This window comes from Erpetoichthys calabaricus, chromosome 1 (assembly GCF_900747795.2).
Source record: "Erpetoichthys calabaricus chromosome 1, fErpCal1.3, whole genome shotgun sequence".
In the NCBI taxonomy this organism is placed as follows: domain Eukaryota; kingdom Metazoa; phylum Chordata; class Cladistia; order Polypteriformes; family Polypteridae; genus Erpetoichthys; species Erpetoichthys calabaricus.
Window position 1 is genome coordinate 50,619,737 of NC_041394.2, and position 109,255 is coordinate 50,728,991.

Below are 109,255 nucleotides of genomic sequence, written 5' to 3' on the forward strand. Positions count from 1 at the left end.
GGTATCATTCTTCTCAGAATTTATCGAACTTTAATGTGCTGTTGCTAGATTTTCAGATTCTTATTCCGTTTTTAAATTATAAACTAAAATATCAAGAAAGTCATGTTTTTTATTTTTGATTGAGTAAACTTTCTTTCACAGGAACAAACTATTAAAAAAAAGATCCATTCATAACATCAATTTTTGTATTTAGGTACTGTAATTTATTACGAGGACCCATTGCATACCACTTTAGTTTTCACGTGATTTTTCCTGTTATTTAAATGAGTCATTTTTTAAAAAAATGTTTTTTTATCTATAAGAATATCAGTTAAAATGAATGGATAGTTTGTTCACTCTCGTATAAATACTCATCGAGCACAGTGGACCTCAGTTTAACAGGAATACTCCAATCAGTAAGAGAGTAAATATTTTATTCTCATTTCATGATTTTTACTCCGTTAAATAATAATTCATTTTTTATTTTCATATTTATAGAAGGGCGGGCAGGCGGGCGTCATGGTGGCACAGTGGGTAGCGCTGCTGCCTCGCAATGAGGAGACCTGGGTTCGCTTCCCGGGTCCTCCCTGCGTGGAGTTTGCATGTTCTCCCCGTGTCTGCGTGGGTTTCCTCCGGGCGCTCCGGTTTCCTCCCACAGTCCAAAGACATGCAGGTTAGGTGGATTGCCGATTCTAAATTGGCCCTAGTGTGTGCTTGGTGTGTGGGTGTGTTTGTGTGTGTCCTGCGGTGGGTTGGCACCCTGCCCGGGATTGGTTCCTGCCTTGTGCCCTGTGTTGGCTGGGATTGGCTCCAGCAGACCCCCGTGACCCTGTGTTCGGATTCAGCGGGTTGGAAAATGGATGGATGGATGTTTATAGAAGGGCAGCACGTTGGTGCAGTGGTAGAGCTGCTGCCTTGCAGTAAGGAGACCCGGGTTCGCTTCTCCCTGTGTGGAGTTCGCATGTTCTCCCCGTGTCTGCGTGGGTTTCCTCCCACAGTCCAAAGACATGCAGGTTAGGTGCATTGGCGATCCTAAATTGTCCCCAGTGTGTGCATCCTGAGGTGGGCTGGCGCCCTGCCCAGGATTTGTTCCTGCCTTGTGCCCTGTGCTGGCTGGGATTGGCTCCAGCAGACCCCCGTGACCCAATGTTAGGATGTAGTGAATTGGAAAATGACTGACTGATATTTATAGGATTTTGACTCCAATAAACAATAATTTTTCTTTTGTATATTTACAGATTTAATAATATTCTGGCTGCAACTGGGGGTTGTGCGCCAATGGCGCCAGGGGAGGTTGGGCACCGAGGGCGCCAGGGGGGCTTGCTCCTCTAGTATAATATAACCAGGAGATGAATGAGATGAAAAGGAGCATTTAAAAGAAAGGTAGAATGAACGAGCCTCGGCCTGAGGCAAACATTGGAGGTCACAAGGAGAGCAAAACTAACCATCACTAAACATCCTTGCCCTAAGTCTGCTAAAATATTTCATTTCTTTGTGAAAAGTGTTTAGTTATCTATAAGCCTAGTGGCAGAACAGTACGTGACACCATTTTAAATACTATCGGCATGCAGAAGTCACATGCAACAGGGTGTCATGTCAAGTGGCAAAAGTGGCAAGGCCATGGCCATAGCATAGTGGGAAAACGATAAATAATAATAATAATGTTCCTGACAAAATACCAAACTGATAACATCATTGTCATAAATAAGTAATACAAAATGTCCGTCAGCTGAAGTATCAATTTTTACTGTCACTAGTAACTCAGCAGCCTGCACCTCTTTAACGGGCCACCATGCCCACTCCACCTGCCTGCTATTACGACTCCTTTTAGGAAAGACGCTTCCTTAAGGGGTTCACGGAAGAAGCTTCTGGAGTCAATTCATAATCAGCTGTTGTTCTCTCAATATTTAATGGCGCTTAAGAGGGATTTCCCACTGAACAATGTTTTAAATCCACAAGATTAGCTACAGATTCATCGGCATCTCTTTTGCTATTTAAATTTAAATGTGAAATCCAATCAGGATGTGACACTCTGTAAATATGAATATCAGCTTTGCAAATTTCTCACGAGATTTCATTCAGTTTGTATCAGCAATTCGAATGTGACAAATAATTGGCCACCAAGGTCAAAAACCATAATGTCTGAGCCCTGTTAAGCCACCTCTAAAATAAATATAGGTGGAGGAATCTGAGTGTGAGGTTTTCTTCGTAGCTTATCAAGGTCACAGAATGGGATACATGAGGCCATAAAGCAAAGCAGGCCAATCTTCAAGTTTGCACATTGTGGAGAGACTCATCTGAATGAGAAGGATGAAGATGGCACAGTGCAGCTCTGGGTCACCTAGGAACAGGGGCCGCGTTGTCATCAAGTTCAGGGCTGAGTTTTGGTGTTGTATTTTTTCACTTTTTTTATGGAGCTGCTCATATTTATCTGGTAAATGACTTTAAGGATGCACTGTGGCTCACAATTCATAGCATTGATGGTCCCATGGGGTGGTCCTTGCCCTCTATGCCAGGCTCTTGCTCCCCTAAAATTAAAATACAAGTTTTGCAGTTTTGAATGGTGAATAGGTAGTCGCAGCAAACCTTCAAAAGGAGCTCTGTTCAAAGTTAAAAAAAAAAACACTAAAAATATGTCCTACTCTAACCAACAATTATGTTGACAGCATAACAAAAAAAAATCATAAAACTGCAAAGGGGGCGAGGAAGGTTGTGTGTGGCAGAGCTCAGTGTTTGCATCAATAATGGAGGCTGAAAAAGTGCATGCAAAATGTAAACAGCAGTAACACCTCTACAGTTTAAAACCAAAGTGAAGATCTCCCAGGAATCAAAGCCCAGCAAATCTAAAAGTAGAGCTACGTCCACAGGGTCAGCTGTAGTGCTTTGCTGCCATTACTACTGGGCAGAGGGAAATATTGGGCTGGCTGCTTTTTACAGAACTGTTACAGTCGGCATCTTTACAAAAGTGTCCTAAAAAGCCTAAAGGGTAGAAAACAAACCACTTCAAATACTGGAACAGTAAGGAGGTGCAAACAAAGAGAGGGTAAGAGCGCATTCTGACTGAAAGAGCACAACTTGAAATACGAGTGGTGCCAAAAAACATGCGAAACGGGATCATGAAGTGTTTGTATGGCACCTCAGTGCTCTGTTTGCTGTGCTCATGATCTCTGCTTGGCCTTACTGCTTTCCAGCAGGTACTCTGGTCCACTTCGTCCCAAAGGCACGGGTGTTACGTTCACTGGGGAGACTACGTTGTCCTGCTGTGACAGGGAACCAGTGTTCTCTCAAAGTTATCATTAACGACAACTGAATCTCAAACATTTCATCATAACAAAATAATAAGAAAACAAAAAGCTGAGTGAAAAACAAAAGCTAAATTCACATTAAAACCACACACTCTAAAACGAACTAAAATAAAATAAAAATGGATAAAAAAGGATGCTGTTTAAATTTCTTTTTAAAAACTGTTCACCATTGTTTTCCTGAGGTGTGCGTGCGCCAGGATTGCCAGATCCCAAAAGACAACCCGAAGCCCCCCTAATGGCACTGAAAAACAGCCCAATAAATAAAGTATTTTCTCATAATAATATTTTTCTCACTATAACATAACATTGAATTAAAAGAAACAGAACAAAATAACACTCTAAAATAATTCTGCTGACCTAAGCTGATACTTAAATAAATGCCTTGTTGCAAGGTAAAAACTTGAATTTAATGATTACATTTTCTGAATTGCAAACATTATTTAATAAGTTGTGCTGACACAATAATAGTGTTTCACTTCAACTTACTGCATTAAATATTTTGAACTCCATTTCAATAATTCACTGATAAAAAAGTAAAAATTAGATAGCTAGATAGATAGATGTGAAAGGCACTAAATGATAGATAGATAGATAGATAGATAGATAGATAGATAGATAGATAGATAGATAGATAGATAGATAGATAGATAGATAGATAGATAGATAGATAGATGTGAAAGGCACTAAATGATAGATAGATAGATAGATAGATAGATAGATAGATAGATAGATAGATAGATAGATAGATAGATAGATAGATAGATAGATAGATAGATAGAGTTGACCCTTGATATACGACTGGTCTGACATGCGAACAACTTGAATTATGACCAAAATTTTTGTTTTGAATTACGACCAACGTCTTGCGTTACGACCCGAATGCGGTCACGTGTATCTGCTTGTGCGATTGTAAACAAACAGCCGAGAGCATTCGTACGCGTCAGTCGGAGCCCAGATACATGTGTTTGTGGACGTAATTTCGGTCAGTGCAGTGATTTATATCATTTATATTGATAATTGCTAAGGAAGGAAGAGAAGGTAATGAAGGTAAAGAAAGTGATCACAATTGAAACGAAGAAGGAAATTGTGTGGAAATATGAGAGTGCCGTTCGTGTGACCGATCTCGCTAATATGTACAGCATGTTGAAATCCACCATCTCGACAATTTTACAAAGAAAAGATTTGTATAAGGAAGCTCCTTCCAAACAATAATCACCTTCTATTTCATTCTCCTCCTCCTCCCTTCCTGCAACCCAAAGATGTCAAATTAAATGGTGAGTACAGTATGAAATTGTTATTTTTGGTAGGCCAGGCACTTTTTATAACTTTTTGTTTAGTACATTAGAAAAATTATTGGTGTTTTGGTAAATTATGCACATACTTAACCTTTTCATAATAAAAAAGGGTTGTATTAAGTGTTGCTGTGGGAGGTTTGGAACGCATTATGCGTATTTCCATTATTTCTTATGGGAAAAATAGTCTTGACTTACAACCAACTTGAGTTACAACCAGCCCTCGCGAATGAATTGAGTTCGTAAGTCAAGGGTCCACTGTAGATAGATAAATAGACATGAAAGGCACTATGATAGATAGATAGATAGATAGATAGATAGATAGATAGATAGATAGATAGATAGATAGATAGATAGATAGATAGATCGATCCAGCCTGGGCACCCATGGGATTGCCTGGGACTTGTAGTTTTGATGGGTGGCCCTGTCATGGTCCTTTGGTGCTGCCAGGATTACACCTCCCTGGTTTGGGAGGTTTCCGTATGACTCAGACGTTCTTCTGTGATGCAAGTGCTATCATCAGAGGAGGCCAGATGGCCAGCGTTGGGAGGCAGAGGGCGAAACTCAACTGGAGAAATGGAAAGAGGTATTGTGGATTGTGGTGTGGACTTGGGAAAAAGGTATTGTGAATTAAAAAAACATGGAGTCTTGGTGAGGTTGTGTCTGGGGTCTGGGTGCCCCCTGGAGGTTACAATGAGTTCTGCTTAATGAACGAATGATTGAATGAATAAGTGAGTGAGGGAACAAACTGCTTTCCTTGGATATTTTTTTCACTATAAGGTTTGTGGTGTAAGCATCATGACAGCTGTCAGCCTCCTCAACAGAGTTTGCTTTTGAGCATGGACACATCACAAAGAAGTGGTCATAAATGAGAAGATCTTGTCTGTGTGACGGTCCAGGTCCTGCTCCAAGCTCCTTTTTCCTGTTTTGCGAGCCTCTTGAACCCGACACCGTTGATAATGTAACCGAATGAGCTATTGCAAAATAGAGCAAGGGGAAGATGTAAAGTGTGCAGTGCTTTTATTAAACAATAAAAAATCAAAACATTTTGTCTCCAAAAGTGCAGATCTCAAAGTTAAATAATCCATAAAAACAAGGTGCAAAATGCGGAGGTTAAAATTGCCAAGAAATACTTCCAGTAAAAGGGAGGTCAAAACGGCTGGCAGGAATCTATCCTTTAAAAATGAGCCTTGGCGCAACCCTTCAAAACCGCTGTGTCCTCAGCTTAATCCCAATGGGACCCAGCAACTGAGAAGGCGCCTACTCAACAGGCACAGCCTTCCATCTACGTGATCAACAGGTCCGGGTCGCTGCCTCTTTCATGATTCACTGCAGCGCTCCCAATCTGGACTCAGGCTTGGGTCCTTCCCGTCCATGGAGCAGCAGAACTTCTGGTCACTCTAGTTCTCTGTAGATGCTCAGCTAGAGCAGTCCCAAGTGTCGGCCACACACTCTCCTCCTGGGGCTCTCCTCCTCCAGACCATCTGCTTCCTCTCTCTCACAGCTGCTCTCTCACTCTTGTCTTCCCTCCCGGTATCCTCCATTCAGACTTTTTTCTTTTTCACCATTTCGTTTCGTTTTTGAAGCAATTGAGAACAATAGCACCATCACGTGCAGGTGCGTCTCACCCCAATTTCCTCATCAACTCCCTGCAGTTGTGTGAGCGCGCGCACGGAGACTGATATGGCCAATGGATTATTTTAAAAACGGCCATTCGTTCAGAGCCTCGGGTCCGCTATGTCACAGTCTGGGATCACTAAGAACTGCAATGACATTAACAAGAGCAGCTGTCGCCAATCACGTGGCTGACTGGCGTCTGGAAATCAATGAAAGTAAAAAAAGGAGTGTATGAAGAGATTGAGGTGCTGAAAACACTAGTGATGGGAAAATGAAGCCTCGTGCAGCTTTGAGGCATTCTTTCTATTTGTGCCAAGAAAGATTCAAAGCTTTGACGCCTCAGGCCCAGTATAAACAGCGACATCTGGTGGTTAACTGAGGTCAAGGCACGCTCTCAAGAGCGCAAGTGAAGCAGCACTCACTGTTTCATTCTCCAGGAAAAGATCAGAAAAGTCTGTGTTCATTTTATTCTGCTAAGCTCCTTGTCCATCTGTATTATTTAACTTTTAAAGGACGTTTTCCGCTGTTAGTCACCATCTGTCATCAAAGCTCTCCAAATCTGTTTATCCCATCTCTAGAAAACATACAAACCCACCAAACCAGGGAAAAAAAAAAATCACATTGGTCAACAAACTTTAACTTTGGTTGCTGCCCTGTCATCTCAATCAGTTAAACACAAAATAAGAGACCACAAAGCGGTACAGCTTTGAATGTCAAGGTAGGTTGTGTGAATTACTTGTCTTCATAAAGAACTGCAAAATGTTTAATCCAAAGTTTAAAACGTTCAGTGGGGCCAAAGTAAAGGCGGCCTGCTCCTTGAACAGATAGACACAACTACAACACGAGTGGCAGACATTTTAGAAAATACTCAGCTCTCTGTATAGGAGGCTCAAGCAAAATAAGCCTCATGGAGTCTTTCATGGGTTTACCCGCATGTTTTTATAAGCCCATAGCTCTACAGGCTAGGCACAGCCTGCTTTTTAAAATCTTCACAGAATGACCATCTTTTAAGATTAAATGAAAACCAAATAAAAATGAATTAAGATAAGTCACCAAAAATTAAAACAAAAATATAAATGGCCAACATTTTATAAAACTGAAAATGAAATGACACATGAAAATAGAATAATTAATTTAAAAAGACGAGACTAAGGTAACCTTGGTTCTCCTCTTCATCCTTCAGATGGGCAAAGCTGTCATTCCATGATGAACAGGGGTGCAGAAAAACAGACGTGCCACTACAGGGAGTTCCAGCCTGGTGTTTCTAAACCAGCGTTGGTCTTCCCTGTTCCCAGCAGGCCAGCTGCTTATAAAATCTGAAGTCAAAAGGAGAACTGGGAGTCCAGATCCACCGTGCATCAGGGTGAGAGGGAAAGAGAGAGCAGCTGAGACGGGAACTGGTTCTTGAGGTGGGCCCATGGATGAGCTGCACAACATGATCTACAGAATGCAACAGCTATTCAGGCAGATTCAGAGTAATTATTTGTACTTTGAGATTGCGTTGGTTTGGACATGTGCAGAGGAGAGATGCTGAGTATATTGGGAGAAGGATGTTAAGAATAGAGCTGCCAGGCAAGAAATAATCAGGAAGGCCTAAGATGAGGTTTATGGATGTAGTGAGAGAGGACATGCAGGTGATGGGTGTAACAGAGCAAGATGACGAGGACAGGAAGATATGGAACATATGGGGTGGAGTGGTGGCTCTGAGGCTAAGGATCTGCGCTGGTATCCTGAAGGTTGCCGGTTCAAATCCCCGTCACTGCCAAAAGAGATCCTACTCTGCTGGGCCCTTGAGCAAGACCCTTAACCTGTAATTGCTCCAGGGGCGCTGTACAATGGCTGACCCTGCGCTCTGACCCCAAGGGGTATGCAAAAACTAACAAATTTCTAATACGAGAAATCGTATAAGACGAAATAAAGAACAAAAAAAAAAAAAAGATGATCAGCTGTGACAACCCCTAATGGGAGCAGCTGAAAGAAGAAGAAGAAGCTCTCCACATGGTCGTCCCACCCTCTAATTTTTCTGTATTATTGAAGGTGCCATTTGTGTGCACCCTACACATTTTCCTGCTATGTGAGTCCTCTCCTCATATATAAAATGCACTCACAAGTGAATGTAAATGAATTTGGAACGATTTGAAATACTGAAACTCATTGATTTGGGCCATTCCACCACTAAGGCCCACCTTATGACTTTAGTGGAAACTGATAGCTTTGGCTCTTTCACATGCCAGCAGCTTTGCCACCTCACAGCTGTGACGTGCCACACTGACTCACCCTGGGTGTCCTCAAGGTGAAGTTTCTCTGTTATCCCAATGGTATGCTCATACAATATAAAGATACAGATGGGCAACTCTAAAGCACACACATTGAGAACTTGTGGATGGACTGGCTTTTCATTCAGGGCTGATTCTTATCTTAGATTCTGAGGTAGTCCACAGATACCTGGCATGGTACTGGAAAGTGCAATTCTGCAAAACAGATGGATGATGTTGCAGGGTAAAGTCTGCTGCATACACTATTTAGCCACCATAGTCGAAATGCAGCTTTCATCAGCTTGATTGTGTGGTATTCGGAACAGTGTGATTGAGGCTTAGTGTGTTCATTTTGCCAGGGCTAAGCAAATCAAGGAGGACATCTTGATTTTCTTAAAATGCAGAAAATTCACAAGTGGCACCTCCCAAAATTCCCACAGTACATGAATGCAGAGTTAAGTACCAATTACTATTCAAAGTACACACCACAGCAGGAGAGTTGCACACTTCTTGCTGTTTACAGCACCATCTACAAATGCTGTGGACCTGGATGACCATCTATGGACAGAACAGTCATCTCTAACATTTATCTTGGTGTCCTTCAGCAAAAATAAAGTGTACATCAAAGATGACGCCATTTATAGAAGTACAGCACCAGATTTAGCAGGTTGCCATGGTAACAATTCCTATCCTCCCAATTGACAAGTCGGGACGCACTGTTACACATATAAACTCACAAAAAAAAAAAAAGAAAAAACAGAAAAAAGGCTGACAAATAACCAATGAACAGCATTTATGAACATCTATGGAAGACTTTTCAATAAATAGTGAACCGTTAATAAGATTTAGGCCATCAAAGCTGTCCAGGTAAAACCCTGTATTTTTAAAGTAGCCTTTTTGTCTTTTTAATTGTGATTCTCATATATTATTCTAACTAGCATAGTACCTGTTGGAACGTCTGAATTTTACATTGAAGTACACTGAAAGTCCATCCATCTTTTGAATCTACTTTACATAAAACCTGGTGGTGGTGACCCTGATAGCTGTGAACACAACATAATATGAACTTTAGATCTATCAGTCCATAACAGGGTAAGTTCAAGTAAGATCATAAACTGTTGCCAGTCCGGAGTTATCAAAATGCCCAGCACGTATTAATTTGGAAGGTGGCGGGAAGCTGAAGCATACAGTGAATACTCACAGGAAGAACAGTACAAACTCCACAAAGGCAGTGACATGGGGCCTCATTTAGAAAGCTTGAGGACACACAAAAAGAGACTCAAAATGTGCGCACGCAACTTCCCATGCAAACATTGGTGTGAAAGCTTGCGTATATTTACGGCAAGTATGACACATGCGTACAGAACATTTAGGAGAAACTGGGAAATGACGACACCTTTGATCAAGTAGGAGAATGCCACCAAACCAGCTAAATGTCTACTCGCATGGACAATAATCCATATCACCAAGCCATTATTATTACGTGTGTTGACGTGACAAACATATTACACCTCAAAAATGATGAATATTGTAATGACCAGGCTGGGCATTCAGAGGGCCTTGTGGCTGGACAGCTACTGAGCACTGTGCTTTCTGAAGGAGCAGTATGTTATGCAAATGGCACAGCTCAGTAAACTTGGATGGCAGAGAGGAGGACGTCCCGGGAAGCCTCAGACAGACTCAGTGACCTGAGACATTCTGAGGCCCATAAGATGACAACCCTGTCAGAGGCATCACTTTACAGGAGCCACCGTTTCACCAGTGTACTGATGCTCACATTACATGCCCCACCATTCATGTCGATTTCAATTCCTTTTAGCTCCTGCTCTCAAACAAGTGGACTCAGCATTTATATATATGTATGTGTGTGTGTGTGTGTGTGTGTGTGTGTGTGTGTGCGTGTGTGTGTGTGTGTGTGTGTATGTTTTCAGAAATCAACGTAACTTTTTTTTGTTAGAAAATAAAATCAATCAATTGTCTATGTAAAGCAACACATTGCATCAAAAGTGAATACTGAATCCAGTTAGTAAATTATTTAATTGTACAATTAACATTTTCTTCTTGTTTTGGCTGCTCCTGTTAGGGGTTGCCACAGCGGATCATCTTCTTCCATATCTTCCTGTCCTCTACATCTTGCTCTGTTACACCCATCACCTGCATGTCCTCTCTCACCACATCCATAAACCTTCTCTTAGGCCTTCCTCTTTTCCTCTTCCCTGGCAGCTCTATCCTTAACATCCTTCTCCCAACATACCTATCATCTCTCCTCTGCACATGTCCAAACCAACGCAATCTCGCGTCTCTGACTTTGTCTCCAGACCGTCCAACTTGAGCTGACCCTCTAATGTCCTCATTTCTAATCCTATCAATCCTCGTCACACCCAGTGCAAATCTTAGCATCTTTAACTCTGCCACCTCCAGCTCTGTCTCCTGCTTTCTGCTCAGTGCCACCGTCTCCAACCCAAATAACATAGCTGGTCTTACTACCGTCCTGCAGACCTTACCTTTCACTCTGTCATAAATCACTCCTGACACTCTTCTCTACCCAGTCCGCCCTACCTGCACTCTCTTCTTCGCCTCTCTTCCACAATCCCTGTTACTCTGTACTGTTGATCACAAGTATTTAAACCCATCTGCCTTCACCAGCTCTACTCCCTGCATCCTCACCATTCCAATGACCTCCCTCTAATTTACACACATGTTTTCTATCTTGTTCTTACTGACCTTCATTCCTCTCCTCTCTAGAGCATATCTCCATCTCTGCAGGGTCTCCTCGACCTGCTCCTTACTCTTGTTACAGATCACAATTTCATCCACAAGCAACTGGAATGAAGACATAGTTCACGGGGACTCCTGTGTAATCTCATCTGTCAACCTGCCCATCACCATTGCAAATAAGAAAGGGCTCAGAGATGATCCCTCATGTAATCCCACCTCCACTTTGAATGAATCCATCACTCCTACCGCAGATCTCAGCATGGTCACACTTCCCTCGTACATATCCTGTACAACTCTTACATACTTCATTCTTCATACAATACCACTGCTCCTCTCGAGGCACCCTGTCATATACTTTCTCCACGTCCACAAAGATGCAATGCAACTCCTTCTGGACTTCTCTATACTTCTCCATCAACACCTAACCTTCTCTCTCTTTCTCATTCTCTTCATTCATCAGCCTCTCAAAGTACTCTTTCCATCTTTCACGTGCAATGGAAAAACCTAGTAACTGCCATTTTTTTAAACTGAGTATTTTTACTTTTTGGAGTTACTAGATCTTTCCAGATGTTATAAGGTAGCAGTGATGGCCAAATATGTCTTCATTCCAGTCATAGCACGATGGAAGAAACTAGTATGCACATAGTATTTTACATCCTGCAAGTCAAAAACCTAGCAACTCCACTGACCAATGAGGAAAGACCACCTACCAATAAAAATGTCGGATTATGATCACATGATTTAAATGCTGTGACTGCACGGCAGGTGTTGCTGATTTGTTAAAAAAAACAAAACTGTGTATGTAAAGCTCAGGAAAAATGAAATCTAGAGATTGTTAATTCTAGGGGCAGCATCATTTCTCAGTTTGCCGAAAACTTGAAAGATGTGACATACTAAGTTTTTCCATAGTTGATGAGATCTGCTCAACACACTCTCCTCATTTTTGAGTACATTTCCATCTTTATTCTTTATCACCCTAACCTGCTGCACATCTTTCTCAGGTCGGTCCCTCTGTCTAGCCAATCAGTACAGGTCCTTTTCTCCCTCCTTAGTGTCCAACCTCTCATACAACTCATCATAAGCCTTTTCTTCATCCTGAGCCACAATTCTCTTCACCTTATGCCTTATCTCCTTGTACTCTTGTCTACTTTCTGTATCTCTCTGAATATTCTACTTCTTCTTTGACAACCTCTTCCTCTGTATACTCTCCACCAGGTTTTCTTTTCCTCCTTCCTCTGTCCAGATGTCAAGCCAAGCACTCTTCTTGCTGTCACCCTTACTACATCTGCTGTAGTTGCTCAACTGTCTGGTAATTCTTCACTGCTACCCAGTACCTGTCTTACCTCCTCTCTAAACTCAGCCTTTCAGTCTTCCTTTTTCAACTTCCACCATTTGATCCTTGGCTCTGCCCTCAGTCTCCTCCTCTTCTTGATATCCAACATAATCCTACAGACCACCATCCTATGCTGCCTAACTACGCTTTCCCCTGACACCACTTTGCAGTCTTCAATTTCCTTTAGAGTGACCCTCCTGAATAGAATAAAATCTACCTGTGTGCATCTTCCTCCACTCTTGTACATCAGTCACCCTATGTTCCTCACTCTTCTTAAAATACGTATTCACCACAGCCATGCCCATCCTTTTTGTAAAATCCACTATCATCTGACCTTGTTCATTCCTCTCCTTGATGCCATACCTACCCAACACCTCCTCATTCCCACTGTTCCCTTCACCAACATGTCCATTGAAGGACGCTCCAATCACCACTCTCTCTCCCTTTGGTACACTGTCCATCGCTTCATCCAACTCACTCCAGAAGCCTTCTTTCTCATCCATCGCACACCCAACTTGTGGGGCATATGCACTAACAGCATTCATCATCACACCTTCAGTTTTCAGCTTCATAATCATTACTCTATCTGACACTCTATTCACCTTCAAAACACTCTTGACATACTGTTCCTTCAGAATAGCCCTTGCCTCATTTCTTCTCCCATCCAAACCATGATAGAACAATTTGAACCCACCTCCAATACACCTGAAATTTTACACTGGATGCCCTTCCTTCCTTGCTTAAGAAAAATATTCTTGACTCTTTTGTTTTTGAAAATTTGAGACCTATTTCTAACCTGCCTTTCTTAAGTAAAATCCTAGAAAAGGCAGTCATTACATAGCTAAATGATCACTCAAATAAGCATTCTGTTCTTCACAAGTTTCAGTCGGATTTTAAAACAAATCACAGTACAGAAGCTGAACTAGTTAAAGTAGTAAAAGACTTGTGGGTAAATCCAAACAGAGGCCTTTTATCTGTTCTCATCCTCTTAGATCTGAGTGCCGAATTTGATACCATTGACCACAATATTCTTATAAATAGCCTTAGTCAGTGGGTGGGCCTCTCTGGCAGGGTCTTAAATTGGTTTGAGTCTTACTTAACAGGTAGAAAATTCTTTGTTATTTGTGGTAATTGTACTTCAAAGACACAGGATATTCTATTTGGTGTTCCACAAGGCTCTATTCTGGGTCCACTGCTCTTTACGATCTCCATGCTTCCATTAGGTCAGATTATCTCAAAGCATGATGACGTGAGCTACCACAGCTATGCTGACAACACACAACTGTATTTATCAATAGCGCCTGATGACCCCGACTCTCTTGGTTCACTGACACAATGTCTTACTTGTGTTTCTGAATTAATGAGTAGTAATTTTCTCAAACTAAATAAGGAGAAATTGAAAATCTTAGTTGATATAATGAGGGTATTAGAAATAAACTTGATCCATTAGGATTAAAAGTCAAGACAGAGGTAAAGAATTTAGGGGTGATTATTGACTCTGACCTGAATTTTAAATCACATATTAATCAGATTACTAGGACAGCATTTTTTCACTTAAGAAATATAGCAAAATTAGATCCCTTATAACTTTGCATGATGCTGAAAAATTAGTTCACGATTTTGTTTTCAGTTGACTAGATTACTGTAGCGCACGCCTCTCAGAACTACCAAAAAAAGACGTCAGTAGATTGAAACAAGTGCAGAATGCAGCTGCCAGAATCTTAACTAGGAAAAGAAAATCTGAACACATCTCTCCAGTTTTGATGTCACTTCATTGGTTACCTGTGCCATTTAGAACTGACTTTAAAATACTGCTTATGACTTACAAAGCCTTAAATAATCTCGCTCCATTTTATATATCGGAATGTCTTACACCTTCCACTCCAAATCGTAACCTTAGATCTTCAAATGAGTGTCTGCTTATAATTCCAAGAGCTAAACTTAAAATAAGTGATGAGGCAGACTTCTGCTGTTATGCACCTAAAATCTGGAAGTTTACTGATAGAAATTCTCCAGGCTAATATGGTGGAGCACTTTCAAAAACTGCTAAAAACCCATTACATTAAAACCTTGGATTGTGAGTAACTTGGTGTGCAAGTGTTTTGCAAGATAAAGATTTTTAATAAATTTTAACTTGATAAACGAGCGAGGTCTTGCAATACGAATAGCACGTATACGCTCTGTCTGCCGAGCGTCACGTGATCACCAGTGAGCTGATGGTTCTTCTTTCTCTATCTCGCTGCGGGATTGTGGGTAATCATCTCCCATGCTTGTTCTCAGTCAGCGTGCCTCACTCATATAGTTAATATCCGTACAAGCGTATACTGTTTACTACAGCATTGTGACCATATGTGTGTGTGCGTAAAGCATTTGTTATTTTGTCGGCGAGTGATGGATTTGTTTAACCACAATGCAATGTCACATTTCTGTGAAATCCTCAAAAGGAGGCAAAAGCAACTGTCATTGGATAGGTTCCTTGTTAAAGTCACAAAAACGGAAAAAGATTCCAGTGAGCCAACATACAGCAGTGATTCCATTAGTTATGGTGAAAGTCATCCTAAACAATAACCCTCCTCCTCCTCCTCTTCTCATTGTCTCCCTCAAACCAGCCACGATTCTTTTCAAAGGTAAAGTGCAGGTTAATTTTCTTTATCTATTTTTACTTTATTTTTTGTATTAATCATTATTATATGAATATTTTTGGGCTGTGGAATGAATCATCTGAGTTTCCTTTATTTCTTATGGGGAAATTCGCTTTGATATACGAGTGGTTTGAATTACAAGCATGAATCCGGAACGAATTATGCTCACAAACCAAGGCACCACTGTACTTCAGCATGGCTTTCTCATAGCTTAATTTTAGTGTAATTGATATTCTGTATATGCATTTAATTATCTTTTCTTTTTCATGGCACCAAAATCTGTACTAACCCCTACTTTCTCTGCTATTCTCTTTCTGGCTTTCTGTGGTTGCGATCTGCACCACCACCACCTGATCAAAGCACCATGCAGTACCTACATTGATGGATTGAGGGCAAGAGGTCCACATGACCATCATCGCCTAGATCTTCCATATGAACCCTGAATACCATGAGGACTGATTGAGGTCATTTCTTTTAGGTAGAATGCCTAGAGGGGGCTGGATGGTCTTGTGGCCTCGGAACCCCTGCAGATTTTGCTTTTTTTTCTACAGCCTTCTGGAGTTTTTTTTTTGTTTTGTTTTTTTCTGTCCTCCCTGGCCATCGGAACTTACTTTATTCTTTGTTAATTAGTATTGCCTAATTTTTACATTTTTTCTTTATTCTTTCGTCTTGTAAACCACTTTGAGCTACTCATTTGTATAAAAATGTGCTACAGAAATAAAGTTGCCATTGTTGTCCATCCATCCATTTTCCAACCCGCCGAATCCGAACACAGGGTCACGGGGGTCTGCTGGAGCCAATCCCAGCCAACACATGGCACAAGGCAGGAACCAATCCTGGGCAGGGTGCCAACCCACCACAGGACACACACAAACACACCCACACACCAAGCACACACTAGGGCCAATTCAGAATCGCCAATCCACCTAACCTGCATGTCTTTGGACTGTGAGAGGAAACCGGAGCGCCCGGAGGAAACCCACACAGACACGGGGAGAACATGCAAACTCCACGCAGGGAGGACCCGGGAAGCGAACCCAGGTCCCCAGGTCTCCCAACTGCGAGGCAGCAGCGCTACCCACTGCGCCACCGTGCCGCCCTGCCATTGTTGTTCCTGATGTAATCCTGCCCATTTATCTGGGCTTGGGACCATGTGAGGAAACACCTCGCAATGTAGTAATTGAAAAGTACTTTGCTCCATTTTTGTTTGCATGCACCATCCTTATAATAAAAGAAATAAAAAAAAAAAACCTGTCACTTACCAGTTTGTTCCTCAGGTGGACAAGTGGAGCGGTCGTGGGATGTCGGGCTTGGAATGGACAGGGTGGTATGTGTTTCCATGTGAAGGGCCCTTGAGTGGGGGCACGTGCCTGCTGCCCATCGTGCTTCATCCCGGCATTCTTCTGGTGCGGCCAGAGTAACAGACAAGTGCGTGGCGGACGCTGGTCATGGGCGTAAGAGAAGGACGTGGTGCGGAGTATCAGCAATGTAGGGGCGCGTGATAACGTCTAGGCTAGGCATGTGACTAGGGAGCGCGAGGAGTGTTAGACTGGGGTCAGATGATGGCTGGCCCAGGATAAAAGCCGATCTTAATGCCAGCAATGGGGGATTTCAGTTCAGACCGGGAGATGGTTAATTACAAGAGCTACAAGGTGATGTACCAGCAGGGAATAGACAGGTATTCTGATTTGCCAGGTCAAATCAGCTGTAACCCCGAGTTTTTAGATGGGGAAGAAAACAGGCTAAGTATTTTTTTTAACTGAAAAGCTTATTAAAAAGGGGAAGATCCTTGTATTTTTTTTTTTTTTTATTTTGGAATTTTTTTTGGTGTGACGTGTTGAATGCAGTTTTTGCAACATTCTTTTTATTTGCTTTTCATTTAAATTCATCAGTGCAGTGTTGGTGTGCCTTTTTTATATAATTTCTTTATGGATTTGCTTTTCAATAAATACTACTTTTTAGTTGTTACATGAGCTGTGTTTGCCTCCCTAATTGTCCCACTGACTCCCTGGCCCCAAGTTCCTGCTAAAGCTTATGACAGGGACTCTGGGGTATGACAGACCGACACGAAGAAACACACTCGTATACGCATCCCCTGTGGCTGGGTTTAATTGTAGTTATAGAAAAGGCAAAAATAAATGTCGTGTTTCTCACATGAATACAAAATGGTATCCAGGCCTCATAGTGTCTAAAGTGTTCGGATCTGTTAAGAGGACTAAAACTGTCTCACCTACAGCTGGACCCTATTGGGGGGATAGAGGGTGGAAGAAGCCCCAGAGAGACAGGATTGAGGATGGAAGGAAGCTGGAATGGAAGCGCTCTCGCTTGGCGTTGGTGACAGAGAGCATCGACACATGTGCAGACGAGAAGGAGCAGCAAGGTGTATGAGAACAGCATAGAGAGAATGAGCAAATACAGGGGAACAATAGTGAAACAGCGACGATGTTCTGGGCCATAACACTAAAGTGGAAGACGAGCAGTGTAGATGAGTTCAATGAGTTTGGGTGTGATGAAAAAGTTGCTAGGTGTTAGGTTATTTTGCACCATTGGCCAAGCTTATTAGTGCGCCAACCAGCTGTTTGGTAGGTAACCCATACGCCCTTATGATCTGCACCCTAGGCAAATGCCTAATTTGCCTTAATGGTGGTGCTGGCCCTGCTTATACAGTGGTGTGAAAAACTATTTGCCCCCTTCCTGATTTCTTATTTTTTTGCATGTTTGTCACACAAAATGTTTCTGATCATCAAACATATTTAACCATTAGTCAAATATAACACAAGTAAACACAAAATGCAGTTTTTAAATGATGGTGTTTATTATTTAGGGAGAAAAAAAATCCAAACCTACATGGCCCTGTGTGAAAAAGTAATTGCCCCCTTGTTAAAAAATAACCTAACTGTGGTGTATCACACCTGAATTCAATTTCCATAGCCACCCCCAGGCCTGATTACTGCCACACCTGTTTCAATCAAGAAATCACTTAAATAGGAGCTGCCTGACACAGAGAAGTAGACCAAAAGCACCTCAGAAGCTAGACATCATGCCAAGATCCAAAGAAATTCAGGAACAAATGAGAACAGAAGTAATTGAGATCTATCAGTCTGGTAAAGGTTATAAAGCCATTTCTAAAGCTTTGGGACTCCAGCAAACCACAGTGAGAGCCATTATCCACAAATGGCAAAAACATGGAACAGTGGTGAACCTTCCCAGGAGTGGCCGGCCGACCAAAATTACCCCAAGAGCGCAGAGACGACTCATCCGAGAGGTCACAAAAGACCCCAGGACAACGTCTAAAGAACTGCAGGCCTCACTTGCCTCAATTAAGGTCAGTGTTCACGACTCCACCATAAGAAAGAGACTGGGCAAAAACGGCCTGCATGGCAGATTTCCAAGACAATTTCCACTGTTAAGCAAAAAGAACATTAGGACTCGTCTCAATTTTGCTAAGAAACATCTCAATGATTGCCAAGACTTTTGGGAAAATACCTTGTGGACTGATGAGTCAAAAGTTGAACTTTTTGGAAGGCAAATGTCCCGTTACATCTGGCGTAAAAGGAACACAGCATTTCAGAAAAAGAACATCATACCAACAGTAAAATATGGTGGTGGTAGTGTGATGGTCTGGGGTTGTTTTGCTGCTTCAGGACCTGGAAGGCTTGCTGTGATAGATGGAACCATGAATTCTACTGTCTACCAAAAAATCCTGAAGGAGAATGTCCGGCCATCTGTTCGTCAACTCAAGCTGAAGCGATCTTGGGTGCTGCAACAGGACAATGACCCAAAACACACCAGCAAATCCACCTCTGAATGGCTGAAGAAAAACAAAATGAAGACTTTGGAGTGGCCTAGTCAAAGTCCTGACCTGAATCCAATTGAGATGCTATGGCATGACCTTAAAAAGGCGGGTTCATGCTAGAAAACCCTCAAATAAAGCTGAATTACAACAATTTTGCAAAGATGAGTGGGCCAAAATTCCTCCAGAGCGCTGTAAAAGACTCATTGCAAGTTATCGCAAACGCTTGATTGCAGTTATTGCTGCTAAGGGTGGCCCAACCAGTTATTAGGTTCAGGGGGCAATTACTTTTTCACACAGGGCCATGTAGGTTTGGATTTTTTTTTCTCCCTAAATAATAAAAACCACCATTTACAAACTGCATTTTGTGTTTACTTGTGTTATATTTGACTAATGGTTAAATGTGTTTGATGATCAGAAACATTTTGTGTGACAAACATGCAAAAGAATAAGAAATCAGGAAGGGGGCAAATAGTTTTTCACACCACTGTATTCCTTACTTCATTGGCCACATCTCTTACAGAATCCACTATTGCATTTTGTGACTCCAGGACAGCATTCGTCAGCACACAGTCAGATGGTCACTCAGCAGTTTCCGAGGCAGAGGTGTGTGCGCAGCCAGCACCTGAGGCTGTGCTGGGCAGAGCAGCACTATCACCACCTGGAGTCACATCCTCGGCACGGGGGTCAGCTTTTGTAATATTGTCTGGAACAGAATAAACAGACGGTGGGCCGCAACTCGCCTTTTCACGTCAACTTTGATATCTGAAAACTTTTTTTATTTTGATACTGTGCAACTTTCTGAACTTGAACTTTCGAGTGTCTCTGCCACACTGTATCACTCCATCAACTTCATTTTGTTTCTTATACCTCTGCTTAAGCCAACAAATAGTACATTTTCCTTCATCTGCACTTTGCATTCACTGAAATTATTCTTTTTTTCAACATGCTTTTGCCATTGTCTTTTAACAAAACAAGGAATGGAAGGGGATATTTATATTGATTTGCATATTCAAATATGAAAAATTCAGGAGTCAGGATGGGGCTGTAACTGTGTGCATGTGCATTAAAGGGAAAGTGTGTGGAACTTTGGTTACAGTTTTATGCATCTGATTTTTTTTTGCTTATGCACATTTCCAGTTTTGTCCGTACACCATGTTTTACTGTGAATTTTATGCACGGCCTCATACTTGAGGCCCCTGGTATTTACTGTTTTGCTACATGGTTGCGACACATGGACGCTAGCCAGTGACCTGAGATGAAGACTGGACTCTCGGTACCGTGTCTCTTCAGCGATTCCTTGACTACCACTGGTTTAACTGTGTCGAATGGTTGGTTGCTCGCGGAGTCCCAAATGAGGCACATTACCTGCATTGTAAGGGAGAACCAGTTACAGCACTACGACCACATGGCGCGTTTCCCTGAGGGTGAACCAGTATGTAGGATCCTTATTGATCCACAGCAGACAGATGGTCATTTCTGGAGATTAGATTAGCATTAAAGAATGATTTAAACTCATCTTGTCACTGATAGTGAGGCATCCTTTTGGAGGATGGCCTGGTATCAAGAAGGGCAGCAAAGAAGACACTTCTCTCCAAGAAAAATATCAGGGACAAACTGATACTCTGCAGAAGGTGCAGGGATTGGACTGCTGAGGACTGGGGTAAAGTCATTCTCTCTGATGAATCCCCTTCCAATTGTTTAGGGCAACCGGGAAAAAGATTGTCCGGAAAAGAAAAGATGAGTGCTACCATCAGTGCTGTGTCATGCCAACAGTAAAGCATCCTGAGACCATTCATGTATGGGGTTGCTTCTCAGCCAAGGGAGTGGGCTCACTCACGATTTTGCCTAAGAACACAGCCATAAATAAAGAATGGTACCAAAATATCCTCTGAGAGCAACTTCTCCCAACCATCCATACACACTTAATGCCTTTTCCGACATGATGGAGCACCATGCCATAGTGATAACTAAGTGGCTCAGTGAACAAAACATCGAAATTTTGTGTCCATACCCAGGAAACATCCCAGACCTTAATCCCATTGAGAACTTGTGGTCAATTCTCAAGAGGCAGGTGGACAAGCAAAAACCCACTAATTCTGACAAACCCTGAGCATTGATTATGCAAGAATGGGCTTCCATCAGTCAGGATTTGGCCCAGAAGTTGATTGACAGCATGCCAGGGTGGATTGTAGAGGTCTTGAAAAACAAGGGACAACACTGCAAATATTGACTCTTTGCATAAACGTAATGTAATCATCAATAAAAGCCTTTGAAACTTATGAAATTCTTGTAATTATACTTCAGCATACCATAGAAACATCTGACAAAAAGATCTAAAAACACTGAAGCAGCAAACTTTGTGAAAATCAATATTTGTGTCATTCTCAAAACCTTTGGCCATGATTGTATTACACACTGCTCTTGAGGATAATTGCTGGTACAGGCACAAGTAAAGCCCAGCTCCATGTATTTGTCATCGTATTTTTGACTCTTTTATTTTCTCTAGGTCACTTGTTTGTTGACCTTTGTTTCTGTCAAATATTGACACAAGCTGATGGGAAGTTCTCCTCAGTCCTAGGCAAACCACTGGTTTCAGTTGCTCCATCGAAATTGAAGATTTGGCAAATTTTAACCACATTCCCATTCTTTTTTACTTTCTTGTATACATAGTATAGAGAAAGTATAGGAATCGTGAAAAAATTTAACCTTGAGATTTTGATGAATCTTGACGTTTTAGACCTTCCTTAGTCCGAAAATATAATTTTTGAAATTATGCCTGTGTAAACATGATAACTTGAAAACGCTAAATACAGTAGGTCAGGGGTGGCAAACTCCAGTCCTGGAGTGCCGCAGTGGCTGCAGGTTTTCATTCTAACCCTTTTCCTAATCAGTGACCAGTTTTCACTGCTAATTAACTTCTTTTTCCCTTCATTTTAATAGCCTTGTTTTTAAGGATTCAGTGCTCTGAATTAATTATTTTCTTCATTAAATGACAGCCAAACAGAAATCACATGTGAAACAAGTCAACAGTTGACCAGCTAAATTGGGGCTTCAAACTCGAACTAATTTCACTCCAAACAGTTTCTTAATGAGAAGCCAATTCTTGCTGTTAATTAAACTTGTTATTTCATTCTATGGCTTGTTGCTGCTCTCATTGTTACACAGCAGACATTTCCATAACTGTTGATTTTCTGTTTTTTCTAAGAACACTGTCAAAATGTTTTGGGGACCTGAGAGATCAACCTTACTGAGAACTTCACCTTTCTTTATTTTCAGATATTGTGTGATGGGCACAGGTGAGCTGGTCAAGTGGCACCTTGTTTTGTGTCTCATTACTGTTTGGCAGCTAATTAAAGAAAAAGAAAAAATTAAGAAGCCTGAATCAAGTTAATTAAAATTAAGGAAAAAGAAGTTAATTATCAGCATAAACTAATGAAGAAGATGGTTGGAATGAATACCTGCAGCCACTGCGGCACTCCATGACTGGAGTTTGCCACCCCTGCAGTAGGTCAATTAGATTTTGTACACCCACTTTATATCAAAACTATATCAACTTTTGGGCCACGTCCGGTAATCAGTAGTGGTACTTTAACTGAATACTTTTGCGAATGTTCAAGTAAACTATGGTTATAATTACAGATAGATGATTAAAATTTTGTATAGATATTTATAATGATAAAAAGCAAACAGATATGAAGTTTGAGCTAGAAGTAGTATCTTATTTAAACAACCATCCAAATTTTTTGTATCATGGGAATATGAATGTGTACACGATATTAAAAATATATTCAATATAACACATATTCTATCAATAATTTTATTTTAACGTATCATAAAGTTTCATAATTTTATTTTAACGTATCATATGATTTACATATCATAAGTTTAACGTGTAAACATTGAAAATGCCATGTAAATATAAAGATGTAATGGAAACAATAAGCTGCTACGTCCCCGTCGTGTTCCTGGTAATGCATTTAATTTTATATATTTTTTTTATTTTCGCCACCATTATCATAATTAAATGTAGCTAAATGCAGTTTTACCTATAGCAATTTATTGCAACAAATATTATAGAATACTAACACTTTTTCTATGTTTTTAGGTGCACGTAATCTAGGTAATGCATATGTAATCATGAAAAAATAATCATGGTTTCTAGTTCCATCCTACATACCAATGATGTGCATGCAGCAGTGTGAACAAGTTTGGGTGGCGTGTGAGTGGAGCCTGTGAAGGACCAGTTCAGGCTGGTCTGTGCCTTGCACCCAGTGCTGCTAGGGCAGGCTTTGGTCCCATGTGACCCTAGATTAAAATAAATACATGCCTGAATGTACTGTACCTTACAAGTGGCACTTTTTTCATGGTTTCAAAGATAACTCTTTCACATGTATGATATTAAACTGCAAGGACAATCCTAATTTTTTCCAAAAGATAAAAAAGGAAAAACATTTTATTACAGTGAACACATATTCATTGGCAGAAAACCAGCTTGATGACATCTCTTTGTACAAAATACTACATTTTGTTGTTTTAAATATGGAAATATGTACTCCATTTAATTAAATAACAATAACTACATAATGTGCATCAAAACAACAGTGCTTCAGAAAATGAAGCCAATAAACAAGAAGAAATTGTGGACAATTCATTATATATATATATATATATATATATATATATATAAAACTGCCTTTTTCTGACTGAAAAAAACTGCTTGTGTTAAGATTTTTAGGCAGAATGAAGCACTGACAAAACATGACAAATATCGAAATGTAGAAAGTCCATCTGCTCAACCTTACATTCACAGCAGTAAAGGACGAATACACCTTGGGGTGATTCCCCAGGAAAGCCTTGACTTCCCGAAACCCAGAAGATACCTAAATTACAATAACCGAGGGAGAAGAAGACACTTACTTACATAATGCAATGCTAATCTGAAACATTACACTTATACAGACAAAAAAAAACTACTTTCTCAATCATTTTTGTTTGATAAATAAACAGTGTTTGCTTCATTATACAGTAAAAACCTTAGGCACTCAAAGAGAATTCAAGGTTTATAATAAACATAAACTATTACAAACATTGCATCCAAATTGCCTGAAAGAAAAATAGATATGCATGATATTCTAAATTTTCCTTTAACCTGGCTATTCTGATCTGAGCAGTTTCATTTTGCATAAAAACTAGAATAAGGCAAAACACCAACACAGTTGGCTTTTATCTTTCAGTAATAGAGTAATTATAACACATAATCAACTAATAACTACCAACAGGTTTTACTACTTAAAATTTTATCTAACAAAAATGTCTTATCTTGACTTGAAAATCAAAGTTTTTCTCTTATAACACCATAAAGTGGTCAAGTCTAACGATTTATACAGCAGTTTACAAACTATACACACACCAGCTCTCCACTACAAACAATGCTCAAATGTGTAAAATAACAGAAAAAAAAAACACACTGACAAAAAACTTAACCATTTTCAGTAAGAAAGATCACAGAAATGAGGGGATGTACTCATAAAAGGAAACATATACCATCAAAATTTAACAAAGCATATTCCATAATGACAGAAATGAGCTATTTCAAATATGTGGAATGAAAATTCTAAAATTTTGGAATAAAAGACAAAACTTTAAAAAGGAATGGGTAACAAAAAGAATTAAGAGTGATAACTTACTTTAAAAAATATTAAATATAGACAAGAGCTGCTCACTAACTGCTGTTTGACTCAAGTAGAAAAAAAAGAAAGCGTATGACAATTTTTAAATTAACAGTTTGCAATTAATGAAATGTACAGATTTAATAAGGTTATGATACTGAACATGTATTGCTTCATTTGGAAGTTAGGACAGCAAGTCAAATTTTTGATGCATGACTGCTGGTCATTAATGGTGTGCAAAAACATCTAACAGTTGAAGACAAACAATACTTAAGATTTACACAGTGGAAGATCCTCCAAAATTCACAATAAAGATGCATATACTTCATGAAATATTTTTTTCCCCTCAAACACTTTAGGACTAAAAATAAGTTATTCCACATGAGTTTTTAAAAAAGCTAAACATTTCCAGGCAGAAATAAAAAAAATAACCTGCCATACAGTACTGAGACCATTCCAGTTCAGACATTTAAAGATTATGACTGTGGTGCAAATTCACACAAATACAGCAAAGTATGTCTGCTAAAGATTGTACAAAGCTTTTAAAAGCTATAGAATATTCACTGTCTCATTAGCCTTAGCTCCTCCTTCAATTCTGTGAATAAAAGTTAATCAACATGGCTCTTCTTCCATGGGTTTAATGGCTAGAAGATTTTTTTTTTTTTAAATATACAGTCCATGAATGTTACCCATCCACTGGTAATTATATGGTTCCAGTACCTATCCCAGTGGCTACTCCCTCCTCCATCCAGAGGGCAGAAGATGACAAGTTACGTTGCATTCTTCGATGGATACGACGTAAACGCAGCAGATATAAAAGGATAGACAGCAAAACAACAAGGAAACACACTAGAAACAAATAGTGGTTGTAAACAAAAGAGAATCCTCTCCAGTGTGAATGAGATCCTTTGAAGTTCTCTTGTTGGATGTCCCTGAGAACAACAAAAGAAACTAGTAAACACTTCATATTCAGAAATGTTCTGAGAGATCTAACAGACTGGCATAAAGTCTACAATGGGACTCGACAGTATATTGCATATATCAATCATATAAAAATCATAGCCCAAGTAAAACCTACAAATAATATTGCAAAGGGTATAGTGCATTGAGGAACTCTTTGTGAGACTGCTGCATTTCTGGACCTGTTAGAAATAGCAGTATGACACAGAATTAACAAACTGTGTGCTCAAGTGTTGGGACCTTGGGAAAGGTGATTCAGAAAATCTGTTATTTGATTCAAAATAGACAAGCAACCATGTCTCTGTTTTACCAACAAGCAAATGATAAATTACTGTGTAAGATTTGCGGAATGCAATATATTTTAAAGTTACTAATATTCAAATGTCTTATAAAATGATTGTTATGGGAGAAGGGAATAATATACATGGACCTCTTGCAACATAACAAAGTCCATTAGTTTAGCAGAGAACATGTGCTTCTTTTCTCTGAGAAATTAAATGACTCTCAGATCAAATAGCAAAATGTGTGGTTTTCTGAAAATTCTGAGATCCTATATGGAGTACATATGTCATCTTCCTAGCAATACTGGCTTTCTGAACGAAATAAACCTGCATCTTCTTGTTGGTATAGAGTTCACATTTGCCACCTTGTTGGAAATATCAATGTTTTTCAAATGAGTAAGCAGTGAATGTCAGATCTCAATGTAAAATCAGTTCTTCAACCTGAGCGTAAAGTTACAGAATAAAACTGACTATTGGAAGAGTTCAGAAAAAAAATCAAAACCTACTTATTCACAGGGAAAAATGTAGATGGTCACCAACTAAACTATTAACTATCAGTTTCCCAATATTAGGTTAGTTACCTTAAAGGCAGAAAACGTGTCCTGTACAGAATAGCACCAAGAGTCCATTGAACCTCTTTGTCATAAACCAGTTGGGCAGTTTTGAGACCTTTATAATTTTCTGGGAAGGAGAATCCCACATGAAAAACTTCATACATCCAAGCAGATTTAAAGCACTGGTACCTGGACAAACAGGAGAGGAAATGCATAAAATACTTGAAAGTTGTTTATTTTTGGCCATTAAGGGAAAGCATTAAGAATGCTTAATATTTCCTCATATTTCTGGTAAATTTTAAAGTTAATATAACAAAAAAATGGTAAACCCCAAAAAGACTCCCCATTATTTTGGCTTGGTTTCTCTTCCTAAAGCTTTTGTAAAATAGTTCATACAGATTGAGCATCTCTAATCTGAAATACCTCAGACCAGAATTATTTGAGATATTTTCAGATTTGGCATATATATTTGCATATACATAATGAGATAACTTGGGAAAACTCTTGATTACGTAAGGCTAAACCAGCTAAATGACAAGTTGCGTATATAATAATTTATATCACTGTGCCATTATTATAATGTGTGTTAACATGACAAATATATCAAAACACAAAAGTGATAAATTTGATGTACAGACATATTTTTGTTTCCTTTTAAGAGGGCCAATGCTGCGTATTTGCACTGACATTTTTTTTTCCTCTTTTAGTCTTTTAGTCAGTTCTATAAACTTCCTGTTGTTATTTCTCATTGTACTGGCTGACAAAATAAGAATATTTCAGTCAATCCACTCCGTCATTACTGCTGTGATGGAAGCCTTTACCCAACTGATAAGATGCTACATTCAGTTTTCGTATGGTGTGGGTGTACAGTACATACATAAAACATAACATGTTTTTGCAAACATAAAGGGGCAATTTGCAGGGGTCTGGTTTTCCTAACATATTCTTAACGTATTGGAAGCAATTTACTCATATTGTACTTAGCGACACACTCTATTTACAAATGGAGTTCCAAAATCCCAACACATCATATTGAAACTGCCATGCAGCATCTATCTCTTGTCACAACGCTTCATGGGATGAACCTCGCTTGTTGATTCATGGGGGAGCCAAACCCCAGTTGTCGATCAAGCTTTGTGGTGCTTCACGGAGGACAACCTATCCCTCTCATATCAGAATAAATAAATCTGTTTACAATCTGCATATACTGTATGTTGTTTACAGGGCACATAGGTGTTGTCATTTTTTAACTCAAAAACGTTTGGATTTTGTAATTTTGGATTTGGGGTACTCAACCTGTATTAATAATTAAGAAAACATTGCAACTGGCTGTTGCTAAATCATTCCCTTTGCCTTTGTTAATTCACTCAATTTTAGAAGTTGGCAACATTTCTATCTTAGAACAAATGTGGCATTGCCCTGTACTGACTCAGTGTCAGAACCAGACCTCACTCTTTTATTTAAAATCAATGACATTAGAATCAATCAGCTTATTACCCTTGGAATTTGGTCAGTGCTTTTCTGAAAACCATGTACTCCAGGCATTTCTATTTTCTGAATACTGTTGTAGAATAAGTTGGTTGGTTTTACTTTACTCTTTTGAAGTTACCAAATTGTTAAATAGCTAATATTTACGCATTTAGATTCTAATTTAAGAAGGATATCTTTATTTGAATGTTTATACGGTAGATTCAGAAATTAGATAGATAGATAGATAGATAGATAGATAGATAGATAGATAGATACTTATTCTGACCTCTTCACTTTTTTCACATTTTGCTATGTCACAGCTTTGTGTTAACATCATTTAAATGAATTATTCCCCCTACATAAAGTAACACTTAACACCCCAAAACAAGAAAGTGAAACAGAATGTATATAAAAGCTTTTATTTAAAAACAATGTACTTACAATAATTGTATGTTAGAATTTTTTTGTAAAGACTTTTTTGCTAAAATTATATAAATAGCCATGCCCCACTTCTATCTGTCACAGTGATTTATAATTCACTACTAAATGAGCACTGTGAGCCAAAAACTCATCAACAGACAAAAATCTCTCACGTCTCTGTTTTTACTATTGGATCAGATCTTGTTGATTTTTTGGAGTGCCTTAAATGTGGCGTGCTTCAAGAATTTAAATCAACAGTAACTATCAATTTAAATACTATTTTTCTCTAATAATGAAGGTGTTTTGTCCTTCTGTCACCTGTGGTAAAGTATGTTTTGTTTGTTTCTGGAAGAACCAGATTGGTTGGTGTTTGGTACCAATAAAATAATGTATGCAACATGTTCTCATTTTTAGTCAATTAGGTCCAAATTCAGGGTGTGATACAGTTGTTCTTTGGCTAGATCATTTTTATTTTGCCATAGCAAGCTAAGAACAAAACATAACTAGTATAGTATTAAACTATTTTGTTTGTCTCTTATTAAAAATGTTAATTTGGGTTAATATATTTGGATTGAATGTTAACAAGGTGTTTAACAATTTATAAGCATTCTGCTAATGAAATGAATGTATACAACTTTGTTAGAAAAGTAAAGATATTGCTATAGCTGACCATTACTTACTTGAGCCTATGAAGATCTGCATGAGACGCATAAAGTCCTCGATCAAATCGCTCTTTAAGTGTTGTCCACTTGGTGGCACAGTAGCTCTAAAATGGAAAAAAAAAATTATATTATATATATATATATATATATATATATATATATATATATATATATATATATATACACACACACACACACACACACACACACACATATATATTTACTAGGACTCTGTAAGCGGAAAAGTAAAAAGGAAGACGATGAAATATGAATATTGAGTTTTGTTCACGGTACACTGTGATCAAGGGAAATGCTAGGTAAATTCATTGTTAGATCATGGAAAACTAGACACACAGCACTGTAACATATAATGGTTAGCAAAAAAGTAAGTGATCTACAAATAAGTTAGATAAAGTAAAATAACTACTCAAATATCTAAAAATGTAATCTCATAAGAATAGCTCAAAAGTACAGAAAAACTTTACAGAAATTTTAATGAGGGGAGTAAAGCTTGATCAAACATATAAAACATGATTATAGCATTAAAATATCCTGGTGTACAAGACTGCTTAAGTGTAGTCTGCAATGAGCTGGGTTTCTATTTATGGTTCCTGATTTTCACTTGTTGCTGTAAGCAAAGGAACAGCTAAACATATGTCTTATAATTCCATATTAAAGTCTACACAAAACTGGTATTGTCTTGATTTTCACATAAATAACTATTGCAACTCAGTGCAGAAAACTTTTGCCTCATTTATGACACCAGTGAGAACACCACAATGATAGTAAAGGAGAAATCTGAGTTTCATGACAACTTCCAGAGGAATATTTATTAAAACCTGGTGAATAGCTTTGTGGTTACCAAATTTCCATTCTCTACCCATGAAGCCATTAGTTCTTTTTTGTCAGTGCATACAGCAGTACAATCACAACAAGCTAGAGAAGCCTTTAATCAGTTGGAATTTTCTGTGGCAGGTCAGGTATTCAAAGGGATTTTTGGTAAATTTCATTAATATGATAAAAACATTATAGTATATTCATCATCTAGGGCAATTATTCATACTAGCTCAAATATCATTTTTAAAGGTGTTAGACAGGGATGGTTATTTCATTACTGCTTTTTAGTCTTTCACTCAAGTCCACTCAGAATCCATCCAGCCTTGGACAACTCCTCATACAATGTGCTACATGGTCACTCTAACAATGCACCACTGTGCAAGGTAAAAGCAACTAATTACTCTAGTATCTGTATTCTAGTATTCCACCTCTAGAATCCACCTCCAATAAAATTAGGAATAAACTCTTCAAAACTACTGAGACTCCAAAAACCACCACCTGACAACATGAATAGAGAAAATAGGGGAAGGTAGTATCAGAAATATTACCAATTGTTAACAAAACAAATTATATGATATTTAGAAATTGCCAGGTTTATCAACAATTCCAATGAGTATACTGTACTGGATCTACAGTCTCAGAGAGCACACACATGCATACAAACACAAACACACAAACACACACACACACACACACACAAAAAACACAAAGAATGTGGTTTCACTGATACTGCAAAGAGGATCAATTTGTAGTATGATAATACTTAAGCCAAATTCTGTTACTTGTATATTTATAATTTACACAGCCACTAATACATTCACTGTGATAATGTGTGGCTAAACTATATAAAACTTTAAATTTTAAAATTAAGATTTTAAAAATATCATTAAACATAAATGTAAGCATAGGCAGCAGTTTGACGTGTATGTTCATAATTCATAGTAGTTTACATTTCTAGATAGATAGATAGATACTTTATTAATCCCAAGGGGAAATTCACATACTCCAGCAGCAACATACTGATAAAAAACAGTATTAAATTAAAGAGTAATAAAAATGCAGATATAAGAGACAATAACTTTGTATAATATTAATGTTTACCCCCCCCCCCCCCCCCAGGTGGAATTAAAGAGTCGCATAGTATGGGGGAGGAACGATCTCCTCAGTCTGTCAGTGGAGCAGGACAGTGACAGCAGTGTCTCTGAAGCTGCTCCTCTGTCGGGAGATGATACTGTTCAGTGGATGCAGTGGATTCTCCATGATTGACAGGAGCCTGCTCAGCACCCGTCGCTCTGCCACGGATGTCAAACTGTCCAGCTCTGTGCCTACAATAGAGCCTGCCATTCACACCGGTTTGTCCAGGCGTGAAGTGTCCCTCTTCTTTATGCTGCCTCCCCAGCACACCACCGCGTAGAAGAGGGAGCTCGCCACAACCGCCTGATAGAACATCTGCAGCATCTTATTGCAGATGTTGAAAGACGCCAGCCTTCTAAGGAAGTATAGTCAGCTCTGTCCTCTCTTGCACAGAGCATCAGTATTGGCAGTCCAGTCCAATTTATCATCCAGCTGCACTCCCAGGTATTTATAGGTCGGCACCCATTGCACATAGTCACCTCTGATGATCACGGGGTCCATGAGGGGCCTGGTCCTCCTAAAATCCACCAACAGCTCCTTGGTTTTGCTGGTGTTCAGTTGTAGGTGGTTTGAGTCGCACCATTTAACAAAGTCCTTGATTAGGTTCCTATACTCCTCCTCCTGCCCTCTCCTGATGCAGCCCACGATAGCAGTGTTGTCTGCAAACTTTTGCACATGGCAGGACTCCGAGTTGTATTGGAAGTTCGATGTATATAGGCTGAACAGGATTGGAGAAAGTACAGTCCCTTGCGGCGCTCCTGTGCTGCTGACCACAATGTCAGACCTGCAGTTCCCAAGATGCACATACTGAAGACTGTCTGTAAGATAGTCCACGATCCATGCCACAAGGTATGAATCTAGATAGATAGATAGATAGATACTCCCATCTCTGTCAGCTTGTCCCTAAGCAGTAGAGGTTGGATGGTGTTGAAAGTGCTAGAGGAGTCCAGAAACATAATTATTACAGCACCACTGCCTCTGTCCAAGTGGGAGAGGGATTGGTGTAGCATATAGATGATTGCATCTTCCACTCCCACCTTCTCCTGGTATGCGAACTGCAGAGGGTTGAGGGCGTGGTGGACCTGTGGCCTCAGGTGGTAAAGCAGCCGCTCCAGGGTCTTCATCACATGTGACGTCAGAGCGACAGGCCGGAAGTCATTCAGCTCACTAGGACGTGATACCTTTGGGACTGGGGTGATGCAAGATGTTTTCCAAAGCCTCGGGACTCTCCCCTGCTCCAGGCTCAGGTTGAAGATCCGCTGCAGAGGACTCCCCAGCTCCAGCGCGCAGGCCTTCAGCAGTTGTGGGGATACTCCATCTGGACCCACTGCTTTGCTGGCATGAAGTCTCCTCAGCTCTCTGCTTACCTGGGCTGCTGTAATTGTGGGTGGGGGAACCTCTCATCTATGCTGATATCAGTAGAAGGATGGGTGGAGGGTGCAGTACTCTGAGGTGAGAGTGGGTTAGGGTGGTCAAACCTGTTAAAGAAGTTGTTCATCTGGTTTGCTCTCTCCACGTCTCTCTCGATGGTGGCACCCCGTTTCGAGCTGCAGCCAGTGATGATCTTCATCCCATCCCACACTTCCTTCACACTGTTATTCTGCAACTTCTGCTCCAGCTTTCTCCTGTACTGCTCCTTCGCTGCCCTGATCTGGACTTGGAGTTCCTTCTGCACACGCTTGAGCTCATGCTGATCACCGCCTTTAAAAGCCCTTTTCTTCTGGTTTAAAAGGCCCTTGATGTCACTTGTAATCCATGGCTTGTTGTTAGCACAGTAGCATACTGTTCTTACTGGAACTACAATGTCCATACAGAAGTTGATGTAGTCAGTAGTGCAGTCAACAACTTCCTCAATGTTCTCACTATATGATCCCTGCAGGATATCCCAGTCCGTAGTTCCAAAGCAGTCTGTCAGAGCCTGCTCTGCCTCAGGGGACCACTTCCTGAATGAGCACGTGGTTGTAGGTAGCTCCCTCACTCTTGGTTTGTAGTGAGGCTGAAGCAGAACCAGGTTATGATCTACTTTCCCAAGTGCAGGCAGCGAGGTGGCGCTGTATGAGTCTTTAACGTTTGCATACAGTAGGTGAATAGTCCTATTTCCCCGGGTGTTACAATCCACATATTGGGAGAAGGCAGGTAATGTTTTGTCCAGCATCACATGGTTAAAGTCTTCAGTGATTAGCACAAGCGCCCTCGGGGTGCTGTGTTTGTAGGATAGCAACAGCGGAATGGATGATGTCACCCGCTATCTCCATGTGTGCCCGAGGAGGGATGTAAACAATAACAACAATGACAACAAGAACCTTCTAGCTATGATGCTTGCTACTATTGTTCGAATTTAGTGTACAGCTTGGTCCTGAACATCTTTAAATAAAGGATTTGTTGGGGGCTTTGGAGGAAAGATACAAAAACAGAACGAAACAGAATTAAACAAATGTGATGCCAGATGTCCTTGTACTGATAAAAAGGTGGAACAAATATGAATTCTCGCCGAGTGCTCACTTGTTCTTGCTCTCTGTTCTCGTTTTAATGAGAAAAGGACAAACCTGACATATTGCAGTTGCTTGCGCTTGCATCCCTGAGAATCACTGCAGTGCACAGTAATGGACTGCATGTCAGGTTTAAAGAAAACACACACACACTCACGCACACTCTCTCACACACACATTAGCAGAACACTTCTTCCACACTTCTATGAATACAACAGCAATTCCAACTGGTAGTGAAATCTGGCAGGTGGGTTCTGAGAACCAGGTTACATGTGACTCTGTGTCCTATTCTCAGACTTTGCCTGACAGTAACATAATAATAAAATGTATGTTATTCAACAGTCCTTGCTTACTGACCTTGGTATATATTAACTAAATGGAATTGTATGTTGTATTTCACTTACAGAATGCATATTGTGGAAGTTATTATATGCTTGCTTGCAAGAACAAATAAGGATTCTGATGTATTTGTTACATAATGCAATAAAACAACTAAATATTAAATTAAGCTCTTTTCCTACTTTGACTGAGCTAAAAGCATGACACATTTTTCATAAAAGTTGTGTTCAATAAAAGAAGTTTGGGACAAGATTAGTTTAGTTAAAACATTGATCTCATTGAGACCTTATTTTCAACATGACTAATTTAGAGAACCGCCTTGCACCAAAACTCAGTGTTTCTTGCACTTAAGCCAGTTCCACACTAACCGGCAAACCTTGAGTTTAATCTATGCCTTTTGTAGTTTGATCAACAAACAGTCATGAGGAATCATACCAACAGCTTTCTGAAAAATCCAAATCTATATTTTATGTGCCACTCTGACCAAATACATTTGTTGATTGCACTCAGACTTCTAGCCTATTAGTGTAACTTTGTCAGGGCCATTTTGAATGTTTAATATCACTGTATGGTGTACAAGTTACTTAAATAAATGCTTCTTTGACATAGCACACATTAAATAAGGGATACCTACAGACTTTAACTAACTTCCTGAAATGAAATTACTTCAGAAAAACACACATTAAAGGTTTACAGTTAAATGGAAAAGCATGGGTACCCTAGGTAATTTGCATTTTTTAATGAACCTTTAAAGAAAAAGAAGTTAGCAAACATCTGCAGGGTATAAATTTGATCAGGACATAATTATACATACAGTATCTTACTGCACAACTATTTATTTGCTAAATTTAGAAGACTGAAAAACATAAAACATTCAATGTGCCAGGAACAAAACTCTAGGAACTGTGTCAGTCAGTATTTACAAATACCTCCTTAGGCAGAATCACAGCCTGAAAATGCTGTTTTCAGCCACCCATGATTTTTTCATTTCTTGCTGCATAATCTAGCTTACAAATATTCTTAGGTCTTTGTGTCCTTCATGTTTGATGTTTCATATATGCAAGTACTAAATGGTTGATTTTGCAGCATATTTTTATATCTTAACTCTTTTGAGCCCAGATTTTTTTATTTCCAGAAAAAGTTTTTGAGAAATACGATTATTTTTTATTACTCAACCTGTACAAAAGTAAAAAATGTCTGAAAATGTATGAACACTTTAAACACTCCACATATTATAGTTTTGAACTGTGTAATATCATTGAAAGCAGCCAACCAGATTCACCTAAAAACTACAAAATGTGTTGTACTGGTGTCACTGTTTTTTCCGCCAGTGGTTGCAAAGTACAAATAGTGTTCAGTTAGCCGGCTTGGCAAGCAGTGGTTACAGTTAGTATCTGATGCCGTGCTCTAAGAGGACCAGGTGCCTGAAGTATGCAAGCCTTGGTATATTTCGCTGGCTTTGGTGCCATCTAGTAGCAAAATCAAACAACTCATTGTTGACAATATTTATCAATGTTTACAAACACTTTTAGTCTTCAACCCCTTCATGAAAGCGTTAATCTTGCTGAAGTATCCAGCCTCTTGTTAGGCTAAAGTTCTTCTCTTACTATGGGACATAAGCTCTTAGGATTTTTGATATTTACTTAAGTATGTTCTTTCTTCTACTTACACAAACGCTACATTCACCTCCTAAGAGGGTTTATGAAGTTCCTACTTGTGACATCTCACTTTCTTATTTTGTTTCATTCACGTGAATTTCCGGTAAGATAGTTGGTATGCTAGTATAGGTATACTTTCAATTTGTTACTTCGCCTGCACAAAAAACAATTAAAGCCTAGCTGTCGTTTTTGTCCGTGAAAATAAACAGCAAGCTACACACATTTACAGTTTCACGTTACTGCAAATATAACCTGAATACAAAAATGCAATTTCTGGATGACCAGGTTATTTTTTATCTTACATTATTGACTAAAGTGAAAGATCAACATTACGCCACAACTGTCTTAATTAGGAGCTCCCACTTTGAGAGGGCAATACTGTGAAATGTCCAACTTGGATTCACTGATTTTCCTTCTGTTTAACAGTATGTAAACAGAGATAAAACACATAACAGAATTATTCTTTAATTGATAAGCTTTCTGCTTTTTTACATTTACTCTTTGTGGCTCTGGCCATATATTTCAGTTTGTGTATTATCAGTCCAAAGCTACTTTAAAAAGTTTCTGGATTAAGCATGTTTTTTGTCTCTTGTGAGAAGGTTGTAAGAAAGGATATTCAAAAGGAAAGCCTTTGTTGGGGATCATTCTTCTGCAAGCGATACTGTATTGTGGACTACTCTGATGTCACCTAAATCACTTTGCATCTGGTCATCTAAAGAAATTTGACCAGTTTTGGATATTCCAGATATTGCCACAACTAGAAAGTTCCCTTTATATTTTATTTCTTAATGATCCTTCTGACAAAGTAACTTCCAAGTTGAAATTTAAACATTATTATAACATAAAATATTAATAAATCAGTTTGAATGGCTTGTGCTACATTCATTGTTATTTTTTCTTTCTGTTAATTTAAACAAATAAATGTAACTGTTCAAAAATCGTGTGTATGTTTGTACCGCACAGAGATTTTGTTAACTTCTTTGTGTTTAGATATTCAGTGAAATGTTCGATTTGACCATATCCGTTATATATGTAAACTCTTTGGCCTCTTTAAGTATACTGATGTTGCCATATAAGGAACAGTGTGATTGGTCTTAAGAAGACATGCCTTTAGGCCAAGAATCACATTCTGTAAATGACAACACTTACTTTTTGTTTCCACTTAAAGTATGCCTATGGACAGTTTTCAAGAAGAATAAAATGTCCATATATAGTATCTTTCTATACAGAAAATTTAGCTTTTATTAAGTCTTCATCATGTTTACTCTTTTCACTCTTAGCATGTTAACTTCTTTGCTAAATATACAATAGATTTTGAATGAATTACCACTTGGTAGTAGAGGAACACAAAGAAAGAAAACCAGCTGCAAGTAGAACTTAAAGTAGTTTTTTTTTTTAATAAAAATGAAAACTGCTAATAGTCTTGTGCATGTTTGCTGCAGAGCACTTACATTAACTTCAGTTCTAATATGCTATAATGTTTCTTTTGCAAGAGGCCAATGTCCCACATTAGCAAATATTCTTGTCTCAAAATGAACACTTTTTTTCAGGTGTGTTCATGCCTAAATGAATTCCCAAATGTCCTCTGGTAGTAAAAATATGTTAATTATAAATACTATTGATTGAGCCCTCTTTTTACTTGATTAAACTTTTTGATTCTGTAAAGAATTTCAGAAAGTAAAAATTCTGTTGTACTTAGATATATGGCAAATAAAATAAACTGAAAAATTTACAGTATCTCTTGGCATGGTATATAAAATCTAATTATTAAAGACACTAAACAAGTGTTCTCCTGTTCAGTGTGAGGACTAATCTGATATATTACATAAAATATGAACGGATATGGAATTACTATAAAAACAGATTTATTCTTCTTAAAAAATACAAGCTGGTTTTGTGTTCTCTTTTAAGAATCATTCCCATTAGCACAAGAACTGTCCTGAGGCAAGAAACTTCAAATACCTGGTCTTATGTTGACTAAATGCTCTGCCATATGTGAATTACATTATGCCTATATAAATGGCAGATGCCCTTTAAGTAAGGACAACAAAACAATTATAGTTAGAGCTAAATATTTAACCTGAGCATTTGGCTTAAAAGCAACTGCATACCGCAAACTATTTTACCCTTCACATAAATGATAGAAAAAAAATTCATCCATACCTTAGCAGCATTAGAATATTTAGTAGCATCATAGTCACCTCCCATACGAAGAACATCTTCTGTGCAGTAGTAAAATTCAGAAAATCCATAAAATTCACTGTTTGTGTACTCAATGAGTGGCTGATACACTCCATTGAGAGATGAATGCGTTTCATTAGTCTTGTTCATGAAGGGCTGGATAACAACCCTGCAAAGATCAAAGTCACCTGTCCCACGGAGATAAAGTGACTTTCCACCATTCTGAATTTCATCCTCAATATCCAGAGGAAGGCAGGGATCCAAATATGGAGATTCAGATGTTTCACCAATATGTTTACCAAGCAACCTACAAGGCAAAATGCAGTATTATAGCATAAGTTGCAGGTATCCTACTATTGAGTATAAATAACATATGTTTGACAGAATTGTAACTTGTCTTATTTGTTAATTCAACATTATACTTTGAAGATGAAAAAAGCCTAAGGGAAAAGGGATACTGCACTGATACAATATTGATATTCATGATATAATTGCCCTGAATAGTAACACTAATTATAAGAAAACTAGAACTTTAGTAATGCTTTAATATAATTTATTACAATTTTTTTTTTGTGCAAAACTGTTTACTCCATAGTTTGCCCTGGATTAGAAATGCTGGATACATACACATTAAGTGTCGTTTTACAGCAAGTTGTTTTTAAGTAAAGAGAAGCTTGTGTCTAGACAGGAAACACTATTACAAAAGGAGAAGTTATGCATTTTACCAGATTTGACAGGTCATTCCTACTCTTTTTATACAACACTTTTTAGAGTATTTATACAATATATTGTATGAATACAGACACAACTTTAATTTTAAAGAGAAAATCATTTTATGACTGTCTGCAGCTACCAGGTGGCAATTACTGGCAATACACCTAATAAACAAAAAAAGTGTTCATCTTGAAATGCTGCATCCTTAATTATCGTATTTTTTGCACCATAAGACGCACCTGACCATTAGACGCACCTAGGTTTAGAGGAGGAAAACAAGAAAAAAAATATTCTGAACCAAATGGTGCACTAATATGTTTAATAAAATATAGCAGCATAATATTTCAACCATGTAAATTCAACAGCAGTATTAACAAAAATCATCACTGTCATTAACAAATAAGGAGAGACTTTAAGGTTCAAGCACTCTTCTAGTTTTATGGAAACCCCAAGAACTCCTCATCGCTAGTGTCAGAATTTATTAAGCTCAGTTGCTCACAATCACTTTGCAGCATCACATACCTATCATCACGCGACATAACCTGTCCAAAGCCACCAGGGGACAAAGCACGTTTGGACCAATGCTCCCTGAAGTTATATCGCCAGTCTATTCCCATCTATATTTGTAATGCCACAAAGCCCTTCATCTCGTGTTTTGTTGTGGGTTTCCAGTTTGAAAAATGAGAATGCGGTGCAAGCACTGCCCTCGATTCAAAAAATTGCTCTGCATACCTGTTTGTTTCGTCTGACAGTAGCTGAAAGGCAGCTTTAGGAAAGAACAGCCTGAAGTAGTCCAGCGGCTGGCAATCTATCGAGTTCAGAGTCCAACTCAGTGATAATGCGCAAAACATCGTCTGCTGAGTATTTTGTTTTCTGCACTGGCTTCGCTCCCTCATGAGATGTAGATGCTATCTTGCCTTTGTTTATATTTGTTTAGATTTCGCAACTCACGCACATGCAAGGATTAGATGCCGAGTCAATGAGTCTAACATTCCTCCAAGCACAGAGGGAATGCCTGTAACGTAACAGTGAGTTTTGTCGCCTTCTACCCCTGGATGTCGACTTTTGTCAGGTAATACACATCATGGTCTGTGATGCAATATTCGCTCCATAAGACGCACAGACATTTCCAACCTTCTTTTGGGGAAAAAAAAAGTGCGTCTTATGGTGCGAAAAATACGGTAATAGCAATAGGCAAAAGAAAAACAAGCAATCAGCTTCTAGTAGCTTTCATTATGATTTAAAGACATATTTCATAGGCTTTTTCTGAGAGACAAAGCCCTGAACTGAATTTAGCTTATTATACCTATAGTTATAAAGTGTTTAATTAGACTAAAATAAATGTTGAGTGAGACAGTCCAAAAGGAAAAATGTTTAAAGATACAATTTTCACTACACATGAGGAGTGTAATCCTATTGTAAATGTCACACTTTTTTCTGGTTAGCATTGGAATACCTTCATCTGTTTTAGACTCCATGAATACTGTCATGGCGAATGAGTTTGTCATTCTATGACCACTTTCAGCCATTCTCAGCATTTCCATATAGATGTACTATGTATGTCCTTTATAACCAAAAAAGGCATAAGCTTAAAAGATCTTACCCATTTTCAACTGCTGCTTTGTTAAACAGACTCTCTTCATATCTCTGCCTGGCAGCATTACCCCCAAAACCCAGGAAAGTTGTCACATAGACTCGATAAACATGCTCAGTCTGATGGGCATCACAGCCAAGGTTAAACTCTGCTAATAAATTCTTGGCGACTTCTTCCTGTCAAATGTTGAAAAGCAATGCATTAAATTCTACAATGAATTATTCTCAAAACACATAAATATATACATAAAGCTATATATTTAGTAATCATGCAGTGCTATATGGCATTTCTAAATATCTTTACTTATTAGTACTTTGCAAAAATGGTAGTGAATTTATTAACTTCAAGATTACTCAAACACTAATATGCTATTCTCAACTTTATACTGTATTCTTTACATAAAAGAGGGAGGGATACAAAAACATTATATTTACTGTAGTTTAATTGATTAACTGGTCATATCACTTTATATTCTGTTAATTTAATAAAATAAGGGAAAATGTATGCATGTTTTATTTAAAATCTCATTCTAATATGCTCAATTTAAACTTCACTATATTAATAAAATTATTACATACTAACATAAATGAAACATCTATTCAGGAGCATCTCTGCACCATTTCGCTGTTTTTTTGGGGAGGTGCATATTGTTGCATTTGTATGCTATATTCTGTGGTCCATTATATTATGTACAGTTTTGTAATTATTATTTACCACCCTGTTATTTGCAGTTTACTGAGGCAATTAAGAAGGCCAATATGGTTAGGTTACATAGCACAAATACGTGAAGTACAGGTTGAGGGAGTTTACACTTAAACTGTATCATTTTTACTTGTTAGGTATCATCTACATTAGAATATTATGTGCAATTTAGTTACCATATTACAGAAAAAATAATAGTAGCACTATAGAATCACAGAGAAGAATTACTGAACTAATTTCAGAAGGTATGTGAGGTATTAACTTAAAGCAAAGGATTATTTAAAGCAAATGGAGATGTACCATAATCAAACTGTTTAAAACTATAAAAGAAATTAGTAGAGTGAATCTTAGCTATTATTTTAAAATAAATTCTTCAACAACAACACAGATACAGAAATGGAAACTTCTAAAGGGTAGATTTCACAGTGAAAATGAACTCATTGAACAAGTTACCAAGTAATATGGTATATATGACTTTAGGAACCTTCAAAACCTGACTTGGTGTTATTTTAGAGAACCTTGGTAAATGGAATTTGTGATTCTGTTCTCTTAAGAATAGTTCTAATGTTCATTTCTTACAAAGTAATGATACTGTCACCAAAATTGTGCCCTGACAATTGTGTCATGATGGATTTTAATGATTCAGGCTGAATCAAACTCTAAAACAACACAGTAGCAGAATAACAGTGTGTTTTTACACAGTCTGTACACTTAATCATCTGGAAGAAAATTATGTGAACAGGATTAACAAGCTTGTCGAGTTTAATGACCTGTTCTTGTCAAAACTGTTCTAATGTTCTTTCCAACCACCTGCCATAATTGCTCTCAAAACAAGAGCAGTATGGTCTGGAAGCAAAGAAATGTCTTCCAACTTATGGGGCAGACTATGTGTTCAACCCACTATATTTTATCTAGAGCATTACATGTGATTGACATTCCAGTAGTACACCACGAAATTCAAAGCATCCACTGTTTACTGTAGGTTGAAAGGTGGACAAATATACTCAATGTTGTTTTTTTTTTCCCTAGAATCACATCATCTTGGTTGGAACAAGCAATATTCCCATTATTCCCAAATTTTAATTCTGGAAACAGTGCAAAATGAAATCAAAAGTCTACCAGGACCTAAAACAGTTTTGTGTTGCATGACTCAAAGCAAAATAGTTTGGCTGAAGCAGAATTTAAATTATTCCTGCTTTTTGTTTTACTAGATCAGACCAGTAGTCAGGTCCATGTGCACTGCTACCTAAATAAATACGCTAACTCTTACGAGTATCAGTGGCACTGGGATCTCTGGAGCTGAATGCGCTATACATCCCATCTCAGAAATCTAGGGTTGGTATGAACACGCTGAATGGTCAACACTATCGTCAAAGCAGTAGTGGGCTCTGCCTATGACTGTAATGGTTTTATAGACGCTTAGGAGACATTTTTGCATTTCAAACAGTCATGAAGCGGTGCAGAAAGATAAATAGGACTTCATTTTTACCTAGTAATCAAGGAACTGATAATGGACAGAATATTCATTTGCTAAAATATTTATTAGTTGCAGCCATAATGCTTGTGCCAGTCAAACAAAACAAGAGCACAATTAACAAAAATGTTAAAAAAGAGTCATGCAGTTTTCTTAGCTGCTCTCCTTGTCTTAGGAAATTTGTAGACATTTCTAGTGTGCCAATATTTCAGGGAAACAAAGTTGAAGCACAAGGAGTACTAAAGAAAATAGGGTTAGAAAAATTAGATACAGCTCAAAAAAAGAAAAATACTCATCTGGATAATAACCTGCTGCAAAGAGGCAAAGCTTACGGTTTTGGGGACTTCATAAGCAATCTGTGTAGACACGCCACCCATGTCCAGGATACCAGCAGTGCGCTTCCTGATCAGTGCTTCTTGATTTTCACTGCCGGGAATATGAACTTCCACAATTGCATCATCATCTTAGGGGATGAATGAATACAAGTAGAGATATGAAAAGCACTATTAGATTACACTGAAAAAGAGTAATTTGAACAAGATACATAAAATGTAAGAACTAAACCTTTTTAAATACTGTTAAGATTACAATAAGAAGGCCAATATGATGTTAGGTTATACAACATGATGTACTGTATAGAGTATATCTCAATGTAAGTTATACTTCAACTACATATAAATGTCTAAATGTTTTCAGTTCCTCGATTTCCAGATTATCCTATGGAATACATAATGTGAAACATGAATGCTGACAAATGAGATAAAATATTATACTGTATTCTGTTTCAAATAAAATTGCAGAATGCTCTTTTTCACAAGTCTTCCTGACTTCATTCCTTCTTGCTTTGAAAAAGTAGCGGCAACAAAGTTTTGAATTTCTGCACATGTACCTAGAAGATCCCCTCTCAGTTGTAACATGTTGACTCTGATCACCATATTATGACTAAGACACAAACAGTCTACTCAAATACTAATTGCTTTAAAAAATCTGTTAAGACGTCATATGCACATGGTTTAATCCGAAAATGAAAATGAACCAAGAAAGTGGGCAACATCATAAATAAACAGCGATATCTGTTTTTAGAATTCCCTGCCAACCCTACCTGCTTGCTAATCTAAGAGTACATTAAACTGATTACATTCCAGAGTCTGAAAGGTTTTGCTTTGAGGATCCAGAAAGTCCTTGAGTGCATCTAGTTTATCCAAAAAAAAAAAAAAAAGACTCCAACAAACAGCATTTTGAACAGCAATGCCAAAATGCATTTCTGAGATTAAAACAATGTTGCTGTTCTAAAACGATGATAGAGTGTGGGCCCCTAGTGTATTATTTAATGACATATGGAATTTCTGAACAGAAGTTGAAAATTATAAAGAAATACATCAAGTTGTCACACCTATGTCTTCCATATAATGACTATTTATTGTTTTTTTTTTTTTAAATTAGTAAGTGATTTTAAATGTAGAATCATACTGGGCGACAGTGGTACCTGCAGGAACAGCAAGTGTGCTTTGGTTCTCAAGCACAACAGCATCAAAGTTTTATCAGACATGAGTCTGTAATAAACCCTAATACTTCTAGACTTGCTTTAAAAAAACATACACACACACACACAACAATACATTATCAAGTTTAAACACCATGATCAAGAAAAAAAACATATACAGTGCATCCAGAAAGTATTCACAGCACATCACTTTTTCCACCTTTTGTTATGTTACAGCCTTATTCCAAAATGGATTAAATTCATTTTTTTCCCTCAGAATTCTGCACACAACACTCCATAATGACAACATGAAAAAAGTTTACTTGAGGTTTTTGCAAATTTATTAAAAATAAAAAAACTGAGAAATCACATGTACATAAGTATTCACAGCCTTTGCTCAATACTTTGTCGATGCACCTTGGCAGCAATTACAGCCTCAAGTCTTGTTGAATATGATGCCACAAGCTTGGCACACCTATCCTTGACCAGTTTCGCCCATTCCTCTTTGCAGCACCTCTCAAGCTCCATCAGGTTGGATGAGAAGCGTCGGTGCACAGTCATTTTAAGATCTCTCCAGAGATGTTCAATCGGATTCAAGTCTGGGCTCTGGCTGGGCCACTCAAGGACATTCACAGAGTTGTCCTGAAGCCACTCCTTCAGGTTTGGCAGGTTTTCATCCAGGATGTCTCTGTACATTGCTGCAGTCATCTTTCCCTTTATCCTGACTAGTCTCCCAGTTCCTGCCGCTGAAAAACATCCCCACAGCATGATGCTGCCACCACCATGCTTCACTGTAGGGATGGTGCCAGGTTTCCTCCAAACGCCTGGCATTCACACCAACGAGTTCAATCTTTGTCTCATCAGACCAGAGAATTTTCTTTCTCATGGTCTGAGAGTTCTTCAGGTGCCTTTTGGCAAACTCCAGGCGGGCTGCCATGTGCCTTTTACTAAGGAGTGGTTTCCATCTGGCCACTCTACCATACAGGCCTGATTGGTGGATTGCTGCAGAGATGGTTGTCCTTCTGGAAGGTTCTCCTCTCTCCACAGAGGACCTCTGGAGCTCTGACAGAGTGACCATTGGGTTCTTGGTCACCTCCCTGACTAAGGCCCTTCTCCCCTGATCGCTCAGTTTAGATGGCCAGCCAGCTCTAGGAACAGTCCTGGTGGTTTCAAACTTCTTCCACTTACAGATGATGGAGGCCACTGTGTGAATTTGGACCTTCAAAGCAGCAGAAATTTTTCTGTAACCTTCCCCAGATTTGTGCCTCGAGACAATCCTGTCTCGGAGGTCTACAGACAGTTCCTTTGACTTCATGCTTGGTTTGAGCTCTGACATAAACTGTCAACTGTTGGACCTTATATAGACAGGTGTGTGCCTTTCCAAATCATGTCCAGTCAACTGAATTTACCACAGGTGGACTCCAATTAAGCTGCAGAAACATCTCAAGGATGATCAGGGGAAACAGGATGCACCTGAGCTCAATTTCAAGCTTCACGGCAAAGGCTGTGAATACTTATGTACATGTGCTTTCTCAATTTTTTTATTTTTAATAAATCTGCAAATCCTCAAGTAAATTTTTTTCACGTTGTCATTATGGGGTGTTGTGTGTAGAATTCTGAGGAAAAAAATGAATTTAATCCATTTTGGAATAAGGCTATAACATAAAAAAATGTGGGAAAAGTGATGCGCTGTGAATACTTTCCGGATGCACTGTAAACCCATGAATCAGATAACTGGATGTTAACAATCTGGATTGTTGGTGATCATAGCATTAAAAATTGGGCCAGTTTGTGTTTTTTTTTTGCTTTAAAACCATTTTTTTTTTGATGTCCTAAAGTCCTCTTGGAGACTTTAAACATCAAGGAATACATGGATGTTTCATATGAATTGTTTACTTACACTTTTTTTTAAATTTGCTGCATTGAATCTGTTAATGGTTTTGTGTCTAGGGGTTTGGTGACAGTACCTTCTTTCTTGGTGAAGTTCTTAAGACTCACAGAGACAGATATATAAAACATATACCTTGAGACAACGTGAGCGAATTTGGCTTAAAAGTAGGTGGGAACAATTAGATAATTCACTCAGTTTGAAATCTCTGTGCTAATCCTTAACCATTATAATGGTGGAGATCAAAGTAAGGGTGGGGTTTTTAACAGTAAAGAGTGCTTGGTAATCTGGTCTGATAGATGGATCCATTGTTAAAAATTTGAACATGGGTTGTGTGTGCAGAAGACACTTTACATATGTTAAGAATAAACATGGAAGGAAAGGAAAAAATAATAAAAAGATATAACTGGGTTAGTGATAAAAGTGAATAATGTACTGCGGCAGCTATATGGATGAATGGACTAAACTGTGTGCCTTCACACCCAGTTAAAAGGAGGTGAAAAGAACTGTCAATAAACAAATTGTTAAAGGAGATTCACAGCATGTGTAACTTTTCACCCAACATCTCAATGTGCATTAAACAAACGACTAAAGTAAGTTAACATTACTAATTGGAAATGCCAAACATGCCATACTGGAATATGACTGCCGCATTTTAACAGTAAATACATATTAGTTATTTAAAAAACTGTGTTTCAAACTGTGCTAAAATGCAATATTAGGACAATGACATTTGTCTTTCTAAGCAAGTTTTATCTTCATGATAATCTGTTCTAAAACTTGCTAAATTAATCTAATACTCTGAAATGAAACAGTATGAAACAATGACTTACCCTCTTCAATGTGATCAAACCTTCCAAGCACAAAGTTGATGCCTATCCAAGCATAAACGCCTAAAATAGGGAGAAAAAAAAAGGCTATTTCTGTAGAACAGTGTTTCCCAACCTTTTTTCTCTGGTGGCACACTTTCTTCAACCAAAAAAATCCCAAGGCACACCACTATTTTACTAACCACAAACACATTACATCTCATACACATGCTCAACTGTCTAAAGGGGAAGGGCTACTGGGGTTGACAATAATAAAGCAAGATCGGTGTTCTCAGATGCAGCACTTAGTGAGCACTTTTGTGGAATGTCAGCTGCTGTCTCTCTCTGCTTTAGCAGTAACTTGTGCAGTATGCCCACTATCCACTGGCCTGTGAGACTTGCTGGCGATCACACACCCAACACGTCCAAAGTGCTCTAAGTGCTATGTCTGCAATATAGCGTTTGCGGAGCTGCTTTTATGCCAGTTTCTCCAGGTAGTCCTGTCCCCCCAGACAGGTGTCACCTCCTGCGGAGCTTGTCCCTCTCAGGTTCAGACCCAAGCTGCTACACTATTATTTCCACGGCACACCTGGGTAGCTCTCACGGTACACCACTGCATGATGGCACACTGGATGAAAACCACTGCTCTAGAACAGTAAACCTTCTGTTCACGTCTTGCCATGTGTGTGAATATGCTGCATACAGCAAACTTAGTAAAGTACCAAATCACAAAGTTTATTTCAGTAGACAGTAAATCAGTAAGTGATGGGACTGAATATTTTAAGATACTCTACATGTCCTTATTTCTAAAAGTACTAATTAGTAACAAACTGTGTTTTTAATACAAAAGATTGGCAACATTCAGGAAAATAAACGTAATCACATAAGCACGTTATAAGCTACAGAATATGACAAACACTTACATTATACATGGATATTTAATTTACATACTGAAATGAACCAGAATCGATGGAGAGTTGCTAAGAGAAGGAAAAGTAATCTAAATGATAGGCTTAAACTAATGCTGGTTTGATAAGCTCATAATTGCATTTTGCTAAATACTATACTTTGCTTCCTATATAGTATGCGACAGAAAAAATGTATTCTGCAAAGAACACTGGTTTGGTACTCTGTATGATATTACTCACATACCCATGTTAATTTCTTGCTTTTATATGTATATGTATATTAAAGAACACAATGCACAAATAACAATTCCAATATGCTTGTTATAAATGGCAAACATAACTAAGTTGTGTGTGAACAAGATAAATACTGTGATAAATAAGAATGAAAATGTATAAGTATGTCTAATTGTTTCAAAGTATACAAAATACCTCAAGTATACAGAAACACAAGAATATGCAAGAAAAAAAGATTTTCATCTAATGCAACTCAAAACAACTTAAAATGTCAACATAATTTTGGATTTAGAATGTTTGTCAAATTTAACCCTATCCATTTCAATGGTCACAGATACCATAAGTGAGATATAAATGTGAAGTTTGAGTATTTGAGAATCTTCTAATGACATTCTGATGACAAATGTACAAAATTATTTCTCTCTAAAACCAACACCACTTGTTGCATAACATTTCAGTATACTATAATTATAAGGAAAGTTCAATTTTAAAGTAGAATTTAAAAAAATAAGAGCAATCGAAAATGTGTTTGTCCCTGGAGCAATCATGCTTTACAGTTTATCAAAAATATCAAGTGTAGTAGATTGTTACTTTTGCATGCAATGTGTAAATTCATTATTCACATAATAATAAATATGTACAGTATACTGTATACATACAAACACAGTGATCACATACGTACTACATACTAATAGTGATTAAGGCTTACATTGTACAAGACATTGTAGACATTTCGTTTCTCTTGTGGAATGGATAACTTAGTTATCTGGGTAGTCATGCTACAGTCAAGATAAGGGCTGCAAAACAACATTGGGGCAGGATGTCTCACAAAGATCACCAAAGGTCTAATTAGTCTCGGTCCAAGAAAATGTAACCACCATGGAGTGAATAACAAGAGAGGCTTGAAGAGTGATAGTGTGTGAGATAACAGACAATACAGGAATTTATAATCGGTCAGTTGAATCTACTCTTAGGAAAAAATAATCATAAGCAAACTCTGTGTACGATGCATCTACAAAATGTTGTCTGCTGAAATTAGGAATCTCCACATCCAAATTGTGGAGAACCTCATACTGATGAATTTGAACTGGGGTTTCTAAACTTGAGGAGAAGTGGTAGTTGTAAACGGTCAACTTTTGGAAGAAGCAGAAATACACAGTACCACGAAACAGAACAATAGATGTTAATATTGCTATATAAATTCTAGTCTGTGCGAGGGGTTATTTAACTGGATGGTGGATGCTAGTGACAACAGCACTAGAGGTTAGATGGGGGTTAGGAGAAAAGAGAATAGAGAGATTCAGACAGACAGAGAAAGGAAATGTCCTGTACAAGCTAAAGTGGGAACACAGGGGACATTAGGGGACAGTATGTCTTGTATAAATGTTATGTTTCCTCAGGCATTAGGCAGGGGTATCAGTACAAGTTTCAGAAAGTGATGACCAAGGTGTAAGTGTGTAATACACTCCCCCAATAAAATAGAAAACCCAGAAAGAGGTATGGATGTCTGGCTGACTATAGAATTTGTCTCCAAATTTAAAGCACTACTGAGAACAGTAATATTACTGAGTGAAAGACGTGTGTTTACCAAATGAAATGTTGTAAAAGAGGATTACTGTTCGACGCAGAAAAAAATAAAATTAACATTCTCAAACACTCGCAATACAAATCAGAGTCATGATGCAGCCAAAGCTTTTCTGGAAACACTGGTCACAAGACGAAAACAACTATGGATAGGGCACCAGTCCATTGCAAGGACCATTCATGTACATACTCACACTACCCATACTCATTCACTGAACAAATATGAAATTTCCAATTAAGCTAATCTATACATCTTTGGGAAAACAGATGTACCAGAAAAGAAACCCATGCAGGCACTAGGAAAACTTGTAAACACCACATGGATGATGACCATAAGGAGGCAGCAGTATCCACTGCACCACCAAAATAAGGAAAATGCTAAATTTAAAAAGGAAAGGCATAAAGAAATAGGCAAAGTCAAAAAAATTAAATATGAGTTTATAATGTGAAAAAAGAAGAATGTGACATGATATAAAGACTAACAAGGAACATGTAATACTTATAAAACTCAATTACCTTCTTGTTTGCCTGATATAACTTCAACATGAGAGTCAGAAAAAAGAAAGTCAAAATGAACAGGGATGTCTGTACGGAGATCCTCAAGGAGAGCTTCCTGCTGACTGAACAAAAGAAAGAAAGCTGTAATTTAATGCCATACATGCATGGAAAAAACACCAACAGCACGAAAAACTTGGAGAAACTAGTGATGATTCAAAGTAAAGATGTAAATGATTTGTTGACTCACTGTTAGTCAAAAGAGATTAGAGAGAATATTTCCTATGCAGCAGAGTCACCAGTTAAACTTTTTAAAACCCATCATCATAAAATGAAATTAACTTCTTGTTGTTAAAGCTAAAATTACTTTTAATAATAGCACTTAGGGCAGCACGGTGGCGCAGTGGTAGCACTGCTGCCTCGTAGTAAGGAGACCTGGGTTCGCTTCTCGGGTCCTCCCTGTGTGGAGTTTGCATGTTCTCCCCTTGTCTGCGTGGGTTTCCTCCGGGTGCTCCGGTTTCCTCCCACAGTCCAAAGACATGCAAGTTAGGTGCTTTGGCGATCCTAAATTATCCTTAGTGTGTGCTTGGTGTGTGTGTGTGCCCTGCGGTGGGCTGGCACCCTGCCCGGGGTTTTTTCCTGCCTTGCGCCCTGTGTTGGCTGGGATTGGCTCCAGCAGACCCCTGTGACCCTGTGTTAGGATATAGCAGATTGGACACTGACTGACTAATAGCACTTATCATACACATGCACATTGGAGACAAGTTCAGGGCTCGTCCTAAGACAACATTTCAAAACAGCATTCCTGTATGTACTGTACATATCAAAAGAATATAAGAAGCCTGGCAAATGACATGAAATGAGAATCATTCAACCCATCAAACTCATTTTGGGTACCTAAAAGATAAGTTGTCCCAATATCTCATCCAGATACTTTTTAAAGATTGTCAAAATTTCTTCTTTAACAGTATCAAAAACAGTACTTTGTTCTAGATTTCCACATCTAGCTGCAAAAAGAATTGTTTTCAGGCTTCAGTCTTAAATATACTTCCCCTTAATTTTCACAGGTGTCCTCACATACAATATTCACTATTTCGTTGAAATAATTCTGTTGGATCCATTTTTTCCATGCATATAAGAATTTTGAAAGCCTGAAACAGTTTACAACACGGCCCTCTCTGCTCAAGACTTAAAACATCAGACTCTCAGAGTCTGTCAGAGTAGGAAATACCCTTTAGATTTGGGGATGAACTTGGTTGCTCTTCTATGCACTGTCTCAAGAGCTACTAATGGGCATGCTAATATTCTGTGACAAATTTACTATTCAGCATGGTAATGTTTTGTGATAAAATTTATAATATTTAATGATGTCATTCCCTTTAATAAATAGAGTACGGAGCTGTTGGAGAGGTATACTGTATGTGGTCAGTAAGATCACTGTCCACCGCAGTGTTTACGCAGCATGCATAGCCATTTGAGAAAGAGAGAATGATGCATACATGAAGTTACTAAATGTTGTGGAAGGAAATAAGATTGCATACTGTAATTCTCTGGTCCACCTGGTGCCACATGTGTATAATGTACTCAATGGAATACATACCTCTTTTTCCCTCAACTGAAGGAAAGATACTAGCAAAACACTAGCCTCTCTTTAAATGAAATTACTAGTGTCTTTTTATGAATGACCAAGAGGAAATGTTTTTGTGAAAGTGACATTGAAACCCTTTCAGAATTAAGATCATTTAGACCTTGGCATCTTGCCCCGGAGTTGTTGTTGTTTTTTGTTTTTTTTTCCTGTCCTCCATGGCCATCTGACACTTAAAAACAAATTTATTTATAAGGGTTCTGCGACTACTATTACTTGCATATTTATGCTATGTAAGGGTGCATTTGTTTATTCTTTTGGTATGTCATTTATTTATTCTCATTTTCTATCTACAGGTTAAATTCCATTACAATGAAGTGCCAAGGACCTAAAAAATATTTTGTTGTAATGAAAATTTCGTAGTAATGAGATTCTGAATTTGTCGCTGTAGTGCTTTCTTTTTTTTTTCCTTTATATTTTTATTTTATTAATTTTCATTGTAATCATTCCATACAAACAGATCAATTTATAACCCAACAAAATTGAAGACAAATCAAACCCCACCCCTGAGAAGGAGAGCTTAGCTAAAGGAAAATTGCTTAGGGCTTTTTAATAAGGCAACATTAACACTAGAATTACCAGAGCCTACGAAAAAACTCGTATATCCGGCCCACCTTAAATCGCTTCTTAAATCCGTTCACACCTGTCCGCCAGCATCCTTTGTCCTCTAAATGTGCTGATAAAAGACAAGCTGTCAGCAGCCGGCTATTCCATCCCCCCACCGACTTAGAACGTGAGCGAAGTTTTCCCAGCTCACGCCTTGATTGATTATGTGGGAGTGAAGTGGAGTTTTACAGTGGAAATAAGAGATCATTATTCTAAAGTAATCTGTGTAAACACATTGTTAAAACAGAAACTTTGTCATATTTTAGTAATAAATGTTACAAAATGTAGTAGGCATAAACTATAGAATATATAAAGCCCGAGTTCCAAAGATCAAATAAACACTTTCACAAAAGCTTCAAGAATGATTCAACAGCTTCTGTGGCGTAGCGCGTTAAGATTTGCCTCTTAGTGCAGAACAGCTTTTCCTTGCCTCACAGACCTGAGTTCGATTCCCCGCTGGGGATGAAGTGTTGCTTTTTTTTTTCTTTTCTTTTAAACCTCAAACGGACATAAAATTTATACATTGGTATGCACTGTCAGTTACTGAGATCGTTATATTTTCATGTGGGATGCTCCTTTTCAAATATTTTTTTAACAATTGAGACTGCAATTAACAGGAACAACTGTCCTTATAACTTATTTTTAAGATCCATAACACACAGACAGACAGAGCACTGCGTAATAGAGAGACAGACAGGCAGAGAAGTCACTAGATATAGAAATAAACAGGGAAGCCACGTGTACTGAAAGAAAAAAAGAACAACATGTGCGTTGTCCCTGACTCTCTAAGTAAGATCGGGGGAGGGGTGGTGTTAGAGCGCCTGCGCTTATTCAGTGCAGCTGGGACAACGCACATGTTGTTCTTTTTTTCTTTCAGTACACGTGGCTTCCCTGTTTATTTCTATATCTAGTGACTTCTCTGCCTGTCTGTCTCTCTATTACGCAGTGCTCTGTCTGTCTGTGTGTTATGGATCTTAAAAATAAGTTATAAGGACAGTTGTTCCTGTTAATTGCAGTCTCAATTGTTAAAAAAATATTTGAAAAGGAGCATCCCATATGAAAATATAACGATCTCAGTAACTGACAGTGCATACCAATGTATAAATTTTATGTCCGTTTGAGGTTTAAAAGAAAAGAAAAAAAAAGCAACACTTCATCCCCAGCAGGGAATCGAACTCAGGTCTGTGAGGCAAGGAAAAGCTGCTCTGCGATAAGGGGCAAATCTTAACGCGCTACGCCACAGAAGCTGTTGAATCATTCTTGAAGCTTTTGTGAAAGTGTTTATTTGATCTTTGGAACTCGGGCTTTATATATTCTATAGTTTATGCCTGCTACATTTTGTAACATTTATTACTAAAATATGAAAAAGTTTCTGTTTTAACAATGTGTTCACACAGATTACTTTAGAATAATGATCTCTTATTTCCACTGTAAAACTCCACTTCACTCCCACATAATCAATCAAGGCGTGAGCTGGGAAAACTTCGCTCACGTTCTAAGTCGGTGGGGGGATGGAATAGCCGGCTGCTGGCATCTTGTCTTTTATCAGCACATTTAGAGGACAAAGGATGCTGGCGGAGAGGTGTGAACGGATTTAAGAAGCGATTTAAGGTGGGCCAGATATACGAGTTTTTTCGTAGGCTCTGGTAATTCTAGTGTTAAACAAAAGAAAGGGAGAAGTAAATATATATGTAAATAAGAGATGGAGAAGCGAGTTAAATGCGGTAATAGTTATTTCTCTTATTCTAAAATAATATTGATTAAATCCTGCCAGGTTTTGAAAAAATTTTGTACAGATTCTCTAACTGAGAATTTGATTTTTTCCAATTTCAAATAATATAAAACATCGGTTTCCCACTGACTTATAAGAGGAGAATTAGGATTCTTCCAACTTAGCAAAATAAGTCTGCATGCCAAAAGTGTAGTGAATGCAATCACCGTTTGCTTGTCCTTCTCCAATTCAAGTCCATCTGGAAGAACACCGAACACAGCTGTTAATGGGTTAGGAGGGATTGTGATACCAAGGCTGTCTGAAAGGCACTTAAAAATTTTTGTCAAAAATGATGTTAGTTTGGTGCAGGCCCAGAACATGTGACCCAGTGAGGCAGGAGCTTGGTGGCAGCGTTCGCAGGTTGGATCCTGCCCTGGAAACATTTTGGACAGTTTTAAGCGAGACAGATGAGCTCGATATATAATTTTTAGTTGAATAATTCTATGCTTTGCGCATATAGAACTCGAGTGAATTCTCTGCTTTGCTACCTTCCACTCCTTTTCTGATATATTGATTAAGAGATCTTCTTCCCAATGTCCTCTTGGATCTTTGAAAGGTAGGGACTCTAATAAGATTTTATATATTGCGGAAATAGTGTTTATTTCCTCGAAATTGAGCAGTATTTTTTCCAGCAATGTGGAGGGTGCAAGGTGGGGGAAATCGGGCAATTTCTGTTTAACAAAATTTCTAATTTGAAGATAGTAAAAGAAATGTGTAGCTGGGAGGTTGAATTTTGAACGTAATTGTTCAAAAGATGTAAATATGTTGTCTATATAAACACCTCTGAGCATTTTAATCCCAAAACTTTTCCAGGTATTAAAAACTGGATATACTTGCGAAGGTTGAAAGAGGTGGTTCTCTTGCAGAGGTGCCACTGATAAAAGATTTTCCATCTTAAAATGCTTTCTAATTTGGTTCCATATTCTGAGTGAGTAAAGCACAATTGGGTTATTAGTATATTTGCGATAACTTTCATTTATTGGAGAGCAGAACAGGGAATATAAAGAAGTACTACAGGATTTTACTTCTATTGCGGACCAAGCCTGTGTATGTTCATTTATTTGTGTCCAGGTTTTTATGGCTTGTATGTTTGCTGCCCAGTAATAAAACTGAAAATTAGGTAATGCCATGCCACCTTCTGCCTGAGGTCTTTGTAGGGTCGCTCTTTGGATACGTGGTTGTTTTGAGTTACAAATGAATGAGGTTATTGTTGAATCTAACTGTTTAAAAAACGATTTATTGATATATATTGGAATATTTTGAAATAAAAAGAGAAGTTTAGGAAGGATATTCATCTTAACAATGTTAATTCTTCCGGCTAGAGTGAGATGAAGGGTTGACCATCTATGCAAGTCTTGCTTAATTTTTTCCATACAGACGCCAAAATTTTGTTGATAAAGAGCTTTATGTTTACTTGTGATATTTACCCTTAGGTATTTAAACTGATCTGCTATGGTAAAAGGTAGGGTGTCTAATCTAATATTATATGCTTGTGAATTCACTGGAAAGAGTATACTTTTATTCAGATTAATTCTAAGACCAGATATCTTTTGAAATTCTGTTAGTGCTGTTAAAACAGCAGGGACAGTGTTTTCTGGGTCTGATATATCTAAGATCATATCATCTGCATATAGAGAAATTTTCTGTTCCAGTCCTTCTCTGACAATCCCCTTTACCTGATAAGAATTTCGACAGTGAACCGCCAGTGGTTCAATAGCGATTGCAAACAACAGTGGCGACAAGGGACATCCTTGTCTGGTACCACGTTCTAGTTTAAAGTAGTCTGAGCAAATGTTATTAATACAAACTGAAGCTTCTGGATTGGTATACAGTAGTTTGATCCATGCACAAATATTCGGGCCAAACCCAAATTTCTCCAATGCAGTGAAAAGGTAATTCCATTCAATCATATCAAATGCTTTTTCTGCGTCTAATGATAGTAATATCTCTGGGGTGTTTGATTTTGCTGGTGAATATATAACATTAAACAAGCGTCGGGAGATTTGAAGATAGGTGTCGGCCTTTAATAAATCCAGTTTGATCTTGTAATATTACCGAGGGCAGCACTTTCTCCATCCTTCTAGCTAGGATTTTTGAGAGTATCTTAACATCATTATTCAGGAGTGAAATTGGTCTGTATGATGCACATTGTAACAAGTCCTTATTTTGTTTAGGAAAGACGGTGATTAATGCTTGTCAAAATGTTTGAGGTAGTATTTGGTTGTCTCTAGCTTCTGTAAATGTTGCCAATAAGAGGGGAGCTAGCTGAGTGGAGAATTTGTAGTGCTTTCTTTAACTTGCGTCCAGACATTTGCAATCATTTCAATAGCTTCTTCCACGTTAATTTTCATCTCCTCCTGTCTACAAGTTATGCCAACAAGAATTTTTCTCAGCATCTCTTTACGATAATACAGTTTCAGGGTGAGAACGATGCCCAAATCACCCATCGAGATCTTTTCGGAGTACTTTTGGCAACGCAGTGAGGATAAACAGATAAACAGTCTTCCACAGACACGGTGATCGTGCTTTGGGATGGTCTGTGACGTGCAGTCCCGTGACTTTGCTTTTTCTTGAATGAGTGGACCACTAAAAGAATGTTTCTTGAACAGGCATCACTGAATCACATAAAAAGTGCCTTTTCAACATCTTCAAATGCAGCACTTTGCATACATTTGCGCTGAGGCCCAAGGTGTGCAACCCAAGATATTTCTTCTATTTTTGCTCAGTCTTTCAAGAAAGTTGACAGTGTCGATGGCAAAATTTGATGGCAATGTCTTTTTTTCTTATATAAATAAGTGTTGTTTTTGACATTGTACATTATGGAAGCTGTAGGAATTTTGATTTTGACAGACTGTCTGCTTTCCTATTAAAAATGGTTCCAATAGTTTCTCACAGCATTTTGAGTATTGAAAACAATTTATCTGCTAAAACAAAAAAGGAAGAAGTTTGTATTAATATCTGTAAAATAATGCTAAAAATTGTTGTTTCCATTGCCTACATCGACAAATGTTTCATTTTTTGCAAAAAATGATTTCAATTAGAGGTAAAATGACTTCCTAATTATAAAATTTTCTGGAAGAAAAACCTGCAGCTACAGGAGTCTCCCAGGACTGAACTTAGAAACTCTGGCATGGTTCATTAAATCAAATAATACAACCTTGCTTTTTGAATTGCTTTAGATTTTGTTTGTAAACAAGGATGTGTGTTACTGGATGATATTGTATTTCATAAATAAACTGTAATTCCACAGTTCTGGAGGACAGCAATTAAGAATTAGTACGTCAGTGAGAAACGATTGAATATTCTTAAGAATAGGGATGTCAAAACAACCAATACTTTCAGTAGCAGACAATACTCTAAAACTCTAACGGTTCTAGCTTTGTTTCACTATCAGTAGTATCGAATGACAGTCGGTACTGCTCTCATGCATGATTTCAAGTAGACCAGGGAGTGCAAATGGCATTTCAGGTGGTGCAACAATCACGATTCGTCAAGATTGAGTAAGGTAAGTTATCTGACTTTATCGTGGCACAATCAGTGTCTTTCAGTGTGCCATCATTTGTAAGTAATTTATGAGTTAGTGCTCCTCTTCTATAAATGAAAAGAATCAAGCACTGAATGTGCAATTTTCACCTGTGAATGAGCTGCACAAATGCTCATTTTCACTGGTTCCTTGCTGTGGGAGGAGTTTTCATAAAGGTGAATCATTTTTTTTTTTAATGTGAATGAAATTTGAACCTTGCAACAATCTGTGGAGAAGTTAGAGGTCTTGTATTGATTTCTGTGCAAGCCCTGAACGTGAAACATCACTGATTTTGTTGTTTTTTTGCTGCTGGGGGTTTCAAGGAGGACTGAACTGAATGTAACATCTACTACTTACACTCAGCCCATATCTCCTGCTGGCAGTACCACAGCAATTTTAGTTGTGCAGCGCAGTGCATCTTTTTTTTTTCTTTTAACTGCGGTGCAGGTGTTATCAAGGAACAAAGCTTGTCGATTACATTTTACTATTTAGCAGAGAAGTACTGGTCATCTTCCTTACTCTAAATTTAAAGTTGAGGAGGAGATATTTCAACTAATAATAGGCTGGAAAAAAAATCCACAGAATATATTCTTAAACTACCTTTCAGGCAGGATCCTCATACCAGCTGTACACAATATATATAAAGGTGTCTCCTTGTGTTTCCCTTTGGGAATGTGGTTTTCTGCAAAACTCAACAAAGGGTAGATATAATCGCTGGCTTTCTCCGGAGTGGTGGCAAGATCAGAAATTCCTTTGTGAGAAAAGGAAAAAACAAAGATTATTATTGCATACTTCATTTCCTTTGTGGAGTTTATTGTATCAGAAAGACACAATGTGTGTGTCCCAAAAATATACAAGACAAAGTTCACCATTACAACTGCTTCACATATGAAGAATGTCTTCTTTTTTTATAATATAAGAAAATTTTATAATATAGTTTAATAAATAAGAAAAAGTATTAACAAAGATGCAGAAAAGGTTAACTATGTGCTGAACATAACATACTTAGCTTTGCTGTTTAAAATACATTATTTGTTGGTCTAAGGCCTTTAGGTTTAACTCGTAATAGAAAAAACGACCAAAAGAAAAAAGTGCAGGGTCTGCTAAACTCTGAAACCTAGTAGAAAGCTAGGAATTGCCCGATTGTTTTCTGTTGGTTTTATGGATTTGGGGGTGTCCACATTAGACCATAAGCTTCCTCTTTTAAGATAAATACAAGTAAATTCTATTTGAACAGAAAGACATCCATAATGAACATTTGATAGATTTTCTCTATCACCTCTGGATCCAGATGTTAAATGCCTACTCAGTCTAATCAATATTAATTAGGATTTTATCGTCTAATTTTACCAAGGCCAACAGCATTCCAAATCGCTACCTAATTCATTAGCACACAATTTGTAGAGAGGAAGACCAGTCATTTACTAATAAGCAGCAAGATCTTACAGTTTCTAATAGGAGATATGGACAGAGGGACACTGCATTTTGGGCCATGTTTTCCCAAATAAACCTGGTGGCATCATCCACCTGGGAGAACTCCCATCAGTACACCTGCAGGTCTGCATGGGAGCTGTAGTACCAATGGGTGGTCTTGCTAGTGTCTCTGGATGCCACCAGAGGGAGCTGCCAGGAGGAGACTTCTCTGTCCCATTGAGGGTCTCCCTGACCCAGAGGTCAATTTCCTGAAGGCAATACTGTAGCACTAGGAGTACTCCCAGGTCTAGCATGAAAAGGAGCAGCTGTGCCTCAAGAGAGCTGGAATCAGGTGAGGACACAGCTTGCCTAGAGAGGAATGGAGGAGAAAAGAAAAATAAGTGTATGGCTTATTGTGGAGAAAGGAGCCTGTATTCAAAAAAAGATTCTGACCCTGAGTTTGAAGTCTGTACTCTTTTGGTCTGGGTTTGGGTCTATGAACGCACTCCCCATGACCACAATATGACCTCTCTAAACAGTAATAAGGCTCAATAGTACATTCCTAAAAAGAAAAAAAAAGGCAAGAATCAACTTGAGTTTAGACCCAAAGCTTATTTCTGTACCTTTATTACAGGGGTCTGTAAATAATCTGAAAGAAAAATAATGTACAGTACATTCATACATGCAAAAAATGTACCAATTTGTTATTTAAATAAATAAATAGATATAGAGTATAGAGTAAATATGGAAAGAAGTAAGTTCTAAGTTTTGTTTGTACAGGACAATGCAAAATCAAAACTTAAAGATGCACTTCTACTGGCTGCACCACTGAAAATAGAATGCACTCTGGATTTTTTAGCAAATACACCTTTAGTTGTGACTCTGCAGAGATGCATTATTTTAAGTTTGGAAGCTCTTTGGTGATTCACATAATGACCTTCAGTTTCACGTCTTCATTTCCCGGTCCTAGTCATGCAGCTACTAGCCAGCCTTTCCTTACAGCAGAACCCCATAATGTAGAATAGAAACCATTTATAGATAATGCATTATTTAAAAGAGTACCTGGCTTTATTTTCATCACCACGGGTTTCCTGTTTTTGTCTCTCATTTGTTTGATGTCTAGCAAATCATGTGGATTTCCATTGTGTCTTGGCCAGCAATACACAAAGATTCTTGATCCACTACTTCCACAGTCCACTACAATACCATAGTTCAGATTAGGATTACTGGTATCTGTAGCTTCCATGTCTGTGACTCGTGCCAAATACCTGAGGACAAGCAGAAAAAAAAGAGAAAACCATCACTGATATGCTTTTACATTATTTCACATGTCTTGTGGCCACTGTAATTTTTACACATGCTTGTAAACAGCATTAAATAAAATAACAGAAAAGGACTGCTCAATCATTGAATTTTACTTAGCCTCAAGATGAAGGACGGTGTAGGGGGCTAATGGGAAGGGAAGAAAAGGGAAAGAAGTTTTTTGTCCTTTCCATCAACTCTGTTATTTCATACTTTTACTCGTTGCAAGGTTTAGCAATGGCAGATGTGAAATTGGTGATTAAGAAAAATTTAAAACATCTAATATTGAAAAATGTTTCCTAGAAAACAGAACCAGCAAAAGTATGATTAATAAAATTAAGTTGGAATTTTTTTTTTTAATTTTTTTAAACAGGATATCACTTAGAGTGTAACAGTGTCAGTTTTGGATCAAAAGACACTGGGTTCTAACTATGACTAAAAAAAGCAGCAGCATAGGAATTGTAATTCACTAAATAATTCCATTTGTAGCCATTAATTATGGCTACATTCAACCTACAGCTAAAAAGTCATTTTAGGCTCATATCCATTTTTTGAGTTTGACTTTTCAAATTAATTTTTCAAGCAATCCAAATCAAGATATGAGTATATACAGATACCTACCCTGAACATACATCACATGCACAAAATTAATATACATTTCTTATACAAACACTAACAGCATGTTAGCTGCTTCACAGCTTAATGTTGTTTTTAGTTTCTGTGAATTTCTCAGCTCAGGATGACAAGGAAGAGAAATAGAAAATAAAAAAATCATAGTTGCTGCTTTGAGTGAAGTCATCACTGCTATATCTGTATGCAGAAACCTATGAGCACAAGAGAGGACCCAGGACTGGTGGATGTGTGAGATGTAGAAGGTTTGGATACAATACTGTGGTGTCACAATTTCAGAATGTAATGGAGGACATTCAGTTACTTATGTCAACATCTCTTAACAAGTTTCTTGGAAAAACATGCACTTCGGACATGTTATTGCGATCTGAAAGGCAAATAGGCTGTACTGGCTGGTCACTGTTGCCCTAAATGTTTGAGTCCATGACATTGCAATCTTTTCATTGACAAACTGAGTTGGTACTGTTACCCATCATTTCAATACAGTGATATGAAGAAGGTTGTGTTAGTTGGAAGTATCAATTTCCAGATAAACCTAATACTAACACCATAAGGTCATATATTTTCATATCCAGTATAATTTAGCAGCACATACAAATTGGTTAAAATCTAATTTGAAACGTTCGGATTCTGTGTGCTTTTTTTTCTATAAAAAGATTGGATTTACAGTATGTGACAAATGAGTGAAAAATTGGAAACAGAACTGCAGTGTGAGCATTGCCTTAGAGTCTGACACTGAAGCGCGATTTATTATGGTATTGTGGAATCAATACAAATCTAAATAAATTATGAGTAATAAACACAACCTTACTGAAATTTCATTAGTTTAAGCTCAGGGAATAACCTGAAATGGCACAAAGTAAGCAGTAAACTGCCAGAGTTTAAAGAAATGTTTAGGCTACCAAAAACTGAAAAAGAATATAATTTTCAAAGTTATGAAAAAAAATCTTTTAGAAAATAAGGGTTAACTACTTACTACTTTTCTGCAGTAACAGATGTTAATTAAACCTTGAAAGCTAATGCAAACAATTCCTACACGTGTCCCAACATTTGAGTATTAATTATAAAACCTGTGTTTTTATAAAAGCAGTGTTGGAATAAAATGTGTTGCTATGCTCTGACTTATTATCAGAGACTTGGAAAAAAAACAGCATATTTAATATATATATATATATATATATATATATATATATATATATATATACACTAGTCATTTAGCCCGTTACAATAACGGGCGCTAAAACAGTAGTGCATAAACATTAGTAGGAACAGTCTATATTAAATGGCAAGGGACTTTGACCTCATTCTTTTTGTTGGTCGTAGTTTTCTTTCTTTCAGCCTTTCTTATGTTGATGTTTACTTGCTGAGCTGACCGTTCTTCGTGGGCTGCCGCCGTGTATTGTGTGTCTTTAATTTTCTGTGACAGTAATACTGTCTTGTACGGCTCTATTCAATAAGGGCGCACACAAAAAGGCGAGCTTCCAAAGGGCGACCTCAATTGAGCGCGGCGAATAAAAGCGTTCGTAGATAATTTAGTTCAAATGGCTCTGGAATATGTGAAGAGCAACAAAGGTGCAGATCTTTATTTACGCGTGCCTTTATTCGCTGCGCCCAATTGAGGTCGCCCTTTTGAGGGTCGCCTTTTTGTGCGTGCCCTTATTGAAGGATACCGTCTTGTACGTCCGCTGGCTTGTACGTCCTTAATATACCTTTAATTTTCTCTGGCGGTAATACAGGCGTGCACGTCGGTAATATGCCTTTAATCTCCTCTGACAGTAATACTGGCTTGTATGTGGGTGTAATATGCGTCACTGTATTGTGTACCTTTAATTTCCTCTCGCAGTAATACTGGTTTGTATTTCCGTAAAACGCCTCTAACTTTCTCTGACAGCAATATCGCGCATAGCACCGTGCCCTGCGCATGCACACTTCATCAGAAGACACCCACACACGGACACCTGGACGCACATAGGGATTTTATATATATATATATATATATATATATATATATATATATATATATATATATATATAGATAGATAGATAGATAGATAGATAGATAGATATAGATATACATATAGATATACACTGCCTGGCCAAAAAAAAAAAAAAGGTGCCACCTGGATTTAACTAAGCAAATAGGTACGAGCCTCCTATTGGATAATTACTGCATGGGCGATTATCTTTCAGCTGGCAACAAGTTATTTAACCCCAACTGGTACAATGAGTTGCTTCTCATTTCTTAAACAACCATGTCGAAAGACACATCTCGTGGTCGTGGAAAAGATGTTAGTCTGTTTGAGAAGGTTCAAATCATTGGCATGCATCAAGCAGAGAAAACATCTAAGGAGATTGCAGAAACTACTAAAATTGGGTTAAGAACTGTCCAACACATTATTAAAAACTGGAAAGATAGTGGGGACCCATCGTCTTCGAGGAAGAAATGTGGCCGGAAAAAAATCCTGAATGATCGTGATCGGCGATCACTTAAACGTTTGGTGAAATCAAATCGAAGACAAACAGTAGAACTCAGGTCTAGGTTCAGCAACAGTATGTGCTCCAAGAATGAGGTCAGCTGACTACCTGAATATAATGAATGGCCAGGTTATTCCATCAATGGATTTTTTCTTCCCTGATGGCACGGGCATATTCCAAGATGACAATGCCAGGATTCATCGGGCTCAAAGAGCATGAGACATCATTTTCACAAATGGATTGGCCACCACAGAGTCCAGACCTTAACCCCATTGAGAATCTTTGGGATGTGCTGGAGAAGGCTTTGCGCAGCGGTCAGACTCTACCATCATCAATGCAAGATCTTGGTGAAAAATGAATGCAACACTGGATGGAACTAAATCTTGTGACATTGCAGAAGCTTATCGAAACAATGCCACAGCGAATGCATGGCGTAATCAAAGCTAAAGGCAGTCCAACGAAATACTAGAGTGTGTGACCTTTTTTTTTGGTGGCGACTTTTTTTTTGGCCAGGCAGTGTATATATATTGGAACCTCGGGGGCTGAAGCAGTTCCAGAGGAAATTCATGGTGTAGGCGTTTCTCACCTAAGTGCACAGGTAGGAAACTGTCCACATCCGTAATTGGTCCCGGGCTGATTGCTACAGCTGCCACATCCTTTTCATAAATAGAAGTGTGAGGCGGCTAAAGGGAGGAAAAAGAACAGAAACACGTAGGTTGCGAAGTGAGGAAGTAAGCAGGAAGCAGCGTGGAAAGAGCCAGTGCGAGCGAGCGAGCGAGCCGCAGGCAGCTGGACTGTAAGCCCAAGCAGGGGTGTTTGGCCGACATTCGGTGGGGCAGAGGGAAGTGGTCGCTCCAGCTGAGCGATCAAGGAGCTGGAGTGATCAGAAGAAGGACAGCTGGCCACGTAAGGCCGAGAAGGCAGCGGGAGTCGTGAGGCTTGGACGGTGAATTCCCTGACGTGGGCGTCCTGGTCGCCATGGAAGTCAAGTCTCGGTCTGAAGAGTGCGCGACCGAAGCCATGGATCGGGAGACCTCCAGACCAGAAGGAAGAAGGAAGAACAGCTACAGGTAGAGTGGCTCCCCTGTTGCGAAGCCTGGATAGGTAGAAGCAGGGGGGTCACCAGTTAAAGAAAGCACCGGGCTTGTTTTTAAAGAGACTGCTTCAAGCATTGTTTTAACCTCATTATATTTAATGAAGACTTTTTCTATTGGATTTTAACCTCCACTTCACTTCTGTTTTAATGGGATTTATTTATTGAAGGATTCTGAAAGCACTGCGCCTTATTTAATTTGGACTTTTTTTTTGATTGTTTTGTTGATTTTCATAAAAGCACTTGGCACTTTTTACACCATCCCCTTGCTCCATTGTAGTGCCTCACTGTTGTGCTCATCGGTAACATTACCGATGGTGACGGGTTTAAGGGCTCCCGGAAGCGAGATGGGAGCATTCAGCGAACCCGCATCGTCACAGACTTTACCTCAAAACTGTAATCTCCTCTCCACCCAGTTCCTCCTCACTTCCTTCATGTCAGAACTCAACTCATGCAAGGTTAGTTTTCTTGGTTGTTTATGGTTAGTTTTTGTATAAATTAAGTATTTTTCAAATGTTCGTTTTTTTCCCCGTGCTTAAAACTCATTAAAAAAAAGTGTTTACAGCGAGCAGTTCGTAAGGCTGTAGCGTGAACTCTTGCAATGTTAGTTTTCTCTGTTCAAGGTTTTCTCAGTGTTTATTCAATGTTTTTACATTTAGTTTACTATTACACAGTGCATTCTATGGTATAATTAACTATTTCTGTGCTTTAAAATCTAAAAAAAAAAACATATTTACATACAGTTTGTATGGTTTGGAACGGATTAATTGTATTTACATACAATCCTATGGGGGAAATTACTTCGGGTCACGACCAAATCGGGTTGCGACCAGAGTTTTGGAACGAATTATGGTCGTGACCCGAGGTTCCACTATATATATATATATATATATATATATATATTATATAGAAAAGGACCCTACTTTTTCTATTCCAGTAGACCCACGCGACGTCGCGGTTTAGAGTTCGCGGATATTTCCTTAGAACCTATCTAATAATTGTTAGCTGAAACCGCTATTGTAGAGAGAACAGGAAGCAACTGTAGAGGAAAACGTAGCTTGGGATGGTGAATGCAGCCAATAGAATTTGAAACTGCAACTCCCAGCAGTCCGTGCAGTGGCTCTGATTGGTTTTCTGCTGAGGGTGCTGGGACTGTTGGGGTCAAAGGATGTCAGTGCGGCTTTTAAAATGGGGGCTGGTGACCAAAAGCAAAAAAAAAAAAAAAAAAGTTTTTGTAATTTGTGTTTCAAGTTCCTGTCTGTCTGCCTGCCTTCTGTTAGGTTACCTGTACTTATTTGTTTTGTCTTGGATCGTTTCGTCGTTGGCGTCTGGATTGTCTGCCGTCTATCTGTGTACATGAGGACTGTAAGTGGATTCATGGCCATCCTGCGAAAAAAGGAGCGCTCCTGAATCTGTCCATCCGTCTTCACCATTTCAGGAACTACCGGTAGAACTATCTTTACATTCCCATTCAAAGTGTGGATCTCTGGACTATCTACTTTCATCATTACATTTCATCCGTTGCCGTTTTTCATGAATGTTTTTCATGATTTACTGTGTGTGTTTTGTTTGTGCTTTGTTGTATTTAATGTGTAATCGCCGTAAGGGGAACAGGGGTGGCATTGTTGTTTTCATTTATTTCATTTGTTTTCATTACATTCTTTATTTGCTGTTTGATTACCGGTTTGCTTTGTTTTTGTCTCTGTTTATGAGTGTGTGCGGGTCGGGCCAAGGCTGGGTGCGTCCCTGGAATCTCCATCATAAAAATAAACAAATCGCCATCTTCTCGACTGTATAAATCTTAGCGGAACCAGACCACTACAGAGTTATTCATTTCTCCTTGCTGCTGATTGACTGTAATGCATCTCCAGCTGAGTGTTCTTATGTTTTCTGTTTCGTTCCTCTTAACCCTTAAACTGCCACAACCGGCTATAGTCGTTTCCCAGTGCCATTTGCGAGCACGCAGGAGCTGATCAGTCAGTGCCCTACATTCGTTGATCAGCGAGCTCATGACCACTGCCAGCCCCTTGTGAGCAGGGGGGCTGAAAGTACCCCTAGAAGACACGGATGCTCCTCAAAAAACTCCTCTTAAAAAATGCTGATAAGACTACCTTCACATTGCTCCCTTACTTGCTGGGCTTACTGGCGGCTGCTCTGTCGCGTGATATGCTTCTTGCAAGACGCAGTCCCCCACTCCCTTTGTGCTCCCCTATGATGTTTTTCTATTCTTTAATCAAGAAATAACTGCATACTGAGCTCGTTTTACTTCTGAAAGAGACATGTTTGTTTGAAATGTTTGAATAAAGTTCCTGTCTCTACAATCTCCTACGTTTCTGTGCAATTCTGTGACCCAAGCGTGACACCCTGCAGCCTCATTGTCCCTGGTATTGAGCCGCTGCACTAGACTAGCCTGCAAGCATCAGTGCTTACCTCTGTGTGCTTGCGTGCAGCCAACTCAAACACAGTTGGCTCAGTGATTTACTGAATTTCATCCATGGTGTCAGTTGCACCTTGTACATAGTGTTCCAGTAGTTTTTTTAAATAGTTTTTACAGTTCATTAGCAGTCTGTAAAATGATCAGTGTTACAGTAATTGTGATGCTCTTTGCATGGAAAAAAAAAAGTGTTCCATTAAAATTTCACTTTTTCTTTGTGAATTGTGATGTTTACTTAAAAAGTGCAGCAAATCTTTTACATCCAGGGATACATTAACCCCCAAGTTTGTGGCAGTTTAAGGGTTAAAGCCCCAAGATGCCGTTGAAACGCCCTGCACATTCTAAGGCTTCTGGCAATGAAAACGCACTTGCATAAATTATAGTACATATAGCAGTAACATCGGAATTTTACATTCTAGCACTGCGGGTGACATATCAGTACAGTACTGTACAGTATACGGGTTTACTTTACATTCTTTATTTTTAGGTAATGTATTAAGTAGAGTTTGAAATTAAATTATTTTGGGGGCATATTTAGTGTTTAAACTATAAAAATTGGCATTTTTTTTAACCACATCCAAAATCCGTGGTTTTTCACAATTCACAGGTGCTCTAGGAACAACAACATCATTTATTTATTTAGCACATTTTCATACAAATAATGTAGCTCAAAGTAGGGGTGGGCAGTATGACCAAAATTCTATATCACGGTATTTTTCTAAATTATCCCGGTTTCACGGTATTCAATGGTATTTTTTTCCCCATGCATGAGTGGATGTTAACCACATTTTCCACTGCAATTACTGGCTAAGAATAACCTATTCCACTGTCAAGAGTATTGTACACTGTACAAAAAAAACATTTTAATGTGCACACAATTATTAATACAGTTTTGCATTGCCCCATAAAGTGATAGTTTTCAAGGGGGTGGCACTAATGGAGAAGGTATCACATTGCATGACAGAGGCAGTCAAAATATAGAACCTTTTTACTGAACAAATTTTGCAAAAACAAACTATAATTTTGACAACATATTTTCAACCATACAAAGAGGCATTTAGACTTAGTAAAATATCCAGAAGTGCTTGTCAAAAATTGTATTGCACCGAATATGTCTTAGAAAAGGAATAAATAGTAAATATTTTTTGTAAACCAACTACACTTTCTGTTAATGTTAACAATCTCTGTCCACTGACAAGTTAAAGTGACTTTTTAAACAACTTTATCATCATTAAACTGCATAATATTTAAACTAATAAATAATAACAATAAAATAAATAATTGTATTATTACTGATAGTTGCACTATTACTGCAAGACTTCAAGCCCAGGTGCATTACACAGTATTCACCAAATTAAAATAAAATAAAACAAGTGCAACTTGGTGATGACATCTTTACCAACTGAACCATCATTTAGGCAAACTGCATTAATATGGACCTTGCTTCAAGCTAAGCTATACTGGGAAGAAAAAAACAAACTATATGTCGAGAACAATGTCAACATTTCCACTTTATTCTCGCCGTTTATGTCGAGATTAAAGTCGACATTTCCACTTTATTCTCGCCGTTTATGTTGAGATTAAAGTCGACATTTCCACTTTATTCTCATAGTTTACTTCATAATTAAAGTAGAATGTCGTAAACTAAACTTCTTCCTAAAATCAATGTTTCATCAATTACTTAATTTACCCCCTCATAAATTAATGCAGCACATTAAATGCTTTGTGTGACGTTCCCCGACCCAGTGGTTAATCACTACGCTTCTTAAACTGACTTCCTCTGCACTAAGAGAAGACAGCGATCACCATACAGAATCCATTCACTTCATGATATTCCTGCTTTCTGAAAATTTAGAATGCTAAGATAAATACTTGATATCATTTTCATGATGAAATGCATTAAAGCAGGTATTACACATGCACGGTAGTGAGGCGGTAGTGCTGCTCCCTCGCAGTAAGGGGTCCCCAGGTGTATGTTCAGTGTAGAGAACTTTATGGCAGGTGTGACAAGGCTCCAAAAAACTGGATGTATGAATAGCTATCGCACAGGTTTTAACTTAAATATTGTGTAAATGTTGGGTTTGTGATCTGCTGGTCAGAGACACGAACACAGAATTCAATGCATGTTCTTCTGAGCGGGCTATCTTTATTGCATGCATGCTGTCTCTATCTGACGTAGGCTACCAAAACCCCAGTTCCTATCCTTCCTTTTTCTTTCACCACATAACCAATCACCATACGATAAACGTCTTTGTGAAATTAAAACTAGTGATAAACTTAGCCCACGGAGTGTTCAGAACTTTAAAAATATCTTCGTTATACATGATTAATTATGCCATCCATTCAGAGTTGAGCCCATCTCTGAACGAGTCGCCAGCACATCGAAGGATGAATACAAGCAAAACATACACTAGCAGGGTCAATATAGCACAACAAAACCCCACATCCTACATGACTTTGAAAGGAAACTGAAGCGCCGAGTAAACCCACCAGAAAAACATGCAAATGCAAGGCAGGCACGCCGCCGTGCCCCCATATGATTAATGCATGCTTTAATGCATTTCACCATGAAAATTATATTAAGTATTTATTTTAGCATTCAAAATGTTCAGAGAGAAGGAAGATCATGAAGTGAATGTATTATTGAATACAGATTGCTGCCGGCGCCTCCTCTTATTGCAAGAAGAAGTCAGTTTAAGAATCACTTAACACAAAGCATTTAATGTGCTATATAACTTATGGCGGGGTTTGAGAAAATCTAGTAAATTACATACTCATTTTACGATGAAGTTTAGTTTACGATGTTCTAATTTAATGACAAATTACGAGAATAAAGTCAACATGTCGACTTTAATCTTGACATAAACGGCGAGAATAAACAACATGTCGTCACACTATTACACAGTACCCAGGTACATTACACTGTATTGAAAACAAGTAAAACAAGTACAACTTGGCTTGCAGTATTATCCAGTAGTATAGAAACAGTATTTACACATCTGACCTTTTAAAACTAAAGTATCTCCAGGCTCTCTGTCCATTTTCACCGTGCAGCATTCCTATGCTACCGCCCACTATTTTGTGGTGTAGCAGTGAAAAACAGCCCTAGTGCAACAAATCTGTGTTTAGCGGTGTAGCAGTGAAAAAGGTCCCCAATTGAACAGTTTCCTGCTGCGCCACGTTCCGAACGTCGTTTAGGCAATTTAAACCGGTGTTGCGGTATAAGAAAAATCCATATCATAAAAAAAATAAAAAACGGTTTTCAGTATGAACCGGTATACCACCCAGCACTAGCTCAAAGTGCTTTACATGATGAAGAAAAGAGGAAAAAAAGACAAAGTAAGAATTAAAATTAGACAACACTAATTAACATAGAATAAGAGTAAGGTCCGATGGCCAGAGGACAGAAAAAACAAAAAAACTCCAGACGGCTGGAGAAAAAAAATAAAATCTGCAGGGGTTCCAGACCATGAGACCACCCAGGGGAAAGTAACCCCTCTAGGAACGTAACCCCTGCGAGTTTTGGGGGTGTACTGTATTTGTATATCTATGTTATGTAAATGCATATTAATTTATTCTTATCTATTATTTTTGGTATATTATTCATTCTTAGATTGATTTATCGATTTCTGTTTGTCCCCAGGATGAAACTTAGCTTCTTCCAGAACCTCAATGACTCAGCATTCCAGTTCAATATATTCAACAAGCATAAAATATTGAATTATATGGGTTTATTATTCACATATCTCACATCTAAAATTGCCTAAAACCTACCCCGGCTAAGATCCAGCCTCTGAATAACGTCAAGGGCCCACTTCACCAAGTGACATTTTGGGAATGTCCTATACAGTACTTGGTTCAGTTTGGGCAACACTGATTAGAATTGCATTAAAATCACTACTAACACCTTAAAATTAATATTTGGTATAATGCCTGATGAGATAAATGTACACTGTTAAAATTAATTTATGACTTTTCTCAACTACAAGAATCCTAATATAATGTAATATAATTTCAATTTGCAGAATCTATACAGTTATGGCATTCTTGCAATGTATGTGTGGAATTAAATTGGTCTACAACATCCATCCATCCATCCATTTTCCAACCCGCTATATACCTAACTACAGGGTCACGGGGGTCTGCTGGAGCCAATCCCAGCCAACACAGGGCACAAGGCAGGAACCAATCCTGGGCAGGGCGCCAACCCACCGCAGGACTGGTCTACAACATGAATTAGATAATGCAGGGTAGAAAGTAGTCCCAAAATGCTTTGGAAAAGAAGAAGAATGTTTTGTTTTACTAATGATCATATGAACTAACCATTTAAAAATGGGAAAGGGCAGATTCTGTGAGTCTTGTGTAAACCCAGCTCTGCAAAACACTGCAGAATTATTTAGCTTGTCCTGAATAATATGATGCTACAATATAGTGTGAGTAAAGAACACCAACCATTCGCCTGAATTTGAATATCAGTTTTTTTTGCATGAACATTTGAATTATATTCAAACAATGATACCTGATATGACAGCCAGGAGTGGCTCCAGTTTTCTCTAAACTACAAAATACATGGTAAATATGTAATCCATAATGATATATACTTTATTAGCAAGGTGCTTCAAAAACATAGAGCACATGCATTACAGTTGATCTCTTTACTAGTTAATTATGTAGTCCATACTCAGTACAAAAAAGTAATGCCCCAAAAAAGAAATGTTCTTCTTAACTCTGAAATTAGGTTGTTTTCATAATACATTTTGCTGCTTAGCTGCATATTCATTTGAATAAGAGTTCCCCCGATACCTCACAATTGATGCTTTTAATTTTGGTGCCTTTTATGTTACATCACATTTCACAATGTCTACAAAACCATCCAGAAGTGTCCATACTTGGACAACAAGCCAGTCAGATGTAGTTTACCGTGAATGAAAAACCTGTAATTCTCAACTTTTGATCCAAGCTTTTGGCTTTATATGTTAAACAAAATAGGATTATTTACAAATTATCACATCTATAGATTTATAACCCACAAACAGCAGCACTACGCTGACCTTAAATGAACAATTCCAACAACTGTTTTCTTCATGCAAACTGAATCCACTAAGCTTCTGAGGTTTCAAAAGGTAAATGAAAGTGGTTCAATTAATTACTTGCAATAATGGCCAATCAGGTACATTTGGTATAAACTATTGGTAGTCCTTTTAGGAAGTGGATAAAAATGACACGTATGAAAGTTTATGGACTAATGAATATTGACATTTTCACCTGTTACTTAAAGCATGGATGTGTGACATAAAAAGCCAGTTAATTTAGCGTCGCTGTGCCTCAAAAAGCATGTCTGTCTACAGCAGAGATAAACAAGCTGCACCTTCATTTTCACATGGGTAATCCATTTATGATGTGAATGTCCAAAATAAATAAATAAGAATTATAACAAGAGGATGGGGCATACACTCCAGCTTAGTGCTTCCCCTGCTGACAGGACTACTGTGCATAGTGAAAATAATTGTAAAGAAATAACTGTCTATATGCATAGTCTTCATCCTTGATCTACTCACTTGGGCAAGCTTTAATGTTATCAGGTATTACTGAACAAGTTATATATTAATGAGCAGTGCTATACGTACAGTGATTATAGTTAAAATATTATGTAACATGATTATTTTAATATCACTCCTAATCTGTTACATATGCCTTTTTATGAATATGATATGAGGAAATTCTAGACTTCTAATGAAATAAAGGCCCATAAGAGTAGAGCTATAGTATACATACCTCTGAAACTGCTTATCCTTAAATAACCAACTATGTTTGCTCCGGGTCATCACAAGAATGAAGTACAGGAGCAAAATCATCCCCAAACAGATGCCAAGCAGCAACAGTTGGCGCAAAGCCAGTCCCACAATTCTGGGCACTCCAACAGGAGCCAAACTGAAGTGCCAAGACGCTGGTAACAGACAGGAAAAGTTTATTCTAGAATGAGAACAAAAAAAAAAATCAAAAAGAAAAGCTTACTGGTGTTCGATCTGTTCAAGATATAGTAATCTAAGAATGAAAAATTAATGAAAAGGACAATATAGTTTACCTAAGCCTGTAATTAACTTATAGTTGTTTCTGTCCATAAAAGTTGTAATGAAACAAACAAGAATTAGAAAGCACTTGGAAAGTGGTCCAGTATCAAGCAAGTGTGTATATGTGGATTTTCCTAGACACATCAGTTCCCCTTCGCAGTTCCAGGATATTCTATTAGGTTATTTGAAAATGTAACATCGGCCTGGCATTAGGGGATATACAGTGCCCTCCATTATTATTGGCAACCCTTATAAAAATTTGCAAGAAAGGTTAGAAGAAAATCACTGTTTGCTGAAGAACCATTATCTTGCACTGAAAAAATCAGAAACATCTGACTTTTAATTGAAACAAATTCGTTCAAAGAAAAAACAAAGCACTCAAGAAATACATGTTTTTAACAAAAACACACATGCCACAATTGTTGGCTCCCTGCATTTAATACTTTGTACAACATCCCGTAACTTTTTATGAGATTGGAGAATACAGAGCATGGCATCTGAGACCATTCTTCTTTACATTTATCTCTCCAGATCATCCAGGGTCCTAGTCCCTCTCCTGTATACTCTCCTCTTCAGCTCACTCCACAGGTTTTCAACAGGGTTCAGGTCAAGGGACTGAGATGGCCAGTGCAGAACTTTGATTTTGTGGTCAGTTAACCATTGCAGGGATGATCTGGACATGTGTTTCAGACCATTATCCTGCTGGAAGATCCAATGACGACCCAGTGTTAGTTTCCTGTACCCTAATAATGTTTCCAGGGCTTTTGGAGGAAAAACAGCCCCACAACACAAGTTAGGACAAAGTTCTTTTCATTATAGCTATGCTTCTTTTTACACCAAACCCACTTTGCGTGTTTATTGCCAAAAAGTTCAATTTTTGTTTCATCAGACCATAGAACACAGTTCCAGTCAAAATTGTAGTAATGTTTTACAAACTCCAGGCACTAACATTTGTGGATAACTGACAGAAAGGGTTCTTTCTGGCATACCTTCCAAATAATTTGTTGGCGTGGAGAGGTCGTCTGATGGTGGTTCTGAAGACTTGATAACCCCAAGATTTTACCTTTTCTTGCACTTCCCCAACAGTGACCCTTGGAGATATTATTGCCTCTCTTACCATCCTTCTCACTGTATGTGGGGGTAAAATAAACGTGGATCTCTTCCAGGCAAGTTTGTCAAAGTTCCAGTTGATGCCTACTTTTTTATTATTGCCCTAACTGTAGAAATGGGCATTTTCAGGCGAGTAGCTATTTTATTTATAACCATTCCCTGAGTTATGAAGGGCAACACACTTCTCCTTCATTTGGATTTGGTGTTCTCTTTTCTTTGCCATGATGATGGTTGGCTACGGAAATGTGGTTCTGTCTCTCCTCACATTTGTATCCCAGTTAATCAGGAAGTCATTGATTTCAGCTGGAAAATTCCTGTACACTCTAACCAAGTTAACAATGTCCAATTCAAATAGGAAACATGCTTCAGTTTCATTGTTTCACATTAAATTACAAGGATGACAACAATTGTGGCACATGTCATTTTGTTAAAAATATTAATTTCTTGATGAGGACTTTGTTTTTCTTTGAATGAACTTGTTTCAGTTAAAAGTCAGATGTTTCTCAGTGCAAGATGACGGTTCTTCAGAAAACAGGGATTTTTTTTCTAACCCTTCTTATTAATTTTTACAAGGGGTGCCAAAAATATTGGAGGGCATTGAAGGTGTATGCAAGAGTGCAGCCTTCTATCCTGAGTTGATCATTTCAAGGAATCTTCTGTCTCTTTTAACACTATACTGAATAAAGACAGATCAAAAAATTAATCAATGAATATTTTACACTGTGTATATTGGCCTTTACAGCAATATTAAAAGGACTTCAATGAGCAGATAGCTGGTGACAGCAAAATAAAATCAAGTCACAAAAACATATCTAAGAAACAGAATTTCTGAAAATGTTACCTTTTCTTTTGATTATAATTTATAAGCAATGCAATTTGATGCTTATAGAAAATTACTTACCTGCCCATGGTTGCGTCTCTTCAAGGCAAAAAACGATGAATACAATTTCTACCAAAATGAGCATCCTATCTGGTGTGCACTGTTAACCAAGAGATTCAACTAAAAGAAAGTCTTTCTCAAGACCATTTTTTTTTCTGTAGCGCTGCATAATTCATTTCTCTCCAATATTATAGATACTTCTTCCTCCTATTTTGTGAGAGAAAAAAAAATTAAACTGAGCTTGTATTAGTCATCAATCCAAAATTTACAACACAGAAGCAAGCATTACAATAAATGTGCGGAGAACATGCAAATACCTGGAGAGAGGCATTTTATTGTTCATAAGTGTCAAATTACAATATGTTTTGACTTACTGATACGTATGGTGGTGGGGGAGTTATAGCTTGAGCATGTACTGTATGGCTCTCACTGACACACTTATCTACACTGATGATGGAACTGCTGATAGCCATTGTAGAATGAATTTTGAGATACAGTATGTAGAAACATATGATCTGCTCAAGTTCCAGTAAATGTCTCCAAACTCATTGGATGATGCATCATCCTATAACAAGATAATAGCCAAGCTAGTCATGTGATTTAAATCCAGTTGAGCATGCCTTCCATATGCAAAAGAGAAAACTTAAGGGGAATAGCCTCCAGAATAAGCAGGAGCTCAGGATGACTGCATTAGAAGTTTGGCAAAGCATCACCAGAGAGGATACTTAGTACCTGGTGATGTCTATGAATCACATACATGAAGCAGACATTGCACTTAAAAGATATGCAACAAAGTCCTAAATATGACTGCTTTAATATATCTGCCATTGATATGTCCCAAACATTATGGTGCCCTAAAATGGGGGACCATGTACAAAAAAAATGTTGTTACTTCTATAATTCTATAATTTATACAAATACCCTTAAAAGTTTGCAGTGTGCACTTTAATCATGTCTGAATTGTTTCATCTGTAACTTTAAACTGTGGTGCGGAGGGGTAAAAATGTATACAAGAATCAATTAGTTATTACCTAAGGAAAAGAAATCTATCCATACAAATTACAGAAAACTGAGAAGGACATTCAGTTAAACACACTTATTTGGCATAGGAACTATGTTGTGTCCCAAACACTCATTCCGTTTCTGAAGCAGTTTCAACTAAATGATTTGGAAGATTTCCACAAACCCACTGGTGACGAAAATGCTTTTTGGATTCAAAACTGAGTACACTTCCCTTTATTTGTAGAGCTTGAATTTCAGAGTGGGACTGCAAGAAATACACACTTTGAGAATCCCCTACAGTTTAATTTTACAAAGCACAAAAAATCCATTTGCTTTTTCAAGGGAGCAAAAAGTAGCTAAAATAAAATGCTACCATTACTGACAGTTCTACACAATTGTAGTGAAATTACAGGAACAAAATTACATGATTAACACATGCTTTGACAGCACTATAAATGGCCAATCAACTGTGAATTGTCATCATACACAGCAAAGGTGGTAAGTCACTAGTGTGGGATCTTTACTATAATTTTGACTTTAGTATTGACGCCAGCATTTGGTACCAGTACCAAAGTAATTACTATATGACTCCAACCCCAAAACCCAACTTCCCACAGTAACATCCTTTGGGCACAAAATCAGACACCTCACTGTCCTGCCGCACTCTGCATCAATATAACTAGTGATTCCATTTCTGAGTCTCCAGCTATGCGACGTTTGATCTGGAGATTGAGTTAGGGGGTGACTGGGGTGGTTATATGTTATACCCCTCAGAGTCTGTAGCATGTTTGGGCCTGGGGGGTTAGGGGATTTTATCTCCTACTCAACCTCTAGTGCAGGAAGGAGGATAAATCAAGCTATTTCATTGTATTGTTTTAAAAATTAGGTTTTTTGGTATTTTTTCCCCACTACCAGTATACCACAAACGAGAGAAAAAAAATCAAAATGGACTTCTGGTTAATAAAAAAATAAATAAAATTATACATTGTCAGATGAGGAAACATTTTCTTCAGATTCATACTCTGAATATAATGGTTCTGCTGCTTAAATTTATACTTGTTGTTAATCTACAATTATGTCTTTATACCTCATATTCATTCCATATAAAACTTATGGAGCTGGTATTTCTTAATACACTGGCCAGACAATCTGGAGAGCTCAAGATACACATTTGAAACAGAAGATATCTAGTTGGCACAGAAAGCTATAATGGCAGAAACAGAATTTCAGTGTAGAAATACGGGGGGGGGGCTGAAAGGGTACAGTATGCCCAATATGTGTGCAGCAGAAAGGCAGTAGGTAAGGACACCAGCATGACAGAGAGAGAGAGAGAGAGAGAGAGAGAGAGAGAGAGAGAGAGAGAGAGAGAGAGAGAGAGAGAGAGAGAGAGAGAGAGAGAGAGAGAGAGAGAGAGAGAGAGAGAGAGAGAGAGAGAGAGAGAGAGAGAGAGAGAGAGAGAGAGAGAGAGAGAGAGAGAGAGAGAGAGAGAGAGAGAGAGAGAGAGAGAGAGAGAGAGAGAGAGAGAAGCCTGAGTATAAGCTGTTAATGGTCACCTAGAACACTAGGGGACAATCAATCCGGATACTGGCAGCAATGTCTGACCCCTACTTAAAGAGAGGGTAAGAAAAATGAAGGATCATCACAGGCTGCTTGAGGAAACACTATATTGATTCCATTACATCATAATGTTTCTCAGCTAGTGTGCTACCTTAGAAACCTAGCCAGCATAATGCACATAAGGGTGCAGGAACCTCAGTAGAAGCTAGGTTGAGTTCTAGCCTGGTATCCCGGAAGCAAACAGAAGATCGCTCGTGACCACAGAAGTGAATTGAAGGCTTATAAGTGACCCGAAGAAGTGATTTAAAGCTACCTCTATCTGAGAGAAGTGGGACAAATGCTCAAATGCCAAGAGTTAGAGATTAGAGTTTGCATAAAGAATGAGGAGGAGACAAGAAATTATAAAGGGTGTTGTTTTGTGTGATACTGTAGTGGACCTGTGGATGCCCCATCCACCCTAAGAGAATAAGATTCAACAACAGTTTAGGTAGGCTCAGAGAGGCCGTAGTTCCATAAATACTAAATAAATAGTAAATACTGCTCTCTATAGCTCAGTATGACTTTTTATATAACTAAAGGCAAAGCTCTTCATTCATTTCTGCGGTAATCACAGATCATAATCTTGTGTATTATATGTATTTATATTATACACACATGCGTTTTATGATTTACATGTTTTTATGATTTAATGGATCCAAATTACATATATGTAATTTTTGAGTCTCTAACTGTCATTAAGTATAAATCATGGGGGTATTCTTTTTATAACATCCACAAGAACAGTATGTACTTCATTTTTGGCTGGACAACTTTTATTTTGTATTCAGTGCTCTTAACAGCTTCTGAAGTCCTTTTTTCTCTACAATATACAGTAGATAAGTATTTTATAGGGCCAGTGTCAGGGAAAAATCTGAAAGGACGGTGATATTGTAATGGAAAAGACACTGCTGCAACTATCCACTGAAACATTAGTTTTGGTTTCCATTCCAGTAAATTCTGAAGTAACATCTCACTATTATAATTTATCATTATAAAATTAGAGATTTTTATTTATTTAATTGATATTACATTATCCTACACTGCAATCAAAAAAGTAGTGTGGTTTATTTCACTTCCTCTAATTTACAATAATCTTAACAGATATCTGAGTCTGTTAAGTATTTATAAATGTTACTGCAAAATTAACTCATTCTATGTGGAGCATCCATAACTGCTGTAATTAGGAAGCTGAATAAACTTAATAAAAGAAAATACAAACTCAAAATGAATACAGTATAAAACAATCAATGATTCAGTGAGAATACAATTACTACTGTTAAACTTTTAGGTTTATTGTAATGTACACAAACAACTTTGAAATATGTGGGAATTTTGCCAATGGGACATCTGATGCACAAGTGACTACTTTGGGTAGCTAATGTGGTGGCTCATGTTAGCTAAAATGTTGTTAGTAAATTTAAGTTGGCAAATTGTATCAATGGTTCTCTAAGTGTGGTCTACTGACCACCCATGCTCCACCAGTGTTAGTCAAATGATACACAAGATCACAGTCATCATTGCAGAGCACAGTTACTTTATAAAGCAGTCTTGATATGTTAGCCAGTTATGCACTTTTACTTAAAATAATCCACTTTTTGACCGAAATTAGCACTAGTGAACGAATTACACCCATGAGGAACAATCTCACGCAACCATCATGAAGCACACCATACAACATTTTGCAGATGCTTAACTATAGTATTTCATTAACTTTGCCATGTGGAATGTGAACCAGGTTTACAACGAGCCAATAGGAATAATGAACAAGAATAAATGATAACATTATTATTGAACAATAAGAGCACAGGTGTCTGAGTGCACTATTGCCACTATCTTGCTTTACCTTATTTCTTTTAGTAAGCTGTACACTATGTTAATAGTAGTATATGGGCATGCTGTGCCATATAGTACAGTAGTAGATTTTACATCAGTGCTGTGCCTTCCTGCCATACTTCTGGTTGGTCCTTGTAATTGCCCCTCGTCCTCCATTCTCTTGCTCGACACTTTTAACTCAGTCACTACGAAGGTTTCTCTTTTAAAATCACCTAGATATCAGCATGAAAAACAATCCTTTAATTTAGTGTGGCTGTGTTGTGTGTACCACATCAGCCTCATCTGTCATGTCTGGTTAGTTGATATTATCTTTATGGCTAAGGGGTTATTATGGATCACTGGCTGAAATAACTGTGGTAATTACAATGAGGAATTATGCAAATAAGTGACTTTTGTTCATAGGTGGCCTGCTATATTTTAACTTTTAACAAATTCTTTCACAGTTTGAACCCATTTAAATACCACTGATGTACAGTACATTGACCTGTTTTTTTAGAATGGCTCAATACATTACTTACAGCTTGACAGCATTTTAATAAAAAAGGAACTGATTCTGCTTATTTTCATATTTTAATAAAAAAAATAAAAATCTATTATCCATTTTATTCTGTTATTGATAATACTAAATAAGTAACCTACAATATTGTGAAAAGGTAAAATATTCTGTAAATTTTGCAAAATGCAGCCAGTTGTTTTTAAAATACACCTACATTTCAGTTAGTGGGGAATAAATTGGCCCTTATGAAAATTAAAGACTAAAGAAAAAAGAAAAATGCAGTTGGTGGACAAGAGACAGGGTGTGTGATGCCGAATTGATGATTTGCAGTGCAGGGCCAGCTAGATAAAAGGTTGACAAGGCTGTAAAAGAACAACATTAAGAACAGAATAAACTACTCTCTCTCCTTTTTCCATCCTTTACAGTTAAAAAAATATACACTACAGCGGAGTAAATATTTTTTAATTACTCATCATTGCTTTAAAAAATGTTTAGCAAGCCAGCAGACACACAATGAATATGAAACTATATGATAGCTAAAATAACTGAAATGAACAATATAACTGAAATGAACAATACTGAAATTGAAAAGTTTCTTTAAAGAAGTGATTTTAAAACCTAGTTACAACAACAAATGAAAATCAGAAAAATATCTCTACTAAAAAAGGAGCCATGTTTTCACTGCTGCGTGTGTTTGTTATACATAGGAACTATATAATAAAAGACAAAGCAGACTCTTTTTTCTTTGGACACTGCACTCCTTTAATGTACAGTAGGTAATGATATCCTTTACATAATCTATTACTCTGTGATGGCCGTGCAATTTTTTTTTATGCTGTGGTGTGCTGGGCCGATAACATCACTTCAAGACAGGCCCACTGAATCAACAAACTAATTAAAAAGGCAGGCTCAGGTATGGGACACACTCTCGTCTCACTGGAGGTAGAACCAAAAGAGAGAATGAAAACAAAACTGAGTGCCATAATGAACAATACTGCACATTCTCTTTCTGACACACTAACACTGAGTACTTTCAGCCAATGCATTATTTGGCAGAAGTGTGTCAAAAAACAACACTGGGGCTCCTTCATACAAATGGCAATATGCCTGTATAATGCCTTACTGTGACTGTAACTGCCAAGTCAGAAATTTTCTTTTCAGTTTTCTTCAATTTTTAGTCATTCCGGTGTGTATTTGATTAGGGGTTGTTGTTGGTCATTTTATTATTGTTCATTTATTTATTTACAGTGGCATGCAAAAGTATTAAATCCCTTTGAAAGTCATTAGAATATTTTACAGAAAATGGTTTATTTTGACTTTGTAAAAGTATTGGTACAGCAATTTTTTAATCTACAGCCAGAATTCTGGCTGGGTTGTAGGGGATCAAATACTTATTTCACTCAATGACATACAAATCAATTTATACCTTTTACATAACATGTTTTTTTCCGAATTTTTGGTTGATATTCTGTCTCTGTCCATTAAAATGAAGCTACCATAAAAATTAGAGACTGTTCGTTTCTTTGTAAGTGAGCAAACTTACACATTCAGCAGGGGATCAAATACTTATTTCCCCCACTGTATTATCTGTTTTTAGCTGCCTATTAACTTTGAGATGAAAATTAAAATGGGTCAGTTCACTATCTAATCTGGTGTTTGTCATTAAGTTTCTATTTTAATGATATTTGGGAAAAATGGAAGAGGAAAAAGTGAAGGTCTTAGAATTGTTTATCTACTCCACTTCACAAATAATTTGGGTGATAGTCTCAAAAAGGAAAATCTAAAATAGAAGAATGACCTGACAATGGGACAATGAGCATACTAACAAACAATCACACTAGATAAAGTCCTTTATCGGCAAGAGTCAACTTTTAGTTAAGCAGCAGAGTTGGAACAAAAACCTGCAGCCGCTGTGGCCCTCTGAGACAGAACAGGAGAACCTGTGCTTCACTGGATAGTTGCTAAATATCATAACCAGATCTAAACATGACTGAACTGTTATATGAAGTTTTGGTGTGTAGACTGTAAAGAATATTTTCACCTACTTTATTCCTCAAAGGACTGGAGGTTTTTTTCATAAAGAATGGTGCAATATCACATTACAAACCTGTTCAGGACTTGCATAACAGCATTCCTGGAAGAACTAAAGTGTGCAGCATCAGAAATAATTGATCTGCAATGACCATAAACTATTAATTGGATTGATTCCAAATACAAATAATGTTTTACAATTCTTGCCAAGGTTTCCCTTATACTAGTAACAGTGCTGTGGGTGATTTCATGCTGTGCAAAAAAAGCACACACACACACACACGCACACACGCACGCACACAAATATGTGGATTTCCAGCACCAACTGACAAGGCATCACATGTCTGCTTTTGGTGACAAGGAAGGTTTATGATGTGCTCAGTAAGTTGTTCACTGTGTTACTGGTAGTATATTCCATTTGAATGCAGCACCATATACTTTAGTAAAAACTTCTGGTTCTATTTCCTGATCACATGTTGTGAGCACCTCGTCTTTCTCTCTTCTTCAACACTTCTTCAAATTCAGCCCTCTCGAGTCCAGATTTTATCATTTACAACTAAGGTCTCCTTTTAAAAATCATCTTACTATCAGCCTGGAAAGACTATGTCTGGAAATTGCAATTCTTTAATTTCATTCGACCAGTACATGCTACATCAGTGTGGTCATGCTGTCTGTTCTTATACTTCATTCATGGTAGAGGAGTTATTACTGATCATTTGCAACACAGGAATAGAATTTAAACTTTTCAAATAAATACCTTTATTAAAAATTAAATGTGATGAGTGCAGCATACAGTCTCTAAAAAAAAAAAAATGATGGATGGCTATAACTGGTCCACTCTATCTTTAACTTTAGCAATTTGGTCCTTGGTCTGAAACACTTTAAGCACCATACACTTAAATATAACATGATCTGTTTTGCTCTTATTAATATATTGCTTATTTTTAGACTTTTTAAAATAAAAATAGGAAGAAAATTGAGTCTATGCACTATTTAACTCATAATGCTTATGTTTTGACATTTTAATAAAAATCTATACATTGCTTAATTTTTACTGGAATTGAGGAGACTAAATAAGTCACTTTGTTGTTTGTATTTTGCAAAATGGACCTCTTTGTTTATAAAATACCCTAGGTTTCAGTCAGTGGAGGCAAAAATTGTCCAAAAAAAATAATTTACTACTTGGGAAATTAATTTCTGTTAATTTATCTGTCCTTCATTTACCTCTTTATTGCAAAAATTACAAATACAACCAAAACCATTTAACAGAAAAAAAAATCAACCAGACTGCTCCCACCCTCATATAAAAATGACTTTGCAAAGAGGAGGGTGGTATATTTATATTTGTGAGAATTTATTATTTATATGTTCTGAAATCTTCACCTATTCAAACCATTTATGTATACATGAACCACAAACATACATGGACTTTAATTTTACATTGTAGTGTCAATCCTTTTCAGACACAACAAAAATGTAAAATTAGAATTTCACATATGCTGCCTTGAGCCCTGTGTTGGCTGGGATTGGCTCCAGCAGACCCCCGTGACCCTGTGTTAGGCTATAACGGGTTTGACAATAACTGACTGACTATTTTTTCTTTGTAATAATAAGTTCAGCATATAACATTTTCTATACTGCGTTTTTAAATCTATGTTTAAGCAGCCATTGTCAATAATAATTTAAAGAAGAACAATTAGTCTTTCAAGGCACACGAAAAAGTATTTTAGAAAACCTGATTTTACTTATTCTGCGGTGGGTTGGCACCCTGCCCAGGATTGGTTCCTGCCTTGTGCCCTGTGTTGGCTGGAATTGGCTCCAGCAGACCCCCGTGACCCTGTGTTCGGATTCAGCGGGTTGGAAAATGGATGGATGGATGGATTTTACTTATTTGTCATTTGCCACATACTGTATGTGGCCTTTAGCTATTCATGCCACTTAACTTGATATACCTCTCTCATTAAAATAATTATATTGATATTTAAATCCTACACATTTGTGATTAATTTGGGGTTTGACATAATAATAATAATAATAATAATTCATTACATTTATATAGCGCTTTTCTCAGTACTATAATGATATCAAAAAGAAACTGCTTTATTGTATAAACCATTTATATAACATTAGGACTTATTTTATGATTTAAAAATGGCTGGAGTGAAGTAAGAAATTCACAGGTATACGTAAGGGCCAAGCATTAAGTACACAAAATTAATCATTTTAGTTATTCAATAGCAATTAGTTATGAAGACATACAAGAGTTAAAAAGCAGTCATGTTTACAATAGTGTGACATAATACTATATTTATATGACAACTGCAATTTTTTTGCATTTCATTCTATACATTATGTGTTAAAAAAAATCGGCTTTCTAGCATGATGCTTAATGAGCCCATTATTTTAACTCTTGACAAAGAAAAATAAAGCAGCCTGTAACTAATATTTGTTTCAAAAGATATAAACATCAAGTTTTATTGTTATTTATACATAATACAATTTAGTTCTTACTTGTATGACTTCTCTGAACAGTAACAATAATGTGATACCACCAAGAGACACACACACACACAAATGTAGAGTACAATGCATTTTTAAGAAAAAGTTAACACACACATACCAAGCATCGGTAATTCGTTATTTGGGGGAAGTTCATGAAACATTTAATGAACAATAATGAAATTAGTCTTTTTTTTTTTTTTTTTTTTTTAAACACCAGATATCTGCCTTTGCTATACATATAAATACACATGCATATATAAAATCCACAGTGCTTTTCAGTTACAATGTTTGTTGTTATGATTGACTGTTCAGAAACGTTATGATGAGTGGACAGAAATTAACACAGTATTTATTGGTGCGACTGCTGCAGGTTGGCGAAGGTCTTTAATAATACTATTTTCCTTTCATTTCATAGACAGCAAGTCTTAAAGTTTATATGTCCTGGCAGCTGGGTGCCACTATACTGGTAATATTCTGTGCCACATTAAGTCAAAAGTATGTCACTAAAATAACAGATGGCCTTTGAAAATTATAAATTATTTCAAAAAGACAATGTTTTGTTTTAATTGAAATGAGACGTATGTGCAGAATGAGAACAATGACAACAGGTAACCATTTTATTTCACAGGCATCCTTGATGTCTCTTTATAAATGTTTCACTTTCAAACTTGTTCTGCTTCCAAGAATTACTGATAATTCAGCAATTTTAATTACAGGTGACAAGTATATTCAAACCTGTAATTAGTGCATTAAAGGTCACATGTATTCCATTTTGGCACCTTTCTACTTATAATAGTACACGTGGCATAAACTCTGGATGGAGTGAAATCTCTGAGATGTGTTTACTTTTCCATCAAATATCTTGCATAGCAGTACTGAAATGGCAACAGATAGTACTTTCTGTTTGACGTCTCCTCTAATGATTAAATACTACTATGCTTTGGTAATTCAGTGTGATAAATCTTATTACTTGCTGCTTACTTTCTCATGACAACTCCCACCAAAAATAAATAATAAATTAATTTTGCTTTTTTTTTTTTTTTTTGATTTCCTCTTTTCAAGTCGGAAGGTTAGGTTATGTAATATTAATAACAGTAAAGTACTGATGTTACAGAGTTGTGTTTTTTCAATTATTAGCTTTGCTACCACGAGTCTGGCCTGAGTTGCATCTCTGTATTTTGTCTGTATGATTCAATGTGTCCAACACTTATCCCACACTTTGGCTCCTGTCTTGCTCTTGCTGCAAATAGGATTGGCCCTCGTCACCTACGATCCTGTATTTGAACACGTAGATCTGGAGGACAAACTCACTGGTGTATTATCAAAGTATAACATTTAATTTAATACTGTTAATCCAATCGTAAAATCGGTTTAAATTATGTCTATTTTTCTTCCAAAATATCTATAATTTCATGATTGACATGTATCAATTAACACACACATGACTTAGATAATGCTGCATTTGTATTTTTAAGAGAAATGGAATTGATTCCTCTCAAAAACCAATCGTGCAAGGGTTAACCCGTTCACAATTCCACAACGTTTCATTGAAAGAACATGCAAATCAACAACTACATTACATCTGCGTATATGTGCGATCTCTGCTCTCTTTAGCATTACTAAATGTTCACAAATTATAATTACTACAGGGGTGGGTATACGCAGTCAGAAAAGCCCTTGCGTTGAAACTCAACACGATGGCAGAGACAGCAACAGTGGTTCACTACGGTGACCTACGCAAGACAGTACATCGAAATCAGTATGAAGACATGCTACGCTTTCACCTCAGGCAAGGATGTTCAAGGAAGTACCGCGTAAAGTATTTACTTACCCACACGCCTTTAAAGACGTCTAACATAACCACTGAAAAAACTCTACATGTCGCAAAGTCCGATGCTGATGTGTCACAGCTTCTTCTATACGGCCTGCACAGTCTCAGGTGCTTCAAAATGTCAAGTTTCCTCCTGTGCAACCTATCTTGACACGCACGATATTACGACTCAGTCAGTACCTCTAATTACCAATAGAATGAATGTGCCGGTTGCCGTTTCTTACTGTCAAGGAAACTGGTGCCATGTTGGCTCTGTCGCATTAAGAACCCCGCCCGAGGAAACGGTAATCCCCAATCTTAACAGAAGCGTCACTTGAGCCAAAATGGCATCAAAGTTAAAACAGTTTCACAGCCGTGAACATACAGCCAGTGCGCGCGCGCGCGCGCGCACTTCCGTCCAATGTACAGTTAGGTGAGTCTGAAGAAATAAATTATTGAAGTCATTCAGAAGCTGGGAGCGCGCAGTTTTTTTTATCCGAAGAGAGAAAAGATATACATATAAATTCCAAATTTTACAAGAAAATACAGAGTAAGTTATTTTTTTCAATAATAACATATGATTATTTTTCATATGTTTTGTATTTTCATTATATTTGCAGCCACGCATTTTAAGTATAAATTAAGACATAGAAAACAATCATTAGTCTTGTATCTGCAATTATGAACGTAGAAAAGCCACTTGATGTACTTAACAGAAATATACAGAATTATTTTTAAAACACAATTTTTCTAACTATGCAGCTGCCCCATTGATCCTGTGCCCTAGGTTCAAATCCTACGTCCACTCACCGCCTGTGGTTTGTCTGCAAGTTCTGTTCGAGTCTGTGTGGACTTTCCTCCCACATCCTCAAAAGAATAAAAACTGATCTGTGTGTGTGTGTGTGTGTGTGTGTGTGCGCGCCCAGGGGCTATGAGAGCCAATGCCAGGCCCTGGAAAGAGATTTTTACTGGGTCCCCTCAATAAATAAATCAAAAAAGCAATTATTTTTATACTGTCATGTTTTATTAATATCAAAAGAACAGATAATCAGTACTACACTAAAGAATCAAACTAAAAGTTACTAACAAAATATTTATATTAATAATAGCAATGTTGCTTTCAAGGTACAGTAATTGAATATTGCGTATTCATTCATACTGAAGGCAAATACATCTCAACTCTCTCCGCACATACTTGAGAGAAGTAATGTAAACCTCATGTGCACCGACCAGCTCTTTGAGTTTGCATAGAATCGAAACATGAACACCTGCTGCATTTTTTTTAAAAAAGCAGAAATTTTCCTAAAATTAAGAACAATATATTGGGGCCTAGGAATCACAGTCCCAGGGAATTCTGCTGGATCTACCAATGCCTTCTGAAAACCTGAATTAGGCCCCCACGTAGTCTTCTCTGCCCAAGATTAAACAAATTCATTTAGGAATCTGTCTGAATATGATAGGTCTTTAAGTCCTGGAATCCATCTGGATGCACTCCTCTGCACAGCTTCAGGTACTGCTGTCTCTCTCTTGTACCGTGGTGACCAGAATTGCACACAATACTCCAGACGCGGTTTCACTAGTGCATTATACTGTATAGTCGGAACATAGCGTCTCTTGATTCATATTCAGGTATCAATGATTTAATCTTGCATTTTATTTGCCTTTTTAATCGCTTATGCACATTGCTTAAATGATTAAAATGTTGCTTCAGAGGTTGCTTCCTTTAGGGCCATGTCTTCCATCTTATATTTATAAATTCATGTTTGCACTTTTCTACACTAAACATTTTCCAAGTGTTTGCCCAGTTCTGAAGCTTTGGAATTGTTTTTGCTCACTCCTCAGTGTCTTGACATTCCTACAATTTTATTATCATCTGCAAATTCCACAAGTTTACTAACTACACTGAAATCTATGTGACTAATATAAATCAGAAAAGATAACAGTCTCAAAACAGACCCCTGAGCTACCCCATGCGGAGAATTCTCCTCTTATTTATACTCTGCTAGCTAAGAAACTTGAGATCCAGTTTTTTGGGTTACCTCTTATGCCTACAGCTTCTCATTTCAAAATGAATCTTCAGTGTGAATAATAACCTATCCTGGTAGCACTGGGTACAAGGCAAATAACAATTTTCCAAAGATATTTATAGTATATGAAAATTATATATTGTGGCAGACGGCCAGGGCCCTTGCCCGGCTGGGACACCCCTGTGATGGAAGTACCAGGGGAGAGGGCATATTCTGGGCAATACATCTCCTGGAATACTAGAGGACAACCCCCCCTGGCTCACCCCTGCTGAGGCCCTTGGCCACTGCCAGGGGGCACCTGGACAGTTTCTGAGCCCTGGGTTGCAGCACTTCCGCCACACTTGGAAGTGCTTCCGGAAGAAGATCTGGGAGCACCTTGGGCACTTCCAGGTGCCCTATAAAAGGGGCTGCCTCACTCCTTTCGAGGAGCCAGAGTCGGGAAGAGGTAGACGAAGCTTGCTGGAAGAGGAGTGGAGGCAGCAGAGAAAGGAGAAAAGGAAGGAAGAAAAGGACTGTACTATTGCTTGTGTACTGTGCTTTATAGTGGGGAGCGAAGGAAAAATGCTGCCCCACTTGAAATAAAGGTGTGTACTGGACTTGAACTTGTGTCTGCCCATTTGTGTCGGGTTAGGGCGGCTGTACACACACACACACACATATATATATATATATATATATATATATATATATATATATATATATATATATATATATATATACTGTGACAAATAGAGGCAATGTTGACCCCTACAGCCCTCAGACCAGACGTCAGACACCAGATAAAAGTCTAATATTAATATTTATTTGAACAAATACGTGCACAAAGCACCCTCCTCTCCACAATACTCATAAATAATAAACCACTAATCAATAACACTCCACCACTGCCAGACGCTTAGCCACCCTGCCTCCCAACTCAGCTTGCCGTCTGGGATTTCCCATGGTCCTTTTATAGTCCCTGACCCAGAAGTGTTTCCAATCCCTCAGTCCATGTGATCTCCTATCACTTCCGGGTCAGATAAAAATCCTCCTTTTCATCCTTGTCGCCTTGCCTATGACATACTTCCAGGTTATAGGGCATGTAGAATTCCCTGAGCCTCCCTAAAGCATCTCCAGGAGGTACCCAGGGTATCCAGCAGAGCTGGTTGTAAAAACTACAAGGTCCATGAGGCCCTGCTGGAATTCGGGGAACCTCTATGCCGCAGGGAGAGCTCCATCTGGCGGCCTGAGGGTGTTGGCCGGGATGACAGGCCGGCCATCCCTCACATATATATATATATATATATATATATATATATATATATATATATATATATATATATATATATATATATATATATACACATACATACATACATTATTAAGGTCATCCTTGATTATTTAAAACAGATTATAAAGCTAATGGGGCAGCACGGTGGCTCAGTGGTAGCACTGCTGCCTCGCAGTAAGGGGACCTGGATTCGCTTCCAGAGTCCTCCCTGCATGGAGTTTGCATGTTCTCCCCATGTCTGTGTGGGTTTCCTCTAGGTGCTCCAGTTTTCTCCCACAGACCAAAGACATGCAGGTTAGGTGCATTGGCGATCCTAAATTGTCCCTAGTGTATGCTTGGTGTGTGCCCTGCAGTGGGTTGGCACCCTGCCTGGGGATTTGTTCCTGCCTTGTGCCCTGTGTTGGCTGGGATTGGTTCCAGCAGACCCCCGTGACCCTGTGTTAGGATATAGCGGGTTGGACAATGACGGACTGATTGTAAAGCTAATCAATTCATCAATCCAATTTCTGCAATTTTTGAACCCATAAGTCCTAAGGCAGGATTTAACTCTGAAATAGGGACTTCAGAAAATGGATGATTGAATGTTATAATTTTTTTCTTTAGCATTTGTGGTTGACTTGGCATTGCTGCCTGTTCATAGTCTTTGAGCTGCAAAGCAGAGCAATACGGCCACCTACAAATGTGTATAACAGCAGTCACAGATAATATGAGACATCATTTAAACTGCACCACTACTTAAGAAAGGACTGTAAGATATTACAATGCTTAACTATTAAGAGTCAGAATGATTTCATTCAGGCAGCATTTGTTGATTTAGCTTATTGAAATATGATTGTATTCCAGTATAATGTACCATTGTTTAAAATCCTGCTAGTAGTCTCCCTCTGTGGTAGATATGTTCTCTGTTGTCAGGTGTTATATGCTTTTAGTGGAGTTGTATAAAACAAATTAAGTTCAGTGTAAGTGGTGGTGATGAATGTCCCCTTCAAGTCCAGAGGGATTGTGTATGCAAAAGGTTGTGAAGTCATTCTCTTCCCAGGGTTTTGCAAGGGAGGCTGTTGTGAATTTGAATAATAGTGGAGAAATGTTGAGAAGGGTCTTTGTTTACAGAGATTCCTAATGTGGATTTGCTGAGGTTTGAAGCTCATAGAGAGAGAGATTAATTCTTTACCAACATACTATTTTCCCAACAGAAGCATATTATGGAATGCAGACTTCAAAAGTGTGTTTTCCTAAGCAAATTTTATTCCTGGCATTTGTTGAATATGCATTTTGAATTGTAATTTGAGTATGTAAAACATGCCATATCAGAGCTAAGTACATTTTATTACATTAATTTATCAACAACTTTCTTTTTTCACTTAAGGATTGTTCCATTAAATGCCTGTATAAGCTCCAGTCTACTACAACTCTGAAGTAGATTAGGAATGTATGGATGGATAAATTATATAAACTACAAAATCTGATGTGAATGTTTAGGATGATTCCTGGTAAAGTACTGATTATTTGTAGGAATATTTTTGAATTTTACAAATGCATGAGATGTGGAGACACTGACGTCTTCAAAGAAATAAAAATAAAATGAAACTATTGTGTGGCTCTCAGTGCAAAACTGTGCAGGTAGATGAAAATGATAAAATACGAAAGTAAATAAAAAAATATAAGGCAAGCAATTTGGACACACACAGTGCAGCACTCTACTGCAATTCTAGTTGAAGTCAAGATCAAATGACCATCTATTCTCCACTTTAGGACTGCACCATTGTTGAACAATACACCATAATGAAATTTCTTTGGGCAGAGGGAGTGAAACCTGCTGAAATTCACCGAAGGATGTTGGCTCAGTACATACTGTAAGTAAAAATAGCAGTACTCAATGAAACGATTATGAATGGGTAGAAAGGTTTAAAGTGGGAAGAACAGTATAACCGACAAAGGTCGATCTGTTCGACTATCAACATCAAGCACACAGGCCCACATCAGCATGACAGTTGTCTTTATCAAAGAAGACTGATTGATTACGTTGTCCGCTGTTGCTGCACATTTGGATGTCAGCTATGGATCTACACATACCATAGTGCATGATGATTGGGGTACCATAAAATTGCCTTTATTTTTTAATTTAACTTTGTACTGTAATTATCCAAACTATTATATGATTCATATTATTGAAATTTAATATTTTTCATAAAACTTCTAACATCATGGATGACATAGTGGTGCCATGAAAAGTGTTGCTGCTTCTTAGCACGTGGATCATGATTCTAATTCTTGCTGGGATGTACCATTTCGAAGTGGTATTTTCTCTCAATGGTAAGATATGCTTACTCAAGACTAGCTGTGCTGTTCATCCATCCATCCATCCATTATCCAACCCACTATATCCTAACTACAGGGTCACGGGGGTCTGCTGGAGCCAATCCCAGCCAACACAGGGCGCAAGGCAGGAAACAAACCCTGGGCAGGGCACCAGCCCACCGCAGGTGCTGTTCATCTAAGGTGAATTGAAATCTAAATTAACCAACGTAAACCTCAGCATTAACGTTTGCAATGCACAATGCAACATGCATATGTCTCTGTTATATGCCATTTGGTATGGATTTGTAAAAGCAGTGTTAATGTTTATGGTGCACTATCTATTGGAATGACAAATGCAATGCATTTTATTATTAAATATGTTTATGACACACCATCTTTTGGAATGACAGAGACATAGTAACCAAGAGGGCACACAGACAGACAGACACATACACACTTATCTTTTTATTAAGGTGGATACTTTGGCTTCCTTCCTAATCAGATATGTGCCATCAAGTCAAATGGCAACTCTAAATGGGTACAGTGTGTGGGTAAATGTGTTCTGCAGTTAACTGGCATCTTTTCTCAGACTACGGTACAGGTCTAGCTCAGTAAGAACGTGTACTGGAAAATTAAGGCAAAGAAAATATATTTTTTCATTTCTTTAGAGTACTGTTTGTTATATGCAGCAGGAATAAATCATTAACATTTTAACCTAAAAATAAGCCTTAAAATTATACAACTGACTTATTTATTTTCAATTACCACAAAAAACACTGAAGTTTTTTTTTTTTTAAAAAAAGGAGCTCTTTATTAATTAAACACCTGATTAAATTAAATTATGTAAGCACCAAATCCAGGAAAGTTTAAATACCAATTTTAAACAATCACTTTCCAATATAACATAATAAATACATTTATTTAAATAAATTGCTAGTCTTCAAGTAGGCCATTTTGCTATTTCACTGCAAACCAACAGCCACTCAGATCACCTGAGCTGCATTTCACTATATACCAGTGTATGTACATGTGACAAATAAATAAAATCTCTAATAATCACAACAAAGGCTAATGCAAACCTTTAAGTATGCTAGCCCTAGCTTTTTCATTTTTGACATTTTAAATTTTAATTATAACATAATGCAAAGATATCAGATGTTTGGTTAAAAAGTTGTTGCAGAAAATCCTACAAAGTAAGCAAAATAAAACTAACATTGTACTTCAGTACAAATGTCACATACATCAATATTATCATTATAAACATATTACCAAAGGTATTTTATTCTCTGTACATCATATTCTGAAGAGCAAACTAAAATAAGTGTTAAATAAAATATTAAAGAAAACTAACTACCTTGACTTATAATATTTACTTAAAAATCATCTTTTATATCAGTTTAAAATATTTGTTTTAACCTGTTATTGTATTTAAAAGTGAAAGCCATCTTTTAAGATCCAGAAAACAGCTAAACAGAGTCTTTGGTTTAAAAAACATAAATACACAATATAAAAAGCTCTTAAAAATCATATACATTTCCTTCATGTTGTAGAACAAGTGGAATGGTAGCAGCCATTTTGCTTAAATTTTAAGATAGTCATTTTCTGTCTTTTTGTAAGATTCCAATTATATCCATGTTTGCATCTTCTCTGGACCTTATTTACATTTTGTCTTCTGTTCTCTTGGAACACATTACACCCAAGACCCAAGTCACTGTAAACTGTGTACTGTAATCTTAGATGCCTTCTACTATTCTCATTAACATCCTAAATTCCCACACTCAATACTCTGCAGCTCACCAAGGTCCTCAGTCATGTCATTTGACTGCTTTGGATGAAGAGTAGCAGACCTTGTTGATGTCTGTGATGACACACTATGCTTCTTTTTCTTTTCTTTCATTTGACCTTCACGTCCCATACCTCCTGCTCATGTATTCTCACTTCCCATACCTCCTGCTCATGTATTCTCACTGAAAGTATTGGATAGAGTTGCAGTTATAATTCTACCATGCAAAATTCTATGGAAAGAATTTTGACTCAATTTCCCAAGCAAATTAATTAGTAGTATAAAATGTAGTTAATTGTGCATAAAGTATAACTTACTTGATGTGGCCATATTTGAGCAAGATGGTAGAAAACGTAACCAGTAATCATGCCATCAGACCAAAGAAGCGTACTAATGCATTTAATGAAATATCTTTGATTTATAGGATTATGATAAATGAATTGTATACTATTGCGTGATTGTGTTTTAAAGAAGTGATTTTGATATATCTGATTATGGTAAATGAATCGTACACAGATCCTGCATGATTTTTAACCCCTAATTATAGTACAATATATTTTGACTACTACACCAAATATAGCTAAGTATGTGTAATATTACTGTAGCTTCACTTGCAAATAAATTAACAAAATCTTAAAAACATTAAAATAACACTTTCTTAAACCCTGGACTGAATGGTCACCTCTCATTTTTCAAATTTCTGTTATTTTCTTTTAATCGCAACTGACATTTAAAATTATGCATTAAAATTAAACCTATTATTTTCAGTATTTCATTATATTACATTATTTTTTCTGGTGGTTTTCTATAATCTTCAAACCATCAGTGAATGTTTCAGTCATTTGTAATCTGTCTTTTTTCCTTGAAAACTTCATTATCTGACAATGTGAGTGTCAGTAAGTGTGTGTATGTTGTGTGTGTGTTTTGTGTGTGCCATGCAATAGACTGGTTATCCTATCAAAAATGATTACCAGCTTATACCCACTGTCAGCCCTGTAACCTGTGCTTACTTCATAAGTCAGACAAATCAAGCTAGCATTAAAAGTAACATGGAAGAAAGAGTCAAGGAAGGTTTAACATTAAATTTTCCAGGATAATTTGGTTCAAAGTAGTATCTGGACTATAAAACTTTTGTTTATTGTTTTATTTTACTGTCATTGATTCTTGCAAAAAGGGATACCAAATGGAAATAAAAAATCTGAAGACCTAATACATTTAACATAATTAAACATAAATATTATTAAAAGCCTTCATAGTATACAGGAAACCTATACATTCAAAACCTGTGCAAAATAAGAACAGTCCCAAAAGAGGAAAACTGTCAAATCTGACTTGTAAGCTTAAAATATTGGTGTAAAAAACCTTCTCGATTTAGAGAACACAGCTTTAAATGGGACGAGTCTCCAAAATAAGCTCTGAGGGTCCACAACACCTCCCCATCTGCAAAATCCATCTTTCCTGAAGAAACAAAGATGATAATAAATAAAGATGTGAAATTAGATATTTAAGTGGTTTGTCAGTTCCTGAAAAATAGAATTTACCAATTTCACACCTGTTTCAGATTCTTATTTACTTTAAAATAAGGTTATTCTAAACTGATTTGTATATTGTCAGTTTTTATCACTGACCTAGTAAAACTACAACCTAAGAATAAAAACCATTAAACAGGTCAAAAACTTGAGCTAATAAATAATAAATGTACAACAGAATGATAATTGCATAATGTGTATATCTTGGATGGGCGGCACAGTGGTAGTGCTGCTGCCTCTCAGTTAGGAGTTTGCATGTTCTCCCCATGTCTGCGTGGGTTTCCTCCCACAATCCAAAGACATGCAGGTTAGGTGCATTGGCGATTCTAATTTGTCCCTAGTGGGTGCGAGTGTGTGTGTGTGTGTGTGCACACCCTGCGGTGGGCTGGTGCCCTGCCCGGGGTTTGTTTCCTGCCTTGCGCCCTGTGTTGGCTGGGATTGGCTCCAGCACACCCCCATGACCCTGTAGTTAGGATATAGTGGGTTGGATAATGGATGGATGGATGTATATCTTGGACCTCATTTCTGAAAATACAATGACAGCCTCTATATCTGGTGGTGTCCATACTCGTAACCAAAATGCACCATATAATAAATAGCAGTGCTTACATTACAGTGACTACCCCTTTAAAAAGTTTCATTATTTTTTTATAAAACAATGCATTACTTGTATGTGTAGACAATCAATTTAAAACCACATTTTAAATTCTACATACAAGTGGTGTATCATAATGCCTGAACCACTGAACTCAGTCCCTACCACAGACGTTATATGCCTTTAGGTTATTTTGCTGCACAAGATGTTAGCAAAATGTTCATACAATTTGTAAGAAGCATTAGATGTCAGCTTAACAAAGATAAATTGGTTAATTAAGGATCAATTTATTATTCATAACATAATACATTTAAGTGTAAGAGTATTTTAAAATCTCCACCTTAATTTGCAACTATTCCTTTAATTTATGAGAGTTGATCAAGAATAATGTGTGTAAAATGAATGGAATACCTGTTCGTTTTCTTAATGTTTTTCCAGTACTGGGCCATGTGAACTATCAGTTACAAGGCAGGAATCCATCGTTTTGTACATCACACAAACCAAAATATTCCAAGTAAAACTAGAGTTACCTTTAACCTAATATAACATTGATTTCTTTTGTTATGTGTGAGGTCAGGACTTCTTAGGGAAAATCTTGGCAAGGAGAAGTACCTGTAAAATATACTCAGTCAGTCAGGACAGGAATGGCAAGAGCCCAGGTAATGTGAAGCAGTAGCACTATCCAATGTGCCACCATAATGTTATAATGTACTATTATTTATGTTTGTACCTGAAATTTTTAGCTCTATGTAAGTTTTGCACTGACATTTATAACAGTAAGTCAACTTTCTATTAAGTGTTTTAATTGAGGTATACATTATTTTAATAAACCTCCTTTTCATTGATGACCAATTAAAATAAGACAAGTATGATAATAATAGTGTGAAGGTAGTGCAGCAATCTGTTCTGATGCCTTTTTTCCAGATGGGGTCACTTTTACAGTATATACTGTGTGTCTGTAATATATATATATATATAATATGTTACTTGTTCTGCGGTGGGTTGGCACCCTGCCCGAGATTGGTTCCTGCCTTGTGCCCTGTGTTGGCTGGGATTGGCTCCAGCAGACCCCCATGACCCTATGTTCGGATTCAGCGGGTTGGAAAATGGATGGATGGATGGATGTTACATGTTTTCTTCACATTAAATTTTCCTTTAAAGTTTTAAGTTTCCTCGTGTCATCCAAAAGATAATTCTGTTAGGTTGAATGACTAATTCAAAACTGCCTAGCGTGTAAGTTTGTATTGCTCATTGTACTACAGCCAGTAATCATATGGATGAAACATAATGTGGATAAATCCAACCAGTTCTGTCCTGTTTTGTCGCATTCAGGGACACAGGTACTAAAATAAATTTTGGCAGTACTGGGTACAAAATATGAACAAACCCCAAGTGAGATTTCAGTCCACTGCTGGGCATGCTCACATTGCTTACATATAGTTAAACTATTTAAAGAACTTGGATTATATCTATTTAAGTGTAATAAAATAATTATGGTTGACAGTATGAATCAATACAACATTATCTATAACCATTTTAAATGAGTCTTTTTCTGTGTTTCCCTCTTTCATTAACTCTGACACCAACACCATATCATCTCCAAGTTTGAAAATACTTTGATTACTGTTGTCATTATTAATGATGATTACCTAATGGACTCCTTGATTTTCCACTTTGACCTGCATTTGACTTGCACCCGTTTCGCATCTTTGCATTCCAGAATAATAGGGGCTGTATCAACTGCTGAATTCCATCCATCCAATCATCTCCTAAACCATTTTGAGTCACGTTTAGGGCCACAGCGTTTCACAGCCCCTATCCCAGGTGCGTTTGGGAACCAGAAGTGAATGAATCCCCTCACTACCATATCAAAATGGCCTTTAAAACGTAGCCAGATGTCCCTCGTGACCAAACTTCTATGAGTGTTAATTTAGACTGACAGAGGTGGCTCCAATAGATAATGAAATAGTTTTAGACGTGCTCGGGGTCACCTCTTCCTCCTCATGTGATGAGATTTCAGTCCCATGGAGAATGGTTGTGGAGAGAGAAGTGACAGTGTCCCTGGGTCCATCTGGTCCACTTTTTTTTCTCTGTAAGTAAGCCTCCCTTGCCTTTCTTCTGGCTGTTACATTTCGCACGAGTGTCCTTTGTTGTTTACGTTGCTGAACAGTTTTTCTGTTTTTTGAATTTCTCTTCCTGCCTGGTTGCTCTTCGTTGCTGGACAGTTTTGCAGGACCGCCTGTTGACTCCCGTCTGAACTCACCTCCGGTTTGCTCTTGACGGCGGCGATACCGCACAAGTTTGCTGGCTACCGACAATGGCAAGCCGACCAGCATGACCAACTGCTTAGCAGTACAGCGGTTTAAGTCCACCGGGGTCAATGAGGCCATGACGCTAAAGCAGGAGGTTCACTTCCTTCAACTCGTCTCCACACCCGTCTGCCAACGACTGAGCTGCAAAAGAAAAAAAACATTCTTTTATCTTTTGCGCGACAGTGACGTAATTGTAAAGCGTCCTGGGAATGAAAATTCCAGTAGTAACCACGGTAACCAGGCCTCATAAAGCTATCTCCGTTGTCTTGTGTCATCTTTTTCGATGAAGACTACAGACTTCAAATTTTCAACTGGTCCTCGTTATAAAGCAAAATGAGTATATCGGTGAAGTGCACAGAGTGAGGATAAATGATCGCATACAACAATTTAGGCAGTTAGACAAGTGTAACTAACGATCATCAATCAATTTTGTCATTTGAAAATATGGAACAATGAAGAGGCAATAAAGATCAACAACGGTCGAATAGTTCGTCGCAATGTTCGAAGCTCCAATATAGACGTCTGTTTACGCTTCTGGGAGAAACAAATGATGTGAACAAGTAAGGTATCCCTGTTCGGAATTTAGCACTGACAACGTAACTATGCTAACTTGTAGCTTTGGAAATTGTATTGAGACGCAAAAAGCATTCCGAAAATGCGTTAATGTGCCGTAACATTGTTATCCGCCACAAATATTCCGTTTTATATGAGTTATAACAGAAATTCAAATTAAAAGTGGGTCGAGGTACAACTGGAAACATCACACAGGAAATAACTGTGAATAGAACTCCACTGCAGCGCTGAGTACACTTGTGCGTGGTGGGAGAGTTAAAAGGTGCTAGTTTTCCCAACAAACCTGCCATTGCGAGTAACTATGACGAGTATAAAAAGTGAAAAACAATACAGAGCAAGGCGTTAATCTTTAACCGATCCAATGCATTTTTTAAACTAGAATATGAATCGCTAATAAGAACACAGTGGCACAGTAAGTAGCACGATTGCCTATCGGTTTATGTGTTCTGTACATTCGAAACCAGACTGCTGTCTCCCCCTCATGTGTCTAGATGTTCCACCGTCTCGTAAGACCCCTACTTTTAAGCAATGCTTATGCTGATTAAAGCAGTATATACAAAAATGTAATTATTATTTTTAAGTGGACTTTCTCCATATATATGAATGTAATTTACTGAAATAGTCTGCAACATATTAATCATCATCTTATCAGGGCGTTTCATACTGTAATTTATTCAGATGAAAAGAACTTATTGATGGCGCATGTTTTTAATTGAGTTCGAGCGACTAACTGATATTAAACCTTCCCACGATTTTCTATTTCGAAATTGACTGAAATATCCAATCTCTTCATGAAAATAATAATCAAAGGAAATGGATAAAATATTTGACTGGCCTAATTAATGGTTACAAGTTCGCAAAAAAAAAATAGCGTTAAGTCACAGCTCCGATCATTTTGAAAGCACGAACTTTAACATATTACCCACAGCATGTGAACGTAGCCTTTACCTAAACACAGCGCTAGGTCTTTTTTAACCCTAGACTGTCATTTTTTTTTTTGCGAAAAGTCAGCCGGGTGAATAGTACAATATGTAAAATCGTAACGATTCTATCAAATATTTGCACTCAATATTAAATATTACACGCGTTGAACTGGGATAAGTAAAGGCTTTGGGTAAAATCGCCACTGGACCAGGCTGTAACGGATGCTCAATTAATTTTACACTAACAAAATTGCCATGGTAACTACTTTTTTGCCCTCTCGTGACGTCATATTAGTAAGCCGAGTATAAAAGGAGTTGAAGTTCTTCCGTATGTCATTTTTAAGGTACTGTAGTGAAGAGAGGTTGTTAAATGTGAACATTACGTTTTAGTACCATGACCAAGTTGTTAGACTTGAACCGTAGCACCGCCAGGCAGATAACGTCCCTAACTGGCATCTCAATACCCCAGGCCAACCAGCTGGTCCAGTATCGACGCCGCAAGAGACAGATGGCGTGGGAGGCACTGAAAGCCGCCCGGAGTGAGTCCAGAGAAGGTTCATCGAGACGCCACAGCAACGACGAGGAGGCAGGGATGAGTAGCTCCGATTATGAAAGATCTTCGCGCCGGGGCAAAAGAAAGAGACCAGAAACTCAACGAACTTCATCGGGAAGAAGACGATCAAGGGACGCAAGGAAAGTGAGAATGAAGACGGAGCCTTTTTATGACGACATGTCGTACCCAAGCAGTGGGAGTGGATCACGGGAAGCATCCTCGTTGGAGGAAGGCACATCCCGGGCGCATACGCCCAAAATAGAACAGATAGAACAGTCAATCTCCATAGACGACTCATCCCGCACTAAAACCCTGCGGCTGAAAGTTAGCGAAGGGCCCAACACTGAGAGCTCGGCGCCCGCGAGCAATTTATCCAACAGGACGTTGCTAGGGATTGTTGTGGGGATCGTACACCTGATGGAGGATCATTTAGAAAGAGGAGCTAGAGTACGAGTTCGAATAAAAAACGAGGATAGGGCTTTGAGGACCCAAAACAAACAGCCCTGGTGCTGTACCATTCTTTAAACATCTCCTGGGGAGAAAGGTGACAAAGAACAATAAATACTGGGATGATTAAGAGATGCAAAATCCCCCAGGTGGGCGCCTGAACCAAACTCCTCAGGCGTGATCAAAGTTGATCGAGTCACTTCCTGTGGTTACGTATTCTCTTTGTAACGGTGGACATGGAGTTTGAATGAATTTACCATTTCAGTGCCTCCAAACAGTTTCAGGTAAATTTAACAGTTTCATGGACCAGTAATAACTATTTTCAGAAGACATTTGGATACTCTCAGCCAGTTGTACAACTTGAGTCTGGAAAATATTTATGGGTGACTGAACAGAATGCACAGGATAAATGAAGCTGTTAAGTTGGACAATGTATCTATGAAGTCTTAGTCAACATACTGTATGGTTTAACCATTAATACTTTTAAAAGCATACTTTAGCCCCCACTTTGATAAGGGAAAGGTGGTTCAAATTTGTATAGACATGTATATACAGCAGTGTAAAGCTTCATTACGGTAGTGTTCATTACAGCAGTACCTGCAGATCAGCATGGGTGTGATCACCATCAAGATTCTCAGGTCTTCAATCCTTACTGTTTTTCATTTTTTTGTGTTTAGATTTGTGTTGTCAAAAACAATTAACAAATGTAGCCATTGACAATCTACTATATATAGTTTATTACCTTGGACATTGTCCACAACTCATCAACTTCTAAATACATCCATGCTCCTCCCATACTTTGGAACTCTAGTCACATTCCTGAAAAAGACTGTAAAAAGCAGCAACTAGTAAGGAAAGCAAAACAGTAAGTCATGTAACATATCCCCAGTGGTGTAACTAAAATTCACATATAAAGGATTTTTGGTTTTAGTAAATGTTAATCAAATTAAATGTGATTCAAATAGAATGACAAAACAACTGACTTACAGAAATCACCTCAACAAACAGCTAACTATATTAATTAATGTACTGATCAAATACCATATTTCTGCCCTACTTCCCGCTCGGGAAGCACCTTTAATATATACAGGTCACCTTTAATTGAGACATACAAATGAAATCACCAGCTTACCAAATTTAATCTCATTGTGTGATCTGAGACAGTTGATTTTTTTCTTTCCTGTGTTGTGAGAATGTATCTCTGTGGTATTTTACTGTTAATTGTTTGGAGATAGTAGTATCTATGAAGTGCACTATGTAATTGAAAACAGATTACTACAATATCTTAAACATGAAGGCCAAGTCTTTAAGATAAACTTCTAAACTTGCAGGTTTTTTTTTTGTTTGTTTTTTTGAAAGGGCTACGGTTTGATGTGCGAGCTGAGAGTACAACTTTTAAAGTGTTGGAATAGGAATCATTATAATGGCAAGGTATATAGTGCAGTAAAAATACATAGCTATTACTTCTATGAAGTGTACTTTCTCCTGATTTAAATATGAAGTACAAGCAGTGTAACCTATCCCTGAGACAAAATGTAGCCTGTTTATTTTCAGTATCATTTGTTTGTACTGTATCATTTTTTTTCCTTTCTTTACCAAGTCATGTTTTGATTGTTTTTCTATTGTGATACACTGGACTTTAAAAATTAGTGTGGCATACACGTACATGTATTATATTATTTCTTCCTACACTGTAGAATAGCTTTGTAACACTGTAAATTATGTGTTAATATAATCCAAACGTAATTTAGTGCTGTATTATTATTCTGAGGCAAGTAACGTGTTATATATGTGTTTTTTCCAAGATAGTTTCATATTGTCATTGTGTTAAGAAGTGTTTCTTTTAATTGCAGGCTTTGCTTTTCTCATAACGTTTAAGTTAGCTAAATAAATCAATTTGGTTACATTGTTTTGTGGTTGTGAGAACTCTTTTTCTGCTTAACTCACATTTCCTTTATGACGTTTCATAGGGAAAGGTCCTAATGATTAAAGCCGAATACTGTCTTTTCTTACATGGGTAACTAGTCAAAATCCTCTCAAGATTTGCACTAACAGTTTGTTAACACAAAAGGTTTTGGCTAAGGGTTTCAAGGTAGAGCAGCAGCGCAACACTGCCGCCTCACATCTCCTGCTATCCAGGCTCAGGTCCCAGCCCTGAAACTGTGTGTAGTTGAATATTTTTTTTTGTTAGACTGCATTTCGTCTCAGTGACATATGTCTTACTTTTGCTGGTCCAGAGTGTAAGCTTGCCCGGTGATGATCTAGTATCCTATCATGGCTTGGTTTCTTCATTACACTCAAAATAACACAGGTTGCTCTAGTTCTTAACTGCCTAACATTTGAAAAACAGGTTCAGAAAATGAATTGATAATTAGGATTCCAGTCTAATGTAGGCAAAATATGCCTGTCCTATTGCTCTCTTTGCTAATTGTGTGGTGTGCTGCATTTTATTTTTAGCTGCAGTATCTTAATAAATACATTTAGCTGTTGTTTGTTCCAAAACACCATACTATGCTAAAAGCATGGCATAGAGATTAAACTGTAAACTTTAATGCTGCTGTTTCAATGATTCACTGTCTGAGTCATCTAACCTGCTACTAGCCTAACTGAAGAAAGAAATCAAAGAATAATAATAATCTAAAATGTACTTATAAACAGCTGCACTTAGTTTTATTACATTTGCAAAAGTTAGGAGTTTGGTTGACTTGCAAAACAGCTTTCATAATAAGTTAGTAAAAAGTCAAAGTCATAGCTTCCACCATGCCTGTTTGAGTATTGTATAAATCCTTCAATTCATTTTCTGAAATCGCTTTTTCCATTACAGAATTGCAGGGAGCCCAAGCCTTTCTTGGCAGCAACGGGCAGCAATGAGCACAAACCAGGGACCAAGCCAGGATAAGAGGCCAGTGTTTCAATGTATTGTATAGATGTTGATTGTTTTAAATATGCCACTTGCCTTCCAAAAATGTCACTGAGGTGCAATGCAAACTTTGAATTTTAATGTCTAATTATTGGTAAGGTTTGTACAAGAGTGCTGTGTTGCTTTCTCACAGTACTTAAAGTCCATTTCCCAGTTCGGGTGTCTTCTAGGTGCAATCAGAATTCCCTCTTTCTGGTTTTATTCCTACACTCAAAGCAAACTCGTGCATTTGGTTGGTGTGAGTGAGATAGGATGTGATAGAATGGTGTCCACCCCTGGCACACTTCCTGCTTCCTGCTGTTACATTTTACTCAAAGCACATTACATAGACCGCTTCAACTACTACCAGTGTGCAGCATCCATCAGGTTGATGCAATGACGGCCATTTTTGGCTCAGTATGCCCACCACACATTATTAGGTGGTGAAAGGTTGAGAGAGAAAAAACACAAAACAGGCATACAAAATAAGTGCATTTGCTCTTTAATGATGTGCTGTACTGTGTATATGTATTTTTAAATACTTGCATTGAATTTTCAGTGGTTAAATACACCACTGTTTCCTTTTTTATTTTTACAGCGTTCTCACTTTGGCAAAGTCTTTAGTTCTGTGGTTCTCTGGTTCAGTCCTGGGGGATGCTTGTGGCTGCAGGTATTTTTCCCAATCTGTTTTAAAGTCACTCAGTCATTTTAACTTTTAACTGATCTCATTGTTTATTTGTCTTCCTTTATTGTGCATTCAGATGAGGGCAGTAGTGTGAGATTTTTATTTATGAGAAATGTGAGGATATTTGCATTTTGCTATAGTTCTTAATTATCTTTTGTTATTTTTCCATTCATACAACTTTTCTACTCCCTAATAATGACAGTTAACAGCGAATGAAGTAGACACATGGCAAAAGGTGAAAGGCAGGCCACTCACTACATGCTAATCAGAAAATAATGTCTTAAATAACCAAAACATTAGGAAAAGTAGACTGAAAATCTAATGACAAAATCTTAAAGCTAATGTGATTTATTTTATTGCAACATCACATACAGAAATGATTGCTTAATTCCAGTAAAAAATATAAAACCCAGTTTTATAATGTCCATGCTGGCACCAAAACAAAGTAACTGGGGAAGGGCAGTTTGTCTAATTAAGGAAGGAGACCAAATAAAAATAAAAGTTGGTTGGAATGAAAACCTGCAGCTACAGTGGTCCCCCAGGACAACACTTGGTAACCAATGCTTTAGTCATTCTTCTAGTCTAAATGTATTTTTGAAATTTTATTAGATGCCTGTTTATCTAACCACAGTGTAGGAGAGTCTGGGTGTGCCCTGCGATGGATGGTCAGGGTCATTTCCTGCCTTGCGCCCCGTGCCAGGACAGCTCCAGCCTACTGCAATCCGGAAATGGATTAAGCGGGTTTGAGAATGTTATGTTAATTTATGTCATATCATGTTGTGTCATGTTGCATGTTTGTGCTAGGACAATACCCTGGTTAGTGTTTCATAGTGCTAGGACAATACCCTGGTTAGTGTTTCATAGTTCATAGTGATGTAGAATGGCTTAGTAATCCACGCCTGGTTTAAGCCTGCACAGACTCTTCACATTCCCTCCATGTCTGTGTAGGCTAACTCTGTTTGTAATCCCACAACAGTGGTCTTGTTAGATTGATTAGTGGCTGTAAACTAACCTGGTGTGATTGTGTGTGTGTGCGTGTGTGCGTGTGTGTGTGTGTGTGTGTGTGTGTGTGTGAGAGAGAGAGAGAGCATGTCCATTTCAGGGTTGGTTTTTAGTTTGTATATGGTTCATGCCATTCAAAGGATGAATGTGCATGTCATAGGAATGTTTTGTTTAAGTCCTCTTTTCTTGCAGATGATTTCAGTGTCAGTACTGGCCAATTTCAACATTATTAATTACTTCCTTTTGTTTAGAATAGGGGGTTCAATGGAGGGCCGCAGTGGTTGCAGGGTTTTTGATCCAGGCACATTTCTAATTAGTAACCAATTACTGCTGGTAATGGTACTTACGACATTTGGTACAATTTTAATTGACTTCTATTTTTAAGGCTCAAAACCCTTAATTGTTTCTTTTTTCTTAGCAAGCAGTTAAACAATAATGAGATGCAAAGTGAGTCAACAGTTCTGGGAATGTCTGTAGTGAGAGAAGTAAGAGGCCATATGCTTGAATAACGTGCTTCATTAACAGCACAAATTGGCTTCTAATTAAGAAATTGATTGGGGCAAAAATGCTGGCCATGGAGGAACTAAGGATTAAACTTCTGATCTAGTTGGCCATCTGCTTGTTTGCTTGACATTTCATAACTGCTTGGCTTCTAATTAAGGAAAAAAAAGAAAGAATTAAAGGGCTCTGAATATTTGAAAGCCAATTACAAATTAATTGAACGTACAAGCACTTCTTGCACTTTAGCAGCACTAATTGGTTATTCATTAAGGCTGTGACTGAAACAAAAACCTACAAGATCTGACCTTGACATCCCTGGTTTGGACTCAAATTTGGACACTGTTTACACCTACTGGAAAAAAACACTGTTTTGGGAAGAATTATGGCAAGGGATTTATTTGTACAGTGGTCACATTTCCAGCAGTATTTCGGTGATATATGCATGTTCTCCCTGTTCTCTTTAGGGTTCTTCTACATCCCAAAAATGTACAGGTTAGGTTAACTGTCAACTCTAAACTGGCTTGGTATGACTGAGAATGGCTGTGTTTGTGACTATGCCCGCTGACTGACTTGCAGCCTATTCAAAGGGTGTTCTTGCCTACCTTATGAAATTTATTAAGGCATATTTGAAAAAGAATGCATTGAATGTTTTCTGTACCACAGAATGTTTTAACAGCTCAAATGTATAGCTAAGAAAACCATAAGTTTCTGTAAGTATGTAATGCCATCTAATTTTCTGAAACTCCTGGTGAGGTTCATGATTGCAGCTGACTCTCCTGTCCACAGTTACCGATTCCTTCTGTAAGTATATCAAATAGTACTTTGCTTTAAAAGCAGATGCTTATCTGAGCACCACAACCACATGTTTAGTACTCTGTCAACGTTGGGGTAGATAAGTAAGTACTGTTTTTGGTGTATTGGATGGACTTGCTGCCCCATAGCCCCTGTGATTTGTCTGGTCATTATCTACAGGAAATTTATAGATTCTATAAATTCTATAGGTTGCCAGTTCGAATCCTGTAAATGCCAGAATTGACTCTACTCCGTTGGGCCCTTGAGCAACGCCCTTAACCTGCAATTGCTCCTTCCTGAGTATGATGTTAATCTGCATCCAGCTCTGCAAGCAGGTCCTCCAATTTACAAGGAAAACTCTGGGGTTAGTGGCAGGATTCTGACTCTAGCCACCGTAAAAAAACCTCACACTGTTCCAGTGTGGTGCTGAGCTGTCACCTGCTGCACTCGGGTCTCAATGCAGGTGGTCTGTTGTGTGGTGGGAGCGGCAACATGCCATCAGCACATGCTCCCAAACCTGTACGTTGGGTTATTAGCATTGCAGAATTGGCCCAGCACAGAGTAGAGCGTTGTTCCCTCCAAGGCCGGTTCCTGCCTCACACTTGATGCTGGCAGGATCATTTCTGGCTGGCAGTTTCCATTTAATAGAAAGACACATTAAAAAAATGGTAATGAATAATGAATTGCATGGTCTTGAAATCATAGCAGTGTTTTCATCTTCTTTTAGCTTAAGAGCTTTTTTTTGCCAGATTTTCACATATTCTTTTGAGGTATTTTGGCCCCTACATAAAATAGATAAAAAGTGAAGGAATTAGTCAAAACTATCACAGTTTGAATTTGAGTAACCGTGGAAACTTCTAATATTCTTTAACCATAAAATTAAGGCAGGGTGAGGAACATCTTTTCTGAATACCCTAAAAATGCAAACAAATGCATTTTTAAGCAGACATAGTTGACTATTAAGAGGAGCAGTGGAAGATAATGGCCTAGTGCTTATAAGACCCTTTCTGCAATACAGAGTTGGCTGATTGGTCCCCACCATGTTCACTTTGCCCTTTCTTAAACCACTTTAATTTCTTGTACAATTTAGCATTAGAAAACAAGCAGCATATAAAATAATGATAAACATAGGAGCCACATTGACAGATTGTTTGTAGTTTTGAAAAGCTGGAAATTTTGCCCATTGCTAGTACTTTAAATGATAGTGAACTCCTGAAAGCTCCATTAAGAATGTGGATGTTGAATGGAGCGGATACATGGTTCCTTGCTGCTTTATGATGTGTGTGCTGTGGGAGATGTTCCTGACGTTTTTGTTCACTTTTAGGTGAAATTCACTGCTATTCACTCAAAAAAAACTTTTATTTTGGAAAACATAGTGTGACCCTTAGAGTTAATTTTAAGACAATCCTGAACCCAGAATAAGAGGCCCAGAAAATAAAACTGATTAATTTATTAACAAAATATGGGTAAGTGGATCAAAAGGAGAAACAGAACTACATCATAACAATACACCAAATACCAAACATTGTGATACTGCGGGCCATACTACACCAAATATGGACTTGGCTGATCCACGAGGTTGTTTGTCCTCTTCCCCAGTAGTAATTATCACCAAGTCTCCCTCTTCTCAATTGTCTCCTGTTTTTCTCTCAGATTCTACTGGCTTCTCTTTCTTCCTGCCAGGTCCTCATCATGACTTCAGTTTTCACTCCAAGCTTGTCTTTTGTTCTTGGGACTAGCAGCAGCTTTTATCCCTCTGCTACTACCACCTTTGAGTTCTGGAATGCTCAGTAGAACTCCTAAAAGACCCCCCCCCTTTTGACCCCAGGTGGCCCTGCAGGTCTGAACCTGTGTCTTTAATATAAAGGGTATTTAAATTGAGATGGGTCTGACTGCAGCCTGCAATAACTATGATGTAGGTCAGGTAATGCCCACAACGTCAATCACGAAATGCCCTTTAAGTCAGATAACCTTCCCACAACCCTAACCTTAATTATAGTGCAAGGGGGTATGTGATGGGCATTTTGTGACTGACACTGAGGCCGTTTCGTGATGGTGCGGTGTTACATGACTGACCTCAGAGGTACTGCGGTCTGCAATTACACTCTGTTGGATACACCTGCAGAAGCCCATTAACCTGAAACAGGATGCTGTGCATATGTGTCTCCAGCAGGGGGCACTTACTCTCTGGAAGTTATTTTTCAATTCTGGATACAGTATGCAACCTTGATATCAACAGTGATCTCCAGAAAAGTTATTTATATGGTTTCTCCACTTAACTACATTTTTTGGCAACTCTGACAGGACAAATTCCCATAGAGAACACAAATTATAGTTGCTAACCAAGTGCTAACAGAGTCTTGACCATACCAACCTGTATAACAGTTAATATAAATATACTATTGACAGCACAGCTGTTTGTTTAATAAACTCCAGGCACTCCAAGTTAGTCGATGTGTCTAAGGTGCAGACATTTTAATTACATGAATAAGGGACGCATCTACAGAAGCATTTTGCATATTACATTATAATAAATAATGGTGAAAGGGACGTCAGGAGCAACTTATAGAGCACACTGGCATCAGAAAGTGGTGTGAAAACATCTAACTACTCTACTCAAGGTGCACATTTCTTAAGAGCGTTGGGTTTTAATAAGTAGAATATTAAACTGTTTCCTACATATCTAGATCCGGTTCATCAGGATGTTATCTGCTTTCCCTATAAAGAAAAGTCTTTGTAAAGTGTTTAGATGTGTTTAATGGCTATATGGAGAAACGTCTTTCTCTTTGCTTGGATGTTCTCAGATTCAGGCCCATCCTTTCTGTTATTGGAGTGTTGCTTTCAAATAATCCTTTTACTGTTTTGGACTATCTTAAAGTACAAAACTATTTTTGCCCAGAATTTCTGATATGCTAACCAATCATGTTGAAAAGTTTGAGAAGACAATGATAAAATCCAAACAGCATAATGCTCATTTGCACTTTATCTTGTTGATAGAATACCATTAATGCCCTGATGGTTTTATACTTGTAAGAGCGGGGCACTGCCATTTAATTGAATGTTCCTGAAAGGCGAGGTCTTACCAAGTGGCATTTGTTAAAGTCTAATATTTGCCCAGCTGACATGGATGTGCCAAAGGCAAGGAGGGCATAGAGATGGGGAAAGGTCCAAAAGATGCCCTGTAAGTTGAATTAAAGATGTTAGTGAGCAGGGAGAATATCCAGAGTCCAGAGTTATAACAGCAAAAATCCTCTGTACTCCAGATGACTGTAGGAATGCCTGTTGATAGACTGATGTGGATTGAAATTAAGTTTATCTGCCTCTTTACATCACAGAGGGCTTTGGGTTGTAGTTGCTCCAAGTGTCA

At 37.8% G+C, this 109,255-nt stretch overlaps 1 protein-coding gene across 2 annotated transcripts; it reads right to left on the bottom strand.

Moving 5' to 3' along the window:
- Positions 1–24,399: 24,399 nt before the first annotated feature.
- Positions 24,400–85,988, bottom strand: entpd4 (ectonucleoside triphosphate diphosphohydrolase 4). Of its 2 annotated transcripts, none has more exons than XM_028799179.2 (13): positions 85,721–85,988; positions 74,451–74,636; positions 72,144–72,341; positions 59,497–59,702; positions 57,622–57,772; positions 49,498–49,601; positions 46,280–46,339; positions 42,408–42,538; positions 39,909–40,075; positions 37,574–37,898; positions 28,972–29,057; positions 26,429–26,590; positions 24,400–25,538 (listed from the first exon to the last, which is right to left on the bottom strand). In XM_028799179.2, exons 2-13 carry the CDS (start codon positions 74,456–74,458, stop codon positions 25,310–25,312), a joined length of 1,827 nt encoding a protein of 608 aa, XP_028655012.2. In that variant the 5' UTR covers positions 74,459–74,636; positions 85,721–85,988; the 3' UTR covers positions 24,400–25,309. The 2 variants fall into 2 exon arrangements, with proteins under 2 accessions (XP_028655012.2, XP_028655011.2); XM_028799178.2 differs by having other exon boundaries at positions 42,384–42,538; positions 85,721–85,987.
- Between the last annotated feature and the right edge of the window lie 23,267 nt (positions 85,989–109,255).

What these genes read in the sequence shown, in the direction of transcription:
- entpd4 (XM_028799178.2), bottom strand. An exon ending in GCTTTGCCTCTTTGCAGCAG is followed by an intron (nt 40,076 to 42,383) that starts GTTATTATCCAG and finishes AACATTTGACAG; the next exon opens with GAAGAAGTCGCCAAGAATTT. An exon ending in AATATTCTAATGCTGCTAAG is followed by an intron (nt 29,058 to 37,573) that starts GTATGGATGAAT and finishes TTTCCATTTTAG; the next exon opens with AGCTACTGTGCCACCAAGTG.